Source organism: Crocuta crocuta, unplaced genomic scaffold, assembly GCF_008692635.1.
Source record: "Crocuta crocuta isolate KB4526 unplaced genomic scaffold, BGI_CrCroc_1.0 scaffold217, whole genome shotgun sequence".
NCBI lineage: Eukaryota > Metazoa > Chordata > Mammalia > Carnivora > Hyaenidae > Crocuta > Crocuta crocuta.
Window position 1 is genome coordinate 2,373,065 of NW_027532208.1, and position 141,466 is coordinate 2,514,530.

The 141,466-nt window shown below is 50.6% G+C and overlaps 3 protein-coding genes across 4 annotated transcripts; 2 read left to right on the forward strand and 1 right to left on the reverse strand.

The window, feature by feature from the left end:
- The first annotated feature begins 29,305 nt into the window (after positions 1 to 29,305).
- Positions 29,306 to 31,268, forward strand: CLDN4 (claudin 4). The gene has a single exon (XM_077777824.1). It carries the CDS (start codon positions 29,846 to 29,848, stop codon positions 30,473 to 30,475), a length of 630 nt encoding a protein of 209 aa, XP_077633950.1. The 5' UTR covers positions 29,306 to 29,845; the 3' UTR covers positions 30,476 to 31,268.
- An 879-nt stretch (positions 31,269 to 32,147) lies between these two features.
- On the reverse strand, positions 32,148 to 35,937 carry METTL27 (methyltransferase like 27). The gene is given in 7 exon segments (XM_077777933.1): positions 32,148 to 32,419; positions 32,421 to 32,541; positions 34,204 to 34,296; positions 34,570 to 34,705; positions 34,925 to 35,053; positions 35,493 to 35,619; positions 35,878 to 35,937. Coding segments are annotated over 6 exon segments (822 nt in total). The 5' UTR covers positions 35,616 to 35,619; positions 35,878 to 35,937; the 3' UTR covers positions 32,148 to 32,199.
- A 13,339-nt stretch (positions 35,938 to 49,276) lies between these two features.
- Positions 49,277 to 51,176, forward strand: TMEM270 (transmembrane protein 270). 2 transcript variants are annotated; one of them, XM_077777889.1, is made up of 4 exons: positions 49,312 to 49,370; positions 49,514 to 49,630; positions 50,327 to 50,743; positions 50,855 to 51,176. In XM_077777889.1, the coding sequence occupies exons 3-4, from the start codon at positions 50,372 to 50,374 to the stop codon at positions 51,149 to 51,151; spliced, it is 669 nt and encodes a 222-aa protein (XP_077634015.1). In that variant the 5' UTR covers positions 49,312 to 49,370; positions 49,514 to 49,630; positions 50,327 to 50,371; the 3' UTR covers positions 51,152 to 51,176. The 2 variants fall into 2 exon arrangements, with proteins under 2 accessions (XP_077634014.1, XP_077634015.1); XM_077777888.1 differs by lacking the exon at positions 49,514 to 49,630 and having other exon boundaries at positions 49,277 to 49,370.
- Positions 51,177 to 141,466: the final 90,290 nt, after the last annotated feature.

Sequence of the window (141,466 nt, forward strand, 5' to 3'; positions counted from 1 at the left end):
GAGCCTGGAGGGCCCAGGAACCTTCATAAGAGTCAGAGCAGCTGGCAAAAGTGTGGCATTTAATCAGTTTTGGACATAGGAGCCATCTTTAACAGTATTCCCATTGGTGATAAAAGGACATCTTGTTTCCATTATATTCCAAAGTCACGTGCTACCCCAAAGGCATACCAATGATCAGTATAAATGTTTGAGGTTTTACCCATCAGTAAAGTACAAGCCTGAATAAGAGAATATAACTCAAACTATAACTCATTGACATTGGGCTGAAGTAGCAAGAGATAAAGGAACTGCCTTAATGACTTCAAGGGAGTGGAAAGAGCATACCCAGGACGGTATTTACCATTTTCATTCTTTAACCAAGAACCATCAGTATGGGCACCTCAGTTAAGGGTCCGACTTCAGCTCAGGTCATGATCTCATGGTTCATGGGTTCGAGCCCCGCGTCGGGCTCTGTGCTGACAGCCAGCTCAGAGCCTGGAGCCTGTTTCAGATTCTGTGTCTCCCTCTGTCTCTCTGACCCTCCCCTGCTCGTGCTGTCTCTCTCTCTCTCAGAAATAAATAAAACATTAAAAATTTTTTTTGAATCCCTACTATTCTAGTACTTTGAGATAAGGGTTTCTTTACAGCAGAGAGGTTTAGCACTGAGAATTAGCTCCAGTGTCAATAAGGACAGAAACAGATTCACCCCCAGTCTAGAGCCCCTTGTAGTTGCTGGGACCCCCGACCCTGGGAATTGCTGGGACATTAAAAAGATTTACCAGAGGGCTGAAGGCAGTGCCAAGTTGATAACAATCTTAAAAAAAAAATTTTTAAGTGACCTGGCTGTTTGCAATACTAGCAGAAACGAGAAAGGTTTTTTTTTTGTTTTAATTAGGGGACTTCATCTGCCGGAGTTGAAAATTGAGAATTTTAGTGGTCTTTCTTTAGGTGACTCATTTAGGATATGAGTGAGACAGTTTGCCACACTAACTAAATCTGTAGTGGTCACTTTTCCATTCCTTCCTGGTCCTTTTATGAAAGAGAAAGATCCTGGTTCAGGCCATTAATAAACATAAACTTAAATGCTACCCAAGTAGACTTAACATCTAAAGGGAGACCAGAAGGCCAGAATATTCTTTTTTTTTTTTCTTCTGTAGGACTAATGCCTTAAAAAATGTTTATTTATTTACTGAGAAAGAGAGAGAGAGAGAGAGAGAGAATCCCAAGTAGGCTCTACACTGTCAGTACAGAGCCTGACTTGGGGCTCAATCCCATGAACCGTGAGATCATGACCTGAGCAGAAATCAAGAGTCGGATGTCCAGCCAACTGAGCCACCCAGGTGCCAGTAGACCAGAATATTCTTTTTTTTTTTCTTCTAAATAGTTTATTGTCAAGTTGGTTTCCATATAACACCCAGTGCTCATCCCCACCAAAATATTCTTAAAAGACAATTTGGAGTGCACTGTAGGGAGTATGAACAGGTTCATCAGATTTTTGTGTGTAAGCCTCAATCTTGGCTCAATCAGCAGAAGGCTACTGTAATTGCTCAGTGGGGATTTCCAGTGAGTGTTCTAGCTTCTTGCCAAAAGTTAGGGGTTTGTTTCTCTAAATCCCCTTTCAGATGTTCATTGTCAGTTCATTTTATCCAGTGGCTGGCCTGGTCCTCGGCAACAAGCATGTAGACTGATAAAAATCTGAGAAACCAGGCTGGTAGGTTTGGATGTTAGATTCTTTAGCAAGTGGCCTGGGGTCTTCAGTCACTTTGGGAAACTCTTTTATTTATTTATTTATTTATTTATTTATTTATATTTAACAATTTTTTAAATGTTTATTTTTGAGAGAGATAGGGCACAAGGGGTGTAGGGGAAGACAGAGAGGGAGACACAGAATCTGAAGCAGGCTCCAGGCTCTGAGCTGTCAGCACAGAGCCCACCATGGGGCTCAAACCCCAAACCAGGAAAATCATGATCTGAGCCACCCAGGTGCCCTAGAAAACTCTTTTAGCTATGGCTCCTAATCCATTCTTAGGCGAGGAACATAAGAAACTTGAGGTGTAGTAGGATACCCAGAAGCCTTAACCTTCAAGGTAGGCTTTAATTCGATTCAGGAGAGGAGGCAGGTGCCTGGGTGGCTCAGTCGGTTGAGCGTCGGACTTCAGCTCAGGTCATGATCTCACGGGTTCGTGGGTTCGAGCCCTGTGTCAGGCTAGCTCAGAGGCTGGAGCCTATTTCCGGTTCTGTGTCTCCCTCTCTCTCTGACCCTCCCCTGTTCATGCTCTCTCTCAGTCTCTCTCTCTCTCAGAAATAAATAAAAAAATTAAAAAAAAAAAAAGATTCAGGAGAGGAGGGAGTGAGGAGACAAAGGAGAACAGGAAAATAGCGCCGCCGGAGGCGGGGCCTGAGCACAAGATGGCCGCCATCCGTCAGCAGACAGAAAAGACAGGGGAGGGAAAAGAGGCCTCAGACGCCATTTTGATTTCTTTCAATTGTTTGCCTCTGCTAATTTAGAAATGGTATTTTTCAAAGCGGCAAATTTAGAATGCTGAAAACACCTGGAAGCCCAAGGCACCACTTATTTACTTATTTCTAAGATTTTATTTTTAAGTAATCTCTATACCCAACATGGGGCTCAAACCCACAATTCTGAGACCAATAGCTACATGCTCCACCAACACAGCCAGTCAGGCACCCCTCATAGTACCAATTGAAACAGGTATCCCATTTTTTCTTTTAAATGGCTTCATGGCTTTCTAATTTAGTTTTGAGTAAGACAAATTTGGGGAGATCAGAAGTTCTGGCCATTGCAGTTCTAAATTACTCTTGGGTAAGTCGGTTCACTTAGTTATAAATGTGCATGTGGAGGGACCATAGTTTTAAACATAAAACCAGCCAGAGAACCAGTAAGGAGGGGCGCCCTCAAAGCATTTTGATGACGGGGGTACCATTTCTTAGGGGTTTTTCTCTGCAACAAAGAGTAAAATTCTTAAACAGCAGTTTCACCAGGAATAGCCTGGTTCCAGAAATAATCAGCCCAAAGGCCAGCCCAGTTCCATTAGGAACAGCCCAGTTCTAAGGTAATTGGATCGAAGGCTGGCCCAGTTCCAACAGGAACAGTGTGGTTCTGACAAGGAATCAGACTAAAGGCCAGCGAGTGCTCTCACAGATTAAAAAAAAACAACAAAAACAAAAACACACCAAAAAACCCTTCAATAAAAACCAAGGCCTCACAACAGTTCCTAAATAAAGCCTGGAGGGCGTGGGCACAAAGCATAGAGCTTGAGGGGCGCCTGGGTGGCTCAGTCGGTTGAGCATCGACTTTGGCTCAGGTCAATATCTCACGGCTTGTGAGTTCAAGCCCCGCATCAGGCTCTGTGCTGACAGCTCAGAGCCTGGAGCCTGCTTCACATTCTGTGTCTCCCTCTCTCTCTGCACACCCCCACCCCCGCCAAAATAAATTTAAAACCACATTAAAAAGAACCCATAGAACTGTCCATTACTTCACCAGCAAAAATGGCTTTCTTTGGGCAAATCTGACAGATTGGGGACCATTATTTTATGGAGAAGAAGGAGGAAGTTGGGAGAGCTTGTTTGGAATGCAAGCCCATTGGACAGAAGCAGGAGCTCAGGGTGATGAGGGATTCTCATTGGCTGAGTTTCAAGGGTGGTCTGTATGTCCTTCTCTATTGGGCCTGTAATTGACAGCTCTTCCTGTAACTGACATGGAGTGGTATGACCTGCCCCAGCCCCAGCCTCTCCTTCTAGCATCTGTGGTCCACTTCAGCGGGGCTTCCCTTTATTCATGTTCACACTCCCACACCTGGGCTATCCCCGACCCTGCTTAGAGCCTTTCTAAGGCATTGGCCTTGGTGCTTCTGCTTGGGCTGCCCCCATTCCGTCTCACCCCTCACTCCAGCCATTGGATTTCCTGCAGCCACTCACCCCACAATGTCCTATCTCCTTTGCAGACTTTATACTCTCCTTAGCGTTAAACACCCTCCGTCATACTTGAGTTTTCGAATTTATTTTTCATTTTTTCTCTCTCCTCTCCAGTATGTCATCTCCACTCAGACATCCAGAATGTCCTCAAACGGGCGGGGGTTTCTGTGCGTTTTCTTTGCCACGAGGGAGCTTTGTAATCTAATAAGAACAAAGGGCACCTCCAGGTGAGATGAGAGACCTCACTGAGCTGGTTTGGCCCATAGCTATCAAACCACACGCTGGCAGTCTCGTCCCTAAGTGCCCAGGCCCTGGGGTGGTAGGAGAGTAAGATAAACAGGGCCAGAGGGCCATGAAAGCCAGGGTCCCTGCTTCTTTCGGGGCAAAGGTCTTGGGCTGGGCCTATAGGGGCTGGGCTGGGCAGGGCTGGGAGTGCCCGGCCAGAGGGCCCAGCTGGTGCTGGGTGGGGGCTGTCCCGGAGGAACTTGGTGTAGCCTGGGTCCATCTCACCGGACTGCTGGCTGCTCTGTTTCCTGTTTAGGGAGGGTGGCTTTGGGCCAGAAGAGAAACAGAAGCCCCAGGCACCGTGGCTGGGTGTAGGGGGTGGTGAAGTCAGGTGCATTGGGCCAGAGAATGGATTGCTGGTGGTGCCTGGGGGTGGGGGGTGGGGTGGGGTGCCTCTGTCTCTTGTTAGCTGCAAGGCCGAGGGAAGTGATGTCATCTCTTACATTAGTTTCCTCTTCTGCTAAATGTCTGCATGACCCACCTCACAGGGCTGGGAATATGGACTCGGCAGGAGTGTAAATCAGAAAACAGCCCAGGCGGAACATGCAAATGTGCAGGGAGTGTGTGGAGAGAGTGTGGGAGGTAGCCGGATAGACCTAAAGGTGAGCCCGGCTGCCCCTTCCCAGCGGTGTGAACTTGAGCAAGTACTTTTCCTCCTTGAGCCTCAAGTTCCTCACCTATGAGGAAGGGTTAGTTCTGAGTTACTTGGGTTGGGAGGGGTGGACAAGGAGAGGGGCCTTGCTCCTGAGGCTCAGGGATCAGATGTGCTGGGCAGGGCTGCAGAGGACTCGAGGTGGAGAGGGACGGTGGGGGGTGGGGGGGAAGCTTCGTGCCCAGGGGCCAAACTTCAGGAACTCTGCAAATAAGACTTTGGCTCTGGGCAAACAGCTCTAATCAGCTTTGTGTTTAATATCTGCCTTGGTGCTTACAACCCAATAATAAAAAGGCAAATAACCTAATTTAGAAAATGGTCAAAGGGTCCGAACAGACATTCCGAATAGACAAAGACGACACATGAATGGGCGAGAAGCGCATGAAGAGTTAGACGCTCCAGGCCATTAGTCATTAGGCAGATGCCAGTCAAAGGCACAAAGAAATGCCACTGCGTCCTTACGAGGACGGCCGGGGTCATAAAGACGCACACAGACAAGTGGTGACGAGGAGCTGGAGAAACTGGAACTCTCACACCCTGATGGGAACGTGAAACGTCAGGTTGCTTTTGAGAACAGCCTGGCAGTTCCTCAACAGGTAGAGTGACTTTTTTGCCCCGGCAATTCCACTTCTAGGTATTGACTCAAGGGAGATGAGAAATGTGTTTGCGCAAAAGCACATACATGAATGCTCACAGCAACGCTATTCATAATAGCAAGAAGTGGGAACACCCAGGGGCGCCCCAGGGGCTCAGCGGTTAAGTGTCCAATTTTGGCTAGGGTCATGATCTCACGGTTTGTGGGTTCGAGCCCCGCATCGGGCTCTGTGCTGACAGCTCAGAGACTGCAGCCTACTTTGGATCCTTTGTCTTCCTCTCTCTGCCCCTCCCTGACTCGCGCACCTGCTCTTTCTCTCTCTCTCAAAAAAAAAAAGAAAAAAGGAAACACCCTAAGTGTCAGCTGGCAAATGGTTAACCAAACGTGATATGTCTATCAATGAAATATTATTTGGTCATAAAAAGGAATAAAGTACTGATACCTGGCTAGGCTTTGACAACTTTATGATAAGTTAAAGATGCCGGTCACAAAGCCTGACACGCTAGGTAATTTCATTTTCAAAAAATACCAGGAACAGGAAAATCTGCAGAGACAGAAAGTAGATGGGGTGGCTGCCAGGAGCTGGGGGTGGGGGCGTTGGGAGGAAATGGGGAGCGGCTGCTAATGAGGACGGGTTGCTTTTTTTTTTTTTAAGTTTATTTATTTACTTTGAGAGAGAGGCAGCAGCGTTGTGCTCAGGACCTGAGGCACGTCTGTGCGGTGTGTGTGCCCCAGAAGGTGCAGGATGTCGCTGCCTTTGAAGGGAGAGGGCTGTGAAGGGGGTGGTAGGAGCTGAGGCTGGGGGGCTCCAGGCACAATGCACTCCCCACGACCCCCCTCCCCAGAAACGCACACTCCTGAGCCTCCTGTCCTTCAGTGTCAGCAAGGAACCCTGCAGTGCTGAGTGATGTTTGGAAGGAGGATTCTGGGGCTGCGCTGATCCGGGAAAGCCTTCCATAAGGAGGCTGGGTTGGGGCGGGTGGAGAAGGATTTGATGGCTGGAGGCACTAGGCGTGACTGGGTAGAATGGCATTGTCTGTGTGTGTGTGCGTGATTCCAAGGAGCACAGTGCTAGGCAAAGAGGAAGCAAAGGAAGAGTGCCTGCAGCTACATTAGCCTGTTCCTGGTCTCCTGCCCAGTGTCACCCCGGGAGAGCAGGCATCCTGTGTGTCTCCTGTCCCAGCACGCTCTGGCCAGCCGGCTACTCCACCAGGGCCACATTCCTGCATGGGAAGTGTGAGAGTTGTGTGCAAAGGGGGGGTGGTGGGGGAAGAGCCCAAGCCTGAGGCATTTGGGGGCCCAGATGTCCTTTGCCAGGGGCAAACCATGTGGAGTCCAGGGACGCGGTTGCACAGGGAGTCCATCTGTGCCTACTGTGGATGCTGAGGAAGTGTCGCCCTGTAACTGGTGACAGCATCCGGGTGTCAGTGTGGCAGAGGGTGTGTGTGTGTGTGTGTGTGGGCGTGCAGTATTTGTGTATGATGTGTCCAGATGAGTGAGGGTAAGGAATACGCAGTAATGATTCTGCATATCGCTAAATGTGTGCTTTAAACTTTGTTATCAGTTTCATGTGTCAGTCTCTCATTGGCTGGGCTGTTGCCGGGGAAGGAGGAAAGGCTTTCCTCCTCCGGCTGCACGGTAGTAAAGTGGCATCAGCTTGCAAATAGTCTCTTCCTTTTGGATTTGCGACTGGGGATAAGTGTTAGCACAGGAGAGAACTCCCCCTGCCATTCCCCCACTCCATTTTAGTGAGATTTCTCTACTAATTTTAACACACGCTCGCTCCCACGCTAGCTTGTCTTTTTGTCCTCTTGACAGGGTCTTCCAAAAAGCAAATAGAATTCAGCGTATTCTATGTTTAGTTTTATGTGTTTATCTTGTATCCTGAGACCTTGTTAAACTCACTTATTCCAGGCGGGTTTCTGTACATTTCTTAGAATTTCCTACAGAGGCAATCATGTCATCTGCAAATAGGGATAGATTTATCCTTTCCTTTCTCATCTGTACACCTGTCATTTCCCTTTTTTTTTTTTTTTTTTTTTGGTCTTACTGCCCTGGCTACACCTTATGACACTAGCTGAATAAGAGTGGGGAGAGCCAGCATGTTTGCTTTGGTTTGATCTTGGGGTGTAAGCCTCTAGTCTTTCACCATTGAGTAGAATGTTAGCTATAGGATTTTTTGAAGATACTCTTAATCAAGTTGAGGAAGTTCCCCCTCTGTTTCTATATTTCAGAGTTTTTTGTTTTTGTTTTTAATAGTTTTTTTTTAATAAAATTTTTAATGTTTATTTTTGAGAGAGAGACAGAGCACAAGTAGGAGAGGGGCAGAGAGAGAGGAAGACACAGAATTGGAAGCAGGCTCCAGGCTCTGAGCTGTCAGCACAGAGCCCGATGAGGGGCTTGAACCCACAAACTGTGACATCATGAGCTGAGCTGAAGTCAGACGTTTAACTGACTGAGCCACCCAGGTGCGCCTGTTTTTGTTTTTTTTAAAAAATTTTTTTAAAAATATTTTTTTATTTATTTCTGAGAGAGAGAGACAGCATGAACAGGGGAGGGTCAGAGAGAGAGGGAGACACAGAATCTGAAACAGGCTCCAGGCTCTGAGCTAGCTGTCAGCACAGAGCCCAACATGGGGCTTGAACCCATGAACTGTGAGATCATGACCTGAGCTGAAGTCGGACGCTTAACCGACTGAGCCACCCAGGTGCCCCTGTTTTTAAAAATTTTTTAATGTTTATTTATTTTTAAGAGACAGAGAGAGAGACAGAGCATGAGCAGGGGAGGGGCAGAGAGAGAGAGAGACACAGAATCTGAAGCAGGGTCCAGGCTCCGAGCTGTCAACACAGAGCCCAACGTGGGGCTTGAACCCAGGAACCATGAGATCATGACCTGAGCTGAAGTCAGACGCTTAACCAGCTGAGCCACCCAGGTGCCCCGGTTTCTTGTTTTAAACCATGAATAGATGTTGAATTTTGTCAGATGCTTTTTCTGCATCAATTGAAATGATTAGGTGAGTTTTCTTTAGCTTGTTCATGCGGTGGATTACATTATTGATTTTAGAATAATGAGCTGGTCTTGCATGTCTGGGATAAATTCCACTTGTTATTATGTGTAATTCTTTTTATATATGCTGAATTCTATTTGCTAATATTTTGTTGAAGACTTCTAAGTCTATATTCATGAGCAATAGTGGTCTGAAGTTTCCTATTTTTGTACTATACTTGGCTGGTTTTGGCATTAGGGTAATATTAAATGAAAGGTTTAAATCCACCATGATGATCATCCTGTGACCTGAAATCAAATCTGCCATAACCATTCTGTAACCTGAAACAATAAAAAAAAATTATTTTAAGTAGGCTGCATGCCCAACGTGGGGCTTGAACTCAAACTGTGAAATCCGGTTGCATGCATGCTCTACTGACTGAGCCAGTCATGGACTTGAAACCTTCTTGAGTACACTTCCCACTCTTTTCCTTTTGTTTAACCACGTCCTTAAGAACACCCTTGAGACATAACGTGCTTGATTTGCCCTAGAGATAGGACTACAACACACATGATTCTTAAGCATTCTTTTCTTGAGTAGTCCTCCAGCTGTACTTGGCCTCTAAGGCTATAAAAGCCCGTCTTAAGGGAGGTGGGGTTGTGGAGATCGACTCACCTTGCAGCAGTTCAAGACATACGTCTGTCCATTAGTCCCTTAAACCATTTCAGGTCAAGCTGTACTTGTTGGCCTTTTTCTTCAACCTCACAGCTCCTTTGGCCTTTGGGAGTTGTTTTGCATATACTTCTCTTTCACAGAACAGACCTCCCTGTTCTCAGGCTTTTGGAATTGGACTGGATTATACCACTTCTTGTCCTGGTTTCCCAGCTTGCAGATGGCAGACTGTGGGACTCTTCAGTCTCCATAACTGGGTGAGCCAATTCCTATAATTTCTCTCTCTCTTTCTCCCTCTCTCTCTCTCTCTCTCTCTCTTCTTCTCTGTCTTTCCTCTGGATAACCCTGATGAACACAGTAGACTTTTCCAGTGAAAACTGGGCCTGGAAATTCTTTTTTAGGAGTTTAACATTGGAAATTTAATTTCCTTAACACTTACAGGGCTATTTAAATTATCTAGTTCACATTGGGTGAGTTGTAGTGTATGTGTATGTGTGTGTTTGAAAAAGTGAACAATTTCATCTACACTGTTGAAATTATGTTGTAGAGCTGTTTGTAATATTTGCTTATTTTCCTTTGGATGATGTCTGTACGGTCTGTATGATGGCTCCTGTTTCATTCCTATTGATAAGTTGTGTCTTCTCTCTCTTTTTTTCTCTTTGCCAGCCTTGCTAAAGGTCATGTTTATCATTTTCTTTCAAAGAACCATCTCTCTCTTTCATTGATCTCTATTTTCAAGTCCATTGATTTCTGTTTTTATCTTTATTATTTCCTTCCTTCATTTGCTTTGGGTTTATTTTGCTCCTCTCTATCTCTCTCTGTCTTAAATGCTTTATATTTAGATTTGCCTTTTTTTAAAATTTATTTTTGAGAGAGAGTGAGAGAAAGAAAGCATGCGAGGGAGGGGCAGAAAGAGAGGGGGCTGGAGGATCTGAAACAGGCTTTTCATTGAGAGCTCATAGCCCGATGTGGGGCTTGAACTCATGAACGGTGAGATTATGACCTGAGTGAAAGTTGGATGCTCAACTGATTGAACCACCCAAGCACCTAGATTTGCTTTTTTTTTTTTTTTTTAAGAGAGTGTGAGCATGGGAGGGACAGAAGGAGAGAGAGAGAGAATCTTTTTTTTTTTTTAATGTTTTATTTATTTCTAGGAGAGAGAGAGAGAGACAGCGTGAGCAGGGGAGGGTCAGAGAGAGAGGGAGTCACAGACTGAAACAGGCTCCAGGCTCTGAGCTGGCAGTCAGCGCAGAGCCCGACGCGGGGCTCGAACCCACGAACCGCGAGATCATGACCTAAGCGAAAGTCGGACGCTTAACCGACTAAGCCACCCAGGCGCTCCGAGAGAGAGAGAATCTTAAGCAGGTTCCATACTCAGCGCAGAGCCCAACTCGGGACTCGATCCCATGACGCTGGAATCATGACTTGAGCCGAAATCAAGAGTTGGACACTTAAGACTGAGCCACCCAGGCACCCCATATTTTGCATTCATTTTAAGTGCATTCATAATTGCTCATGTAATTATTTTTATTATGGTTGGTTTAAGACGATTTTTTTCAGGGCATTCCAACATCTCTGTCACCTTGCTTGTCTTTCTCATTCAGTTTGAGATCTTCCTGCTTCTGAGTTTGATAAATGATTTTCAGTTGAATCCTGGGCATTTTGGTATTATGTTCTGAGAGTCCAGATCTTATTTAAACTTTCTGTTTTAGATGGTTTATTTTGACATCGTAGGAGAAGGTCAAGGGGCTTCCTCATATTGCCAGGCAGAAGTAGAAGTTCTACGTTCCCCATTTGGCCTTGGTTAGCATTTGGGGCAGGGAGGAGGGTAGGGGATCTTCTCTTTACTTCTGGATATGGATAGGAGTTCTGGCTTTTCGGGTAGTTTCCACCGACAGCATGGTGGGGGTGACTTCTTCTGACACAACCTGTTGGGGGAGGCTGTGTGGTGTTTTTTACTCCCCAGTGAGCATAGACAGCTAAACTCCCCATGTGATCTGCACTGATACTGAAGGGGCAGATTGTGACATCACCTTAGTGGGGGTGTTGCTTGCTTTGGTACAGCCTCTTGAGGATAGAGGTCTAGGCCCTCTACCTGGCTACACAAATAATGTGGGTATGGGTGACACCAGTGTTTTCTCTGGTGGTTGGCTGGTGTAAAGTGGTTATTGTCTAAAATTTCTTTGTCTTTCTAGGCTGTCCCTTTTCTGGTCCTTTGACTAGAGCTTTCTTTTGGGTTTTTCTTTGTCTGTGCCCATTGGTGTCTTCTGGTCGTCTGCTTCTTCAGTTCCGTGTCTGGGATTCATGAAGGAAAAAAAAAAAAGCTAGGGCGCTCACCACGTTCTATAAGGAGCCTGAAAGTGGCTAGCAAGATGGCGACGATGAGGGCATAACATGTCCTCGGGTCTAGAGGTTCCTAGCTGGTCTGCCTTCTCTCCACCTTTCAATCTTCTCAGTTCCATTTTATCTACAAAGTCCAAGGGTTTGGGGGCACCTGGGTGGCTCCATCAGTTAAGGGTCTCACTTCGGCTCAGGTCATGATCTCATGGTTTCTGAGTTCGAGCCCCACATTGGGCTCTGCTAACAGCTCAGAGCCTGGAGTCTGCTTCGGATTCTGAGTCTCCCTCTGTTTCTGCCCCTCCCCTCCTTGGACTCTCTCTCTCTCTAAGATAAATAAACATTAAAAAAAAAAAGTCTAGGGGTTTCAGCTGTACTTGGCAGAAGGAATAGGGAAATGTAATCTACTCCATCTTCTTAGAAGTGGAAGTCCCACCCCCCCATTGTCTGTCCCCTGGCTCTGAGTATGCATTTTCATTACCTGTTCATCCCTCGTAACCACTTGAGATACCTGGCTTAGCTTCTGTAGTTCTGGGTTTGGGCCCTGGATCCCTTATTGGCAACCAAAACGAGAAAAAGGGAAAGGAAAAGAGAGAAACCCTAGGGAAACTCGGTGGGGATAGGCGGGGGCTGAGGGCACTGCAGCAGAGAGAGGGCTGTGAGACCCTGGTCCTCAGCTCCTGGAAGGTCTTGCGTCCTCACGTCTTGAAGCCTCCTTCTCAGGGAATGGAAGGTACTAGGCTCCGGTGCATTCTAAGTTTATGTAAACCTTAAGGGACCTTATCATATCTTCATCCAAACAGCATGAAGTTAAACAAAGCAGCTTTTGAGGCCCAAGGAGAGAGAAGTTGATTTAAGATAGGGCCCTCTCAGAGGTTACTCAACCCTTAGTGTTTTCTGCCTTATCGCTGACAGGGGCCACGCTCCCGTGTCAGAGCCAGAGCCCTGACTCTGAGCTCCAACCCAAAAGGGAGTCCTGGGGCTGTGGGCTGAGGAGCAGCCCAGTGGGTGCCAGCTAGCCTCCTTCCCCAGCCAGCCCAGTGCCCGCTTGATGGGCTTGTGGCCACAGAGGAGGCCGCTATGGCAAGGGAGGGAGGCCATGCGGGGCTTTCTCTCATGAAGGCTGTCCCTGGTGCCCATGGGCAGCAAAAATAGCACCAATCCCGAATCCATTATGGGCCTCTCCTTCCTTAGGGACCACCGAGCCTAATGCACCCCCATCACTCTGGACCCCTGTTGGGAGGATGTCAGCAATTTGTCCGTACCCTGACAGATGCTTATTTGGGATTTGTATTTGCTTTACTGTGTACCACGCTGCTGCCAGTGGCACCCTTCATGAACTTACTAATGCCTCCTATGCTATGCTGGTGAATCCTTGCCATATTGCTTCTGATCCGGAAGTTGCCTTACAGCAAAGGAAGCATAGGGGGCACTGTCCTGGGAATCCTGCTCGTACCACAAACCCCACCATCTAGAAGCGTCGGGCCTTGCAGGATGATGAAATGGCCTTTTGAAGACAGCAGGGACGCCACCCAGGAGACAGCAGCCTGGGAGTTTGGACTGCTGCCTGGCAGACGTCGCTTCTCCTGTGGGCAGAACCCATGTGCACTCACGGACTTCTTTCCTCCCCTGGTCTGCTAAAGAGGGTTCAGCCATTGAGATGGGACTTGACCCCCATCTCATTGGTCAGAAGGACAACGTGCTTACTAGGGGGAAGATGATGGAGATATACAAGTAAAGGGTTGAGATGGGCAGGAGAGGAACAGAGCTCTAGCTCTGGGGTTAGAAAAGAAGTTTTGGGGGAAGCTTCTAGATCTGCTAAGGATCAGTGGTGGGGTGTGAGAGGGGAAGAGAGGAGAGGAAAGGAGGTTCTCGTCTGTTGCAGTGGACCACAGATCTCCATACTTTGGACATCTTTCAAAAGGCAAGGGTGGGGCAAGGGGAGTTCCTATGTACTTCTAGGTCATACTTTGTGAATGGGGCATTAAGCCTGGCCTGAATTAGGTCTCCAGGATCTTGGTATGTGTTGATCCAAGAACGGAGGGACAGAAACACCCGAGGAACACCCTATGATCCACTCTTAATAGTTTTCTTTTCTGAACCCGAAGGAGGAATGCTCTCGTGGGGGACTTCATGATAACAGATGCTCTACCCTGGAAGGGAGGGGGCCTCCTGGCCAGTAAGGTTCCTTGTGCCCCTATGAGAACAGGCAAAAGTGAGTCACTACAGTGGATGAAGGGATTGACTCTCATCATGGAGGGCATATCAAGTCACACTTACCAGAAGGAAGCGGGGGCAGTGCCTGTATAGCTCAGGGACCCTCCTGAACGTCTATACTCTGCTGTCACCACTGATAAATGTTCAGAGAAGCTCACCTCCAGGACCAAAGGCTGGGAGGCCCAGGGATGAAGGCGAAGCCATCTCCACAGGAGAAGAGTGCTGGCCCAGCCTCCGAGTCTGAGCTGTGGGGGGGAAGGAGGGAAGGCACAGCCTGGGATCTGCTGCAGAGACACCCAAGTTGGCCACCCGCCCACCATCTTGCTGCTGTACTCTAAAACTACCCCCTCCCCTTAAAACACATATTTTTATTTTTTATTTTTATTTTTACAGCTTACTGATTTATTTTGAGAGAGAGAGGGAGAGCGAGTGGGGGAAGGGCAAAGAGAGAGGGAGAGAGAGAATCCCAAGTGGGCTCTGCACCGTGTCAGTGCAGAGCCCGATATGGGACTCGGACTCACAAACCATGAGACCATGACTTAAGCTGAAATCAAGAGTCAGACGCTTAACCGGATTGAGCCACCCAGGTGCTCCTCAAACATATATTTAAAGTTATGAGGTATTTCGAACACTCAGGAACGTGCAAAGAATAATGTAAAAAACCCCCATTCAACTCCATCACTCAGAGTTAGCAAATCTTTCATGCCTCTTCACTATCCCATTCCCTTCTCTTCCTCCAGGGAACATTGTCCTAAAGTTGACACACCATCTTCCTGTTCAGGTTATTATATTTTTGCTTCTTATGTATACATCCACTCACAACACATAGATCTATTTTGCATCTTAAAAATTTTTACATAAATGGTCTTAGATTGCACATATCATTCTCTGGTTTGCTTTTCTCGTTGACCATATGTTTTCAAAATTGACCCACGTTTCTACCAGAAGCTCTAGTTCATTCACTGTAACTGCTGTGTAGCATTCCATTCTGTGAGTGCACCACAGTTTACGTCTCTTCTGTCTACGAGTTGGATTATTTCCAACTGTTTTGCAGTCACAAATAAGATGCGACGCACATCCTTATAAATGCCTACAGGTGCGTATGCATGAGAGTTTCTTTGGAAGCGAATTGCTGGATCATAGGGTAAATGAATGCACCTTCCGCCTTACCAGATATTGCCCAATGATTCTTTAAAATTGTTGTGCCAACCAACACTCTCTCCAACGTGTGGGAGAGTTCTGTTGCTACACATCCTCGTAAATACTTGGTAGTGTCAGACTTTTTAACTTCTGTTCTTCTGTGGATGTGATATGGTAACTTGTAATTTGCATTTATCTGATGGCTAGTGAGGTTGAACACCTTTTTTTAAAAAAATTATTTATTATTTTTGAGAGATTGCACAAGTGGAGGAGGGGGAGGGGAAGGGGGACAGAGGATCCAAAGTGTGCTCCATGCCGACAGCAGCCAGCCCAATGTGGTGCGGGGCTCGAAGTCACAAACCTTGAGATCATGACCTGAGCCGGGGTCGGATGCTCAACTGATGGAGTGGTCCAGGCGCCCTCCCCCGTTTTTCTTTTTAAAATGCACTAAACACCTTTTATAGATTCATTGATCATTCCAATTTCTTCTATAAGATTCCAATTCATAGCCTTTGACTATCTTTCTATTAGGTTGTCTTTTTCTTCTTGGCTTTGTAGAAATTCTTTATATATTCTGATTACTAACCATTTGTTGGCTATGTGAGTTGTACAGCTTTTTTATTATCTTTTATCATGCCTGTTTTTTTAAAGGTTTTATTTGTAAGTAATCTCTACACCCAACATGGGGCCCAAACCCACAACCCCGAGATCAAGAGTCATACACTCTACCAACTGAGCTTACAGGTTTCCCCAAACATGCCAGTTTTTAAAAAAATTTTTTATTGTTTTTTGATTTATTTCTGAGAGAGAGAGAGACAGCGTGAGCAGGGGAGGGTCAAAGAGAGAGGGAGACACAGAACCTGAAACAGACTCCAGGCTCTGAGCTAGCTGTTAGCACAGAGCCTGACGCAGGGCTCGAACCCACAAACTGCGAGATCATGACCTGAGCCAAAGTTGGACACTTAACCGACTGAGCCACCCAGACACCCCGACTCATACTTATCTTTTTTGACTTAAGTTACACATTGTCAGTTTTTGTTGCTTTCCGTAAAAATAATCACAGCTAACACACCTGCTATCTTCAACATGGGGGGCCCTGGCCATGGCCACGCCCCTGGGGAGAATTTCCTGTGGGGACACAGGCCCTGCCCTGGGAGGCCTGTCTGAGGTGGAAAACTATGAAGGAACCACAGACACCAGAAGCTGTGAAACTAGTCGGCAGATGCCGCAGCCTGGGAGTCCTGGGCCTGGACGCCAGAGCTGGGCTCCGCCGACAGAAGCCGCCTATGTGCTCAGGTGCCGTCCGTTCTGGGGATTCTTGGACAGTGATTTTGCAGCGGGCTGGTGTGGACACCTGCGCGGGGCTATGTGAGGGACCCTACTGGGGGCACCTCAGCTTCTCATCACCAACGGGTGCCTGGCCCTGGTTGTCTAAGATCCACGTCCTCAGCAGTGACCACCCTGATTCCGCATCCCCTCCACCCCTGCTGCCTCATCTCCTTTCTCGTTTCCCACGGAGCTTCTTCATCCTGCTAACTGAGCCCCGCCGGGGTGGGCTGTGTCTCGGAGCAGGTCTCTATCCTCAGTGGGGGCCTTGCTTTGCTGCGCTCTAGTGATGGTGGGCCTCTTGGTGAGAACCCAGGACCCCCTGGATGCGCGTGCCTGTGTCTGTGGGTGGTGGGGGTTTATGTGTGTGTGTGTGTTTGTGCTTGTGTGAGAGGGTGTGTGTTTCTCATCCAGGGAATCCACTGTTCCGGGCGTGTGCTCGGTCCCTTCCTGTGGGTGGCGGTGGCGGGAGGTGGGAGGTGAGAGTGGCCAGGGTGGGGCTGGGGCTGTTTTCTCTCTGACTGGCCCGGTTGGCTGCTTTGGGCTAATTCCTAGGCTCTGTGGTGTCACGGAGCCTGGGAGTGAGGAATGAGTCACTCCTCCCTCCCCACCTGCCTGGGAAATTTCTTCCCTGTCCCCAGGGCCAGGTTTCACTAAAAGCCATAAAGAGGCGGTGCCCAGCCCAGAGCTCCTTCCGTTTTCAGCCTGATGAAACTGAGCCTGGGGGCTGCCTGGATGGGACCCAGCCTTACCCACCCCTCAGGGCTTTCCTCTTCCTGCACTGAGCCTTCTACTCTGGGCCTTGTCTCTTCACTAAACTCTTTCTCCCCAGGGGCCAGGGGAGGCGGCAAGTGGGGGGATCAGTGGCAGGGGCTTGGTGACTGGCCAGCTTGTCCTTGGTCGGGCTGCCTCCAGGCCTGTGGCTGGGGGTGGGGGGTGGGGTGTGTGTGTGTGTGTGTGTTAGTGTGGGGGAGGGGAAGGCAGGGGCTGCAACTCTGGAGTCACCCCAGGGGCCCTTGCCCATCCCCCTCCTGTTCCTCTCACACTGGCACACACTCCCCTACCTACCCTCCTCCCTGCCCCCTGGATGGACAGCAGACCTCCCCCCTCATCCCCAAGTTCATTTTGTAGGTTCATCCCTCTCAGACTCAGTCTCCCCCCTGCTCCTCAGGGGGCCCCATCAGGTGTGGGCTGCCCCCTACCTGTGGACCTCACTGTCCTGCCCTGGATGGTCACCTCCTCACCCTTTGCTTCAGGGCCTCGGCCACACATGCTGTGCCCTCTGAGACACCCAAGGGAGCCCACTTCAGGGCTGCCCAGCTGAGGCACCCCCCCCCTCCCTCCAGGCACTGGTCAGCTTTTATTTTCCATCATGATGAAAAATCTGTAAACCCCATCTATGGGCTCCCCATTGGCAGTGCACTTAACTCCACTGGGGGGACTCTGGAAAGCCCCAGCGTACCTCTGCCGGTCACAGCTGCCCCTTCCTCTCCACCCGCCAGAGCGCCGGAGAGATTTTTAAAACTCAGCTCCTGCAGCGCGCGGACCCTCGGAGGCTGCAATTCCCACAAACAAACACACGGGGGCGACTCCCGGGAGCGCAGCCGCAGGCCGGTGCCTGCCCAACCTTGGAGGGGGAGATGGACAACCTTGTCCGGTGGGAGAGGCAGCGTCCCTGCGGGGGTCTCTGTCTCCTTGCTGGGCATCCCAGCGCCGCCGGACAGGGGGCTGAGCTTCGGGGTGTGGCTAGGCACCCTGAATTTCCACCCCAGCCCCACACCATCTCAGGCAGGCCCGATCCCCTCCAGCGTGTCCACAGCCGACCTGCAGCTCTCAGAGGCAGGGCCTGTGGGGTTCTGGGGGTTCAGGAGTGTCTTGGAAATGAGATCGAGCAGACCTGGTGCTTGTGGTGGTGGTTACACACCCTTCTGTCCTGGTCAGTCCGGGGTTCAGGTTCTGCCTGCACATGCCATGTGTCCCTGGGGGAGATCACTGAAATGCTCCAAGCTTCCTGTCTTCCTTACCAAATCGGAGAGTCTCCTGAGGGTTAACAGCAGCTGCGTGCAGCCCGCAGGCATTTGGGAAGTGCTAATGACTGTTTTTCCAGCAGCTTTATTGAGATACAATCCATATCCCATAAAAATCGCCCGTGTAGAGTGTGCATAATTCAGTGGTTTTTGGTATATTTACAGTTATGCAACTCTCTGGCCCTAAGCCGCTAATCCATGTCCTGTCCCTATAGATTTGCCTCTTCAAGACATTTCTTGTAAACAGACCCATACAATATGCGGCCTTTTTATGTGGTGCTTTGCACTTCGCACAATGTTCTCAAGGTTCATCTGCACGGTGGTGTAGATCAGCACTCCATTCCCTTTTATGGCTAAGAAGGAATTCCAGTGTAGGGATGTAGCACGCTTTGGTGATGCATTCGTTCACTAATGGCCACTGGGGTCGCTTCCACCTTTTGGTTGTTGGAATAGTGCTGCTATGAGCATCTGAGGAGTGCTTAGTGTTACTGACCTTGCGTCTGAGGCAACGAGACCCAAGCTCCCTGGGCTGTCCAGGGCACAGGGAAGGGATAAAGCTTGGGAGGCTTGCTTTGGTCCCAGAGGCCCCGGGCTGTTTAGTTAGGTAGGGGTGGGGGAGGCCACTGCCCCCATCAGAAGGGCAGCATGGGATCAGGAGACAATAGGGAATCAGGCATGGGTGGCCACAAGCCTGGGGACGCGGGAGCCAGGAGACCCCTTGTACGTGTGTTTCAGGGAGGACGTGGACAGTATCCATGCAGCGCAGCCCTCTGGCAGCTCTGCCCCCCCCGCCCCCCCCCCCCAGCCCTCTTGCAAGGTTGGGGGATGGGTTAGATGGGGAAGCCAGGCCTGGGGAACTCCTGTCCTGCCTGCTGACTGCATCACAGCCTCTCACCCTTGCCTGTCAGGCCCTGAGCATTTGGGCTTCACAGACCCTGGCCAAATCTGCCTCCCTCCCCCCCACCACCACCTTCCAGGCCTCTGCTTCCTCCCTGCACATGAGGTTCCGGTGGGTCCCTCCTGCCCATCCTCCTGGCATGTCCCAGCTTTTTGTTTTGAAATAGTAAAACCTCCAGAGAAGTTGCAAGAATAGCTCAATGAGCACTCACTCAGCCTCCCCCCAGGTTCACCACTTGTTAGTATTGTTGCTCCGTTTTTGTACGCCCCCTCCCCTCCCTACACACACACTTTTTTTTGGGAGGGGGGCGTTTGAGAGTTACATGAATGCACCATGACAGTTGACCACCCAGGACTTTAGCTTGCATCTCCTAAAACAGGACGTTCCCCATCAGAGAGGTTCTGGAACATGAGCAGAACTGCCTGCTGGCAACCTCAATGCCCCTTCACTGCCCAAGCATGAACCAGGAAGGCTCCCTGGAGGAGGTGGGGCTTGGACTCAGCTAGCTAGTTTGCTTGCTTTTTTCCTTTCTTTTTCAGATAGACTTTATTGGGGCATCTGGGTGGCTCAGTCAGTTAAGTACAGACACTTGGCTTTGGCTCAGGTCGTGATCTCACAGTTTGTGGGTTGAGCTCTGCATCGGGTTCTGTGCTGGCAGTGTGGAGCCCTCTTGGGATTCTTTCTCTCCCTCTCTCTCTCTGCGCCTTCCCTGCTTCTGCTTTCTCTCTCAATATAAATAAGTAAACTTAAAAAAAACGAAATAAACTTTACTTTTTAGAATATTGTAAATATATAGAGAGATTGAGAAAAATAGTATGGAGAGTTCCTGTATAAGCACCACACTCAGTTTTCCTGTTATTTTTAAAAAATGTTTATTTATTTACTTTTGAGAGAGACAGAGTGTGAGTGGGGGAGGGTCAGAGAGAGACGGAGACACAGAATCTAAAACAGGCTCCAGGGTCGGAGCTGTCAGCGCAGAGCACGACTCAAGTCTCGAACTCACAAACTGTGAGATCATGACCTGAGCCAGGGTTGGATGCTTAACTGACTGAGCCACCCAGGCGCCCCCTCCCGTTATTTTTTAAATTAAGTTTTTATTTTGATTCCAACCAGTTTTCTTATTAACATCTTGCATGAGTGTGGGATATTTGTTTCAATTAATGAGCTAATATTGATAGATTACTATTAACTAAGGCCCATACTTTATTTTGATTTCCAGTTTTTACCTAAAGGCCTTCCCCCTCCCCCAAGAATCCATCCAGGATACCCCATTACACCCAGTCGTTGTTTCTCCTGAGGCTTCTCTTGGCTGTGACAGTTTCTCAGACTTTCCTTGTTTTTGATGACCTTGACAGTTTGGAGGGGTCTTGATCAGCTATTCTGTAAGGTGCCCCTCTATTGGGATTTGTCTGATGTTTTTCTCATGATTATATTGGGATTATTTTGGGGGGAGCAAGACCACAGAGGTAAAGTGCTATTATTTTCACGGACTCTCAAGCGTATATACTACCAGCCTGGTTTATGGCTACTGATGTTGACCTTGATCACCTGGCTGAGCCAGTGTATGTCAGGTTCCTCTACTATAAATATATTCTTTTCTCTTCCTCCCCATAATGTCCTCTTTGGAAGAAAGTGACTCTGCAGCCTGCCCCTCCACTTGAGGGGAGAGCATTATGCTTCCCCTTAATGAAGGAATAGCAATTACATACATGTTTTGAAAATTTTCTGCATGGGAGACTTCTCTTTCCCTCCACTTATTTATTCAATTATTTCTTTCATTTATTTATTTATTTATTTATTTATTTATTTATTTATTTATTTATTTATTTATTTTTGAGAGAGAGAGTGCTAGCATTTCTTCCTTCCTTCCTTCCTTCCTTTCTTTCTTTCTTTCTTTCTTTCTCTCTTTATTTTATTTTGAGAGACAGAGAGAGGGTGCTAGCGTGAGCAGGGACCAGAGAGAGAATTCCAAGCGAACACCAATGCAGGCCTCAAACTCATGAACCGTGAGATCATAACCTGAGTTGAAATCAAGAGTCAGACAGCCAACCAAGTGAGCCACCCAGGCGCCCCTCAATCATTTACCTCTATTAATATCTGCCTTCTTTTATTCACCCTTGTCCAGTAAAACTAGTAATTCAGGGGGTGCCTGGGTGGCTCATGCAACTTCGGCTCAGGTCATGATCTCACCTGTCATGAGTTTGAGACCCCCACGATGGGCTCTGTGCTGACAGCTCGGAGCCTGGAGCCTGCTTCAGATTCTGTGTCTCTCTGTCTCTCCGCCCCTCCCCCCTCACACTTTGTCTCTCTCTCAAAAATAAATGAACATTAAAACAAATACTAGTAGTTCAGTAACCTGTTCGGACAGACGTGGGTTCTTCTTGGAGAGTCAGAGAAGAGTAAGTGGTCATCCCATGCTCGAGGAACCTAGCCTGGTGCAGGAGGGTTGGGGGGCCAGAGGCAGAAGCCACATCCACACGTGATGTGGCAGGCACTCTGATGGGGTGATCATAAGCACATGGCTGAGCCGAGAGGCTATGGCTGAATGGCCTTAGAGCTGGGGTTTGAAGGAAGAGACAGGCTTTGCTGTGCAGCAAAATGGTGAGCATGCTCCGAGTGTGGTGATAAGGACAGGAGGCTGGTGGACATGGTGGCCGGCCAGGACATCAGGACGTTAAGATATGTGGAGAGGAAGGCTGGGCCAGACTGGGGTAGACTTCATCTCCCTCACTCAGGACACCCGGGAAGGCTTCTGGGGTGAGCATCAGTGTGTGTCTCAAGGTCACTGTGGCCTTGATGTGGAGATCGAGGCTGGGGTGAGGCCAGTGAGGAGGCTGAGGAAACAATGGCTGGTGTAGGGGCGTTCTTGCCACATCAGTTGGTGTTTATTCTCTCTCTTGTCCTTGTTGCCAGTTGCCACTGGCCAGGCTTTGGACTGGGGCGGGAAGAGAGGTGGGCCGAGGCAGAAGCTCTCCTTGAGCTTGGCCCCAAGATAGGAGCCAAGGTCAGGAAGAACCAGGGTTTGGTGTTCTGCAGCGGAGACAGACCCAGAGGATGAGGGAGAGGGGCCTTCCTTTGGAGACAATGACTTAGGGGGCGGTGGGTCACTTGAGAGTGTGTCGTGACAGAGAGAGGTCCTACTGTGTGGCCCTATGACGCCTCCGCCAAGCACTGTTCCCAGGAACAGAAGGCGATAACCTTTTAGGTGATGGCTGCCTGGTTCCTGGTCAATGATTTCTGATTCCTCCCCTCCCCCCTCCCCCCTCCCCCTGTGTAGCTGGGAGGCCACTGAGCCCCAGGCCCTGGAGGTTTCCATGGCAACCAGGGCCTGGCAATGGCTGATGGGACCAGGAGGGGCCAGATGTGTGTGTGGAGCTCCATACCGCCTGGGTGGGGAGGCCTGGCCTGGGGAGGTTGCAGGGGTGGAGAGCGTGGGGGGAAGGTAGTGACACCAAGCTGGCATCTGCCGCCCCCACAGCCCCGCTGGGGAGAAGTAGGCATGTGTGAAGGGAGGGAGGGTGGGAGGGAGGCCGTTCACTGCAGGTGGATACTGGGGCACACGTCAAAAGTTCAGACCATGTAGGTTAAGCCCTGCCATGAAAAGAACAGTGAAAAACAAAAAGTTCAAACCCAACCACAAGCGCGGCTGCTCCTGGCCCAGCCCCATCTCCTGCTACCCAGTTGATGGCACAGGTGGGGTCGCGTGCCCTTCCCTGGGGCCAGACCGCTCAGGAGCTGGGACCCAGCAGGGGACGAGGGCTGCTGGCCGGGCTGGGTCAGTGCGTGTGGGTGCTCCTGGCGGTAGGACCAAGGTCTGGCAGCTGGGCTTACGGGGCCCGGGGAGGCCAGGGGTCAGGATCTGTGGGTGGGCACCCCCCCCATCTGTCCCCATCCCTGCCAGAGGCACATAAGCAGGAGACAGTCTGAGAAAGGCCTGGAAGCCCAGGCCTGGGGACCTCATCACCGGGAGGGAGGGGGAATGTGATCTCTGAGTCACCTGGGGTTGGGGCTTGATGCCACTTAGGCTCCTTAGATTTCTGGTTTTGTCCCTGGCCTGTCACTGCTGACTCACAGGCTGCCTGGGAGTCCCCAGGTCAGTCTGCTGGTTTCTCTCTCCCTCTCGGTGCGTCATGGAGGCAGAGTCGGCTTCTCTGCTCTGTTGTCAGGAGGCGTGTGCCCTGCCCAGGCTGCCTGGAGAGCAAGGGTGCCAGATTCCAGAGTCCTCTGAGGCTCCCACCAGCGGGCTGGAGAGGAAGCAGGGTGGGACGGCCCCAGCCCCTGGCTCTGCCTGCTGGAGACAGGGCCGGGCCTCGCCCAGGGCTAGTGGGCTGCTCTGGGGGTCCTGGCTGGTCCTGAGTTCCCCCACCCCTGTGAAGCCGTGTCTCCTGTGCCCTGAGGGTCCTTCAACCCCCTGAAGGCAGGACAGCCCTCTCTCCCCTCCCCTGCATTGGCCCAGGTGACTCCCCACAAGTGGCAGCTGGCCAGGCCTGCCCTTGCTCAAAGCCTGTCCGTAGCTCCCCTGTGCCTCCAGGCTCCTGGGCTCGGCACTCAAGGCCTCCCCTGATGTGCCCAGCTTGATTTCCAGCCCAGCCCCATCACCTGCCAGCTCCAGACCCCACAATCTGCCCCCACCCCCAGAGGCCCTCCTCTCTCACCACCCCCCGCCTGTCCCCTGTTTGGAGAACTCTCCCTTCACAGACTTCGAAGCTTTTCCCCACCCTTCAGGTCTCCTCTCCACCTGCTACCTCCTCCAGGAAGCCTGCTGTGGGCCCTGGGGCAGGGGCGGGCCATTTCCTTTGCAGAGTTCACACAGACTGGTGCAGGAAATCATCTATTCAGAGTGGGGGTGGGCCTCGAGGGCAGATGCCAGCAGGTTCCCCACGGAACTCCAGGTCCAGCCCTGGGCCTGCCCAGCTCACTGCACTCTCTTCGGAAGAATAAAAGAAGAAACAAAGGAAGAGTAATAACTGAGAGGGTGGGTGCAGAGGTCAAGCCCTAGAATCAGGCAGGGCCGGATGTGAATCCTGGTCTTGTCATTATTCTGGTGGCCCTGGAATGTCACATCAGTTCTCAGACCCTCTGTTTTCTCATCTCTACAATGGGAATGATGATACCCTTGCGTGGTTTTGTAGGGACAGAGAATGGTTTCTTGTAATGCTAAGGCCCTCAGCCTAGTGCCTGGCTCGTAACAGGTTCTCGAAAGCTATTTGCTGACCAGCTGACTGGAGGGGTCTGGTGGGAGCAGGTGCTCTGGCTCTGGAGGGGCGGGGCTGGGCAGGATTGACTCCTCCATCAGTTTAGAGTCCTCAGGGACCCCCTGGCCTTTAGGTGCTGTCCTTCTACTGCTTCTGGAAAAAAGAAGACACAACCAGCAGAGAAAGGGCTGCCCTGAAATGAGGGGGAGTAGGGGGGAGGGACAGGGGTGGCTGAGAAGGATGCCACACCTCTGGGGCCTGGGATGGATCTTTCTGACAAGTAGGGAATGGAGGGTGGGATGGTGAGGATGGTCAAGGTTGCACATAAATACGCATTCTTTGCAACCACCAGATGGAAGACGAAAGCTGGGATCTGAGGCACGAATTTCATGGGAAGTAGTTAAAAACTCGCTCAGCAGCGAGGGGCGCCTGGGTGATCCTGTCAGTTACGACTCTTGATTTCAGCTCTGGTCATGATCTCGTGAGTTTGTGAGATCGAGTCCTGCATCGGGCTCTGCGCTGACAGCTCAGAGCCAGTGTGGGATTCTCTCTCTCTCTTTTCTCTCCCCTTTCTCTCTGCCCCTCCCTCCCTCTCTTTCTCTCAAAATACATAAATATACTTAAAAAAACCCTCGTTCAGTTATGCCCCCTCAAAGAATCCTTGCCGCTACCTGTCCTTCTCTCTAACCAAGCACAGGCAGGGGGGCCCGAAGCCCCTCTGTCTCTCGGAATCCATCCCTGTCCCTCTACCCAGGAGGTCAGCAGGCCGCAGTGTGGCCTGGCTTCTCTTCCCTGGAGGGGCCGCCCTCCACCCCCACCCTCTCCCTCAGCCCACGCGGGGCCCAGCCTGGGGGTAGCACAGGCTCAGCCGGTCCGGCCAGGCTGGGTAGTCAGGCGTCCTGGGCAGCCAGGCCTGTCATTACCCCGTCCCCAGCCGGTGGCGGGGAAGGCCACTGGTGTGGGCTGCCGGGCAGAGGGCCGGGCCTCCGCTCCCGAGCCTAGGAACTGGTGGCCTGTCCTGGGAAGCCACCTCCCTACCCAGATGAGGAAATCAGTTGAGAGAATTTGATTCTGTTGCCCAACGTCACACGATTGGTAGTGCCAGAGCTGGGACTCGACCCAGGGAGGGCTGGAGTTGTCTCAGACGAGAGCCACAACGGGGCCACCGCATCCTCCCTCAGATTCTGAAAGTCCCAGCCGGGGGCCCAGCCTTCCCAGTGGGAAGGTGCAGGTTCCTTCCCCGCCCCCCCGGGGAAATCCCTGTCACTGCCAGTGCTATGTAGGAGGCCCATCCTACACCAGCCCCGGGCTGGAAGTGACCGCCTGTTGCCGAAAGCCTCTCGGATAGAGATCCGGCTTTGGAACAATTCAGGGAGATGGCTCTGAAGTGTCCTGGTAACACAAGGTGTAGCTCACGGGGACCAGGACATTCCACCGCAGATAGGACTTACTGCCATCTAAGCATTGTGAAACTTAATGGCATTGTCTCTGGTTAAAAAAAAGAATGGGCTCTTAACTTGTGTGTGTGGGCTGAGAAGTTGGTGAGCTGCTGCAGAAATGAATGGTGTCAGACCAACATTCCGCTGGACTAATTTTTGAGTTGAGAGTGAGGCTGTTTCCTTTTTTTTCTTCAAAACACCTTGATTTTATAAGGACCAAAATGTTATGTTTGGGGTGTGTGTGTGTGTGTATGTGCGTGTGCGCGTGTGCGTCTGTGTGCATGCCTGTGCACGTTGTGTGTGCGCGCACGTGCATGTGCGTGTGTTGTGCTCATGGGCTTGGCTGAGCTTCTTGGGCTCTGGGGACCAGGGGTTCAAGAAGTCCCAGCTTCCAGGGGCGCCTGGGTGGCTTAGTCGGTTGAGCGTCCGACTTTTGCTTAGGTCATGATCTCACGGTTTGTGGGTTCGAGCCCCGCGTCGGGCTCTGTGCTGACTGCCAGCTCAGAGCCAGTAGCCTGTTTCAGTCTGTGACTCCCTCTCTCTCTGACCCTCCCCTGCTCATGCTGTCTCTCTCTCTTTCCTAGAAATAAATAAAACATTAAAAAAAAGAAGAAGAAGAAGAAGTCCCAGCTTCCACCTGGTGTGAGTGGGACCAGGGTTGAGGACACAACTCCTATGCTCTCATGGAACTGAACTTGTGGCTGGGAAGGCGTTTTCACATCCTCATATCATCTGACAGTTGCCTTCGAGAGGAGAGGGCTTGGATGTCCTTCTTTGACAAAGAGGGAAGTTGAGGCTGAGGATGAAACCTGCCTCCCCAAGGTCACACGGCAGGCAAGATGCTCATGGCACGGGCAGGGGTGAGTGAACTGATCTGGGGAGAGGACTGGCCGTGATAAAAATCAGCATGTGTGGTCCAGCTCTACTGGCATTAAGTTATACGGCAAATATTGGGAGAAAGGAAAAGAAAGCCATGCCAACCTTGCCCTCCTTGGCCCAGAAGCAAAGATGATGGGCGGCAGACACATTATAAGATGTCACTGTAAAGGGCTGTCCCAGCCATTGGGAGTGCCCATCAGGGAGCCAGAGCGCACACAGGAAAAGTCTGGCTTTTGCTGGTGTTTTTCCTTCAACAGGTGGGTGGGACCCAGCCCGTGTCTCCTGGCGTAAGTCAAGCATCTACAAACATCTCTCCAGGTTCACTCATGTGCAGAGCTGCTCACGGTCCCCTGGGGGTCTCCTTCCTGTTCCTTTTGCACACCTGGGCCCACGGTCCCATCTGGACTCCCCACAGACCTCCCCTGCCTGGGCCCCTCCTGCACCTGCCCTTCCCCTCCCCTGCCTCTGATGTGCTTGGCTGAACTGGGCAGGAAGGGAAGGACAGCTTCTTAGTCACTTCTTTGGGCCACAGGTGGAAAGTTCTAGGACCTGTGTGCTCCCCTCCCCCACTCTTAATTCTCCAAGTGCCAGGTTGGCTGTGTCCCAGGAAAACAAGGGCAGGAAGTTGGCAGACATGGGGCCAGGTGGGGTCTGGCCATCTGGCCAACTCAGAAAGCTTGCCGAGGGGCTGGGGCCACGGCTAAGGAGGCCCTGATGATGGAGTACCCATCCCACCCTGGGCAAGCCCTCGGCCTTATCTGGGCCTCAGTTTACCCATTTGTGCAAAGGCTCGAAGAGGCCCTGCCCTACTTGCTGATGGGGAGGCTGTGATGAGGTCATCACAGGAAAGCACTTATTGTCAGTCTCCAAGGGTAGTTATCTCTGTTGTTCAGCCCACAGGCCTTGGGGTGTGCTGTTCCTCAGAGCCTTGTAAGGAAAACCCCGGGAGGTGTGGTCCAGGCAGAAACCATCCCTGTTTATGTTGGTGCGTGTGTGTGGGGGGAGGGGGGAGATGTGTAGGGGAGAGTGGGGGAGGGCCTCCTGCCTTATTGAGCGCCATGAGCATTCACTGAGCACCCCTGGGCTGAGCTGAGGCTAAATAAGGCACTGCTTCTGTCTTCTGGGAGCCCCCCAGCCTTGTAGAGGGGCCCGATGTGTCCTACCAACCACAATGCAAGACCTTGACTTCCCCATCACGCTAGATTGTAGCAGCCGGCCCTGTGGTTCATCTGGCCGTCAACATGGGGACCAAAGGCCTCCTGTGGGCCCAGGGCTCACAGAGGACTCCAACCTAAATCACGCATGCTCCCTGAGGCCCCCATGGGAAGCTGGAGGACACGCCACCACCCCAGGGCACTGAGCGTGCCTGGACAGTGCTGGGGGCTCTGGGGTGATAGGAGCTCTGGAGCCTGAGGACCCCCATATGGCAGTGACCACGTGGAGGGGGAGGGGCTCCCTCAATCCAGCCGGGATGAGGCCCCGCCACTATCCCCCCCAAAGACCCCCTCAACCCTTGCCCTGCTTTCTTTCATCTCTATTCAGTTTCCAGAGACATCTCTTGAGGGTGTGTGGACACCTCTCCTCCTGGCATCCAATGCCCTCGCTCATCCTGACGGGCTTGGTGATCCTTGGGGCAGAGATTTCTGGCCCTTTCTCTCCAGCCCCTCCCCCACGACCCCAGGGTCTGGTCAGACTGGATTCCTCTGGGTTCCTAGCACCGGCTGCCTTTCCCCAGCTCAGTACCTTTGCCCTCCATGTTTCTTCTCCCCAAATATCCTCTTTCACCCAGTCCCACTGCCTTGCACAAGTCCCGTTCGTGGTGATTCCTGTCCTCAGTGCGCTCTGCACCCCGGGAGCTATACCGCGCAGCTCCCCCTTTCCTTCCAAGCCCCCTCCCCAGAACCCCACCTCCATTCTGTCTGCGTTCTCCCTCCCTTTCAAAGTCTCCTGGGACTTTGTCCCCATCCTCGCTTTTATCTGACCACCTCTCTGTGTGTCTTCACAGAGTAAACAGCCTTTTGCTGGGCTTTGCTCCCAGGGTCTGGCCCATAGCGTGCCCTTGGTGACCTCCCCCACTCAGGTCTGGCCAAGCAAGCTCAGCCCTGGCAGGAAACGGCTGAAACTTTCCTGGCGGAGGGGGCTGGAGGGGGCGACAGGCTTCCCTCTCTCTTCAGTCAAAAGGCTTCCTGGGGCGCCTGGGTGGCTCAGTCGGTTAAGCTAAGCGTCCGACTTCGGCTCAGGCCATGATCTCGCGGTTTGTGGGCTCGAGCCCCGCGTCGGGCTCTGGGCTGACAGCTAGCTCAGAGCCTGGAGCCTGTTTCGGATTCTGTATCTCCCTCTCTCTCTGACCCTCCCCTGTTCATGCTCTCTCTCTCTCTCTCTCTCAGAAATAAATAAAACATTAAAAAAAAAAAAAAAGGCCTCTTCTGGCAGGGCTGGGAAGCCCGGTGGCAGTAAGAGAGGGGACCCAGGAATCCTGGCTCCTCAGCTCCTCGTTCCCCAAACTGCCCTCACAAAGGCAACACGAAAACCGTGGGTGAGGCAACTGCCTGGATGGTGAGAATCAGAACAGTAGCGATCGGCCGGTGGTAGATGCTACCGACAGGACTAGGGCAATCAAGGTGTGGATTTCCTCCTCAGACCCTCTCCCCAAGGGGCTCCACCCAGCCTGTCCACCCAAGCCTGCAAGGAGGGAGCCCTGAGGTGTGGGGCTCCGGTCTTCGGGACCCTAACCTGGCCGGGCACGTTAGGCCGGGACCCTAACACTGCCCCACGCGTCCTGGTGCGCCTGTGGACTGTGACTCAGTGTCTGTCTCCAGGTTGACCTCAGCACGGGCCTGGGGGCAGGGGGAGAGGGCAGTTTCCCCTGAGACTGGATCTCCAGGATCCTGACTCAGGGGCCCAGGGTTGAGGCCTCGAAGGGCCTTTGTTGGCCCTGACTCAGGAATCCAGAGAAACTGGTCAGGGGAAGTCTCCAGGGACAGAAACGCCTCCCTCTGCTCCCGCCTCCCCCTCCCCCTCCCCGTGGAGCCATATAACTGAGCCAGTCTCCAGTCTGACAGCCAGCTGCTGAGCGGAACAGGTCAGGTCACACGCTCCGCTGGTACTTCTGACTCTGGAGAGACAGGGAGCTGATCGGAGTATCTCTGCCTCTGGACTTGAAGTGAAAGTCTTCCCCATTGACGCGGAGGGTCTGTCCTCAGCGCTTGGATTCCTACAGCCCCTGCCCAGGGCCGGATCCCCACAGCCTTCCGGATCCTAGACGCCAGCAGACGCCGAGCCATGGCCTCCATGGGACTGCAGGTGATGGGCATCGCGCTGGCCGTGCTGGGCTGGCTGGGCGCCATACTGAGCTGCGCGCTGCCCATGTGGCGCGTGACGGCCTTCATCGGCAGCAACATCGTCACGTCGCAGACCATCTGGGAGGGCCTGTGGATGAACTGCGTGGTGCAGAGCACCGGCCAGATGCAGTGCAAGGTGTACGACTCGCTGCTGGCGCTGCCGCAGGACCTGCAGGCGGCCCGCGCCCTCATGGTCATCTGCATCATCCTGGCCGTGCTGGGCGTGCTGCTGTCCGTGGTGGGCGGCAAGTGCACCAACTGTGTGGAGGACGAGAGCGCCAAGACCAAGACCATGACTGTGGCAGGCGTGGTGTTCCTGATGGCCGGGCTGCTGGTCATGGTGCCGGTGTCCTGGACGGCCCACAATATCATCCGGGACTTCTACAACCCGCTGGTGCCCTCGGGCCAGAAGCGGGAGATGGGCGCCTCTCTCTATGTCGGCTGGGCCTCTTCGGGCCTGCTGCTGCTCGGTGGGGCCCTGCTGTGCTGCAATTGCCCACCGCGCACCGACAAGCCCTACTCCGCCAAGTACTCCGCCGCCCGGTCCGCCCCTGCTAGCAACTACGTGTAAGGGGCCTCCACTCAGCTCTGTCTCCGGGCTTTGTTTCTCCCTGGACTGAAGGCGCAGCCCGTGACCCCAGGATGTTCCTGCCACGGGCCGCAGGCTGCGCAAGCAGGGACTCAGCCGGGCCACTGGCCGGCAGCCCTCGGCCCCCTCGGACACCTACGCAGAGCCTCCTCTACGCCGCCGGCAAGGATGGACAGAGACTTCTGTGTTGGCCTCGTCTGGCCCCGGGGATACAGGAGAAGGGGCAGAAGGAGAGGGGGGCAGAAGTCACAGGGTGTGGCGGTGGAGGGGGGAGCTGACTCCTGCTGGTCAGAAGAGCTCGCCCTGAATTTGCTTGCGCTCTGCCTCCGAGGGGGTGCCCCCCTCCTGTGTTGGCTGGCGCCTCGCTCACCCACCTGCCCGTGGAGCAGAGTTGATGGACGGGTTTAGACGGGAGGGGTGAAGGTGCTACAAACTGGTTTGGGTGGTGGTGGGGGAGGAGACCATGGAGGTCACCCAGGCTCCCCGCCCCNCCCCCGCCCCCACCCTGCAGCCTCAGGGCTCTGCCTCAGCAGCCTCTGCAGGAGGACCCTGGGCCTCTTGTGACTGGCCACGTCTGGATTCACTGCCCCTGCCAAGGTCACTGGGCAACCTGGGGAGGGCCGGGGGGGGGAACGGTCTTTCTCTGGCCTTCATTCCCAGGAAGTCCTGGACCTTTTCCCCTGCCTTGTCTCCGGTTTCTGTTTTGTAACTTAATATCTGTTTATCACAGTAATTACTATAATTTTCTACAATAAATGGGACCCGTGCACAGGAAGACCGCATCGTTTCTGATTTCGGCCGTGAAGGTGGGCAGGGGAGGGTGAGGATCAGGACCATGATGTGGTGGCCAACACAAGAACGCTTAAAAAACAACCACCCCCCAAAAACCCTGGTTTTGAGGATTGTGACAAATCAGAGCTAGCCCTCTCCTTGGGAATCACCTGGCTGACGACCTTCATTTGTTGGAAGGTAAAGGCATCCGTAGGAGACACCCCGCTGAAGCGTTGGGCACCCAGGGAGGGAGGGCAGTGAGGACACTCAGCCCCGGGGGGTGGGCCGCCTGCCCTCTATCCATCTTTGTCCCAGCTTTGTCTGGGTGGCCAGGCTGATCTGCTCACCCTCTGGCTCCCGCGTCCTGGCCATGGCCCAGGCTGTTCCTGCTATGGGTCTAAGAGCGTCTTTTTAAGCCCCTTCTCCCCCCCTCTGAATGCTGCTTGTCCTGAAGGCCGGCCTTCGGTCTTCCTCCCTAAGGAGACTTCCCACGGCCCCTGTTTGGGGGGATTATTATTAGTCCTGTTCATACCCCCGACTGCCGGTGGTCACCAAACCCTTTCACCTGCCCAGTGGCTCGAGGCAGCCTCTAAGGCACGCCCTGAGCTCTGCTTTCCGGGTCCTTTAGGGAAGAGGAAGCTGACTCCCGGCCCTGTGAACGTATTCAGCCAAGGCCAGAGGCACGGGCATGGGTTTCCTGCCCTTGAGGTGGCATGAGAGGGCCCACCACCACGGGAGGTGTCAGGAAGTGACATCTGTGGGCCTATCATGGCTGGCTCGAGGCGGCCTGGGGTGGGGGCCCTCTCTGTTCTGTCTCTTCTCACTTCTGTCCTTCTCGGGGACAGACATCACTTTCCTGGGGAACAGAATCACAGAGCCAGAGTCCTGCTACCCCTCTTGGGACTCATTTAATGGGCAACGTTGGCTCAGAGGCCTCATTTTACAGATGAAGTGGAGGCGGCCCACGGATGGGCTTGGATGAGGCCACGCGGAGGGTCAGAGGCCAGCCAGGGGCTGCGGACTGGGCTGCACTCCCTCCGCCTGGGCCCCCTCCTGCTTTCGGTACAGGTAGACGATGCCGGAGATGAAGCCATCGCTGCCAGAAGCTCTAGGCAGCACCTCAAGCTCGGACGTGGCCAGTTCCCACTGGTCCACAGGCCAGGCCATGAGGCGTTCCCATGCCCCGGCCCGCTCCAGGCTGTCCAGGGTGGCCTCCAGCGCCTCCTTGTAGCGGAGGTTGGATGGGTTGGTCCTGGTGGTCAGACATACCAGCCCCCCTGGGGAGAGAGGCGGGGTGGGGGAGGGGAAGGTGAGGGGGGAGGGGCAGGAGCCCTGNCACTGTTCCTGCCCCAAGGAATACCCTTCTGCTTCCTCAGCCTCCTACACAACCTTCCAGGCTCCTGTGTCCTTTGCGCTGGGAATTCCTGGCTTAATCCCCTGGACAGAGGGGGCTCCCTCCTCGTGCTCACCCAGCCCCTCTGCCAGAGGATGTGGCTGTGTCTGGATGCACAAAGAGGAAGCACTTGGGATCTTGGGCAAGTCCTTTCACCTCTCTGAGCCTCCGTTTCCCGGCTTACAGAGTGGGGCTGTTTTCCTGATCTCACAGGAAGGACCTCACAGTCATTAAGAGCTGGCTGAACGGATGAGTGCCGTATCCCTTCAGGTCTTCTCCAGATACCTATAGCACGCTCAGATACATGTAGGGCTCAGATACGGTGTCTGGAAGGCTTCCTGGAGGAAGAGGGAAGGAGAAGCAGGGCCCTGCAGGGTGGGTGGCCGGGGCTCTGTGAGAAGAAAGGCTCCAAAGCAGGGGAGCCTGTGACATATGTGCAGGCATTCAGGGCTCTCGCCAGCTCAGGGGCCTGACAAGCATGGGCGGGGCTGGTTCTGCCAGTGCGAGTTTCTTGTTCTCTTGAGCCCAATCACGACCTCTCTCTCTGACCCCACTGAAGACCCTGCATCTGCCAGTCTCTATGGCTCCCTGAGGCTGAAGCCTGCCCCGACCTGCCCAGGCTTAGCCCCAGGCCCTGCTCGGCCCAGCAGGGGTGAGGGGGGCAGGGAGAGGAGGTGGCCTTGCTGCCGCAGGGGTACCTTGGGGGGCTTCTGAGCCTGTTCTGCAGCCAAGTCAGGGCCTCAGCTTCCGCTTGCTCCTCCATGCTCCTTTCTGCCTCTGCCTCCCTGTGGCTGTCTTCCTGATCTGTTTTGGCTTGTGGCTGTGTTCCCGTGTGCACTGCCCTCAGCCGCCCCCCCCACCCCCGGAAATGCCTCTCTTCCCTGAATTCTCAGAGTGTGAGCCCTGGCCTTTCCCCCCAGAGCCCTTCTTGGGGTGCAGTGGGGTGCAGCGGGCTGCTGATCGAAGCCCAGAGAGCAGGGTACGTACCGCCCCTCTAAAGCAGAGGCCAGCGTGGGACAAGGCCCGCAGTAGGAGCACAGTAAACACGATCCTTAGCCGCACATCAACCCACGGGTGGAGTTTACGAAAAGTGCTCACGTCTAACATCTCCCCTGAGCGGCCCATTTCCCAGATGAGGAAACTGAGACCGGGAAAAAGCAAAAGACTCCCCTAACAGTTGTCAGCAAGTTAGTGAGGAAGCCGGAAGATGAGAGCACTGAACTGAGCCCCTAAGACATGCCAGGACTGAAACAAAGGCCTCAGACACATCATTTCGCCCAATGCTCACCGTAATCCATTGGGGAAGGGGCTCTGCTCATAGAGGGGAGCTGCCCAGAGGGTAAGAGGGCGAACTGGCTACCAGTCTGCCCTGCCTGTTTGCCTGGCTCTGTTGATGGTGGCAGCTGGTGACTGGGAAGTTAGGCTAGGCTGTGTGACCCTGGGCAGGACCTTGCCCCTCACTTAGCCTGACAGGTTCCAAGGTTAGTGTCTGTGGGTGTGTGGAGGGGGAAGGTATTCACCTGGGGCTAAACAGGCTGCTCCTCACCTGGTTTGGTGACTCGCAGAAGCTCAGGTATCGCACTGCAGGGCACCTGGCCGTCACTGAGGGCACCCACCATCAGTACCGCATCGAAGGTCCCTGTGTGCAATGTGATGCGGTGTGGGCTTTGTCTTCAGTGGGGCCTCATGATGCCCGTAGGGAGGGAGGATATGGCAGGTGTGGCCCCATCTGGGACTGACATCAGATCATGGGGTAGAGGGCCCAGAGAGAGGGGCTCTCGGGGCCTCAGAGAGGGTCCCGGTGAGGTTTCATGGGGCTCAGTGGTGGGAGGGGACTTGTGAAGGGCTCAGGAAGGAGGCTGGACAAAAGAAGGGCACTGTCCAGGCGCCTGGGTGGGAAGGGAAGAAGTACCTTCAGAACTGGGCAGAGGTTCCTGGCCCAGGACGCAGAGGCTGAGGTGCTGGTAGAGGCCACGGGCTCGCGCCCGTTCCAGCATCCCTGGGCTCCCATCCACCCCATGCAGCTGGAGGAAGCCCCGAGCCTGCAGCTAAGGTGGGGGGTGCTCAGTCACAGTTCACACCTGCCATCTCCTGGCTGGGTCCCTGCGCCTGGGGAGGGCAGTGGGCTCCACAGTAAATGGAGCCCATCCACATGTTTGGGACCGGTGAGTCTGAGGGGGGAGGCAGGGTTCTGGGGCTGGGGGGTGGGAGGAAATTTGAGCGAGTGGGGAGTTGAAGAGAGGGCAGGGGATGTGGGGAGACCTCACCTCAGCAGCCACCAGGCCGGTGCCACAGGCCACATCCAGGATTAGGGCAGCATGGGGCGGGCCTGCAAGGGCTTGGGTAAGGCAGTCCACTGCGAGGCGGGGGGCGCGGTACTGCAGGGCGGCCACATCCTGGGGACAGAGTGCTGAGCTGCCTGGCGTCCCGTGCCCCAGTGTTTGGGTGACCTCTGGGTGTAGGGTGGTCTAGGAGTCACTCGGGCCAAGCTGTGTGTGTGTGTATGTGTGTGTGCGCTCAATGGCACCTCCTCCAGGTAGCCCCTCTGCCTGGGCTGCAGTCCCAGGGTGGGGGTGGGGTGTCTTGTTTCCTGATTTCTAGGGGCTGCCAATGTGGAGACATGGGGCTGGTCAGAGGGCAGGGCTGCTGTGGACGAGCTGAACACGGGGCCAGTTTTTGAAGGGGCAGGACTGCAGGGGCTCACCTCATTCTCACAAGTCACTCTGGGATGATGCAAAGCTAAATAGTCCCACTTTACAGATAGGAAAGTTGAGTTTGGGCAAGCAAGAGGGGGGTTAGGGCAAAGCAGAGGGGGAGGAGCCTTGGCCAGTTTACCTGGTCATAGTCCGGAGCCCAGCGGTCATAGAAGTGCAGCTTGTGGCCCAGATCGGTGATGCCGTGTGAGGCCCCCACCCGGGCTCGCACCTCGGACAGGCTCCCGCCCCCCTCCTGAGCCATCGTCCTGTGGGGGAACATAGCCTTATTGTCCGAGGCACAACTGCAATGTCTCCCATTCCCATCCCTCCCACCCAATCCCATTTCACAGGCGGTGACACTGAGCGCAGACAGGTACAGACTGTGAACAGCTGGAGTTGAGGGCGGGAGGGGGGTGCTCCCTGAGGGCTGGAGGGAGGACCTGCCCCTACCTCCCCACTCCCCAAGAGGTGAACCGAATTCCTGGAAGGAAGGGTCTCTAAGCAGGTAAAAGGTCAGAACTCACCGCCAATCGGCCTCTCCCGTAGTGCTTAGAGCGCCGGAACTCGGGGCGGGGCCTGTACGGCGAGCCGGGCCCCGCCCCCACCTCCCTGGATGATTGGCTTTCCGCTATGAGAAAGTACCCAATCAGAGGAAAGCGCTGGCAGCCTCCCCTCCACCACCAGCCAATGAACTCAAAGTTTTTGGCCTTCCTCTCGCCTGGGAAGATCCGGACTCTTCCTAGGCGTTTTCAGGGTGTCCGCGTTTAGGAGAATCTCTGTGCCCTCTAGACTCTCGATGCCCTTTATTAGGGACTAAGAGCCTCTGAAATCTTATGGGAAAGAGGGGAGCCTAGGTCTGTGCTGACAGCTCAGAGCCTGGAGCCTGCTTTAGATTCTGTCTCCCTCTCTCTCTGCCCCTCGCCCGCTCACATTCTGTCTCTTGTCTCTCTCAAAAATAAACGTTTTTAAAAAATTTAAAAAAGAGGGGGACCTAAGATCAGCCTTCATTTTATAACGGCCTGGGCAACGCTATCATGTGGAACTTTCTATGGTAATGAAAATATCCAATACTGGACGCTTTTCAATACGTGTGGCATTGAACATTTAAGATGTGGCTAGTGCTACCGAGGAACTGAATTTTAAATTTGATTTTGTTTTAGTAATTTAAGTAGCCATCTGTGGCTAGTGACCTCCGTTTTGGACAGCGCGGGGATTCTTGCTACTCAAAATTAAGGTCCCAAAACTTGCACCCTCTGCTCCAGAGTCTTTAGCTGGGTTGCTCCAGGGGACGCCCTTAGGGGAGGTTGTTAGAAATGCAAATTCTTGAGCACCATTCCAGACCAATTGAATGAGAATCAGGTTGCAAGGGGAGGTGGGGTGGAGGGTGGGGGGGCGNGTGGGTTCAAGCCCTGAGTCAGGATCTGTACTGACAGCTTGGAGCCTGGAACCTGTTTCGGATTCTCTGTCTCTGTCTCTCTCTTCCCTGCCTCCTCTCATATTCTGTCTCTCTCTCTCTTTCTCAGAAATAAATCACCATTAAAAAAATTAAACAACAAAAAAAAGAAAAAATATTTTGAGAGAAAGAGAGCAAGAGAGAGTGGGGGAAGGGCTGAGGGAGGGAGAGAGAATGAGAGCGAGAAACCTAAGCAGGCTCCACACTCTCAGCGCAGAGCCTGACGTGGGGCTCAAACTCATGAGCAGTGAGATCATGACCTGAGCTGAAATCAAGTCAGACACTTAACAGACTGAGCCACCAAGGCACCCCCAGAAATCGACTTTAAAGAAACTCTCCAGATTTCTATGCAACTGAAGTTTCAGACGCACTAGCCTAGAGAACCCTTGGGGATCAGAGTTTGGACAGGTGGAGTTTGGGAGCTTGTTACAGGGGTCCAGGAGGGAGGTGATGGTAGCATGAACTTGAGTAGCGGTCATGGCTGTGGAGGGGAGTGGATGAAGTTCCTGGATGTCTAGGCGGTAGAAGCAACAGGGCTTTGGTGATTGAGAGTGCGTGGCATGGGGAAGCAAGCCGTCGGAGCCAAGCCTCTGGGTTGATGGTGATGCCATTCCCATGGTGAAGCCAGGGAACCCCAGGAGGAGGAGCAGGTTTGGGAGCAAAGAGGATATTAACAGTTTGGGGTCGTTGAGTTTGCAGTCTATGTGAAGTCGCCCAGGAGGATGTTTAATTGAGCTCAGGAGACAGGTCAGGCTGGAGACAGATTCAGGTTCACGAGTATAGCCAGCGATTGAGGCAGCCAGTATGGTGAGATGTGCAGGGAGAGAAAAGAAAGAGAAGAGGAGGGGGCTCAGGATGGAGCTTGAGGACCCTTGACCCTTCAGGGTGGAAGAGGAGTGTGTAGGAGAGCTGGAAAAAACCCAGAGACGTTAGGAAGGATGCCAAGAACAGAGAGTTTTAAAAAAATGAGGAATGGCCAACACTGAGGTGTGTCAAGCGGTGGTATAAAATGAGGCTTCAGAAGTGAGCACTGGATACAGGGATGTGAGGGAGACCCTGACCGTGTACACCAGTGGCCAAATTTACCTCCCCTTCCTGAGTTAGACAACGTGTGTGTTGGTGTGGCCATGTGGTTGAATTCTGGCCAACAGAAGGCAGATGGTGGTAAAGCGCTTTATTTCCAGCCCTGGACCATGAACACCTCCTATCTGATCCTCGATGGAACAGGGTCCAGGCACCCCGAGGAGATTGGGGCTACCAGATGACGGAGTCTGGGACCCTAAATGATTGTGTGGAGCGGTGCACTCCCCCACCAACCCGCACTGGACTGTAACACGAACAAGAAATCCACTTTGTTGTGTTGACCCACTATTTCGGGATTGTCTGTTACAACAACTTGTCATTTCCCTTGATTGACACAGTGACCTTGGCAAGAGCGGTTTTGGGGAAGTGGAGGTAGTGGAGGAAACCCAGATTTCAGCTGTCACCTGTCAAGATCCAAACCCAAATCTGTTTTAGTCCAAAGGTGTGCAGTGAATGTGTCGTGAGTCCATTGTGTTCAGCTGCAAATAACAGAACACGTGCAGAGCTGCTGTTTAAACAGAGAGATTTACAAGGCTCATAAAGAACACTGAGACTGGGCAGTCGGGTCAGAGGCTCACTGATGCCGTCGGTGACCCAGACTTGTCATCTTCCTTCCCTGCCACCTTTTGCATGGAGGCCTTTGCGCTCATGACTGTCACCTCTTCATGGCTGCTGCACCTCCCGACAGGACAGGATGAAGGGGAAAGGGCAAAAAGCTAGGCCAGCTCAGACTATTCATCATCACAAAGGCTTTATTGGAAGCCCAGGGCCGTGAGTTCTTCATCCCACTGGCCAGACTGGGTCACATGGCTGCCCCGGCGTGGTCACTAGCAGGTGAGTCGGGAGGGGGAGATTGGGGATGGGTACTGGCTCAGTCATCAGACAGTGTGGGCCTCATCTCTACAGCCTCATGTTCCATTTAGGCCAATAAATATTTATTGTGCACCTACTGTTTATCAGGCCCTGGGCAGGGCACTGAAGTCATAGGGATGAGTCAGAAACAGCCCCCACTCTACCCTGGTCTAGCGGGGTGGGGGAGATGGGTGTCTTCTCATGTTCAGGCTCTGGTCACAGTCTTCTCAGTATCGGTGTGCAGGCTTTTCCTTCTAAGCACTCTCCCCCGCCCCCCACCGGCATCACTGGGTGTCCAGGACCACTCCTTTGTCTGGGGTTAGGGTCGGTGGGCACTAGGGGTTGAAAGATGTTGTCTTGAAGAATGTCCCTTTAGGTAGGTGGATAGCCCCAAAGGCGATCCTTTTAGGCCATCAGAGGGTGGCCTGAGTGGCTCTACGACAGAGCCTGGGGAGGCCCCGGGGGGCCAGCATGTCTGTCCCCACAGCCCCTCAGTGTCTCCACTCATGGTGCCCCACTTGCTGCCGGAGGCTGCGTGGTTTGTGGGCACCAACACGGCTCCGAGGCCCAGATGGAGAATGAGACTTGGCATGCGGGGTACTCGCGGGGGGTCCGGGCCCCATCGGCTTCTCTCCCCGGTGCCCACTGCGTCCCTTCCCCTCCAGAGCCCAGAACGCAGCCTCAGGGCAGGAGGCCTTTCTCGGATGCATCCGCTGTTGCTGTTTCCTGTCATCAGCCCCCTGAAGTCCAACGCTTGGGAACCCCAAAGCCTTTCCTGTGTCTTTTGCTGACAGTGACGCTCCCCTGGAGCGGTGGACACCATTCCATCTGCCCCCAAAATGAGTTTGGGGTATAAAGTAGGAGTTTATGTTTCAAAACTATTGTCTGACTTCACAGATGTACAAGCCAGAGGCCAAGGGCTGCAGGTGGCTGAGGAAGTGGGGGGGGGTCACCCTGTGGTCAGAGTGAGCACTGGGGAAGGGCCAGGTGGACAAGGGTGAGGCCACGTTAGGCCAAGATGGCCCACAGACAAGACATGGTGGCTGATGCCAATGGGCAAGAGCTCTGAGGGGGAAGGCGCAGCTTTCGGGGGGCAGGCGTGGGAGGCTGTGGGGGTCAGTCGGGATGCTTCCGAATGCACGTGTCAAAAACCCGCCCCGAGGTGGTTTAAGTGGTGGGGGTTTGCTGTTCAGTCTCGGCCTCATGGCCACTGATTTCGCCAAGGACGCAGCCCTGTCACCTGTTTGTCATTGTGTGTTTGCTCTGAGGGTTCCTTCTGGCACAAGATGGTGGCGGCAGTTCAGACATTCCTGTGTCCTCCCATACAGGCCCCAAGGCAGGCTGGCCCTTCTCTCTCTCTCTCTCTCTCTCTCTCTCTCTCTCTGGAAGGAGGATATTTTCCCAGAAGCCCCCGAGGCTGGGAAAGCGAGGTCTAGCACTTCCAGGCTGGGTGGGCTGTGGGAAGCGAGCTGATACAAGATGCAGCCCCGGCCCCTCCGTGTGTGCAAATGTGTGCGCTTACACGTGCACCCGTGTCTGGCAGACGGGGGCATCTGCAGGGGTCTGGCCACCAGGCTGGGACTGGCTTTCTAACCCTGGATGGGCTGTGAGGAGTTACAGTGTCAGACCTTCATTTTCACAAAGACGCCCAGAAGGCAGTGCGGGAAGTGGGACGGACAGACTCAGGTTCTGAGCCTGTTGCAAAAATCCGGGCAAGAGCTGGAGTCCTGAGCAGCTGCTGATGGGGTNTGGGGGTGCGGGGGGATGGGGCTGGGGACAAAAGAGCAACCTCCCTTCCTTTTGGTTTCCTGTCTCCTTTCCTGCCTCTTCACTTCTCTCCCCCCACTTCTTCCTCAAGTAGGGGAGCACCCCACCTCTCAGTCCTGGGCCCCCCTTTTTTGTCTCTATCTGCACCCACTTCCTACATGATCTCATCTTGTCCCGTGGTTTTAAATACTATTTATATGCCAGCGGTTCCCAAAGAGGTCACTCCAAGCCCTGACTCTCCCCTGAACTCTGGACCCGTGTACCTGATATCTCCCCATGGAGGCCACGGGCCTCTCTCTGGCATCGTGCCCAAACCCGCCCCTTCTTGTCTTCCTCCTTCTGGTCCTCCAGAACGACTGTGCACCCAGGGGCTAAGCCCAAGCCATCATCCGGCTCCCTGCCCCCGCCCATTCTGTCTTCGGTAAGTCCTCTGGCCTCTCCCCTCTGCCTCGGCCACTCTGGTCCTGTTTACCCTTCCCTCTCAGCCAGACCCCCTGTGCAGCCTCCTCACTGGCCTCCCTGCCTCCCCTCTGCCCTCACCCTAGGTCCATTTTCCTCACACTAGCCAGAGGTGGTACCAATTATTGTTTGCAAAATTTGTATGGAAAATTCCCAACACGCAAAGGAAAAGATTAGTGCAATGTTCCCATGTATTTATTAGTTCATCCCTCAGTTTTGATAGTTAACAAAATAGGCCCAACCAGAATGACGTTTTTACGGTATGAATTTGATGAGCTCACTCCCCTGCTTAAGACCTAAAATCCAAATTCCTTACCGTCCTCACCCTTAACCTCTCTCCTCACTCCATCATGCTAGCCTCTGCCGTTCCGGGAACGTGCCGTAGTTACCTCAGGACATTTGCACTGCTGTTTGGGGGCCTGGATCATTCTTTCAGAGCTCTGCTTGACTGGCTTGTTCTCAACCTTCAGGTATCCGCTACCCAGAATGAACAAATATTAGCATTTTGTCACTTTTGATTCAGAATGTATGAATGTAGAAAAAGACGAGAGCATTACAGATGGAGCTGAGACCTCTGAATTCCTCTCTCCCCGCTCTGCTGCCCCAGGGACCCAGCTACCACCCCGAATGGGTGGGACCTTCTGGGTCTTGTTTTCATATTTTTACTACATGTGTCCAGAACAGCATATAATCTTGCTTAATGGATTTGAGCAAATTCATATGAGGGGCACCAGGGTGGCTCAGTCGGCTAAGCGTCCGGCTTCGGCTCAGGTCATGATCTTATGATTCGTGGGTTCGAGACCTGCCTCAGGCTCTGTGCTGACAGCTAGCTCAGAACCTGGAGCCTGGTTCCGATTCTGTATCTCCCTCTCTGATTCTGCCCTGCTCACGCTGCCTCTCTCTCAGAAATAAATAAAACATTAAAAAAAATTCATATGAATGCCAACATTTTACAGCTAGTCTTCTGTAACTTCCCCCTTTTCATCACTTAACACTATGTTTTTGAGATCTTTCCACATTGGTGTGTCAAGATCTCATTCATTGTAGCCACCACTTGGTCATCCCTCAAACAGATACACCCAATTAATTTATTCATTTCCTTATCGATGGGAAAAGATGATGCCACAAATAGCCTTGCTCATGTTTCTTTGTTCACAAATGAATACTTCTGGAAAGAGTGCTTGACAAAATGGGGCTTGTAGCCCAGTAAGGGGTAAGGAAAACAATTCAGTTCGTTGTGAAATAGAATGAATAGAGAATGCACACTGCATGTAGTAAGGGCAATTACTGTCTTGTGAACTCATTTCGGTTTCATGTACATGTGCAATGGGCAGCTGCAGATAACACATTTCTTACCAGGGGTGGCCCCCAGAGTCTGAGAAATAAGATGGAGCTGCCAGGTCAGGGCACGTGTCATGTCTGATGCTCTGGTTGCCCCCACGGACTCATCGACACATTTTTGTCAGACCTTTTTGTTTTTGCAAATGAGCATGAGAGAGTATCTCACTGTGGTTTTAATTTGCATATCCCTCGATTACTAACGAAGGTGCACAGCTTTGCACAAGTTTATTGGCTCTTTGGGTTTCCTCTGCTGTGAATTGTCTTTGCCTATGTGTTTACAGAATCACTTGATTTGATCTAATTTATCTTTATGTTTGTAGGAGTTCCTTAGATATTCTGTACATTCTGGGTACTGATTCTTGGAGTGTTTTGTGAGTCTCAAACATTTCTCCCAGGCCAAAGCTACCTTGTGGTTTTGCTCACAGTGACTCTGCACCAGATTCAGCAACAGAGCTTATCGGTCACTTGGGCCAGGGTGGTGACAGTGGGGAGTTGGGGGCAGAAGCAAATGGCCAGTGGCTGGAGGTGGCTACAGACTTTCTTACAACAATGTGATTTGAAAGGTGAGGTGAGTGAGTGGGCACTGAGGAACATTTTCCTCTGTGCCTTTTAGTAAGAATTGTGTATGTTTAAGAACAACCTGATGTTTTGAATATACGTATACAGGGTGAAATGGTCACCACCGTCCAGGTAATTAGCATATCTATTACCTCTACATAGTTACCGTTTGTGTGTGGTATATGTGGGTTGAGAAGATTTAAGATCTATCCCCTTAGTAAATTTCAAGTAAATTTCAAGTAAACAGTAAGCTCTATCTATTAGCCGTTCACTATGCTGTACATTAGATCTCTAGAATATATTCATCTCTATAATGGAAACTTTGTACCCTTTGACCAGCCCACTTCTCCCAACCCCATTTTTGGCTCTGGCTGGCAACCACCATTCTTTTTTCGGTTTCTGAGTTTGGCTTTATTAGATTCCACATATAAGTGAGATCATGCAATATTTCTCTTTCTGTGTCTTACTTCACTTAGCATAATGTCCTACAGCTCATTCTATGTTGTCAGGAATTTTCCTTCTTAAAGTCCAGCCAAATAATATCCCATTGTGTCTGTCTGTCTATCTATCTACCTATCTATCTACCTATCTATCTATCTATCTATCTATCTATCTATCTATCTATCTATCTATCTATCTATCATCTATCTATTTCTCACATGTTGGAATGTAAATGACTACAGCTACTATGGAAAACATATGGAGGTCCTCAAAAAATTAAAATGGCTCAGTTGGTTAAGTGTCCAACTTTGGCTCAGGTCACGATCTCACGGTTTGTGAGTTCGAGCCCCGCATCGGGCTCTGGGCTGACAGTTCAGAGCCTGGAGCCTGCTTCAGATTCTGTGACTTCCTCTCTCTCTGCCCCTCCCCCACTCATGCTCTGTCTCTCAAAAAATAGATAAACGCTAAAAAATTAAAAAAAAATAGAACTGCTTTATTATCCAACCATCCCACTTCTGGATATATATCCAGACGGATTGAAATCAGGATCGTGAAGAGATATCTGTACCCCCATGTTCATTACACCATTATTCACAATAGACAAGATATGGAAACAACCTAAATGTCCTTCAGTGGATGGAGGGACATTTTATTTAGGACACAGAAGTCTAGTAGAGAAAAGAGTGAGCAGGGAGGGGGCAGTGGTTGAGGATGGGTGGGTGGGAGAATATTCTAGAGGTTTAAGTGAGCTAGCAGAAAACAAATGCATTAAACACACTGGTTCTTGGGGCACCGGGGTGGCTCAGTTGGTTAAGAGTCCAATTTCAGTTCAGGTCATGAGCTCCTGGTTCATGAGTTCGAGCCCCGCATTAGACTCTGCACTGACAATGTGGAGCCTGCTTGGGATACTCTGTCTCTCCCTCTCTCTCTGTCCCTCCCCTGCTTGTGTTGTCTCTCAAATAAATGAATAAACTTAAAAAAAAACCATATTGTTCCAAACACACTGATCAAGAAACAAAGTGGTGAAAATTATATTTCCCATTGATGTTTGTTCGTATGTTGATTTTTGTACCTTGCAGGTGTGACTTTGCAGCCTGTTATTGGCATTTATGCATTTTGTCCATTTATCAGAATGGCGTTGAACACTGGGATGGTTTGGCAACTTTATATCCTTAAAAAAGCACTTTCGGGTGTCTGGCTGGCTCAGGCTTTAAGCATCTGATTTCAGCTCAGGTCATAACTTCACCGTTCATGAGCTCGAGCCCATCAGGTGAGCCCCGCTCCTCTCTCTTTCTCTCTCTGTCTCCCTCTCTCTCTCTGCCTCTTGTGGGATTCTCTTTCTCTCTTTCTGCCCCTAGAGGGACTTGCATCCTCTCTGTCTCAAAAAAGAAAGAACAATAAAACACTTTTATGGCATTTTTATTCACGTTTATGTTAAAAGTTTTTAAATTAATTTTAAGATATCAATTTGAATCCATTTTAAGGTATATTTGCCCATGTTTTTCCGGAACTTCAAGCCTTGGCCTCCACGTGAATCACCTAAAATTGGTTTGGTTGAAATGAATATTTCCACTTATTGGCTTGTGGATCAATATAATCTGTGCACCCTGGAGATAATTTCTTTTCACACATTTGCATGTCTTAAAGTAATTTTGTCTAGCTTGTAGTTTATTTTGTTTCAAAAAACTCTTGAGTTAACTTTTCAATCCACAGATGCTGACTTCATTTAGCCGCCAGCCCCCTGGCACTGGTAGCGGGGCCAGGTACTGCTCAAAGCAGTTCCCAGACCCTGTTTCATTGACTCCTTCCCACACAATCCCACCTACCAGATTCTACAAAGTATATCCCAGTTTTACAGATAAAGGAACTTGGGCCCCGAAGCACAGATCTGTGAGTAAGTGTCAGACGTCAGCTCAAATGGACTCCAAAATCTTGTCCCTTAACCAGGATTAAGTTCCTCCCGAATTCATTATTATTATTATTATTATTATTAATTACTTTGCATTTAAGTGGCTTCGATAAAGCCGTTTTTAGAAAGCGAACAAAAACAAAACAAATTCCAATAAGTATGAAGGCATATTTATAATTTTTGTGTCCTTCTGGGGGGGAAAGAAGATATGAAATAAAGTGAGATTCTAACATCGGAACACGGAAGAAAGGAGACTATTGGTCTAGATTATTTCTCGTAGTTTCGCCTCCAGCAGCCCAGGCATGACGGGACCTGTGCACAGGGCGAGCTCCTCGTGATGCCCCAAGGGTGTTGTCACAGGGAAACCAGCCTCCCAGATTAACAGGGGACAAAATAGCAACCGAAACTTTCCACCAAGTTCAGCAGCGCACGCAGGTGCGCCGGGCCCGCGCCCCCGGTGTCTGCTGCCCCCTCGCGGCCGCGTTGCCGTTCTGCACCCGCAGGGGAGCACCTGCCAGGAAAGCTGCAAGTCCAAAGGCGGGGCTGCCGGCTCTTCTCCAGCCCGGGGTCTTGAGCTGGGGGAGGGAGTCTGCGCAGCGAGGCATGGGGAGAGGAACGGCGCCCCCTGGCGTCGGGCAAGGCGGCGGCCACTGATAACTGGGTTATCCCACCTGGTCGTCCCTGTTACCCTGCAAGGTGCAGACAGGGCCGGGGAGGTAGTTATTGCCCAGGGTTACACAGCACAGTAGTGCAAGATGGCCTTGAACCTAGGTGTTGAGAGGGAAAGAGACGGAGGCGGAGGGCTCCCTGCCTAAGGATCCAAGTTGGGGGGCCCCTTATGGAGCAGTTCCTGCTCCCCTCACATGGAGCCTGGGAGGTAGGGATCTCCAGCTGTTACTCTTTCATTGGCTTATTAATTCAACAAACATTTATGGAACTCCTACTGCGCACCAGGCACCAGTCCAGGCATGGGACACCTCAGTGAGCGAGATTCACAGTCCTGGTCTCTGGGGGTGGCTGGGCAGGAAGGCGAAGAAGGCAGGCGACGGGGTGACTCTGGGGTTTCCGGCCGGTGGTACTGCGTGGCTGGGGCTAGGTCAGGGGGGAGGTCCTGACCTCTGTCACTGGATTTCCAGCCCCACAGGCCACTCTGGGTCCTTCCCCCTCCTGTGGTCTGGGCAAGCACAGAGCCACAGAGAGGCCTTGCTGAAATCTAGCTTGGGGACCAAGTTTTGGAGGAGGTGGGGCACATCTGACGAGCTGGGACTGAGACCCAGCTTGTCTTGGGAGGCACCCTGAGGGGCCTCTGTGGCAGCAAGAGAGGTTGGCTTGCGACCCCAGTTCCTGCCCGGACCACATGGTCCAGGAGTTTGCTCAGTGTGATGAGATTGAAGACCATCAACTCAGCCTCAGTGACGGTAGGATTCTGGGTATGGTGGTGCTGGCTGATAGCCGGGGATGGGGGTGGGGTCGGGTGGGGGCCGAGAGGATAAACCAAGGAGGGGGGGAGAGAAGGGAGACAAATCTCACATCCCAGGATCTGTCCCTACCACGTGATTCCCAGCCATCTGTCAGGCCCTTCCCCCAACGCACTCCTCCTCCCCACCCCCACCTTGATGGGCAGCACCTCCATCGACCCTTCACCCAAGTCTCCGGAAGGGGGGGATCCCTGACACCTGCCTCCCTTTACCTCTCTTCCTTCAATCCTCTGCTGGGAGACAACTGTACAGGCCTCTCATGTTTCTGCACACCATTCTTTGATCTTTCCAGGGGGTTCTTCAGACAACCTTGGAATATATTTTGCTCCCTCTGGAGCAAATCGCAGGCACGCACTGGCGTGATGAAGGTAATGTCTCTCTCAGCACACAAGGGCAGGCTTTTTACAAAAGATCTGGGGTCTGGGGCGCCTGGGTTGCTTAGTTGGTTAAGCGTCCGACTTTCGCTCAGGTCATGATCTTGCGGTTTGTGGATTCGAGCCCCGCGTCGGGCTCTGTGCTGACTGCCAGCTCAGAGCCTGGAGCCTGTTTCAGTCTGTGACTCCCTCTCTCTCTGACCCTCCCCTGCTCACGCTCTCTCTCTCTCTCTCCTAGAAATAAATAAAACATTAAAAAAAAAATTTCAAAAGATCTGGGGTCTGTAAGCTCAGGCTTACTCTCTTGGAATACACCCGCGAGGGGTAAAGGTGTCCTGTGGCCCTGTTCCTGTCACCGTGTGGGGTTTGGGACTCAAGGAACCAATGCTGAACTCATAGCAGCTGGTGCTGTGAGTAGTGGCTCGTCCCTCCTCTCTGACCCAGGAATCTTGTGTTTCCTGCCGGCAAGAGCCAAGCAGCTCCGGCCGGCTGGCTGGTCAGAGTGAGAGCAGGGGAGCCTCTCGGAGCTCTCCGCGTACGTGACAGCCTCCATCCCTGTCGCTCCACGTTCTACACGTTTCTGGCATCTGCCCACTTCCCTCCATTCCCAGGGTTTATTGCTGCGGATTCCTGTCTCATCTCCCCCGGCCCCAGACATCTCCTCAGTCTCACCTCCTCACGAGCTGGAGGGACTCTTGCGGAGCCCACGGCAAGCTCCTTGCTGTCTTGGCTCTTTGATAGCACTCACTGTGTAACAAAGAATATTCTGTGGCCCATGTGGCTCTTGCCAATCTCACCGCTTTCCTTGTGCTCTTCCCGGCCTCCCGCTTTATGCGCTAATAAGACGGAATTGTTGGAATCATGCTGTTCCCTCTGTCTGGACCACCCTTCACACTTTCTCTGGGAAGTTCCTACCCATCCTTCAAAACTTAGCCCAGGGAGGTCTTCCTGAAGCCCTACTGACCCCTCAGTGCGGTAAGGTTTCGGCCACAGAGGGCGGGAGGGGGAGAGGCCCGGCGGGCGACAGAGCAGAGGGACTTTGCACGCTGCAACCTCCAGACCTCAGCTGTTGTTCCAGGAGAGGAAACGAATGGGTGACCAAGACTGTCCTGGGCAGAGGTCATCCTTTCTGTTCCAGGGACTCATCATGGCAGGTTTCCATGTCCAGTGGGGCAGGTTGTATCCTGCACAAGGGTGCCTAGCAAGTGGCCAGTGAGGACTAAAATCTGATGGGCACAGAGGGGCTGAGTCACCGAGCCCTGCACCACAGTGGCCTGTCCAGCAGAGGGAGAGCTGTTAAAACATTTCCAAAGGGCATCAGCGCCTCCTGGGGCCACCTGCTGGGACCCAGGCAGAAAAGCAATGTGAGGAATGCTGTGATCAAGGTTCTGGGTTCTCCCAGAATTCTTCTTAAAAATTTTCTTTAATGTTTTATTTATTTCTAGGAGGGAAAGAGAGAGACAGCGTGAGCAGGGGAGGGTCAAAGAGAGAGGGAGTCACAGACTCTGAAACAGGCTCCAGGCTCTGAGCTGGCTGTCAGCACAGAGCCTGACATGGGACTCGAACCCACGAACCGTGAGATCTTGACCTAAGCGAAAGTCGGACGCTTAACCGACTAAGCCACCCAGGCGCCCCTGGGTTCTCCCAGAATTCTAAGCCTTGGATCCTAATCCCAGCCTCCTGCAAACTTCGAGGGATGCCCCAGGCAGCCTATGACCTCCTGGTTGCCCTGGGCGGGCCAGCTCAGCAAATGGTCCCCTTTCCTGCAGCCCCTGCCTCTCTCCTGAACTCTGGGGCCTTTAGGTCAGCACGTGGTTCCGAGATAGGAGAGGAAAAGTCACAACCTCATTTCTCTGCTTTGTGACCAGGGTNAGATTTCTATTTCCCAGGCTTCTGCTACTTTGGGATTTGCAGGGATGTGGGAAGGCACAGCCCCTACCCTCAGCCTCCACTGCCCCCTGCAGGCCCAGGGCCGTCCATCCGAGGACCTTCTCCGGCGCCCACGTGGGCAGGCCAGACACTGAGCTGATGTCGCTAGGGGCTGTCTCCAACCAGGCAGGGGACCGGACATAGAAGAGAAGTACCCTGGTTTTTGTGCCCGGGAGGCGGGAGGCAGGTAAAAGGGGGTCTCTTGTGGCAGCCCGTCCCCATGGTAACTTGGTCCCCACCCTGCAGCGTCTGTGAGGTCATCCTCCCTCTTCCAGCTGGAGGAAGGGGAGGAGGGCCAGACATGGAGGCCGTTCCTCCAGTTAGATCCAGCCTCTTGGGGATTCTGCTGCTGGTGGTGAAGCTTTTGGTGCTGGTGAGTGAGGAATGTGGGGGGGGGGCGGCACCGGGGTGGGGGCCACCCAGCCATCCGCAGCCACCTCAGGGCTGTTGGAGCCCGGGGGCTTGGCCCAACCTGTAGAACCTGGTGACTGCCGCCTGCCTGGATTAATCTGACAGCTCTAAGGAGCCGCAGCCCCAAGCCACAGTGCCCACGGTGGGGCACACGGCCACTCCCAGGTGGCTGTCTCCTGCTCCCTCCGCTCGGACTCCACGGGGTCCTCTGGACAGCTGCACGTGAGGTCCAGATGGGGGGGGGTTGGCATTACTCAGGGCTGCAGGCTTTAGGACTCTGGTGAGGGAATCATCAGCCCCAGGACTCAGGTAGAGCTTTCTTGCTCACAGACCCTCTCCCCACCCAAGCTCGCTCTTTTCTCCCAGGGGACGGGAGACATCATATCCGCTCTGTCACCCAGGACCAAAGCCCGGAGATCTTTTCGGGGTCCTCCCTCTCCTTCACCCCTCTCCGTGACAGTGACTCTCTCCCACTGCCCCTATGCCTTACGTCCCTCTACCCCATGGCTCTGCCCTTTGCCCCCCAGCTGCCCTCAACAGGCAACTGGTGAGCAGGAAAGCCCAGGCGCTTGGAAGAAAAACTGCCCAGGGTTCAATCCTACAGGATCAGAGGGATGAGGGGGATGGTCACTCCTTATATAATAATAATAATAATAATAATAATAAATCAGCTTCCTTCAGTCTAGAGAATTATAAATAATTCCTGAAATCCAAGGCAAAGAAAACCAAAGATAATATGAGACACCTTCTAAAGGCCCCGCCTGAGAATGGAGTCCTTGTTGGAGAAACTGAGGCCTCGAGGGAAGGAGCCCCAGCCCATGGTGGCCAGGCAGCCCCGCCCCCTACAGGAAAACCCAGGGTGGGTAAGGCCCCTCCCCCAGGTGGGTGACAATGGTCTGGGTCTCCCTGCTCCCGCAGCTGGTCCAGAACCGGGCCCACCTCTACAACTTCCTGCTCCTCAAGATGGCCCTCTTCAACCGCTGGCTGGCGGGGCTGGGCCAGGAGGCTTGGGGGTCCCGCGGCCCCCAGGGCTCCCCACCCCCTGGGCTTGCAGCTCACCCCGCGGGCCAGGTGCTATGGGCCGGGCTGGCACTGGTAGAAGTCCCGGTGCGGCTGGGGCTGCAGGCGCCCCGGCTGGCGTGGGCCGGCATGCTGCGCTGTGCCCGGGCCGTGGGACTGGCCCGCAAGCGGCTATTCGTGTCTGCAGCCACCTGCATGGAGCTGCTGCTGTCCTGTCTGCACAGCCTGACGCTGGCAGTCTTGCTGCTGCTGCTGGTGACCAGGAGGCTGTGCGTGGGGGCCCAGCGCTTCAGCCTGGGCTCGCTGCTCTGCAAGGTGGGCTGCTGAGGGCGGGCCTGGGGCCCGGGGCGTGGCAGAGAGGCAGTGCCACCCTGTGAGCTCCCAGCGGCCCCTCCTCCCCACTGCCTATCCACTTATCGCCTCCAGGCTCTGCTGGACAACCGTGTGGTGCCCGAGCTCCTGGCGCTGCTGAAGGGTCTGTACTGGCGGGTGGAGAACACAGCCACGCTTGCCTCCTGGCACCTGGCCTATCTCATCACCTGGACCACTTGCCTTGCCTCCCACCTGCTGCAGGCTGCCTTTGAGCACACGGCCCAGCTGGCCCAGGCCCAGGAAACTGAGCCCCAGGAGTGCCCAGGGCCCATGTCTGAGTCCCCACTCCCTGAACGCCTGGGCCCTGAGGCTGGGCCAGCCCTGTCAGAGCATGGAACCCCTGGAGAATAAGTGTGTCCCCATCTACCTTTCTGGATCTGGTATGGCCTGGGGTCTCTCTCTGTGTCCTTCCTTCCTGGGGAGTATGTGCGTGCGTGCGTGCGTGTGTGTGTGTATGTGTGTGTGTGCCCTAGAGCTGTCCCTTGGAAGCAAATCACATTTGGTGGGCACCTGATATGTGCCACATGACCCTCTCAGACACTTTATATACATGATTTTGTTTAAATCTCATAGCATTACAGGCATCAGGTTTGATTAGCTCAATCTTCCAGATGAAGAAATTGAGCCTCAGAAGGGTTGACCATTCCCAAGGTCCCCGAGTAAGACAGGGCAAGAGCCAGCAGTGGACCCTAGAATTTTTTGTTTCCCAGAACCCCTCACCTTCTCTAGGGCCATGTCCCTGATTCTCAGGGCTTTAAAGGACATGAGTCATTAGAGACTCTGGCCTCTGGGGGGTGCCAAGGCCTCACATTTCAGAGATTTAGAAAATTCCTTTTGAGATGCAGTTCCTCCTGAGCTGGTCTGCAACTAGCCCATCCATTCATTTACACTCTTAGCCACTCACTTTCCCACTCATCTGCCCATCCATGCACCCATCCATCCATCATGCATGCAGGCATCCATCCATCCATCTGCACATCCATCCATCCATCCATCCACCCATCCATCCATGCATCCATCCATCCATCCACCCATCTATCTGCCCATCCATCTACCTGCCCATCCATGCATCCATGCATCTGTCCACCACCCCTTCATTCATTCATTCCTTTTCTGATTTACCTACCCACTACCTACTATCCATCCAGCACTTGTCCACAAACCCATCCACAGATCCATCCATCTATTCATCTCCTCCAGGGAGAGGGAAACACCCAAAATCTCAGCCAACCTGAGCTAGGCAAGCTCAGGCTATAGTGGGTCAGACCCCTGCCCTGTCCTTAAGCCAGTGATTCTGTGAGAGGAGGGGAAAGGATGGTTTCGTGCGAGCTAGCGATCACCCTCCACTCACTCCCAAGCCCGAGGGTGGTGTGAGGGTGGGGAGGCCTTCCAGAGAGTTTGCCCTGTGGTTGCCTCCTATGCTCTGGTTCCCAGGGAAATTAGGGCCAGATTCCTGCCCCGTCTCCAATACGGACCTGCAGATGGCTCAGAGTAGGTGTGGAGTGAACTTCTGGGCGCTTTCCCCGAGTCTGAAGAGCAGGCCCGGCCTGCCCCTGGAGGGAGACATCTGAAGGGCTCCCATCTGGCCGACAAGGCAGAACATCTGCTGGGAAGGGCCCTTGAGGCCTTGATGCTGGAGTAAATGTGACTGGGATTCCAGAACACACAACTTGCAGGGGGAGCTAGGCGCTGAAGTGTGTGAAGGTGGCTCACTGCTGAGGCTAGGGACGTGGGCAGCGGGAAGGAGGCCCCAGGGCAGGCATCTGGAGCTGCCAGGGACCAAGATGCCACTTGACAAGATGGTGGCCTGCGGGGCCTGGGATGCAAGGGAGGGACAGGTGGATTGGGGCCTCAAGGGCCAAAAGGGGACAGAAAGGGTGGCAGGCCTGGACATGGTGGGGGCAGGGAGGGGGAAGGGATCGGAGCCAGGAGGGGGCTGGGCGATGGGCTGGAGGCCGGGACCGGCAGGAGCCTGTACAGCCTTGGCCAGTGGGGCTACTGGCCAGACTGCATACATGATATTAGTATTTTTCCTTTTACTAAATTAAAAAAATTATTTTACGTTTATTTATTTTTGAGAGAGAGAGAGAGAATGCAAGTGGGAAAGGGGTCAGAGAGAGAGGGAGACACAGAATCCGAAGACAGGCTCCAGGCTCTGAGCTGTCAGCACAGAGCCCAATGTGGGAATCAAACCCATGCACCGTGAGATCATGACCTGAGCCAAAGTCAGACGCTCAACCGACTGAGCCACCCAGGCGCCCCTCCTTCTACTAAACTTTTAAAAAATCACCCACAATACAGACGTGTTAAGGTAAAAATGTTTCCTTCCTCTCTGGTTCAAAACTTGAGAGAAACGGGGCTCCTTTCCGGCCACGAGTCGTGGCATCCACGCACACCTGCACACGTGCTCAGGCGATGCATCTGGAGGGGGGTCTCTGGCGGGGGCAGCGAGGGGTGCAGGGTGGGAGGTGGCCCCAGTCCTGGAGAGCTCCTCTCTGACTCTCCACCTGCCACATCCCCCAGGCCTTGGGGCTGACATCTCTGGGGCCCAAGGGACCGGGGCTGCAGAGGCCACCGGCCAAGGCTGGCAGAGGGAGAGGGCCTCGCCTGGCCTTGGACCTGGGGTGCAGCGTGGGGCCAGAAGACCAGCCGGGACTGCCCTGAGCGTGCCCACCTGCTCAACTTGCCCCCTACAAACAGCCGGCCCCCACATCCTTGGCTGCTGGTGGGAACGAGGTGTGGCTGTCAAAGGCCCGAAGTCTGCTTTCCACATAGGGGCTCTGCAGGGGGCCTCCAGGGCGGCTGCCTGGGCTATGTGCCCACTAAGTACCTCAAGGCCTAGAAGGTAGAGTGGGTGAAGGCATACTGGGAGCCCATCCTTTGGGCTGGCATGGCTGGGAAGGCTTCCTGAAGGAGGGGGCATTCGAACTGGGTTTCCAAGAGAGGAATGCGTCACAGGCCCTGGGTGCTGGCCCCAGATCAGCACTGTCAGGCTCCTAACGTCTCTGGACCTGGGTTTTCTTACCTGCTCTTGCTGATCTGTGCCCATTGAAGGGCTCTGGGCTAGACATCAGGCTGGGGAGCTGAGGCAGCTCTGAGCAGGGAGAGGCTTATGAGAGGGGATGGCCTTCCCACCCTGAGCCCGGGGCCTGAGGAGAAGGTTCCATAGGTCTGTCCTGCTTCTCTCTGGGACCTTAGATGAAGCGCTGCCTCTTCTGGGCCTCAGTTTCCATGTCTGTGACCAGATGATCCCCCATGAGATAGTCAGCACTCGAGGGGGCCTCGCAGACCTTGGTGCCCCGCTGGGAGGTGGTCTCAAGCAGGGTGAGCTGGTCCTGCGTGTGCATCCTGTTTGAGCTGGGGTCTGGCTCTGTGGAGCTATACTTCTAGGCCTTGACCGCAAGTCTTCCAGGGCCTTCCAAGGCCCTGACATCCAGGGCCTGGGGTTTGGAAGGAAGGCAGTCGGGGGGGGCAAGAACACCCTCCCACCCCGGCTGCCCCTGGCACACAGTGGGCGGATCAGAGGCCTTGGAGTCAGAAAGCCTCAGGGGTTCAAATCCTTGAGACATAACAGCCTGGCCACGTGGCCTTAGGCGAGTCCCTGAACCCTGTGAGCCTCAGTTTCCCCACCTGAACAGGCATGATCGCAACATGTCAGCCCTCACAGGACGGTCATCGGGTCTGTGCAGGAGGCAGGAGAGACCAGGTACCCCAGCTCCCTCTGTCGCCTTCCCGGGGGCTGCGAGATCTCCATTCTGAGGCCGAGGGCAAGGGTGGTCAGTCCATCTGCCTCAGGCCTGTGTGTGTGTGTGTGTGTGTGTGTGTGTGTGTGTGTGTNTTATTTATGCTGAGCGTATATTTATATCAGCCCCTTTCTCATTAATAGGGCAGGAAATGGCTGGAATTGTTACATACCTGGCCGCCCAGGGGTCCCGCCTCGCCAAGACACACAGGGCCCTGGCTGCCCAGCCGCGGCTGCGAGGGGCCCCCTCCTCAGTCCCCGGCCTGAGTCCCTGGCCTTTCGCTGACCTCGATTGCATCAAGCCCCCCTCTGCTTCCTTGAGCTCCTACTCTGCACACCCCCTCACCCTGGAGCATACAGCCTTGGGAAAGGGGTTCATTTTCCGGCTTCTCCCTGTCCCCCGGCTCCTGACCCCCTCCCAGCCTCGGGAGAGAAGAAGTGTCAGGTGCTGCTTACAGAATGGGCAGACAGCAGGCAGAGCCTTAGAGGGAGAAATCAGGGCCCCCTGATTTGGGCGTGGGGTCCTGGAGCCCTGGGGGGGGGTGTGGGCAGAAGAGGAAGTGGGGGGATGGAGAGAGCCCTCCTGAGGTGCTTGGGGGTGGTCCCCGGGGCTCTGGTCCCCACCGAGCCAGGCTACACGTCCACCAGGATGGACCCCCGCCACCCGACAGGTGCCCGACAGAGTGGGGGCTCACGCGTCCCCCATCCTGGCCTCCATGGCCAACCGAGGCAGCCCCGCCGGCGGCCCCCTCCCTGGCCCTCACGGCCGCACTCAGAAGCAAACCGGAGTCTCTCCGGCGGAGCTCTTGAGCTCTTGGGCGAGGGCCCCAGGTGAGGCTGCCAGAGCTGAGAGGTGCAGCCCCCTCCCCAGAGCGCTCGCCTGACATAACCTATCAGTGCTTCCGCCTTAGCCCGCTCCCCTGGCCAGGGTACACACCCCTCCAGGCCGGGCTGTGCTGTCCTGCTGTCCCTCTCTTGGGTGACTTTGCTGGGGTGGGATTAGAGGGAGCCTGCGTGCGGGATGTCCACCAGCCCCAGGGGGAGGGGGGTAGCTGTGCCTGCTTACCCTCCCCTAGACGGGACCCATGGGCTGGGGTCCACTCAGCGTCCCCTCCCACGTTGGGTCTCCCGGAGGCTCCCCTGTGGTCAGGTGGGCCTGGCCTCCAACCTCTGCCCTCTGTGCCTCGATGCCCTCCCGCCTCAGTGGCCAGAGTGGGGCCAATGTGCAGATATGGTGACTGAAGCCCCGAGGTGAGGGGCTTTCCTGAGGGCTTGCCCTTTGCCTTCACCCCTGCTCTCTCAGCAGTACTTCTAGGGTCTGCGGAAAGGGGGTAGGAAGAAGGTGGCTTCTGACATTGAGGAGGGGACACTGAGACCCTCCAGCTCTCTAGGCCGGAGCCCCCCTGGGTGGTAGGAGGGGCTGCTGCATGCCTGGGGCTCAGGCAGGTGTCTCTGGGTTTACGGCTGTCCCGCCGTCCAGGGCCTATGTGCTCTATGGGGCCGGGTGGGCCAGGCCCCAGGTAGAGCACCTCGCCTGGGTTCCCTTTCCCCAGACGCCATGTTGAGCCACCAGCCTGCACAGCCCCAAGTCCGTGTCCAAGCCCTGGCCAGCAGCAGGTGCTCCTCCAGCCCTGCCCGGCTAGGCCTGGCCTGGCCAGGTGGTCTCGGACAGGCTGGCTCCTCTGGGAGCTGCCTGCTTGTAAGGTGAGGACCATACAGCCTGCATGGGAGTTGGGAGGACCCGATGAGGCAGGTGAGGGGCTCACATGGGGTCCAGCACGTGGTGGGTGCTCGGCAAACAGGGATATCTCTTCTGCCACCTCCGCATGGCGGCTGAGTGCCTGAGGGCTGGGGTCAGCGGTCAGCTCAGGTCCTCTGCCTGGCCGTTCTCCTGTCCCTCCATGTCCCAAACGGACTAGGGGGAGGGGGAGGGGCGGCCAGCTCCCCGGCAAGGCTGCGTCCTTGGAGATTCCCCTGGGGCTGGACTAGGTCCCCCACCCCACAGACCCTGCCTCAAAGGTCAGGGCAGTGCCTCCTCTCAATGCTTGGGCAAGGATGTCCAGGCCACCTAACTGTGGGAGGGGAGGGGCAGACATCCATCCCTGAAGCGTCCTCTCCCTCAGACCCTCTGCTTCATGTTGGGGTCCCGCCTGTCCCCGGCTTGTGTGACCCTGGGCAGGTTGTCAGGCTCTGTCCTTGCTCATGCAATGACACAGAAGCTTTTGGGCTCTGTGGTTCCTGAGCCAGAATCAGGAGCCCCCTTGGCTCTGGGGTTTTGCATGCTGGAGAGGGTAAGTGTGGAGCCCCCTGTTCTGGCCCCCACGCCCGGGTGTTGCAGTAATAGATAGACCCTGGGAATAGACGGCAGCCATGTGGAGCTGTGTCCGCCCCCACCCCAGACTCACATCTGGAGCCCAAAGCCGACGAGCCAGCTAAACACGGAGCATCTGGGCCCCGAAGAGCCTGCTCCCAGGTTAACGCAGCCCATCTGGGCCCCTGGCTGAGGCTCCGCCCTGTCTCCACGGCGGAATGCTGGCGCACATCTGGAGGGCTGGAGCCCTGTGGCCGCTCTGCCTTCCCGTGCTGCCTGGGTCCCCTCCCTGAGGCCGGGGTCCTCCGCCCAGAGGGCTCGCTCTTCCTCTCTGGAGGACACAGCTCCTGGGGCTTCTCCTGGGGGCCGCCTCGGGAATAGCATGGTTTTCACATACTGTGGACACATGTCCCTTGCTAGAAGTGGTGACAGCTGCCACTCTGCACCGACTCATCCGGCAGCCCTTGGCATTGCTCGAAAGAGCCTCTGGGGCCCCCCCGGCTGTCGTCTGCCTGCCCGCGCCTCCCCAGGGTGCCCAGGATGCCGCAGGATGTGTCGCTGCCTCTGCAGGGACCGTCCTGGGTCCCTGTCACGAAGCCCACCTCACACAATGAGACCGGCCATCACTTCCCTTCTCTTCCCCAATTCCCACCAATGGGGCTGCCCAGCAGGATGGGAGCAGATGTCTCCCCAGAGGCCCCAGACTCAGAGAGGAGGGCCTAGAAAAGAAGGTTGCTGGAGGGAACCAAGGAGCCATGCAGGAAAGACTTCGCGGGGGCAGAGACACCACGGGGCAGCCAGCGGGGAGGGACGCAGGCCTGGGTTGGAGGAAACTTCTGGGCCATGGGAACTGCCCAGCGGCTGCCTGGACTGCTTCCTCCTCAGACTGCCCTTCTGACCTCACTGGGGACATGGGCCCCTAATGAGTAAGGCATAGGAGTCTTGTCACTGTCATTGTGCTACTGAGCTCCTAGCACTGGGCCCAAGCCCTATTATTCCAAGATTCTAGGCTTCTGAAATGCTGCCTTCTCAGAATCTGAGCTTCCTGTGACCGGAGGTACAAACAGCCACCAGGCACATAGGGTAGTGGGGGGGGTGGGGGGAAGCAGGAGGGGGCAAAGCACCTCAAGAATGTGGATGGGTGTCTCTAGCCCCTGGCCTGGGCTGAAGGCCTTGCTGTCTGCCTGCTCCGAATGGCCTCTGCTCTGCAGCTGGCCCAGCCTGTGAGGCCTGGGGGTGTGAGCACGGAGCCCGGCGATTCTGCATCCTGTGGTCAAGCTTTATCAGAGCATCACTGGCCCCGATTGAAAAGAATCCTTTAATGCCGTAGCCTCCAGCCCGGAGGACCTGGAGCGTCAGGGATTGAAACCACAGAGCTTCATGCCTCCTCCTCTACCTCCTTACCCACGGAAAATTTGACTCAACAAGCATGCAAGATGGAGACACAAATAAAATGTCACAAGGGGTAGCCTTTATTGAGCCTGTTACGGTCCAGATACTGTTCTGAGGGCTCTGCTTGTACTAACTCATTCTGGCCTCCGTCGTGAGGGAGGTACCATTGTTATCACCGACCCATTTTCCAGATGGGGAGCCTGAGGCTTCAAATCCACTCAGCCCTTGGGTGGCAGAGCTGGGTTCAAACCAGGCAGTCTGGCTCCAAAGCCGGGTCCTTGACCACTCTGCATGTGGGCGGGCAGGGGTGGGGGCATATGGAGACAGAGATGGAGAAGGGACAGAGTGAGGCAGAAACAGGGGTGGCTTTTAGATCCTGGCAAGTGACGCTGCTGTCCCCAGCCCAGGAGGAGAGGCACAACCAGCCCATCCACAGGGATCATCTTGTCCTGTCTTCCCAGGCCCTTACATGAGGTGTCCAGGCATGAGGAACAGTCTAACAGAGAGAGGCTTTGTATTTTAATTTGAGTCTTTCTGGCCAGGGAGGGAGCTGCTACCTCTGGCTGTTCTAGAAGGCAGGTGTCTGGGGTTGTGATGGTCAGCCCTGGGCCCATCTGCTGTGCTAGGTCTTCACGGGGGACACTGGGTCCTGAGGTGGGGGCACTGTCTGCGGAGTCAGACTGTGTGGAGGGTCACTTAGAGCTTCTAGGGGTCTCTACGGATAAGCATGTGTCTGCGGTGGGGGGATGCTCCCTCTCTCTGCTTCTGCCACCATCTGATCTGCCTGGGGAACCCTCCTTCTCCCACACCGATCTTTTAACAACCTCACTGGGTGAGGTTTGTACTAAGCATCCCGGGGAGGACTTTGTCATGATGTAATACCTCAGTCCCCACAACTGTGGCAGGAAGGGATCATGTGTATCCCCATTTTACAGATGAAGAAACTGAGGCTCAGAGCTGGTAAATCACTTGTCCACACAGCTGACAAGAAGTTCAAATCCTGGCCCGTCTGACCCCTCTCACCGAGCCCCTGATTCCCATCCCTGCCCAGAGGGCTGGGGGAGAAACCTCCATTTCCCAGACTCTAGGGGCCGACCCAGGCTTCCCAGATTCCCTGCCTGACGCCCCCAGTCCCTAGCTGGCTGGCTTCAAGTTGGCCCCGCCTGGACTTGGGGGCTGGCCGAGGGCCAAGGGGGAGGACAATAGGAGTAAGAGGAGCGGAACCCCTCTTGGAAGGGGGGGCAGAGGTCGCCCAGGCCATGCTTTCTGCATGCATCTGAGGTTCTGTGGCCCAGGCCTGTGTGGAGAGACTGAGGCAGGAAGGACAGATGCTGGCCTTGTCCTGTGGTCCTAGGGGACTTGGCTCTCACTGGGGGGTGGGGAAGGGGGAGGGGGGGCTCTGGCCTGAGGAGAAAGGAAGTGGAGGAGCTTCCTGCTAAGACCTAGATTAACTGGACTCTACACGGTTGAACTTGGCAAGAGGAGGGAGCTGCTGGTTCAGCCCAGACAGCACCTCCCTCCTCCGCCCTGGGCAGGCGGCGGGTCCCGGAAAGGGCAGTGGACTCAGGGCCCCTGCCTCGGGCTGCGGACCCCTGCGGGCCTAGCCTCCCCGAAAGGCTCACCAGGTGGACTTCCTGTGGCCCCTCCGCTGGCCCCTCCCGGGGATGCTGTCCTCGGAAGTCCATCGTGTCCCCCGAGCCTCGCTGAACGCCTGAGTCAGATGGGGAAGCTGGTAGCTTGGGGGAGAGCCCAGAGCCCTCTGATGCCACTTGCCAAGGTCCCCGTGCCTGGACCACTCATTCGGTGTCGATCCTGGTCCCCAGGACCAAGTCTCCCTGGGCTCCGGATGGGAACTTGGGTGCCTAGGATGGGAGACTGGTTCCCACGGTGGCCTTTGAAGGCCTGTGGCTGACTTGGGACCACTGATCATTACCCTGTCCCCCAGGATGGGGGGGGAGGTCTGGCTCTTGTCTAGGCCCCTGGGCTGGGGTGAGGTTTCTACATGTGACTCTGACTGTCAGGTCAGCGGCTGGCCCAAGAGACACTGCCCCTGGCCTCACCGAGGGTGCTTCTCGTTCCCTCCTGGGGGGCTGCTGACCCATGGGCACTGGAGCTGGGTCTGCAAGGGGGTCGTTAGCATGCCCGCCCCTTCCCCACCTGGGGAGGGGCCCTTAGGAGCCGGGTCCCCGCATTCACAGCCCGGGGGGAAGGGACGGTTAGTAGCAGGTGCTCAGAGTGGTAGAGGCCTGCCCCCTGTTTTCTTCCTCCCAACGAAGGATTTGGGCAAAGGGCTCTGACCATTCCCTCCATTCACAAACACTCTGGCTGCCTCCTTGGTGACAAGCCCCAGGCTGGGACGCAGAAGTCCTTGCCTGCGGTGAGTCCCGGTCTTGCTGCTGAGAGGTGCGAGTGCCTCGAATCACCTACCTCCTAATTCTGGCCTCAGTTTCCCTTTCTGAGGAACAGGGTTGGATTTGAGATGTTCGGCAGAACCTTCCGGCTCTTGCTGAGGTGAAGCCCACTCCTGGCCCAAGTGAGCAAAGCCCACCACCCACCCACATTCCCAAGGTCACAGGGCTCCCTGGCCGGTCCCCAGGCTGTGCCTGCGACCATCTTTCCAAAGTCTTCTGTTACCAAGGGCGAGAGAGAGAGAGAGAGGGGCTTCTTCCTCACTGTCTTCAAAGCCAAGCACCGGGGAGCCTGTCAGGGAGCAAATCCTTCCAGACAAAGCAGGCCAGTCAACAAACAGGCGACCAAGACAACAAGGAAAGATTACGAAACCCAGATTCAGGGAAAGAGGCCACTCCAAGCCTCTCTCCGGGACAGGGGGCGGCGAAATTGGGCCAGGCCTGTGGGTCAGAGCCGGCCTGGCCCGGACTATTTTTGTACTGTCTCGGGGGGTGGGGGCTGATGAAATCCCAGCTGCATTTCACCAAAACACTTTCCCCTTAAGCCCGAGCTCCATGTGGTTCAAATTCATTGTCACTTAACTCATCACTCAAGGCTCTGAGCCGCACCCCTCCCCCCCCAAGAAAGACAAAAACACAGTCTCTGGCACGCGGGTGAGGTGGGCGTGAGGGGTTGTGACAGCGGGCTGCCTGCCTTGACCTTAGCTGCCCCTGGCTCCTTCCATCAGGGCCTCGGTTTCCTCCGAGGTAGGAAGAAGAGGCAGGCTGCTAGGCAAGCCCCACGGGGACTTGGGGTCGCTGACTCTCTCCCCTCCACACTTTCCGCCCGACCCCACCGCTGGAAGCAGGAAGCTGATGTGCCCCAAAGTCCTGTGCGCGGGAGTGCCCGGAGGTCACCCCATGGCAGTGTCACGTGGGCACATATCTGTGCCAGCGAGCAAGGAGAGGCCAATCTGCCTTTTCTTCTTGGGGCTTTTTGCAGTGCTTGTTGGCTTGCACCTGGTGTTCTTCACCTCAGGGCTTGTTGGGGTTGGCGAGGCCTAGATCCCAGCGGATGGGAAGGGCTGCTGGGAGGGGAGCCACCAGAGGGCATTTTAGTCTTTATCAAACAGGGGGACAATGACCTCTGCTTTTATGAGCTGCACCGACCTGTGGCTTCCCGAGCTGGGTGGCCACGGCTGCGGGTGCATTTGATGATAGGCCCACCTGCCTCTGTTCTATTCTGGGTGCCTAAAGCACCCAGCCTGCTCCAGGTCACGGTGGGGCTAATCCACTCCTGGGTCCCCAGTGCCCAGCACGGGGCTTGGCCCAGGACCCGAGCGCTAGGCATGCTTGTCGAAAGAATTAATGCATTTCTCAAATCACATCAAAGTGCTATTTTCATTATCTCCAGGGCCAGATGAACCCAGGGCCGCAGCTCTCCAGATAAATATGGACACTCTGGCCCCTGCATACTCCACAGGCAGGGAGAGAGCCCTCGTTCTGATTTCGGCAGGAAGGAAAGCCCCAGTCCGTAGAGAGAGGTCACCCGGCGCTCTCCTCCCGCCCACATCGGGGGCGCCTAGCGACCCCTTCTGCTCTGCCGACCCCTCTGCTGGGCCGACCCTGCCAGCTTCGGTCTCTGGTCCCCAGACTGAGGGGGGCAGCCGGGTGGAGCTGCAGGAGTGTGCTTTCCTGGGCAGGGTCGGGCAGTTCCTGAAGCAGGAGAGTTGTTTGGGTGCAAACATTTCCCTGCATTGTCCGGCTTCGGGAGGGAGCCAAGAGTCTGGGCAGGAGGCGGGGAGCTGTTCTCCCTTCCACCCCAAAGAGGACACCTCGGAGCACACAGGTGGGGGCTGGGAGGCTGTCCCAGGCCTTGGGGGATGCAGAGGAACTAGCAGGGGATAGAACGGAGATCTATCGGATTTAGGTGGAGACACCAACTGGCTTTTGGTCCAAGTCCAGCTGCAGGATGAGATTGTACCCACTCCGGGGGCTGCTGGGAGGCGCCTGTCCTTCTCATGCTGGGCGCGCCAGCCTACCCACGCGTCTCTCTTCCATGAGCAGCAGCCCGCCGACCTCCCCTTTCAGCTAAGCTTGCCCTGCCTTTGAGGCTTCTGCCCAATGATAACTTCTCTGGGGACAGTGGCTCTGGAGACGGGGTCTCCTGGAAGTTGAGGGAAGGACATCCATACTCATCCCTGTGGGTCTCCAGAGTCCACTCTCTCTGCCACAGCTCCTCTGAACAAGGCACTCCCCCCACCCTGACTTCTGCTTTTCCTCCCTGGGGCTCCGGAAGGAAGCTCGTCTAGGTAGCCGTGGGCAAGGATGTGTATCCCAAGTGATGTTCCATGGAACCTTATTTGGGGGGAGACAAAAAGGTTCTGGCTCCAATAAACTGGGGAAACACTGGACTTGACAAAGTCCAGCAGAACTTCTCAGAGCCTTTGATTATGAACAGGGTCTTTGATCTCCTAAGACAGGGCCTGGCACGCAGTGTTTCCGAGCCTAATTTGACGGTAGTGCCGTTTTTCCTCGAGGAATCTTTTCCAGGATGAGTGGGACATGCCCTGGGCTGTGCAAAGTGGTGGAGACGGTGCCTGTGGGTGAAGTTGCTTTACTTTTTGTGTCAAGTTTGAAATCGCCCTGATAGCTCTGGATGGAGTTGGCCACGGGAGTGTGGAGGTCTAGCCCCGTGATTTGTCCTCTCTTCCTTAGCACTGAAGGGAAATGGGCTGGCATGGCAGGTGGACAGAACAAAGGGGCTCAGGACAGACCTGTCCATGTCTCTAACTTATTCTGAAAATGCTAGCCACATTTAGGTCAGTTGTGGTTGAGGTTGGGCAAGACCCAGGCCGCAGGGAAAGCTGCGAGGATTTCACTCATCAAGCCGGTGTGAAGTTCTGGAAAGAGCCATCCCAGTTTTGGGAGAGATCTGACTCCAAGACCAGATTTTGATTTTTTTAATGTTTATTTTTGAGAGAGAGAGTGAGAGCAGGGGAAGGGCAAAGAGAGAGGGAGACACAGAATCCAAAGCAGGTTCTAGGCTCCGAGCTGTCAGCATAGAGCCGGATGCGGGGCTTGAACCCACGAACTATGAGATCATGACCTGAGCTGAAGTCGGATGCTCAACTGACTGAGCCACCCGGGTGCCCCTCCAAGACCAGATTTAGGGATGAGTTTCTAAGACTGGTGCTACTGCTTGCGTCTCCTCCTGCAGATCGCTGTCCCCTCCTCGCAGCTGGAGTCCCTGGGCCCCACCAGCAGCCTCAGCTCTGCCCCAGATTCCGGGGCCCTGCCTTCCATGAGGGGCTTTTTGAAGGAGCCAAGTTCAATGTTCAGGTGATTGACAGTTGCTCTTGTGTTGCGGTTCTGATCATGGAGGCTCTGCTTTGCTCCTAGGTTCCCTCTTCTCTGTCTGCTGCTGGACGTCCCCACCTCTGCCTGGGTCCCAAGTCCCAGATTCCTATCGCTTCATCCCATTGACCCACTGGGTTCCTTCTTCCTGTCAACTCTGGCTCGTCCTCTCTGAGTCTGTCTGGGCCCCAGGCCTGGCCCGCTGGCCGGCCTCCCTGTAGGTGACATTGTCTGAGAGCCTGTTCCATGTCAGAGGTAGTCCAGCTGGTCAGTCCCTCCCTGTCTCAGTCTGCAGCTCTCAACTGTCTCTGGGGCTCGGACAGCAGACAGGCAAGTAGGAACTGTTCTACTTCAAGCCTCTTGAAAGTCATTCACTCATTTGCTCGTTCGATTACCTATTCTATCAACATCTGCGGAGTTGACCTTGGTCCTGCTCTAAGTCAGTGGTTCTCAAACTTAAGCGTGCATCCTCAGCCCCTGCAGGGGCTGATTTAGTAGGTCTGGGATAAGGCTTGATAATTTGCATTTCTACCAAGTTTCCAGGTGATGTTGATGCTACTAGTTGGGGGTGGGGGGGAGAGGCACACTTTGATGGGACAGGTAGAAGCAGTTATCAGCTATTAACATCCACATATGGACTAGTTTATCATCAAGCCGTTGAAACCAGAAGCATCCTCCATGGGGAGGTCTGGACAGAGGAAGGCTTATGGAAGGACATGGATCCCAGCGGGGGAGGAGAGATGTGCCAAGAGACAGACGGTGGCCCAGAGAGCTGGTTGGAAGCATAAAGGACAAGTTTGTCTCCTTCCCAGGCTGGGCCAGGCCCGGGGCTGGAGGGAGGCAGGCCTAGGGAAGGCTGGGGCCACACTGAGCAGAGAGGCTGGGATTCGGCCGTGGGCCCAGTGCACCTGACCCGTGGGGCTGGGAACAATGGCTGGGCCGGTGCTGCCTGGCCAGCTGCCCCGCACATCTCTGTTTTCCTTCCCGGCTCCGATCTCCTGGAGCTCTCTTTGCTCGCTCCCTCTGCGGCAAGCCCATCCTGTCCGCTGGCCCCTCGACAGCACATTCCTTCGTGCTGATTCCTTTGCGGCTACAAGCGCACGTTCTCACAGTAAGGAGGGAAGTGAGGCCAGGGACTGGGGTGATGCAGAAAGGGGGCTCAGGCAGGCCTCCCTGGGGCTCTGGCTCTGTACTGAGACCAGTAGGCATCTGGGGGAGGAAGGGGCACCCCCTCGGGCTGGGGGTTCCCCAGGACCCAGCCACCCCTAAGGGCTTAGACTGCTTTTCCCCTGGACTCTGTATCTCCTGCTGGTAGGCAGGGTGCAGAGATTGGGGGTTCCTGGGCCCCGGGGCCCTTGCCTCATGCACGGTCATATCAGATGCACCCTCTACAAAGCAGGGCCCTGCGCATGCTCTGCTTCTCGTGGAGGAGGGCGCGAGGCCATAGTGGACTGGTCCCTTCTGGAACAGGACCTCCCCCTGGCTCAGGCCACTGTTCCTGAAAGACCTGTGTGCAGGGGGACATGGGGGCCCGGGGTTCCATCCAGGACAGCCCTGCCTAGCCCTTCTGTTATCCCACCAGGGTCACCTTGCCCAGAGGCTGGCAGGCCGTGACATTCCCTTTCCCCCTGGTTTGATGAGCTGGAGGCCAAGGAGTATGGTGCCACCCAGCGTGACACAATATTGCAGTGACCTGTACTGTCTCACCTCATGCTTGGCGGGACCCCAACATTCAGGGGGGTCTATGGCCCTGCCTGGCAGCAGGGGGCTCAGGGCTTATGCCCTGGATTCTTTCCCAGTCTGTTTGTGCTGGGACAGGGCTCTTACCTTGGGGTCAGGTTCAAGGTTCAATCGAGTTGGGGTCAGAATCAGGGTTTAATCTGGGATTGGGATTCGGGTCAGAGAGGGCTCTGGGGTCAGCCTGCATTTCAGGGTGCAGTTCAGTCTAGGGGTGGAGGTAGGGTTCAGTTTGGATTCAGGCTTGTTCTGGGGCTACGGCTGGGCTTAGCCTAGGGTGGGTGTTGGGGCCCCTCTGGGTTTGGGGGTCAAGTCTCAGACTAGGTACTCTGTATCAGGATAAGACTCTTGTGTGGTTAAGGTGGGTATATGTTAAGTTAGAATATTTTTTTGGAAGTTTATTTATTTAGAGAGGAGGGGAGGGGCAGAGAGAGAGAGAGAGAGAGAGAGAGAGAGAGAATCCCAAGCAGGCTCCACACTGTGAGCACAGAGCCCAATGCCCGGCTCAAGCTCATGAAATGTGAGATCATGACTTAAGCCAAAAACAAGAGTCAGACACTTAACCGACTGAGCCCCCAGAAGCCCCAAGGTGGGTATATGTTAAAGGTGATCCCTGCCCCCAACCCTTACCCTCACAACCAGCTGGTCCCTAATCCCTGGAGCCTTTAAAGGGGCCCAGAGGCAGAATGAAGGCTGGGCTGTGGGGGTTGGGGAGGGCACATCAGTAAATGTGTCCTGATGCCTGTGCTGGAACTGGGGGCACAGGGTGGACCAGCTACCCCTTGGCTCTCTCTGGGCCTCAGTTTCCCTGTCTGAGAAGCTCCATGCTGGGGAGTTGGGCTGCGCTGCCTGGACCTGGCAGCTTGGGTGGCTGGGTGTGGGGAGGGCAACCCGGGTCGCTGCAGAAGCCGTGGCCTGGGCAGGGTGTCGAGGAAGGGCAGGCGGGACAGACCTTCCTGGGAACCCACTGGCTGAGGGTCCATAGCCAAGGAGGCATCCTAGTGGCTGACGATGCCACCTCCGTGGTCAGAGGACCCCCCTCTCTGGCGTGGAGCCTTCCAGACCACGAGTGTGGCTTTAATGTTAGGGCTCAGGCATGGAGCCGGGCAAGGGGTCAGATTCCGGCACCAAACTCCAGATGCCCCCAACCCCTGTCCGACAACTGACGCCCGCCCTGCTCATCAGCAAGTGTCCCCAAACAGCCGCCACAGGGGCTTTGCCCTCAGAAGGGCAGGTCACGAGAACCAGGGGCCGTGCTCGGCTTCTGTTTCTTCTCTCCCTTTCTCAGCTTAGCCCCCTAATCTGGCCTCCTCCTGTCAAAGCCGCAGACACAAAAGAGAAGCCCCGATTGACGTCAGGCGAAGCGCCCACAGGGCCTCTGTCTCTTCCAGAAATCTGGCTCTGGTGCCCAGAGTAGGATATCTGTGGTTTTTAAAAGGTGAAAATGGCCCATAACCCCGCTTCTGTGTCTCCATCAAAACCTGGCAAGATGGGTGGTTTGGGGGAAGGTGGGCTCCAGTGTCCTGGTCCTAGTCCGGAGTTGGACTGGACTGCTGAGCCCCCTCCCCTCCGTGGGGTCCCCTCACCGAGCCCCTCCCTCTCCCACTCACTTGGACACCCTAGAATCCTGTGCTTTTCCGTGGTCCCTAGCAGCGCCTCCCTGCCCCCCGCTGTCTCTCCTGGGCCTTCTCCTTCCTCCCATCTCTGTCCTCATTGCCCACTGCCCAGTCCCCCTGGGGCTTCATGGTTCGTGGGTTTCTGGGCACCCCCTTCCCGATTAGGCCCTAATCTCCATGGCCCTAACACCAGCCCCAAGCCTGGCACGCAGTAGGTGCTTTGTGAGCCTTTGCTGGATCGGGAAGGAAGAATTCCTTCTTGAATCTCCGTCTCCGCTCACACTTTGCCCGGCTTGGATGTGGACATTGGGACCGCGGGGTTCTGCGAACCATCTGCATCGCAAGCAGTGGCCACTGGGAGGAGCGGGGGAGCCAGATGTCGGTCGTGGCCTTCGGTCAGCCTGACCCAGCTCAGCTGCAAGGTGGCCCTCTGTGCAAGGACCATGATGGCCAGGCTCCCTGAAGGACATCATATGGTCATCAGGCCTGTCCCGCTTCTCGATGTCTGCCCTGGGGACCAGAGTCCCTTGTTCTCACAGCCCAGGAATAGGGAGAGAAAGACTCCATCTCTGATTCTTACCCCGAGCCCTCTCCATCTGTTGCAGCCTCATGGCCGCTGCCGGGCTATACAGATGACTCCTTCCCTGGGAAAGTGTCCCCCATGCCATGGTGAATGTGACCATGACCTTGTCTCAGTTTCCTGTCATTTATGGAATATGGTCCAAGCTGCTGACACTGGCTACCCACACTCATGCTTTCTATCTCCTGTCCTTCAGCTCCTGCCAGCAACTGGCCATCTCTCTGAGGCTTTATCTGGCCCCTCCCTGGGGCCTGAGCTAAGCAACCTGCCTCCCCTCCTCCCGGGCACCCTGCTGGACCTTGAGGTCTCCTAAGTGACCAGTGATTGGCATCTGGGCAGCCCTGGGCTAGCCCTGAGACCTGTACCATGTCAGCCACCGTGTGATATAACAGGAGCTTACATCCTTTGCCCCCATTGTACTGATGAGAACATTGAGGCCTGCAGAGGAGAGGAGACAGCTCATCCCAACGGTCTCTGATTCTTCTTTGCAATTTTCCTTTTGTTGACCGATTGCTGTCGCTACCTAGGGTCACCTGAGTGGGCTTCACGGTGGACTGGACCACTGGGGAGAACACCTCCTCCAGGAAGCCATTGTGATTCCCCCCCTACCCTGCCAGCCTCCTGAGCCATGGATGCTGGGTGCTGCCCAGCTATCTTAACATCAGCTGCCTGTGAACATCATCATCAGAATCTCACCTGGTGAGACTCACCACTGGTGCTTTCTTACCTTGGGCACGCCCTTGTCTTTGTTGTTGTTGTTAAGCTCCACTTGACCTATTTATAGAACGAATGTGTTGCCCTGGAATTCTGAGGCTCTGCAGTGGATTGGGGTTTGCTCTGGGAGGCCGAGGCCAGGGTTTTGGTGGCCTCTCACTGCGTGCACCAAGTGTAGTTGAAAGATCACGAGGAGGAGGCAGCAGGTCCTGGATGAGAATCTATGTCGGCCTCTCCGTGACTGTGTGGCCTTAAGCACATCCCTCTCTGGGCCCCAGTTTCCTACAAAACGGGGAAAACTGCCAAGCCTGGCTTCCTCGGGGGTGATTAAATGCAACGGTGGCTTTGGAGGTGTTTGCTAAGTTGAACAGCACAGTGCAGGTGGATGGTGGGGGGGACTCGGCAGCCCCCAGCACCCCGCGCAGGGCCCGGCTCGTAGGAGACCGGCCGGATGACCGCACACGGCTCCCTGCCGAGGGAACGTGGCAGGTGTCTGGACGCTGCGTCCCCAGGCGACTTGTACGGGCAGCATTCCCGGCAGCTCATGCTCCATTCCCAGCCGGTCCCGCTGCCGGGCCAGCCTCCCTGCTGATGGAGAGGCTGGTGGGGGGGCCACCTGGCACTGGCCCAGCCTGGCCAGTCTCCCACCCATGTTTTGTTCGCAGTTTGGAATGTCCTGGGACGCGGAGCTCGGCTCCCTGGGGAGGCACTAGTGCCATCCCCTTGATCTCATCTCTGGACAGGTTTCTTGTTCATTCCAGCCTGGGACTCGGCAGGCTCCCAGCCCCAGCTGCTGCCAGTCCTGGTCGGTCTGTGTCTGTCCCGGTACTGGCAGCCAGGAGCCGTGCAGCCGGAGCTGGGGGGCTTCCCCGGGGGTGGGCTTCTCATAGCCCATCCGCGGCAGGCCCCCGAGCATGCCTCGGAGCCCGTTCTCTGCAAGCGTTTTTCCAGCTGCTTCTCTTCACAAACTCCTTTCTTTGCTGGTGACCCCCCAATACTGAGGTCCTGAAGTCTGTTTGGGATGATGTTCTCAGGACCTAAGGGACTGGGGCAGGGGCAGAACGTGCCAGCTGCCCTGATTTCCGTTCCCCTGAGGGGGACAGACTGTGCACAGAGTAGGTCCCGTGAAGTGTGCGCAGGTGTCAGAGAGGTAGAAAGATGTGTGGGGGTACGTGCGTGGGGTTTGCTTTGGCTCCCAGTTGTAAGTACCCCTAAACTCGATTCATTGCAAGGAGAATTTGGGGGGAAGGGCTTGGGAGGTTGGGGTCTGGTTAAGGAAGGAGCCCATTCTCCCCTGGTAAGCAGGCACTTCTGGGGTGGCTGAACGCGGTACCCTGACTCGGTCCCATATGCCCAGGTGAGGCCCTCTTGGCTGGAGAGCAGGGAGGTCAGGCTGGACCCGTTCTCAGGAATGCGCAAAGGTGTATGTGTGCATGTGAGCGCGTGTGCGTGCGTGCATGCGTGTGTGTTCACACGCACCAGTGAGTCACTCCTGAGCCTGAGGAAAGAGATTCATCCTTATCTAGCCAGGGTACACTCCTAGTGAATCTAGCTCACACCTGGCTAGGTTGCAGGGGGTGGGCAAAGAGGAATCCTCTCCGGGGGAAACGGAGTCCCGAACAGACCCCTGTGGTCTGTCCTCAGCTTGGGTAATCCCTGCCCCAATGGAGGTCAGCACCTGCCCCAGGCCTGGGTAAACTCCCCTCTTTCCACATCATTAATGAGGAGACTAAATAAGTCAGTCCCTCTGGCAGGCCCCCCAGCCCCCCAGGCAGCCTGGCTGGAGCTATTAATATTCCCCGTGTTTATGACCCTTTGGCCCTGCTGACAGGCTCCTCTCCCTAGCCGTTGGAATTAATTTTGTGAATCAGAAAAGGGTGGGGGGGAGCAGCCTGTTGGAATCCAGGACAATGACATCCCCACCCCACCCCCCTGCAGTGGGTCCCACTCTCTAATTCTAGAAAACAGTCCCAGTGTCCAGCCCAAGCCGGGGCGCCTGCCTAGCTGGGGTTGCCTCATACCTCTGCTATGCTCTCCCCGCGGGAGGGGGCTGGCCCCAGCCCCGATGATTCAGGACCCCTGACACCTTGCACTGATGTCAGTGGGAACTGAGGCCTCAAGCCCTGGGACCTTCTGGCTCGTCGCCTGAGCCCGCGCCCTGCACGGGGCTTGGCCCCGGCTCGTGCCTCTCGTGACCTTCCCATGGACGAGGTCTGGCTGGGAGAGGAGGCCAGGCCAGACAGCCTCTCCCTCACGCTGTCCCCTTTCCGAGAGCTGCCCGAGCTGGCGCCGGGACGTCCCCGGCCTCCTCGGGTTTCTAGGACTCGTTCTAAAATTAATATGGGGGAATTCGGGGAATTTGGGAGCAAGTTCCCAGAGAACCGTGGCTGCCCTGGGGGCAAGCATCCCTGCTTCTTCCCACCCTCCTCCGATTTTTATTTCCGAACTTCCTATATGGGCAGATCCCCTGTGGGCAAACTCACTCTGTGAAGGGCAGGACAGGATACTCTGCCTCTGTACGTGGGGGAAGAGTCTTCTCCTTCTACCCCCACCGTGGAGAAGTTTCCGGGAGGAGACTTGTATACAAAATACTCTCTTAAGTCATTTGGAATATGTTTGCAAGTATTTGGTGGGTTGTGTTTTCACTTTCTTGATGCACAGAAGTTTTTCATTTTGATAACATCCAATGTATCTATTTTTTCTTTTGTCCCTTGTGGTTTTGCAGAAATCGCTGCCAAAACCAAGGTCATGAAGATTTACCCTTATGGTTTCTTCTGAGAGTTTTATGGTTGTGGCTCTTAAGATCTATTTTGAGTTAATTTTTGTATATGGTGTGAGGTAGGGGGTCCAACTTCATTCTATGGCATGTGGATATCAAGTTGTCCCAGCAGCATTTGTTGAAAAGACTAATCTTTCCCTGTTGAATATTCTTGGCACCCTTGTCCAAAATCAATGGACCATAAATGTAATGGTTTATTGCTCAATTTTATTCCTTTGAGTTATATATCTATCCCTAGGCCAGGGTCATACTGCCTTGATTTCTATAGCTTTGTAGTAAGTTTTAATATCAGGAAGTGTGACTCCTCCAATTTTGTTCTTCTTTTCAAGATTATTTTGGCCTTTTGGGGCTTCTTGTGATTTCATATGAATTTAGGATGAGCTTTTCCATCTTGCAAAAAACCCCAAAACACCCAAAAACCAAAACACCATTGGGATTTCGATAGAGATTGTACTGAATCTGTTTCTGGTAGTATCGTCATCTGAACAATATTAAGCAATATTCACAGATTAGACAATCCATGAACATGGGCTGCCTTTCCATTTATTTAGGTCTTTAATTTCTTTTCATCATGTTGTGTAGTTTTTGTTGTGCGAAGCTTGTGTTTCTTTTGTTAAATTTATCGCTAGGTATTTTGTTCTCTTTTTTTTTTGATGCTATTACAAATGGACTTGTTTTCTTAATTTCGTTTTTGGGCTGAGTCATTTAAAATAGGCTTTGACATAAAGCATCAGCATGAGCATCATTTATGACCCAACTTGTCAAGACCCTACTTATGTAAAAAGTGAGATCCGCTGTGACTCTCAAGCCTAGGTTAGTTGCTTTCCAAGGTCTGAACTATGACCCTTTCTCCTACCCTGGCCACTGCTGGAGGCATGGCCTCTAGGGGGACATTTCATCTTCGTCCTACATCTCCCTGCCTCCAGTCTCTCCCTGCCCCAGCCTCCTCCCTTCTGCTTAAACGATATTTTAAACGATATTTTTAAATCTGATTGTGTCATTTCCCTGCTTACAGCCTCCTGTCGCTCCCCATCTTATCCATGAGAACACTGTAAGCTCTTTGGTCTTCTGTTTAAGACTCTTCATCCTTACTAAAGACTTCCATTGCCAGTTCTGTGCGGACAGTCCTTGTGGACAGCATCACAGGTGCAGCAAAGCCATCGGATTCTAGGGAAGCTCAGTGAGGGCACCAGATCAGCTCTTCCTCTGCTGTCTCATCTCCTCCTGCAGGACCTCCTTCCTCCCTGCTTCCCAGATGCCTCCTCCTCCCTCCCTCAGCCCCTACATCCTGTTACCAAGTCCTATAGATTTTGTCTCCTAAGCCCCTCTTGTATCTGTCCCCTCTTCTAAACAGGCTTTATCTCACCTGCTCACAGGTCACCAGAGCGATTTCCTACAACATAGATGCACCCTGCTTAAAATTTTTAATGACCTCCCATGGCCTCCAGGGTCAGATCCTGGATGGTCAGCCTTGCACCTTCTATGAGTACAAGGCCTGCACTCTCTGTCCCCCTCCATCTCTGGGCCCATGATGTCTCCTCATTTGGGCCTACCTGGCAAACTCCTGCTTCTTCTACCAGATTTGCCTCCAGAGCTAAGGTTTCCCACGCCACCCCCACCCTGCCATGGCACCCAGGCCACTCCATCTGTTTCCCCTCCTTGGCCAGGACCACGCTTGGTTTTTCTCTGTGCCACGGAGCCCACAACAGGCCTGGGATACGGTGGCCACTGGCGAACGTGTGCACAACACTGAGAGGGCAGATGGGGGAGTCGGGGAGCAAGGGAGCCACAAGATGCTTTGGGAGCAGCTGGGTTTGGGGCCCCACAGTCATGTCATGCTGGAGTGCTGTGGTGAAGTGGGGAGTCACTGGTGGGTCTGTGGGGGGGGGGGACTATGGCTGGCTGGCTAATGTGGCTCTAGCTGGGCCAGGGCCTTGAGAGGGGCTTTGCATGTGTGTCCCCAACCTTCCCAACCCCTCCGCTTAGGGGTCACCTCTGTCAGTCACCCCTCCCCCACCACAGCTGGGTTCTGCTCACCTTTACTTCCTCTTTGTCCTTGCCCCCCACCCCCTCTCTGGCTTGACTGCTGCCCACTGTTCTGGTAAGAACAGTGGCCTCCTTGTCCCTCCGTCTGAGCGGCTGAGCAGCAAGGCGCAGCGCCCCTCCTGCCCCTCCTGGCCTCCCTGCCACCCCTCCGGCCCTCCTACCCTGCATCGCCCCAGGACCCTACCCTGCTCCCCGCAGCCCCCAGCTCACCAGCTCCCGGTCCTGAGTCCTGCCTCACGGCTGCGCTGGGTTGTCCTCACTCTGATTCTCCATGGCTACGTGTGACAACCAGTCTCCACTGCTTGGCCAGACACTTTTCAAGGGCAAGGATGCAGAGGGCTTTTCCCCGAATCCTTAGAACCTAGCCCAGGCTGGCCCAGGAAGAGCTCAATAAATGGTTTAACATGGAATTCTATCAGAACTACTCCCTACTCACCTCTCACTCAGAGATAAGATATTATTCCAGGGGCACAAGAATAGGCTCCTAGGAGGGAGTCCGTGACTGGGCTTTTGTCCTGTTTACATTATCACTAGGGAATGTCCTAGGGCCTTCTGGGAGGGGGAGTGGGTATGAGGGGCAGGCACTGAGAACCTTTCCTTGTCGGGGCAGCAATCGTTATGGATCCAATAGCAGGAGGTCCCCACCCAGTGTCCCATGCCTCCGTCCTGCCCGGGGGTCCCTTCTCTTCCCTGGAGCCCCCTCCTCTAGCCTCCTCAGCTGCCAGCACGTGAGTCTGGTGCACAGCCTGGCTCAGTGCCTCCAAACACACAGAGCGGCCCTGGGTCCCCGGTGGCCGCACGGCTGGGAGCAAGTCACCCGCCCAGGTCTACGGTCCCCACATGGGTTCCTGTCTCTGCCCCACGGTACCTCCCGCCAGTGCCTAATGGCTTCCATCTGCCCCACTGACTCACGGGGCTCCAGCTGTCAAGACTTAAAAAGTTTCCAAATTCCTTCCCACCCTGCCTTTCCAGGCTACTTCCCCAGCTCTGGCCCCCTGGTGGCACCCCCACATATCCAACCAGCTGCTCCTTCTCATGCTCCTCCCCTAGGAGTAGGGGAGGGAGTGGTAGAGAGGGGCTTCTGTGAGGGGCAAGGTCCCTCTCTCCCCAGGGGAGGCCCTGCTGGCAGCAGAGAACAGGAGGGCTGCAACATCAGGGTCCAAGGAGCCATCGGGACGACGTGTCCATTTTATAGATGGAGAAACTGAGGCCCAGAGCCGGTAGCAGAGCAGGGGGTAGAACACAGGGCTTGGAGCCTGGTCTAGAGATCTCCTCTGCCCCTTCCTTCTTCTGCTCTCTCTGCTCCTTTCATGTGTTACTCTTCCCTTGGCCATGGGAAAGACAGCTTCGGCCTGGCCCGCCCTTCCCCAGGGACCAGGGCCACTTGGTGACCAGGAGGGGTCTCTCCATGCCCCCCACCCCCTGGCCTCTCAACAGCTGGCCTGCTTCTCCCCTGTCCCTCAGGATAAATCCTGAAGAAGTGTTTGTACCTAAACAGTATTTCCAGGGCAACTTGCATTCCTGGGGGGTGGGTGGTCGGAAGGGTGCAGGAGGAACGGGTCTAGCTATGATGCCCTGTGACCCACAGCCCCTCTGGGTTTATGGGACTTGGGGCCTGGGAGCCTGTCTCACCCTTGATCTTGTACAGAGCCTGAGGATGATTGTATGAGCCACCCTGTCTCCCATTCCCTTTTACAGTGCATCTTCCACAGAGGGACTGTGTGTTTGGGGGTGATGGGCAGAGGCCAGAAGTGTCCTCAGCTTTCAGAGGCAGAGGGGCAAAACCATGGGGGTGAACAGCCCCCCTCTTCCTTCTCTTGCCTCTCAGGGAGAATGTCAATGCCGAGGACCCTCTCCCGGGCTGTCCCTCTCCCGCCAATATACCTCTGTCTATTCCTCATTACTTTAAAAAAATTTTTTTTAATGTTTTATTTCTTTCTGAGACAGAGAGAGAGAGAGAGACAGCGTGAGCAGGGGAGGGTCAGAGAGAGAGGGAGACACAGAGCCCGATGCGGGGCTCAAACCCACGAACCATAAGATCATGACCTGAGCTGAAGTCAGACGCTCAACCAACTGAGCCACCCAGGCGCCCCTATTCCTCATTACTTCTCAGATGAAGCACTACCCTCCTTGGCATCAGTCTCCAGGCACCGGGGGGCAGTGCCTGTCCATTCTGCAGCCCCACCTTGCCCTTCTCTGCACCACTCCTGCCACGCACCTGCCCCTGGACGGCCCCTCCTCAGCCCACGGCCAGGCCTCTGTATCTGGCCCGCTTCTCCTTCCAACCCAGCTTGACGGTCATGCCTCCTCCTCCAGGCAGGGTTCCTTGGGCTGCCAGAGGGAGCTGACCACTGCTCCGTGGGAGCTAATGCACTATAGCGTGGGCCTCCATGTGTGCAGTGTCCCTGGCTCTCAGCCTGCACCCCACTCTCCCAGAGTAACTCTAGGGAGGGGTCCCCAGGACTCTGAGCTGTGACACCAGAGTCCAAATCCCAGATAGCCTGGATTGGCCAGGCTTCTGTGGAGACGTCCTCAGGGAGGGCCCGGACCTTGCGCCACTCTGGCTCAGACTTCATTAGGACTCTGGCTGGAGAAGAACATGGCAGGATGATCAGGCCAGGCCGGCAGGGGACCAGAGGGCGGGTGACCCAGTGGGAGCTGTGTGACAGAGCCGGACACAAGAAAGTGTGATGGGGAAGGAGAGTGGGTGGGCCTGGGTTCCTGGCTGAACCGCTCCGGTGAGCCCCCTCCCCTCCCACTGTCCCCCTGCCTCTCATTAAACCCCATGAGAAGTTGCCCCCCGCCCCCAACCCTTGCTTGCTCTGCCAGGCATGCTCAGCACAGCTCCAAGCCAACAGGCTGCACCAGGTCTTGCTGCTGTGGCCTCCTCCTGGGATCTGGGCTAGAGCCAGACATTTTCTGGGGAGACCTCAGTTCCCCCTCCACGGCATGCCGGGAATGCAGCCCCTACACAGGCAGGCCCCCTCTGCCATGGGAGAGCAGCTCGGTCCGATGGACTTTTAAGGACTGAACAGGGAGTGAAGCTCCGTCCCTGGTCGGGCCAAGCTGTCCTCCGGATCTGGCCCAGTCTCCAAGGGGCTTGGCCGGGTGCCCCGGTGGGGAGAGGTCTCCGTGCTGACATCAGGCAGGAACCGGAGCTGGAAGCATGCTAGGTCCTGCTGGGCTCCTGTCCCTTTTTTTTGTCCCCACTTGGGTGGTGCTGAGGGCTGAGGTCCCCTGCCTGTCTCTAGCACTTGGGCTCTGGTTCCTACGGCTCGCCCTGACCTGAGGCCCCCCGGTGCTTCTCAGAGGGGCCTGGAGGTGACAAATGTAATGGTCCCCATAACCACAGTCATCATTTCGCAGCGCTGGGCCCTTTCCTGACTTGGTCCATGTCATTCTCCAATGGCCCTGTGTTTTCTTACCATTCCCATTTTATAGATGAGAAAAGTGAGGCTCAGAGAGATGAAGTATCTCATCCAATGCTTTCTCACTGATAGATGGCACAGCCAGGATTTAGACCCAGTCCTTTGGCTTCCAGTCTTGGGGGACAGAAGATGGGGTGGAGGTAGAGTAACACCTCCCCTTCCGTGTCCCCCATCTCTCCCTTGTCACTGCAGTTTTGGACTATTCCAGCCATTCTTGGGCTGTCATCTAGATCCAGAGCTACATGCTATGTCATCTAGATCCAGAGCTACATGCTGTGTCATCTAGATCCAGAGGCTCCGGCCAATGTGGCTATGACACCTGGGGGCTTGTGCCCAGCCCTTGGCCCTCCCAGACTTGCCTAGTCTTTCCCCAGAGGCTGGAGACAGACTCCCTGCCCCCCACCCCTCTTGGGCTGGTGATGGGTCCCGGCTCCTGAGTGTGGCTTTCAGGCCTCCAGACTCTCCCCTGACCAGCTCTGCCCTCTGCACTGCGGGGTCTGGCTTCCCCACTGGCCCCAGGGCTCTAGGAGGGCATGGCCATGTCTAGGTCATCCTGGGTTCCTGACGTTGCCCTTCACAAGGAAGGCTTGGCCAGGCGCTCGGCCAGAGCCTGGGGGAGGACACACTTGTAAGGAAGCCCTGGGGACTATTTATATCTATCTTGGCACAGAGGTCCTTCTGTGGACCAGGTGAGCCCATGGGTGGGCTGGCCTCTGGCATCCTTCTTTGTCTCTCTCCCCCAGGGCTGCACACGGTCCCGGGTCACAGTCCCGGTCTGAGACGAAGGTCTGAGTGGGGGCAGGGCCCTGTGCCAGGACTCTGGGTTCACAGTGCATGTGCACTAGTGTGTGTGTATATCTGTGGGGTGGGGGGACGGGGGTGTGTGTGAGCACATGCCCCAAACTTGGCGGCCTTGCTCTCATGGAGACATAATCTTGCTCTGAAATGATGGTCTGAGGGTGGAGGCATGGCCCTGCAGGGAGGCATGGGGGGGACCTGGGGTGGGTGCAGAGAGACAGGAGGCAGCTGAGGCTGTCTGCTCCTTGACCGCACAAGAATGGGCTTCGCACTCTAGGTCGGTTGGGTCTGGGATCTGGGTGGGGGAGGTGCAGTGGGCACAGGGCTAGGAAGGGGCTCGTGGGGGGAGATAGGGGCCGGGTGTTGGGATGAGCAGCCTCACTTGCCCTAGACTCCTGGCCTCTCCTTCATTCCCTGGACATGAAACAGGTGGCAAACTTCCTTGAATGTCCCGCCCCAGCCGCGCTGTCTGGGTCCCAGACGTGGCCTCGGTTTATGGGACGGCGTTCCCTCCCTGGCCAGCTTGGCGGCCACTTCAGACATGCTCGTGCCTGGGTGCCCCCCACCTCACTGAGGACGGAGAGCACAGTCTGCCTCCCCCAGCCCCAGCCGCCCCCGCCCTGCTAATCCCGAGCGGACGGCAAGGCCAAGAATGTCTTGCATACTCTGGCGGGCGCGCTAGCCACGAAGCCTGCTGGAGGGGCATGAATCACGGCCCCCGCCTGCCAAGTGCTCGCTTGGGACGTGTTCGAGGCTGGCTGTGCCCAGAGCTGATGGGGAGAAGGGAGGGACGGAGAGCTGGCAGCTGGGACGGGCAGACGGAGCGATTTTGAGGGGAGAGATGTCTGCTGGGTGCATCCCTGGTGGCCACACGGAAATCATGTTATAGAATGTTAGGAGCCTGGAATCAGAGTGCCGACTTCTCAGAATTCCACTGTCTGAAATGCAAGCTTCGTGGAATGTCGCGTGGCACCCTTCGGGTGGCTCACGGAGGCCAAGACCCCATTCTGCAGGTGGGAGGCTCTGAGAGGGCGGAGAGGTCACACGTGCAGTCAGGGGTGAGCGCCCTCACGCTCGGGTCCTGTGCCACGCAGCCGGGGTGTTTGTGCCGGGGCCGCCCAGCATGTCCACGTGGCCCTGGATGATGGGGGTGGAGGGAAGCATCGGGGGTGTCGATGGTGGAAGAACCCCTCTAGCTCTTCCCACTTATTCCAAGCACCTGAGCCACCCCATGGAGACTCTTGCGTCCCTCTCTGCAAAATCCTCCTGTCTGGCTGGCCTGCCCCTCGCCTTGGTCCCCAGCACCAGGGCGGCCTGCGGGCTGCCCACTCCTGCCATCTCTCTCTACCTTATCCAAACACTGTCCACCAAGGGATGGGTGTCCTCTGGCCGCAGAGACCTCCCCCCCGCCCCCCAGCCATCTCTCTGCTCTCCTGGCTCTGCTCTTCCCAGCCTTTGCATGACACCACCGTCAGCCTGAAATAAGAAAAGTCCCTCTGAGGGCTCCATCTGCCTGCCCTCCCTGCTCCCTACAGCGTCTCCATCTGTCTAGAGCCAAGTTTCTTCAAACAGTTGTCCACGCTTCCCATCCCCCACTTCCTCACTGCCCACTCCCTCCGGAACCCTCTCTGGTTTGGCTTCCATCCCCAGTGCCCCAACGGATGGAGGGATGGATGCTGGAGCTGTCGTGGTTAAGGATCANGCCTCTTCCTGCCTCCCCCAGAGCCTGCCTCTTAGCTCATCCACATGCTGGTAGTCCACTCAGGCACCCATTCTTTCCATGTCCTCTTCCTGGGCGGATGCCGGCCCAGCTCTCCCCATCGGATTGCCAGCCCGGCCCTCCCCAGGGCTCCAGACGAGCACGTCCAGAACCAGGTTGATGCGCCCACTGGGGTGACCCACCGGTCCATCTGCTCAGCTGCCCGGCCTCCAGCAGCCCCGCTCCTCCCCAAGGCTTCCCTTTTTCAGCAAAGGGCCCCACTACCTACCTGATCCCTGGGCAGAGACTTATTTCCCTCGCCTCCACCCCTGGTCCCCTTGGTTGACCAAGGTCAATCCATGAGATCCTGTGACTTTCTTCTCTCCCCATTGCCATCGCCGTCCTCCTGACTCATGCTATCTGGCCTAGAGGAGTCTCTCTCTGCCCCTCCACTGGCCCTCCATGGGGAGCCGGGGGGACCTCTTCAAATACAAACCTGAGGCTGCCACTCCCCAGCTCAATGCTCTTCATGGCTTTCCACTGCCCACGGGCCCCTGAGGGCCCTCTGTGGCTGGTCCTTGAGTGCCCCTCCAGCCCGACTCCAGCCCAGCACCCCCGCCTCGTGGTTCGTCCACCTCCAAATGCTCATCAGCCCCAACCACATCGTTCTGCTTCTTCCTTCTCATCTTTTACAGGCCACTCGTCTTGCCTCGAATGCACGTTCCCTTTTTTGTCTCAACAAACTGCCTGGCCAAGCCAGAAGCCCCCTCCAGGTCATCTCTGTGTTCTGGTGGCCCTCACACTTACTGCGCTCTGTGCCCGCACTGCCTTGCTGGGTCCCCTACTCGAGTGCTAACTCCGAGAGCAGGGCTGTGCTCGATCCTTCGGGGCCTCTCCAGGGGCCTGGGGTGCAGGAAGTGCTCAACGTGTACTTACTGAATGAACCGATGGGTCTGTGGTCCCAGGAAGGCTTTAGTCCTCCCTCTGGGGACCCTGCCGAGATGATGTGACCTGAGCGCCCCTCTCTGCTCCTGGCCCAGGAGCGCGACAGGTCTGAATTCTACATATCTTTGCCGTGGGCTGATGGCTGGTGGGTGGCAGAACTTACTTTCCTCTGGGACGTCTAGCCCCACGGGAGAGGGGCAGAGAGGGGTGTGTGCCTGGGCGCTAGGAGCGCTGGCAGCCAGTGGAGCAGAGGGGCGGCTGTGAGGGGATCACGGGCCTTGCCTGGGCTGGCACTTGGCTCCACCTCTGGGGCACCAGGGCCTTTGAGGGTTCAGCTGGGGAGGGGGCGTGAGACCGGTCCCCCCACCTAACTCCAGCCCTGCCCTGGAAGCCCAGGCCGAGAAACCAGGGGTGGAGAAATAGAGTTTATACAACAGCATTCAATATGTTTGCAATAAAGGGGGAATGGAAAAAATGTTAATTTAATTTTGTCTGTGCCCTGGGGACGATGCTCACGGCTCTGAGCTCTCCAACTGCCACCCTGTCCAGCCCCACTCAAGAAGGCTCCAGGGAGTGAGGGAATGTGGGGTTGAAGGGTGAGATGGTCCGAACCCTTTGTCCCAGAATGTTCTCCTACTCCCTGTCATTCTGCCGGCTCCTCCCTCTGTGGAGCAGCCTGCTCAGGGTTTCCAGAGCCGTGTGCCTTTTAGCCAAACGACAGTTGCTCACCAGGGTAAGGGAAACCAGCTGCTCACCGGGTTTGCCTCCCAGGGGACAGCCTGGAGCTCTAGAAAAAGACCCCAGGCTGGGGACCCCTCTGGGAACAGAGCAATCTGTCATTGCTCTGAACTTCTATGATCCCCGTGTCTGCGCTTGCCTGACTGTAGAGCTGCTGACTTCCCTGCCTGGTGGCCTCTTCATGTCCCTCCGACTGTCACCTATGGAGGGGCGGGGAAGGCATAGGGCTCAGGAACACAGCCCCCGGCTCCTTCAGGGGCTCCCAGGTGGTGGTGGCTGTCACCCCAGCTGCCCTCATACTGATGTCATTGATTTAGGTTCTCCTGAAAGCAGACTTTGAGACAATGACTTGGGTGCGGGTCTTTTATGTAGGAGATCAGAAAACACAGAGGGAAACAGGGAGGGAGAAAGGCCAACAAAAGGTGTGCTAATGAGCAGACACTGGGGCTCACTCCCCCGGGGACCCTCTGACAGCGCTGCCCGATAGAATCTTCTATGATGATGGGAATGTTCTAAATCTACATCGTACAGTATGATAGCCACTGGTGACTTGTGGGCTCCCGAGTACCAGAAATATGGCTGGTGCAACTGAAGAAATGAATTTCTACTTTTATTTGCCTTTATTTAACTGTAGGGCATCCCTCGGGGGGCTGGGCACTTATCCACTGATAGGGGGCTGTGCCTCGGGGAATGAAGCCCCCCACATTTCTGGGTGGCACTCAGCCAAGTTCTCTTGCTGTCCCAGCGTCCCAAGGCAAAGAAAGGCAGAGGCAAGAGTGGGAAGTGGGAAGCCACCTCCTGCCAGGAACCCGCCAATAGCCGCGCAAACTCAGGTGGGCGGGGTGCCCACGGATGCATCTCATTGGCTGATTGCCCACCTGTGTTCTCAGTTCTCACGCCCCGCAATGTCGCAATGTCCCCTCCCCCTTCCCCTGCGAATATCTCCAGGAGCCTCACCGCCCCACCCCACCCCCCCCGCGGAGGAGTCACCTGCTTCCATGCTCAGTTGGTCTCTTCCTCTCCATAGCACTGTCACTCTCCACTCTGTCACGATGACAGATCTCCATGCCACTTTCGCTCTTGCCTGGAGGGCCCACCTGCCACTCAAGGCCACGTTTGCCAGCCTGCCTCTGCTCCGGGCCATCCTTGGGTTGAAAGTTCAGAATGTGAGGGTGATTGTCGCAGCCTATGATCTGCCACCTTTCTCCCAGGCTGGGACGGAGAGGTGGTCTGCTGGGCAGGGTAGGAAGACACCTCATTTTCCTCTGGGGTCTGCTTCGTCCTAAGGTCCCACAGCAGGGCTCCAAGGGCCCAAAGCTGAGGTGGAGACCAGGACACAGCTTCCTGCTCCGGCCATAGCCCTTTCCTCCCCCCTCAGATGACCCATGTGTCAGGACCTTTAAGTCATTCTGTCTCTCTCCATTGGTTCTGTTTCTCTGGAGAACTTTGACGGATACACTGCACGAAGGCGGATTTGTTAATTACTTTAAGGCGTGTTTGTATTTCTAAACATTTTTCATGTACTTTGAACTGGTGGTGGGCTCTGAAGAAGCAACAGTGAGGCAAGGTGCTTCTCCTTTTTGTCCTGGGTGTAAATGTCACCTCTTCCGAGGCACCGTGTTGGACCTTTCCTAAAACCAAGTGCCCCACCCCATTATTATTCTCAGTTTCAGCACTACCAGATCACATTTTTTAAAAAACTGCATCGCCCTTTATTAGCAACTAAAATAGAAGAGATCTGTTGTACAACATGGGAAATATAATTGACTACAATTGGAGATGCAAATCACAATTTTAAATAATTTCATTCATATCCTTTTTTGAGGGTGAGGAAGGGTCTGTTTTCTGTTTACTTAATAGAACCTAAGTGTCAGGAAGGGCTCAGCACAGAGTAGACAACAGATGTTTGTTAAATGAACGGATGAATGAATGTATGGGAAATGCCAATCCTTACACTTGGCCCTCACATCTGGTGGGTGGCTGTGGGTGGGGGATTGGGTCCAAGATCCTAGGTACCTGTAGGAGGCTTAGGGGAGGTTCTGAGGAGGTCGGCGTCCTGGTAAGTTCAGGAAAGTCTTCTCACGTGCCCTGAACTCCAATCTGTACCCGAGCCAGGTGGCCAACACTATATTTTAATTTTTATTTGTTTATTTTGAGAGAGAGAGAGAGAGAGAGAGAGAGAGAAATTGTGCATGCATGTGAGGCAGAGAGAGGGAGAGAGAGAATCCCAAGTAGGCTCCACACTGTCAGCACAGACCCCAGTACAGGGCTCGATCTCACAGACAACGAGATCATTCATGACCTGAGCTGAAATCAAGAATCAGACCTTTAACTGACCGAGCCACCCAGGCACCCCTAAAGTTTTTCTTTTTAAAAATTATTTTGGGGCACCTGGGTGGCTCAGTCAGTTAAGCGTCCAACTTCGGCTCAGATTATGATCTCGCAGTTCACAAGCCCCATGTAGGGCTCTGTGCTGACAGCTCAGAGCCCCGTCCCTGCTTCAGATTCTGTCTCCGTCTCTTCCTGCCCTTCCCCTGTTCACACTCTGTCTCTCTTTCTCTCTCAAATATAAAATAAACATTAAAAAATAAAAAATATTTTAAATTTCGTTTTCTTTTTTTTTCTTTTCTTAAAAGAAATATTTACCTACCACCGGGTTGGAAAGCTATGCTCCTGTTTTCTTTTAGAAACTTAGTAATTTCACCCTTTACTCTCGGGTCGAGGCTCCATCTCAAATTAATTTTTGTGAATTATGTAGAAGGGATCAAGGGGTTTTTTTTTCCCCATATAGATACCTGGTTATCTTAGTACCAATTGAAAAGTCCTACCTCATTGAATTACATTGGCACCTTTGTTGAAAATCGATTAACTATGGAGTGTGTGGCTCTATATTTAGGTCCCTTTACATTTCTTTCAGAAACATTTTGTAGTTTTTAGTATACAAGTATGGTATTTCCTTGGTTAAATTTGTTCCTAAGGGTTTTTCTTTTGGATGTTATTGTAAATGAAATTCTTCTCTAAATGTCCTTTTTGCATTGTTCATAGATAGTATATAGAAAGACAATTGATTTTTGTGTGTCAATTTTATATCCCATAACTTTGTGGGATTTATTTATTGTTTTTTTTACAGGTGTGTGTGCCTGAGTATAAATTCTTCAGAATTTTCTACACATTGGACCCTGTACTATGTGACTAGAGATTGTTTTATTCCTTCCTTTCCAATATGGATGCCTTTGATTTCATTTTCCTGCCTAATCGTTGTGGCCTGAACTTCTAGTACTATGTTCAATAGAAGTGGCAAAAGTGGGAATCTTTGCCTTGTCCTTGACTTTGAGGGAAAAGCTTTCAGCCTTTCACCATTGAGTACGATGTTAGCTATGGGTTTTATACAGATGTCCTTTATCTTGTTGAGGATGGTCTCGTCCATTCCTACTTTATGGAATTTTTTGTTTTAATCATGGAAGAGTATTGAATTTTGTCAAATGTGCTTTCTGCATCAGTTGAACTAATCATGTCTTTTCCTTCATTCTATTGATGTGGTATTTTACATAGCTGGCTCTTCACATGTTGCATTCTGGGGAAAAATGACATTTGGTCATAGTGTATGATTCTCTTAACATGCTGCCAAATTCACTTTGCTAATAATTAATTGAGGGGTTTTGCATCCTATATCCATAAGGGCTATTAGTCTCTAGTTTTCTTGTAGTGTCTTTCTCTGGCTTTGGTATCAGGGTAATGCTGGCCTTAGCAAGTGTTCTCTCCTTTTCAATTTTTCAGGGGAGTTTGAAGAATTGATGCTAATTCTTCCTTATATGTTTGGTAGAATTCACTAGTAAAGCCATCTGCTCCCGGGCTCTTTATTGGGAGGTTTTTGATGACTGACTCAGTCTCCTTACTTATTGTAGGTCTATCCAGGTTTTCTATTTCTTTTTGGGTCAGTTATTACTTGGCGTGTTTCTAAAAATTCATCCATTTCAGCTAGGCTATCTAACTTGTGACATACAGGTCTTTATAGTATTTTCCTAAAATCCCTTTTATTTCTCTGAAGTCAGTAGTAATGTCCCCTCTTTCATTTCTTATTTTAGTAACTTGACTCTTCCCTACCCTTTTGCTTAGTCAACTTAGCAGATCATTTGTCAATTTTGTTGTCTTTTTTTTTAAGTTTGTCTATTTATTTTGAGACAGAGAGAAAGCGAGCAAGCGCCTGAGCAGGATTGGCCCAGAGAGAGAGCAGGAGAGAGAGAATCCCAAGCAGGCTCTGTATGGTCAGTGAGGAGCGCAACATGGGACTTGAACCCATGAACCACAAGATTATGACCTGAGCCAAATCAAGAGTCAGATGCTTAACCAACTGTGCCACCCAGGCACCCCTGTTGTCTTTTCAAAGAACCAACTTTTACAGGTGCCTGGGTGGCTCAGTTGGTTGGGCATCCGACCTCAGCTCAGGTCATGATCTCATGGTTCATGGGTTTGAGCCCCGCGTGGGGCTCTGTGCTGACAGCTCAGAGCCTGGAGCCTGCTTTGGATTCTGTGTCTCCCTCTCTCTCTGTTCCTCCCCAACTCATGCTCTGTTTCTCTCTGTCTCAATAATAAATAAAACCATAATACATAAATAAATAAAGACAAAACTTTTTTTAAAAAAAAGAAAGAAAAGGAAGAACCAACTTTGGTTTTGTTGTTGATTTTATTGTTTTTCTATTCTCTTTTTCATGCATCTCCACTTTAATCCCTACTATTTCATTCCTTCTACTAACTTGGGGTTTAGTTAGGCTCTTCTTTGTTTTTTTCCTTAAGGCATAGAGTTAAATTACTGATTTGAGGTCTTCCTTTCTTTCTTTTAATGTAGGCATTTGCTGCTATAAATTTCCTGCTGAGCACTGCTTTTGCTACATTCCCTATGTTTTGGAATGCTGTGTTTTCATTTCATTTGTCTCTAAGTATTTTCTAATTTGCCTTGATTTCTTCTTTGAATCATTTAAGATTGTGTTGCTCCATTTCCATATACTTGTGGATTTCCCAGTTTTCCGTCTGTTACTGATTTCCAGCTTCATTCCATTGTGGTCAAAGAAGATATGATTTCAGTCTTTTAAGATTATTGAAACTTGTCTTGTGGCCCGATATATGGTTTATCTTGGAGAATGTTCCATGTGCCCTCGAGAAACATGAGTATTCTGGTATTGTTTACCGGTGTGCTCTGTGTAGGTCTGTTGGGTCTAATTGGTTTATAATGTTGTTCATGTTCTCTTTTTCCTTGTTAACCCTCTGTCTAGATGTTCTGTCTATTGAAAGTGGGGTATTAAAGTCTCAAACTTTATTGTAAGAGTGTCTATTTCTCCATTTGTCTCTTTTTTTTCCTTTTTTCTCCTTTTAAAAGAGTTTTTATTTTAATTCCAGTTAGTTAACATGCAGTGTAATATTAGTTTCAGGTGTATAATATAGTGACTGTCGAGTCACTTCCATATGTTACCTGGTCCTCATCAAAAGTGCTGCCCTTAGTCCCTGTCACTTATTTCCCTCAGCTCTCATCCACCTCCCCTCTGGTAACCATCAGTTTGCTCTCTATAGTTAAGAATCTGTTTTCTTGGTTTGTCTCTCTTTCTCTGCCTTTCCTCATTTGCTTTGTTTCTTAAATTACACATACGAGTGAAATCATATGGTATTTGTCTTTCTCTGACTTCCTTATTTCCCTTAGCCTACTCTGGCTCCATCCATGTCATTGTCCATTCTGTCGATATTTGATTCATATACTTTGGGATTCTTTTGTTAATAATTGTTATATCATCTTGATGAATTAATTCTTTTATTGATATATCATGTCTTTATTTGTCTGTTATGATAGTTTTGACTTCAAGTTTGTTTTGTTTCCTATTAATATAAATATCTCAGGTCTCCTGGTTAGAGTTTGCATAGAAAATCTTTTCCTTCCTTTTACTTTCAGCCTATTTGTGTCCTTATCTCTAAAGTGAGTCTTTTTCAGGCAGTATATAGTTGAATTATTATTATTTAAAACTTCCATTTTGCCAATCTCTACCTTTTGATTGGGGAATTTAATCCATTTATATTTAAGTAATTACTGATAAGGATGACTGATCGTCCTTATTATGACTTCCACCATCTTTCTGTTTGTTTGCTGCATGTCTTCTTTTGTTCCTCGTTTCCTCCTTATTGCTTTCTTTTGTGTTTGATTTTTTTTTGTAGTGAACTATTTTTTATTCCCTTCTCATTTCCTTTTGTGTATATCTTTTTGTAAAGTTTACTCATTTATTTTGAGAGAGAGAGAGAAAGCGGGAGTTGGGGAGGAGCAGAGAAGGAGAGAGAGAGAGAAAGAGAGAAAGAGAGAGAACCCCAAGCAGGCTCCATACTGTCAGCACAGAACCCAGTGCAGGGCTCAAGCCCATGAACCACAAGATCATGAATTGAGCTGAAGTCAGATGCTTAACTGACTGAGCCACCCAGGTGCCCCACTGTGTGTATCTTTTATATATTTTCTTAGTGATTGCCATGGAGGTTATAATTAATATCCTGAATGTAAAATTTCATTTGAGTTGAAATCAACTTAGCTTCAATAACACACAAAAACTCTTTTATACAGTTCTGTCCCTCCACCTTTATATCAATTACATCTCTACGTATTGTGTACCCATTAGCATAGGTTTGTAACTTTTAAAGTACTTTTGCCTTTCAAATCTTATGGGAAGTAAAAGGAATTATAACCCAAAATTGTAATACTATTGACTTTTTTTGAGAGAGACAAGTGGGGGAGGAGCAGAGGGAGAAGGAGTGAGAGAATCTTTTTTTATGTTTATCTTTTTTAAGAGAGAGAGAGAGACAGAGTGCGAGCAGGGAAGGGGCAGAGAGAGGGAGACACAGAATCTGAAGCAGGGTCCAGGCTCTGAGCTGTCAGCACAGAGTCCTATGTGGGGCTCGAACTCATGAACCGTGAGATCATGACCTGGGCTGAAGTCGGATGCTTAACTTACTGAGCCACCCAGGTGCCCCGTAATACTACTGACTTTTATATTTACCTCGTAGTTATCTCTACTAGGTGTTTTTTTATTTCTTTATATGACTTCAAATTACTATCTAATGTCATTTCAACCTGAAGGACTCCCTTTAACACTTCTCATAGGGCAGGTTTACTAACAATGAACTTCTTCAGGATTTGTTTATCTGAAAATGTCTTAATTTTGCCTTAATTCTTTTTGGAGGATAGTTTTTCTGGATATAAAGTTCTTGGTTGACAGTTTTTCTTTCAGCACTTTAAATATAATCCCTCTCCTTTCTGGCCTCCATGGTTTGTGATGAGAAATCAACTTTTAATCATGTTGTGGATTTTTTCTCTCTCTTGCTGCTTTCAAGATCCTTTCAAAATTATTTGTCTTTTGACAATTATGATTTGTCTCAATGTGGATATCTTTTAGTTAATCTCACTACATATTTTTTGAATTTCTTGGATTTATAGATTCATATATTTCATCAAATTTAGGAAGCTTTTGATCATTATTTTCCAAATATTTCTTTCTGCCCCCTTTTCTCTCTCTTACCTTTCTGGAACTCCCATAATGCATATGTTGATCTGTTTGATGGTGTCCCACAGGTTTCTTAGGCCCTGTTCACTTTTCTTCATTCTATTTTCTTTCTATTTCTTGGACTAGGTCATTTCAATTGTCCTATCTTCAAATTTATCATTTGTTTTCTTCTGCCTGTTCAAATCTGCTGTTGAATCTCTCTAGTGGATTTTTCACTTCAGTTGTGCTTTTCAGTTCCAGAATTTCTTTCTGGCTCTTTTAAAAAATAATTTCCATATCTTTTTTGATGCTCTTATCTTATTAATGTATTGACTTCTTGATTTCCTTGAATCTTTGTTCATAGTTTTTCTTAGCTCTTTGAGCATATTTAAGACAATTGATTTAAAGTCTTTATCTAGTAAGTCTAATGTCTGAACTTGCTCAGGGGTGGTTTTGATTTTTTCCTGTGAATGGACTATACTTTCCTGATTCTTTGCATGTCTTATAATTTTCATTGAGAACTAGGCATTTTGATGTTATAATGTAGTACCTTTAGAAATCAGATACTCTCTTTTCCCCATGGTTTGCTTTTGTTGGCTTTTGATGTCTTCCGTTGTCCATTTGTTTAGTTTAGGCTTTTCTGAATTATTTTTGCAAAGATTGTATTCTTTATTGTGTGCAGTCTCCAAAGTCTGTTTTGTTACCTCAGTGGCCAGCCAGTGGCCCCACAGAGATTTCCTTTATGCCTGGAGCCAAAAAGAAAACAAAAGTAGTATTCCCTCAGTCTTTATAGTTTGGCTGTGAGCGGGGACACTCTTTCAGTGCTAAGCCACAGCTCTGCCTTAGCTTTCACTTTCTCCTTGTGTGGAACCCACAGAGTCACCACAGAGATGAAGCCTAGGGACAACTCAGGTCTTCTCTGTGTATGCATTCCATCCTGGGCATACACACTGCACTCTGTTTTCCCCAATATGTTCAGTGGCCTTTGTGAGTCCTTATTCCCCCAATAACCTTCCTTCTTTGTCTCTTCCTTTTCAGGCTTTTGGGTTCTGCCAGCCACTTGTCCCATCTGCTATCCTTTGCCCCAGGAGGCCATAGGGTTATATGACTTTAAACCTTTCCACAGATGCTGCTGCTACCTGGAAAGCCACTCCAGCCTGGCAGGGGTTTGGCAGGAGTTGGGGGGGATAGCTGAAAAAACAAGTCAACCTCTGAGGCATCTCTCAGAGAACCATCAGACAGATCAAAATACACAACTGCAGTATTTTAAGACCAAGGTCTGTGTTAGTCCCCTGACACGAGCAAGCCACGCCGGAAATGCAGGCTAGGATCCTCACAGCTGCCGCCATGCCAGGAAATGAGAAATGACACTCAGGTAGGCAAAAATGCCAGTGTTCTCTTACTAAAATTCAGTGTTCCTTATTTTCTTCAATAAGCATCTTCCTGGTTGCTGTAAATTTTGGATTAGTTTCTAGAGACACCCCCCAACCCCAACCCCGTAAAAGCTGATTAAGTCCATCTTTGCCAGCTTATGGTTGTTTCAGTGAAGAGACTGATGCTTTAAGTGTCGTACTCCACTGCTTTCCATGATGTTGCCAGGTTTCTCTCTTTTCTTAACTTGGCATTCTTATTGAGGTACACAACAAAATGTACACATCTTGAGCATACAGCTTGATGAATGTTACATACACCTGTATTCATGCAGCCATGACACAGATCAAGACATGAAATATTTTCAGTTCCTCAGAAGTTTTCTTCATACCCCTTTCAAGAGAGTTAACCTGCTCGCTCAGTGAACGTAATTATGACTTCTATTGCTCTAAATTCATTTTACGTGTCATAGAAATTTTTATACATGGAATCAAGTCATGGATACTCTGAGTCTGGCTACTTTTGCCTAATCTAATGCTTTTGGGATTCATTCATGTTACTGCATGTAGATGACAAGTTGATTCATTTTTTATCAATGAAACAACCCCACTGTATGACTCTTCCATGACTTATTTATTCATCCATCAATTGATAAGTATTTAGGTGGTTGCCACTGTGGGCTATTATGAATGGAGCACTATGAGCATACTTGCCTGTGTCTTTTGTTGGATACGATGTGCGGATTTTTCTCTTTTGGCATATGTTTGAGAGAAGATTCTCTAGGTCATTTGACTTTTGAAGGATGCCCTGTTTTCTACACCCAGTGGCCTTTTTCTCTGTATTCATCCAGTCTGAACTCTGGTTTGGCCTTTTGCTTCTTGAAACTCACAACTCCCAAGAATTCTATGAATTTGCCCCGCTAGCTTCTCTCTACCCCATTGAGCTCATTTGTGACTCTTCTTGAGCCCCAGCTGGGGCTCTCCAGCACCCAGACCCTTTTGAGCCCCTGTCTCTATCAGATTTAGCTGTCTGTCTTGGCCATCTCACCTCTTTCCAAAGCCTTATAACCCATAGACAATCCAGTGACTATGGAACCTGAAGCTTGACCTTCAGCCTTACCTTCTCTTCTAGGAGTGAGCTATTGGCCACCTGTTTGGTGGACATCTCTGCTTGAGTGGCCCCACACTCCTCACAATTGACACTTTCCCCACTGACCTTTCCATTGTCCCTCAGCTTGTCCTCTCCCCTCTGCAGTGCCCACCACAAGATTGCTTCACTTTTCCTATAGTCACACATGTCTGGGTCCCCCACTTCCTTCACTCTATCCATTTCCTTTCCTCCAGACACCAATCTGAAGAATCCAAGTACAGTCCAAGGCATCTCTCCAATGTCTTAGGGAACCTCTCTTCCTTTCTAGCCCATGGCTGCTGCCCCAGTTCAAGCCTTAGCATCCCTTTTCAACACTCCTTTATGGGCTTCCAACTTCTAGCCTTGCCTTTGCTAATTGACTTGGCCTGCAGCTCCAGACATGGCCCCCAAAGCTGGCTCTGACCATGTCTGCCTCAGCGGTGAGGCCATGCTCAAGGTCCTGGTTTTAGGCTTGGGCTGTAGCCGAGCCAGCTTTGGGCGCCATTCCTTAGCACCGATCGTGCATGGCGGACACGCTCTGTGGCCAGGGCTCACAGACAGGTTTTTCAAGTTAGGGATTTGGAAGAGGCTCTAGCGCTGGTTGCAGCTAAGAGCTCGTGAGGTCCAGGAGAGCCCCTGTGTGAGATCATCTTTTCTGGTGCGGCCGGACTCAGGACTGAGCCGGCTGGGGAGGCAGTTTGGAAAATTTCACACACAGCCTTGCCATCTGGCTGGCCTCCAGGTGTTTGGCAGCTCAGGTGACTCATGGTGAGGCCTCGGTCAACCCATCCTTCCAGCAAGTACTGCCAGACCTGGGGCCACCTCAAGTTGGGTCACGAACATGGGGCTCAATGGGGACCTCTGAGAGGCAGACCCTAATAGGAGGGGCTTGTGTTCGTGTTGGGGAAAGGAGATTCATGAGGCAGCAATGAGAGAACAAGAGTGGTGGGCTCTTTTGGGAAGAGAGATGGTGTTCAAGATGGGAAAGCTAATGTGTTTGAACTGTAACATGTCCACAACCCCTTGCACATGTAATACCTCTGAAGACAGAGTAATACCTCTGAGAGAGGTGGTGTCTTATCATGGCTAGAAGCATGGGCTCTGGAACGAGATTGCCTGAGGCCAACATCTAGCTCCACCGCTTGTTAGTTGTGTGATCTTAGGTAAGTTGCTGAAACTCTCTGTGCCTCTATCTCTTCATCAATAAAGTTGAAATAAGAACAATGGCATCCATCTACCTACCTCATCAGATATTTGTGATCATTAAATATGTTAACAGAAGGGAAGTAATCATTGATTCTGACACCCAGTTGATGCTCGACAAACATCAGCATTGTGATTACCATAATTCTCCCAGCCTGCCTCTCCACCATTCCTTCCCTCCTTGACTACTCCTGTCCCACAGTGATACTTTTGGCTCTCTGTCTATACTGGGGAACTCTTGCACTTCCTTCAGACCCAGCTCAAAAACTTCTTCTGAGAAGACTTCCCCGAACCTCAGGTCCTTTTCTCTCTGTTGTGTCAACACTTGCTCTTTTTAATTTTAAACATGTGTTAACCTGTCTGGCCTTTTCACCAGCAACTTGAGGGCAAGTCTGTGTCTAAACCATTTCCTTGTCCCTCATACCCCACGCCTCTGGGGCTAGCCCTGATAGCCACCTAATAACTGTTTGGTGGATAAGTAATTGAAAGAATTGATGGCTCATGATAAGAAAACACCGTAGAACACTGATATAGAATCCTATAATGCGACAGGTGACATGAACTTTTTGACTGGGCATAACCTGGTAATGGTGTTACCTGGAGCCAAGGCCGTGCAGAGGCCATGTTGTGTGATCCTTGGTGTGGTAGTGGTCAAGGCAGGCTTCCTGGAGAAGGAGGGGTGGGAGTCACAACCCCAAGCTGGCTCCAACTGGCTCCAAAGATGTCAGGCTCAGTGGGATTGACAGTGGCGCCCCGATGGTTTGCCCTGGGCCATTCTGCTGCCACTTCGGAGCCAGGGGGGCTTGGCAGAGTGTAGCTCTCCATCTCTGATCTGGGGAAAGGGTTCAAATGTGAGATGATGGTGGTGAGGACCAACCCCCAACCCCCAACACACACGGAACCTCTTAGAATGGATTTCACGCTCCCTGTCCTAATGCGGACCATCTCCGCTTTGCTTTGGAAAAACAAAGGTCTAGCTCCAGCCTCCTGAAACCAATTGGAAACAAATCTAATCTCCCTGTTCCTCCCCCCACATCTGTGGAGGCCAAAAACGGGCAGAACAAGGCAGAACAGAATCGCCAAGGGGCTCAGGACCCCACTGCCTGCAGGGAGCAGAGTGGCTACTTCCCCTGGGTGGGTGGGAGCCAGCTCTGATGATCTCTCCAAAGCCACACTCCCCAGCCATCTGTCCATCCTGCTTGTTCACCAGGGAAGTTATGGACGGGGCCCAAAAAAGCCACTGTTGGACCTAGAGCTAAAGCCACACTCCCCCTCTGCTGTGCTGATGTCTGCTTGCTGCTCCTGGTCTATGAAGTCCGTGCTCCACAGCCTCTGTCCTGGCCCCAGTCCCCACGGCTCCTACTTATGCCCTGTCCTCTCCCCAGTGGTCTGACTGTCACCCAGGTGGGGCTGAGAAGGCTGGCTTTGCCCTCCACTTCCTGGATGACCTGGGCCAAGTCTTTGCATCTCTGAGCCACTGTTTGTTGGTGGGTAAGATGGAGAGAGAGAGAGAGAGAATCACTGTGGGAGGTGGGCAGTGGCCCCACAGAGGGGTACAGGAAGGGATGCATGCAAGTTATTACCATTCATGCTTGCCCATCTCTGGTTCTGAGCCTCACCCCTGCTCGTCCAACTCTGGGCCATTCCCCCCAGGAAACCTCCTGAACCATTGTATCCCTCATGGATGCCTTGCTGGTATTGCACTCGGTACCATCCAGAACTTAACACGCACACCTGCTTATATTTACATGTCTTTTTTTTTTTTCCTGAAAAACATGACATTGGAGGCCAAAGGTCTGGGTTTGAGTCACTGCTAGGTTACTGCTGTTTAGCTGAGTCAGGAAGGTGGCCTTCATTCTCTCTCCAAGCCCCGAGGTCCTCATTTTTAAGCAGACCTGGTTATGATCATGCCCACGACTTCCCAGACTTCTTATGGGCCACAAATGGGACGCATGCATGTGAAAGCATCCTATAAACTATAAAAAGCACTTGGTCACATTGCTTCTCTCTGTTTCTAGTTTGATGTAGGTTCCCTGTGGGAGAGACCTGCTTCTGCTGAGCCAGGATGGTTGGGCTGGCAGGGTATGGTCACCATGTAGGTGCCCAGTGAGTGACCCTGCTGGACCCCATATGAGGGAAGCCCTTGTGTCCTGGTGGGCACAGGCCAAGAGAGCTGGCCTGCTGTGACACAGATGGCCCACAGGAGTGCTGGCTGGAGGAGGCAGCAGTGGTGACCTTGGGGAGCGATTTCCGGCCTCGGTCCCAGGCTAAAGATATCCAGATGGTCTCTTGAAGATGTTACCCAGGAAGCCAGTCGCCAGACATGAAGACTCGGAGAGGAGGCCCAAGGAGACACAACCGGAGAACGCGAGAGGACACATCTGGTCACTGAAACATGAAAAAACAATCGAAACTTTGGGTTGCCCAAAGCCCAGCTAGAAACCGCCCAAATATAAACACCCAGCGGTAAACAGAGCACAGCGACTGGATTGTGAAATGGAGCGCCAGAAAATTGGAAATAATTGAATTATAAAAATTCATAACTTTGAAAATGATGGAGAAAGGCCGCCTCGTGTAATGGGGTGGGGGGAGGGGGGGCCGGACCGGAGGAGGACGTCTTCTTGAGTGACGCGTCCAGGTGGGACTGGGTCTGTGTCCCCCTCCATGCTCCCCATGCCTGGCCAGAAGCTGGATCCAGAGTGGGCATCCGTGAGGTCCCACAGACCTCAGACACTCAGCCCAGCCCTTGGAGACAGCAGGGAGATGTGGACGGGGTTATGCCGGCCAAATATTTGGAATTGAGCTGTAGGGAAGCACAGAGCTGCGAGATGGTACCTGAAGTAAACAAACTAGGGAAGGAGGGAGGAAGTCACAAAGTAATAAAGAGACAGATCTGTAAGAGGGGGTGATGGGCTGGCGATCGGAGATGGAGGGGGGTAGGGGTGGTGGAGGATGGTCCTCACATTTGGGGATCAGGAGATGCAGTGGGTAGGGAGCAGAAAGAGTAGCTTGGAAGAGAAAAGCATAAAAAGATGATCTCAATATGGGATTTATGGAGGTTGAGGCAGGCAGGCCAGCTGGACACGTCTACAAGAGTCCGGATAAACAGGCTGAGGTCAGAAGAATACGTTGGGGTTTCAGCCTTGGGAGTTGTCTGAGGTTGGGTTTCTTACAAGCAGACCCTGAGATGCGATTTATGTGCAACTTATTTATTAAGAAATTGCTCCTGGGGGCCCCTTGGGGGGCTCAGTCAGTTAAGCGTCTGACTTCTGATTTTGTCTCAGGTGATGATCTCACAGTTTGTGAGTTTGAGCCCCGCATCGGGCTCTGCACTGTGTCAGCGAGAAGCCTGCTTGGAATCCTCTCTCCCTCTCTCTGTCCCTTCCCCGCTTGTTCCTTCCCCCTCTCTCACTCTCTCTCAAAATGGATAAATAAACTTAAAAGAAAAAAAAAGTGCTCCTAGGGGAGACTAGCAGGGGTTAGGAGGAAGTCAAGCAAAAGTCTGATCTCAGGCATGAGCCCCAGGGGCCTGGCCCCGAGGGGACTCTGGAGCGGGTGTTATACTTCCTGGTCCGAGGCTGGCAAGCTGGACTTTGCTGAGTATGACTGTTTCTGCTGGTGTCGGTCAGTTGGGGACAGTGGCATTGGGAGGTGGGGGAGTTCCTGTCATTCTGGCTCTCTGCGAGTGCAGGAAAGCCCGCTCCACACCCCACAGGGACAGGCCCCCAGAAAGGTCCACGAGCTGGTTGTTGGAAGAGAACCTACCAAAGCCAGGGGCACAGAAAGGTCCCTGGTTTCTGCCGTGTAGGAAGTGCCTGGTGTCTGCTCCCCAAGTCAGCAGTGCATTGACAGTCATTGAAGCTGGGGTGGACAGGCTGTCTTGGCAACATTGACCGTCCAGGCCTCTGGCTGCAAGGGGCTTTCAAGTCCACCCAACCCAACTTCCCACTGACGCCAGAATCCTTTCCCTCACCACTCGGCAAGTGTTGGTCACAAGTGACTACAATTCAGCTCAAATGATTTAAGCAAAAAAAAAAAAAAAGGCATTTATTGGCTTAGGCAGGTCACTGGGAAGTCCAAGGGTGTGGTCGGATCCTGGGGCAGAAATGATGTCACTGGGTTTCTCTCCCTCCAGCTTTCTGCTCGGGCTCCCCGGTGTGCATCAGTGTCTCTCTCTGATGGGTTCTCTCCAGGAGCTGGGAAGATGGGTGTCTAGCAGCTCCGGGCACCATTCTTAGAAGTTCCAGTGCAAAAGGAAGAGAGACACTCTTCCTCCCAGCTGCCAGATGCAAATCTCAGAGAAGATTTGCACGCGCATCCCCGAGCCAATCACGATGGTGCTTCCGGTCCCAAAAGAACCCACCGTTAGCTGGCATGACACCATCCACTTCCTGGGTCTCTGTCTCTCTCTCTATCACCCCCCTTCCCTTTGTATTTCACTCAGGCCCGAGTCACTTGCCTACCCTGCAAGGGGGGACAGGGAAGGGCGAGCCCCTCCAAACCAGATGAAATGGATTTTCCATGAATAAAAGGGGGTTCAGTTGCTAAAGGTGGAGGTGCCAGCTGATGACAATGACATCCTTTCCAACCAGGGCTGGCGGGGGGAGGCTTCTGTTTCTGAAATGGGGAGTACCCCCTAAAGGCCTCTAGGAAGGTCAGGGTGGATCTCGGGTGGGGGTAAGGGAAAAATGGAGAGTCATCTAAGTCCTGCTCTTGAGGGCGGGGGAGGAGGAACAAGTTTTGGCCAGGAGGCGGGAGCCTTCTGGGATCTGGCCCTGGGGCAGGAGAATGCGCAGGTTCTAACTGGAGGTCTAAGGGGTCTGGCTCAGGGGGTTGGGGAGGCCGCGCCTGAGAGCTAGCGCATGTGGCATTCCCAGGAACAGACCTGCGCCGTATCCAGCTGCAAACGAGGGGCTGTGCAGAGCTGGTGAGGACAGCTTCCAGCTACAGGGCTGGTTCAGGCAGTGAAGACACAGCCGGCTTCCGAGGGCAGGGTGGCTCGATGGTGGCCCTGGAGTTCCAGCTCTGCTGGTGGGCATAATGCGCTCAGTCAGTGCCTGGAGCACTGGGGTAGGAGTCAGCCCCCAGATACCGCTGGGTGGGGTGGCATGGGGGCAAAGAGTGGGCCATTCTTACAGGGCCAGAAAGTTACTTAGGGTTGGGAGGGTCTGGGAGGGGCTGGGAGGGGGGCCGGGGGTGATGGCCAGNTTTTTAATGTTTATTTATTTTGAGAGAGAGAGAATAAGTAGAGGAGGGGCAGAAAGAGAGAATGAGTAGGGGAGGGCAGAAAGAGAAGGAGACAGAGAATCCGAAGCAGGCTCCATGCAGTCAGCGCAGAGCCCAACGTGGGGCTCGAACTCATAAACCGTGAGATCATGACCTGAGCTGAAGTCGGTCTCTCAACTGACTGAACCACCTAGGCGCCTCCAGACCCCACCTTCCAGTGGGACAATGGGGAGGGCTGGTCTGTCTGAACCTCTTCACTCTATCACCTGCATATCTGCAATAGCTCCCAACTGGTGTGCCCGCTCTCCTCCTTCTCAGGGCACCTCTGCAAATGCAAATGTTCTCATATCACTGTGTGACTGACATGAACTTCTGGCCCCTGCCGATGGGCCATACTGACACTCTTTCCATTCTTTGAACTTGATATGGCCTCAGGACTTTTGCATTTCCTCTTTGTGACCAGAACACTGTTCTCCTCTTTTGACCTAAGAAATGGGAGTATTTCCTTTTTCCTCTCCAACCGAGCACTTATTCTGTGCATAATTATACATTCCAGCCGGTTGGTTTGGAATGCAAGCTCTCTGGGTATATGTGTGCTTCCCCTGACTCAATAAAAATGTATTAAATTAGTGAAGGAATATCCTCTCTGCCTTGGGGAGGCTGGAGCCTGCAAAGGAAGTCTCTAAGACTCAAAGGTAGCCTAATAGGGTGTGGGCAGACAGGATCGGCAGGTGAGTCTCATCTACCCAGGTCATAGCTCAGGGATCCTCGGTGGCGCTGGGCCCTGAGTCACATGTCTTTCTGTGGCCACCAGCCAGGAGGTCAGAAAGTCCAGCAAGAGTGGGGCCCCTGTTATGGCTGCTGCGCAGTTGCGGGCTGGGGGCAGGGGGGCAGGAGCAGTCCTCAGACTACAGCAGGGAAGCTCCAAGGGCAAGGAGATGCCTCAGCCTGGAAAATCACATCACGAGATCGAGGCTGGCCCTGAGACAAGGCAGGGAAAGTGCTGAGAGGCTGACGTTCCAAGAGACACAAGCGGAGAGACTAATTCTTGGAAAGTGGAAACCCCCAGGGGAGCTGAAGTGGGTCTTTGAGCTGCTAGCGAGCACCATTCTGGCTTTGGGACCATCCCGAGTGGTGAAAACAGAGCGGCTGGAGATTTTGGACACCTCGCCGTGTGGACAGGACAGTGAGGTCCAAGGACGGGAGCCATCCTCCAAGGCTGTGCAGGCTGGAACTGGGGCCCAGGTAGCCTGGCTCCTGGCCCGGCCTCTTTTCTCCCTGCCAGGCCGCTGCCACCTCTTCCAAATGGGAAAATCCACGTGGCATTTCTCCTTGATTCTGGAAGGGATAATGTAGCGTGCGTGTGGACAATCACAAATCTGATCGTGTAAAGTGGATTTCCTTTCCTGAGCATCCTCGGCTGGGGCGATTCTCCAAAGCATCTCTATCCTCTGCATCCCTGTAGGCTGCCTTTGCCAATTTGCTTTATTGTTTTTTGAAACGTTTAATCCAGAAATAACTTTGAACTTACAGAAATGTTGCAAGAATATTTTAAGGAACGCCCAGTGATTTTTTTTAAACCTAGATTTGTCACTACTTTACATTTTGCCCCGTACAGACATACACACACAGACACACACTAAAAAACTGTGAGGTCATACTGATACATCTATTCAACCATCTAGTATACTTCTAGACTTTTCCTTATCATGGGCCTATGTTCTTCTTCTCGAACAATGAGAAACCTATCTCCCAGTTTCCACTCATTTGCTCAAGCCTAGAATATAAGAAGATAGTTTCAGAGCTGGTCACCTATACCACTGTAATAGGCAACACTGCCGACTGGAATTCAATATTTATTTACATTTCCCTAAGATAAAATTTAATATAGAAAAGACACAAATCTGAAGTGTCTACTTTGCCGAGTTTTCACAAATGCATTCACTTATGTTTCCCATAGCCCAACTGCTTTAGGTATCTTGGGCAAATATAACAAAATACCATTGACATTTATTTCCCATGATCCTCATGGGAAATCCAAGTTCAAGGTGCCAGTGGATTCAGTTCTTGGTGAGGATTCTTTTCCTGGTTTGCAGATGGATGTCTTCTTGTAGTGTCCTCAAATGACAGGAAGAGAGAGAGAGAGAGAAAGGACTAAAGTTCTGGTCTCTTTTGTCTTCTTACAAGGTGGCTAATCCCATTATGGGGTCCCCACCATCATGATTTCATCTAAACCTAATTACTTCCCCAAAGCCTTACCTCCAAATGCCATCACATTGAGGGGTTAGGACTTCAACATATGAATTTTGGAGGGACACAAACATTCAGTCCATAACACCAGTCGAGGTAGAGAACATTTCCATCATTTCAGAAGGTACTCTAGGGTAACTAACTAGAAGTGAAATGGCTGGGTGGTAACCAAACAAGAAATCATCAAAACTTTTCTTACAGCATTTGTCTTTTTTACATTTCCCCTAACGAGGAAGGAGACTGTTGTTTCACATTCTCACCGACAGTTGGTATTGTCAGTCTTTTAAATTTTACTCTTCAGAGGAGGATCATACAGGGGCACCTGGGTGGCTCAGTCGGTTAAGCATCTGACTTTGGCTCAGGTCACGATCTCACGGTTCATGGGTTCAAGCCCCACATGGGGTTCTGGGCTGACAGCTCAGAGTCTGGAGCCTGTTCAGATTCTGTCTCCCTCTCTCTCTCTGCCCCTTCCCTGCTCGTGCTCTGTCTCTCTTTGTCTCAAAATTAAATACCCCGCCCCAAAAAGTTAGAGTAGGATCATACAGTATATGTCTTTTTTCAGCCTAATAGGTATGTAGTGGTATCTCACTGTGATTTTAATTTGCATTTTCCTGCAGACTAAGTATGTTGAGTATACTATCATTTATAAAACTTCATTTGAGAAGTATTTAATTTTAAAATTTTTGTCTGCTTTTTAATTGGGTTGTTTATTTTTTATTATTGATTTGTAGATGTTCTTTATATATACTGGCTATAAGTCCTTTGTCAGATATATATTTTGCAAATATCTTCTACTGAGTCTGTGGCTTATCTATTTTCTTACTGGTGACTTTTGTGGTGGTAAAAAACACAGAACATAAAATTTACCATCTAACCACTTTCTTTTCTTTTTTAATGTTTCTTTATTTTTGAAAGAGGGACAGAGAGAGGGAGACAGAGAATCTGAGGTGGGTTCTGTGTTGTTAGCAGAGAGTCTGATGCAGGGTTTGAACTCACAAACCATGAGATCATGACCTGAGCCAAAGTCAGACACTTAACTGACTGAGCCACCCAGGTGCCCCTCTAATCATTTTCAAATGTAAAATTCAGTGACATTTAGTACATTCAAAATATTGTGTAACCATCAATACTATATAATTCCATTTTCATCATCCCCAAAGGAAACCCAATATCCATTAAACCATCGCTCATCATTCTCCCATTTTCCAACCTCCTGCAGCCATTAATCTACTTTCTGTCTCCATGGATTTGTTTCATGTGAATGGAGTCATAAGTATGTGGTCTTTCGTGTCTGGCTCCTTTCATTAACATGTTTTTCAAGGTTCATCCACACCGTAGAAAGTATCCAAACTCCATTCCTTTTTATGGCTGAAGAATATTCCATTGTTTGAATAGATCACAATTTGTGTATCTACTCATCAGTTAATGGGCATTTCTGTTGTTTCCATCTTTTGACTATTATGAACAACTCCACCTAGGAACATTTGTGTACAGGTTTTCATGTGAACGTGTTTCAGTTCTCTTGGATATATACCTAAGAATGGAATTGCTGGGTCATAGGGTAACTCTATGTTTAACTAACCGAGAAATTACCACACTGTTTTCCACTGTGGCTGTACCATTTACATTCCCACAGGCAATATATGAAAGTTTCCATTTCTTCACAACCTCACCACAACTTGTTTTTCATGTTTGGATTATAGCCATCCTTGTGGGTGTGAAGTAGTGTCTCATTGGAGTTTTGATTTATATTTCCTTAATGACTAATGGTATTAAGCATCTTCTCATGTGATTTTTTTTCGTGCCATTTATGTATTTTATTTGGAGATGTATCTGTTCAAGTCTTTTTTGTTATTGCATTGTAAGAGTTCTTTATATATTGGATACTAGATTCTTACCAAAGGTGTGATTTAAAAATATTTTTTCCCGGGGCGCCTGGGTGGCTCAGTCGGTTAAGTGTCCGACTTTGGCTCAGGTTAGATCTCATGGGTCGTGGGTTCGAGCCCCTCATCAGGCTCTGTGCTGACAGCTCAGAGCCTGGAGCCTGTTTCAGATTCTGTGTCTCCCTCTCTCTCTGCCCCTCCCCCACTCGTGCTCTGTCTCTCTCTGTCTCAAAAATAAATATACCATAAAAAAATTAAAAAAAATTTTTCCCTTCTGTGGATTTTTTTTAACTTCCTTGATAATATCCTTTGATGTACAGAAGCTTTAAATTTTGATGAGATTCAATTTATCTTCCCCCCCCTTTTTTTTTTGCTTGTGCTTTTGGTGCCACATCTAGGAAAAACATTGTTAAATCCAAGGTCGTAAAGATTTACCCTTATGTTCCCTTATGTTTATTCCCTGAGTTTTATAGTTTTAGCTCTCACAAACTAATAAGCCGACAACAAATTACTCAAATTGCAAATGGGCAAATGATTTGAATAGACATTTCTCCAAAGAAGATATACAAATGGCCAATAAACACATGAAAAGAGGCCCTACATCATTAATCACTAGGAAAATGGGAATTAAAACCATAATGAGCACTCCTTTTTACCCACGAGGATGACTGTACTCAAAAGAGGGACAATAAGAGTTGTTTAGGATATGGAGACATTGCTGGTGGGAATGTAGAATGCAGCCTCCACAGAAATGTTTGGCAATTCCTCAAAAAGCTAAAAACAGATACCCTATGGCCCGGCAATTCCATTCCATTTCAATGGGTGGGTTTTTTTCACTCCATTAATATTGTTCTGTGATGCAAAAAAGTTTGAAATTTTGACCCAGTTCAATTTATCTCTTTTTTCTTTGGGGCTTGAGGTTTTGGTGTCCTACCCAAGAAACCATCATATAATCCAAGATCATGCAAATTTATCCCTATGTTTTCTTCAAGGAGTTTAATAGTTCTAGCTCTTATAGGTCTTCGATCTATCTTGAATTATGGTATCCAGTGATATGTGAAGGGCCAACTTGACTCTTTTGAATGTGGGTATCCTGTTGTCCTGGCACTCTTTTTTAAAGACATTGTCCTCGCTCCATCGAATGGTCTTACTGTCTTTGTCAAAAATCAACCAACCATAGATTATATGGGTTTATTTCCAGACTCTCAATTCTATTCCAGTGGTTGATGTGTCTGTCCTTATGGTGGTACCACAAGGTGTTAATTACTTTAAATTCTGTAGTAAGTTTTGAAACCAAGAGGTGTGAGTCCCCCAACTTTGTTCTTTTTCAAGATTGTTAGCTATTTGAGGTTCATTGCCTTTCCATTTGATTTTTTAAAATAGTTTATTGTCAAGTTGGTTTCCATATAACACCCAGTGCTCATCCCCACAAGTGCCCTCCTCCATGCCCATATCCTCCCTTCCCCTCCCCCCCCAACCCCATCAGCCCTCAGTTTGTTCTCGGCATTCAAGGGTCTATCATGGTTTGCCTCCTTCCCTCTCCCCCAATACTTTTCCTCCTTTTTTTCTCCCCCGTGGTCCTTCGTTAAGTTCCTCCTAATCCTCCTCTACGTGCAAACATATGGTATCTGTCCTTCTCTGCCTGACTTATTTCGCTCAGCATAAAACCCTCAAGTTCCATACATGTTGCTACACATGACCAGATTTCATTCTTTCTCATTGCCATGTAGTATTCCATTGTATATATAAACCACATCTTCTTGATCCATTCGTCAGTTGGTGGACACTTAGGCTCTTTCCATGTTTTGGCTGTTGTAGAGTGCTGCTAGAATCATCTTGTCCAACTGCAAAAAAAAAGGCAGTTGAGATGTTGAGGGGGATTGCATTGACTGGGTAGAGGAATTTGGGAATTCTTGCCATAGTAACAAGGTTAAGTCTTTTTATCGATGAATATGGGATGTTTACTCATTTATTTAAATCTCTAATCTCTTTCAACAACGTTTCCTAGTTTCTGTTCAAGTTTCATACTTCTGTTAAATTTATTCCTAAGTATTTTATTCTTTATGCTGCTCTAGTAAATGGAATTATATTCTTGGTTTCATTTTGAGATTGTTCATTGCCAGTGTATAGAAAAATGAGTGGTTTGGGGCGCCTGGGTGGCTTAGTCGGTTAAGCGTCTGACTTTCGCTTAGGTCATGATCTCGCGGTTCGTGGATTCGAGCCCCGCGTTGGGCTCTGTGCTGACAGCCAGCTCAGAGCCTGGAGCCTGTTTCAGAGTCTGTACCTCCCTCTCTCTCTGACCCTCCCTTGCTCACGCTGTCTCTCTCTCTCTCTCCTAGAAATAAATAAAAATATTTAAAAAAAAGAAAAATGAGTGGTTTGATATTCATATTATATCCTGTAAGTTTGATGAGCTGGGTTTTCTGTGTATTAGGGTTGTGGCATCTGCAAATAGTTTTACTTCTTCTTTTCTAAGCTGGATGCCTATCTTCTTCTTGCCTTATTGTCAAGATTAGCATGGCTCCTGCACAAGGATGACATGCAAATTCTAGCCTTATTGTCTTGGCTAGAATCTCGAATACAATGTTGAACAGAAGTGGTGAGAACAGATATTCTTGTCTTGTTCTTGATCTTAGGAAACAAAACTCAGTTTTCCACAATTAAATATGATGTTAGCTTTGGAATTTTTGTACATGGCCTTCGTCAGATTGAGGAAATTCCCTTCTATTGCTAGTTTGGTGAGTGTTTTAATCAGGAAAGGCTGTTGGAGTTTGTTAAATGTTTCTTCCACATTTATTAAGAATATCATGTGTTTGCCCCTTTTATTTTGTTAATATGTTACATTTCATTGATTGATTTTTGTATATTGAAAGAAGTTTGCATTCCTGGGAAAAATTCCACTTGGTCATTGTGTATAATCATTTTTGTATGCTGCTAGATTTCAATTTTCCAATATTTTATTGAAGATTTTCCATCTGTTTTCATAAGGAACATTGTCTGTAATTTTATTTCCTTGTGATATTTTTGTCTGGTTTTGGTATCTGGGTAATACTGGCCTCATAGAATGGCTTAGAAAGTATTCTATATCCTCCTCTTTTGGGGGAAGAGTTTGAGAAAAATTGGTGTCAATACTTTTTTAAACCATGGGTAGAATTCAAAGGGCAGCCATCTTATCCTGGCTCTTCTCTGTTGAAATCTGTTTGATTACTAACTAAATTTCTTGTTAGAGGCTTTTTCAGATTTGCTTTTTCTTTTTCAGTCATCTCTTTGGAGAGTTTGTGCAATTCTAGGACTTTTTCCATTTCATCTAGGCTTTCTAATTTGTAGGGATATTATTGTTCATAGTATTCCCTTATAATCTTCTTTATTTCTTTAAGGTCTGTATTAATGTCCCCTTTGTTTAAGTGTTGAGTTTAGTTATTTGAGCCTCCTCTCTCTCTCTTTTTTTTTTTTCCTTCATCAGCCTGGCTAAAGATTTGTCAATTCTTTCGGTATTTTCAAAGAACTGACTTTTACTTGTGTTCATTTTCTCTATTGATTTTCTATTCTCTGTCATTTATTTTCATGCTGATTTTCATTATTTCATTCCTTCTTCTTGCTTTGGGTTTAGTTTGCTGTTTTTCTGTTTCTTAGCATAGAATATTAGGTTATTGATATGGTCTCTATTCTTTTTTCATTTAGACATTTATAGCTATAAATTTCCCCCTGGAAACTGCTTTTGCTCCATCCATAAATTTAGGTGTGTTGTACTTTTGTTTTCAGTAATCTTGAAATATTTTTGTTAAATAATATGTATGCTCATGGTGGGGCTGGAACTCAAAACTCCGAGATCAAAAGTCACATGCTTTCCTGACTGAGACAGCCAGGAGCCCCTAATCTTTTTTTTTTTTTTACTTTTTAATGTTTTTTATTTATTTCTGAGAGAGAGAGAGAACATGAGCAGGGAAGGGTCAGAGAGAGAGGGAGACACAGAATCTGAAGCAGTCTCCAGGCTCTGAGCTAGATGTCAGCACAGAGCCTGACGAGGGGCTTGAACCTACAAACCGGGAGATTATGACCTGAGCCGAAGTCAGATGCTCAACCTACTAAGTCACCCAGGCGCCCCAGGAGCCCCTAATCTTGAAATACCTTTTAATTCCCCTTGTGATTTCTTCTTTAATTCACCTGTTAAACACCAGATGTATTGTTTAATTTCCACATATTTATAAATTTTCCAAATTTGCTTCTATTGTTAGTTTCTATTCTGGACAGAAAACATCATTTCAGTCATCTAAAATTTATTGGGACTTGTTTTATGGCCTCCTTATCATTACTGCTGGGAAATGTTTCACGTTCACTTGAAAAGAATGCATAACCTGCTATTGTTAGGTAGAATGTTTTAAAGACGTTTATTAGGTCTGGTTGGTATATATTCTGTTTCCTGTTTGTCTTCTGTTTAATTGTTCTCTTCATTATTAAAAATTGGATATTGAAGTGTCTAAATACTCTTGTTGAATTATTTACTTTTCCCCATCAGTTCCTTAAGCTTTTGCTTTTTGTTTTTTAAGGCTCTGTTTTAGGTCATATATCCTTACAATTGTATTTTCTTGATGGATTGGCCCTTTAATCATTAAGAAGTATCTTTCTTTGTCTTCTGTAAAAAAATTTTCCTTAAAGTCTCTTTTTTTTAATGTTTATTTTTATTTTTGAGAAAGAGAGAGAGAGACAGAGTGTGAACAGGGGAGGGGCAGAGAGAGAGACACATAGAATCCAAAGTAGACTCGAGGCTCTGAGCTGTCAGCAGAGCCTGACACGGGGCTCAGACTCACAAACTGTGAGATCGTGACCTGAGCTAAAGTCGGACGCTCAACTGACTGAGCCACCCAGGTGTTCCCAGACACCGAATTCTTGGTTGACAACTTTTCTTCCAGTACTTTGAATATGTCATCTCACTGCCTCTGGCCTCCATGGCGTCTGATGAGAACTCAACTGTTCTTCTTATTCGGGAACCTGTGTGTGTAATAAATCACTATCGCTTGCTGCTTTCAAGACCCTTTTTTTGTCTTTTGACAGCCTGACTGTGATGAGTATAGGTGTGGATCTCTTTGAATTTTTCCTAGTTGAAGTTTTTTAGACTTCTTGGATGTGTAGATTAATGTTTTAATCAACTTTGGGAAATCTCTGATCATTATTTCTTCAAATATTCTTTCTTTCCTTCTCCTTCCCTCTCCTGAGATTCCCATTATGCTTAAGTTGCTATGCTTTCGGTATCCGACAGGTCTCTGGGGATGTGGTCACTTTCCTCCCCCGACTTTGTTTTGTTTTGTTTTTTTTAAACTGCTCCTCTATCTGGATAATCTCAGTCGAGCCACCCTCAAGTACTCTGATTCTTTCTTTACCTGCTTGAATCTGTGGGGCCCCTCTAGTGAAATGATCATTTAGATATTGTACTTTCCAACTCCAGAATTTCTATTTGGTTCATGTTTAGGATTTAAGGGGCTTTACTGATATTCTCCACTGATAACTGTTTTTTATACACGGTTATTTTAGCTCTTTGCAGATACTTAAGTTAGCTGATTTATTTTTTTTTTAATTTTTTTTAAGGTTTTTTTTATTTATTTCTAGAGAGAGAGAGAGCGTGAGCAGGGGAGGGTCAGAGAGAGAGGGAGTCACAGACTGAAACAGGCTCCAGGCTCTGAGCTGGCAGTCAGCACAGAGCCCGACGCGGGGCTCGAACCCACGAACCTTGAGATCATGACCTAAGCGAAAGTCGGATGCTTAACCAACTAAGCCACCCAGGCACCCCTTAAGTTAGCTGATTTAGTCTGTCTAGAAAATCCAGTGTCTGGGCTCCATTCAGGACAATCTCCATCAACTGCTTTTTCTCCCCTTGTATGGGTCATGCTTTCTTGTTTCTCTGTTGAAAACGGAACATGTTGAATAGAAAATGTGTAACTCTGGTCAACATTCTCCCCCTCCCCTTAGGGTTTGTCACTGTTGCATTTGTAGAGTGGCTTTTCTGAACCAATTCTGTGTCCTTCCTCATTTGTGGCTACTGAAGTCTGTTATGTCAGCTTAGCAGTCATCTGAGGATTGGATAGAAGTGTTCTCATCTCTTCCTGGAACAAAAACCGTCTCCCAATCTTTGTTGAAGGTCTCCATGTGCATGTCGCATACTCCTTCATCCCTCAGCCCAGCAGTTTATAGCTCTGCATTCATTTTCCATTCCTGCTTGTCCCAAACCTGAAGGTCAGCCAGAGGTGATAGCTCAAGGCCTTCTCAGGTCTTTTCTTAAAGTGCATACATCCCTGGGCACGTGCATATGTGCATATTTCTGGATTCTCAGAAATATGGCACAGCTTTTAAATCCCTTGTGGACAACACATTCCCAGCTTTTCCTACCAAGCTTTTTGGTCATGCTATTCTTTGCCCCACTATTATCCAGCACCTCAGGCAGAACTGACTGGAACATTTGCTTGTAATTGTTTTTGATTAACACTTCCACCCTCCATCCCCTGGTAGGGTCTCTAGCACTGGAGCAGTTTGGAGTTGGGGGCAGGGGAAAGCAACTAGGCCAGCCTTCTGAGATGATCTTACAGGAAACTACCAGCTTGGTAGTTAAAAAATTACTTTTTATTTATTTTTTTTTTGGTGAATGAGGTCTGTTCTGCCTTCTCTCCCACTAGCAATATGGGCTGTGGTTGTCAAGACTGCCACTAACCTGGAGAGTTGGAGATTAGACTGGGGTAAGTTTAAATATCACAAAGCTTGAGGTTTTACTGGGATTTGGTTGTTTTACTGAGATTCGGTTGTTTTTCTTGAATACGCGTTCTCAGGTTGCTGCAAGCTTCTAATTTCCACAGTTGCAAAAAACAATTATTCTGACAGTTTTTGTATTTTTCTTTCTGGTTACTTTTATTGAAGGATGGGATTTTGGAGTTCCTTCCTCTGCCATGTTCATGGACACCACTCCTCCAATAGCATAGTTTTTTGAGAGTTATTCATGTAGTTGCATAAATCAGTAATTTGTTCCTTGTTATTGGTGGGTAGTATTCCATTGCATGGATATACCACTTAAAAAAAACTTTTTTTTACATTTATTTATTTTTGAGACACAGAGACAGCGCGAGCAGGGGAAGGGCAGAGAGAGAGAGGGAGACACAAAATTCAAAGCAAGCTCCAGGCTCTGAGCTGTCAGCACAGAGTCTGACACGGGGCTTGAACCTATGAACCATGAGGTCCTGACCTGAGCCGAAGTCAGATGCTTCACCGACTGAGCCACCCAGGCGCCCCGGACATGCCACTTTTTAAAATTCATGCACTTTTTAGTAGACACCTGGTTTTTTTCCAGTTTCAAATTATTATATATTTTTTCCAGCTTCAAACTATTATATCTTATAACTATAAGTTATATAATTATAACTATATAATATCTATATAATAACTATAATAATATCTAGTTCTTTTGTCTTTACATATAAATTTTAGAATCAGCTTGTGCACATCTACAAAGCTCTTACTAAGATTTTGATTTGGAGAGTACTGTCATTCTCCTTATACAAATCTTCTAATCTGGGAACATGGTATGCCTCTCCATTTATTTAGGTCTTTATAGATTCCTTTTAAAAGTGTTTTGTCATTTCTAGCATAACTATTCTGCATGTGTGTGTGCGTGTGTGCGTGCGTGTGTTTGGTTTTATACCCAGGTATTTCTTATTTTGAATCTATTCTAAATGGTACTGTTTTTAAATTTTCAGTTCCCAATGGTGTGCATAGATACATATAAAATTGTATGTTTCTGTGTTTAAAAATGTATTCATAGTTTTTGGAACTTTTTTGTGGATTTCTTGGGATTTCCTATGGAGACAATTCTATGTGTTCAATGAATAGGGACAGTTTTTAGTTTTCCTTTCCAATCTGTGTGCTCCTTATTTCTTGTTTTATTGCCCTAGCTTGGGCTTCCAATACAATGTTAAATACAAGTGGTGACAGTGAGGGGCACCTGGGTGGCTCAGTTGGCTATGCATCCAACTTTAGTTCAGGTCATGATCTCACGGCCTGTGGGTTCGAACACCGTGTCGGGCTCTGTGCTGACAGCTCAGAGCCTGGAGCCTGCTTCAGGTTCTGTATCTCCTTCTCTCTCTGCCTCTCCTCCACCCTCTCTCTCTGTCTCAAAAGTAAATAAACATTAAAAAAAAAAAGTGGTGACTGTGAACATTCTTCTCTTGTTTCTGAACTTAGGGAAAGCATGCAGTGCTTTACTAATAAGTATGATTTTAGCTCTGGGTAATTTGAAGATACCCTTTCTCCCTTTGAGGAATTTCCTGTCTGTTCCTACTTTCATGAGAGGTTTTACCCAGAATGGATGTTAAGTCTTGTCAAATGCTTCTCCCACATACATCGATATGATCATTAGCTTTTTCTTCTTTAGACTGTTAATAAAATGGATTGCATTAATGAATTTGCAGATATTGAACCGGCTTTGTATTGGGGGATAAAACTCACTTTTTGTGGTGCATTATTGTACTATATACTGATGGATTCCACTTGCTACTTTTTTTTTTTTTTTTAAGGTTTTATGCCTATTTACATAAGGACCAGGGGTCTGTGTAGACTTTTCTTTTTGTACTATCATAGTCTAGTTTGGGTATAAAAGTATTGTTGGCCTCATACAACAAATTTGGGAGTACTCACTTTTCTATTTTCTTGAAGAGATTGTGTAAGATTGGTGTTTTTCTTCTTCAGATCTTTGCTAAAATTCTCCAGAGACATTATTTGGACCAGGAGATTTCTTCTTTGGAAAGTTTTTAAACTACAGATTCAATTTCTTTAATAGTATGGGACTATTCAGGTTATCTGTTTTACCTTGGGTGAGTTTTGGTGGTTTGTGGTTTTTGAGAAATTTGTCTAATTCAATTATCCTTTCTTTTTTTTCCTCCTCTTTTTCTTTTTCTCTCTTTCTTCCTTCTTTCCTTTCTTCTTTCTTTCTTTCCTTCTTTCTTTCTTTTTTTCATTTGGTTAGAGGTTTAGGAATTTTATACAACCTTTCTGAAAACCAGCTTTTGGTTTAAATGATTTCTTTATTGGTTTTGCCTTCAATTTCATCGATTTCTGCTCTTCTTACCTTTGCTCTTTTCTTATTTCTGCTTGCTTTGAGTTTATTTTACCCTTTTTAAAAATAGATTGTTAAAGTGAAAGTATAGATTATTGATCTGAGAATTTTCTTATATTCTAATACAATAATTTAATGCTATAAATTTCCTCTGAATAGTACTTTGGCTGTATCCATAAGTTTTTGATATGTTGTGTTTTCATTTTCACTCGATGTTAAATATTTTCTAACTTCCCTTGAGATTTCCTCTTTTACCTTGGATTATTTAGAAGTGTGTTGCTAATTTTCAGATATTTAAATATTTTCCAGTTTTATTTCTACTACTGACTTCTCGCCTCTAGTTAAATTCCATTATCATCTGAGAGCACAGTTTATATAATTCTAATATTTATTAAGGCTTATTTTTTGATTGAGAATATAAATATAAATATAAAAATATATATAAATATCACTGCTCTATGTGCACTTGAAAAGAACGAATATTATACTGTTGTGCATAGAGTGTTTTATCAATTTTAGTTGGTTGATGACGTTGTTTAGTTCTTCTATATCCTTGCTGATTTTCTATTTGTTCTATCCATTACTGAAAGAGAAGCATTGAAGTTTCCAACTATAACTGTGGATTTGTAATTTCTCCCTCAATTCTGTCAGTTTTGGCTTCATATACTTGAAGCTCTGTTGTTAGATGTATTCCCATTTTATATCAGGTTGTCGTGGTTTTTTATCATCATGAAATTTCCCTCTTTATCCCTGGTAAATTTCTTTGATCCAAGCTGTGTGTTTTCTGATAATAATACAGTCACGTGAGCTTTCTTTTGATTAGTGTTTACATGGAATATATTTTCCCTTCTACAAGTTTTGTCCTACTTGCATTAGAATGTATAGTTATATCTTTAAAAAAATCTGTTCCGACAGTCTTTGTCTTCTAACTGGTGTGATTACACCATTTACATTTATCATAATTATTGATGTGTTTGGATTTAGGAATATTACTTTCTTATTTTCTGTTTGTCCCCTATGTTTTTTACTCCTCTTTTTCCCTTTTCCTGCATTCTTTTGGATTATTTGGATATTGTTTAGTATTACATCTTAATTTATCATTTGATCATTTTACTATATCTGTATATAGTTTTTTAAGTGGTTATTCTAGAAATGACTATATATATGGTGTCTATATATAGTCTTTCTATACAAGTATATACTAAATTTTTTTCACATTCTACTTAGAATTAATATTTTACCACTTGTAGTGAAATGTAGGCCCCTTACTACAGTAGAGATCTCTTTAACCTGCTGATGTAGTTTTCATATGTATTACATCCACATATGTAGAAAACACCATTAAAATCTAAAAGTGTTCTAAAAATAAAGCCCCTAATTATGCATACTCTAAAGAACTCAAAAGGAAAAATATTTTATTACATTTACCCAGATATTTATCATTTCTGTTGCTCTTCCTTCATTTCCAAGGGTCTAAGATCCCCTCTGATATTACTTCTCTCTTGTTCGAAGAATCTCCTTGAGTATTTCTTTGACTGTAGTTCTGATGCCAACACATTCTCTTATTTCTCTAATCCTTTTACATTTATCCCTGGAGGATAGTTCCCCTAGATATAGAATTCTGGGCTGACTATTTTTTTTCTTTCAGCACTTAAAAGGTGTTGTGTTTAATTCCTTCTAGCCCTCACAATTTCAGATGATAAATCCCTAATCATTCTAGTAATTATTACCTTGGTGCCATTTTTCCATGTCTACTTTTAAGGTATTTTCTTCACTTTGTCTACTATTTTCTTTAGCATTCAGTATTTTATTATGTTGTGTCTGGGTGTGGATTTATTTGAGCTTATGCTAATCGGCATATGCTGAGCTTCTTGAATCTGTAAGTTTATTTTTCCCCAAGTTTCAGAAGTTTTAAACCTTTATTTCCTCATATATTTGTCTGTACCACCCCTTTGTCCTCTACTAAGACTGCTCATTGTTTTCTAATCTATTCCATCTCTGTTGTCATGTTGGGTAATTTTTAAAGCTCATTTTTGAGTTATTGGCTCTTTCTAATGCTATGTACATTCTGCTATTGAGTGTATCTGGTGAACTTTGAATTTTAATAATTGTGTTTTTCAGTTCTGAAATATCTACTTAGTTCTTTTAAAATTTCTTCTATATCTCTACTGAGGCTTTCTATCCTTCCATTTATTTTCCAAAAATATTCTCCCCTGTGGTGAGATTTAGATAAATGGAGTGCTTTAAAATATTGGCCTGTTAATTCCACAACAACATACTGAATGAAAGTTTGTTTGTTTGTTTGTTTGTTTTTTAATATTTTTATTTATTTCTAGGAGAGAGAGAGACAACATGAGCAGGGGAGGGTCAGAGAGAGAGCGAGACGCAGACTCTGAAATAGGCTCCAGGCTCTGAGCTGGCAGTCAGCACAGAGCCTGACGCGGGGCTCGAACCCACGAACCGCGAGATCATGACCTAAGCAAAAGTCGGACGCTTAACCAACTAAGCCACCCAGGCGCACCTGAATGAAGTTTTTTAAAGAGCAGTTTCCTGGGGTGCCTGGGTGGCTCAGCTGGTTAAGCGTCTGACTTTGGCTCAGGTCATGATCTCAAGGTTTGTGGGTTCAAGCCCTGCATCAGGCTCTATGCTGACAGCTCAGAGCCTGGAGCCTGGAACCTGCTTTGGATTCTGTGTCTCCCTCTCTCTGCCCCTCCCCTGTTCACACTCTGTCTTGCAAAAAATAAATCAACATTAAAAAAAAATTAAAGAGTTTTCCTTTAAAAAAATGTTTATTTATTTTTGAGAGAGAGACAGAGAGAGAACTGAGCAAGAAAGGGGCAGAGTGAGAGAGAGAGAGAGAGAGAATCCCAAGCTCTGCACTGTCAGCAGAGTCTGATGCAGGGCTCCTCAGTCTCACAAACCATGAGATCATGACCTGAGCTGAAATCAAGAATTGGATGCTTAACCAACTGAGCCATTCAGGTGCTCCAGTTTTTCTTTTGATGAAATACAATTGATTGATTATTTTCTTTGATGGTTCGTGCTTTTTGTGTTATATTTAAGAAATATTTGACAAATCTAAGGTTACAAAAATTTTCTCTTATGTTTCTTTCTAGAAACATTGTAGTTTAGCTCTTACTTACATGGAATTTAATTAGAAATCAATAAAAGAAAGAAAACTGAGAAATATTTCAATACTTGGAAATTTCACTTAATATTTGTATATAAGGTGAAATGACGATTCATGTTCTTTTTTTTTTTGCATATGAATATCCAATTGTTTCAGCACTATTTGTTGAGAAGACTGTCCACTCCTGATTGAATTGCCTTCGCACTTTTGGTGGAAATCAATTGACCACAAATATGCTGGTCTATATTCTTGAATCTTTATTCTGTTCTATTGGTCTGTATACATATCTTTGTGCCAAAGATGTGTGTTGGTAACTCACTTTATAATATACCTTGAAACCAAGTAGTTCAAGTCCTCTGACTTTATCCTTTTTTTTCAAAATTGTTTTGACTATTTTACATCCTCTGTATTTCAATATAAATTTTAGATTCAATTTGTCGATTTCTACAAGAAAAAAATCTTCCTGTGATTTTGATTGGAATTGCATTAAATCCGTAGATCTTGTTGGGAGAAATTTCAGCTTAACTATATTCACTTTCGTATCCATGAATATGGCATATCTCTCCATTATTTGTTTCTTTTTTGGTCATTGTTTCTCAACTTATTTTATAATAATAGTGATGTTGTTAGCAACACATTATTCAAGTCTTCTTGAATTTTTCTAAATAATGTTTTGTCATTTTGGAGTTTACTAGTCTTGAAGATCTTTTGTCATATTTATTATAGACTAGTTCACATTTTTTAATACTATAGTAAAAATATTTTAATATTTCCTATTTCTGATAACTTGTTGCTACTATGTAGAAGTATTATTGATTTTTGTATAGTGATCTTGTATCCTGCATCTTGATAAACTCACTTATTCTTGTAGTTTTAATGTTTTTCTTGTATTAAATAGTGTTTTACAGATTCTATGAGATTTTCCACATATATGAATAAGTTGTCTGCTAATAAAGACAGTTTAGATCTTTCTTTTCAACCTAGATACCTTTCATTTTTCTTCATTGCTGTGTTGCACCCTCTAGAAGTTCCAGTACTACATTGAACGTGATAGTGAGAAAGGACATTCTTGCTTTGTTCCTGATTTTAGGAGAAAAACATTAATTCTTCATCAATGTCATGAAGTTTACTTGTGTTTTTAGTATTTTCAGGAATGGATGTTAAATTTTGTCAAGAGCTCCTTCTGCATCCACTGAGATTATCACATGGGTTTTGTTTTCGTTTCTATTCTGTTAATAACATGACTTACATTGATTGGTTTTCAAATGTTAAGCTAAACTTCTATTACTGGGATAAACCCATTTGGTCATAATGGGCTGTAATTTTTATACATTGTTAAATTTAATTATTATAACATTGTTAAGAGTGTTTTTTAACATTTTTAAAATTTATTTGCTAGAGAGAGAGAGAGAGACAGCGTGAGCAGGGGAGGGTCAGAGAGAGAGGGAGATATAGAATCTGAAGCAGGCTCCAGGCTCTGAGCTGTCAGCACAGAAACTGATGTGGGGCTTGAACCCACGAACTGTGAGATCATGACCTGAGTCGGATGCTTAACTGACTGAGCCACCCAGGAGCCCCATTAAGAGTGTTTTTTAAATAAATTTTACTCATGAGGAACATTGGTTTTCTCTTTCTTCTTTTAGTTTTTAATGTTTATTAATTTTTGAGAGAGAGAGACAGACAGAGCACAAGCAGGAGAGGGGCAGAGAGAGAGGGAGACACAGAATCCAAAGCAGGCTTCAGGCTCTGAGCTGTCAGCACAGAGCCCGACGTGGGGCCGGAACTCATGAGATCAACCTGAGCTGAAGTCGGACGCCTAACCGACTAAGCCACCCAGGGGCCCCTGTGCCTTTTAACTTTTAATTGGGGGGCATTTAGACCATCAGTTGGAGAACGTTTTCTATAGAGGACCAGGTAATAAATTATTTTGGGCTTTGTGGGCCACATATAGTCTTTGCTACGTACCCCTCTCCTTCTCTTCCTTTTTTAAGCAGCACTTCATAAATGTACAAATCTTTCCTAGCTCGAGGGCCATGTAAAAACACGCTGCAGGCATAGTTTGCCTCCCCTCCTACGAACCATTTACATTTTATGTTATTATTGACATGGTGGGATTTAAATCTGCCATCCCGGCATTTGTTTCCTATTTGACCTATCTATTCTTTGTTGCCTTTTCCTTCTTTGTTGGCCTTCTTTTGAATTAGTTGAATATTTTTTATGATTCTATGTTATCTCATTCTTTAGTTTCTTTGGTATAATCTTAGATTTTTATGGTTTGGTGATTGCTTTATGGCTCATAGTACACATCTTTAACTTATTAATGTACCATCGAGTAACCTAAAACCACTTAAAATATATCATAAAAACTTTGCACTATTATATTTCTGTTTTCCCTCTCCGAAGTCTTTGTGCTCATGGTGTTATATACTGTGCTTGTACATGTTAGGAACTCCACAATACACTGTCATCATTTTTGCTCTAGCGAGTCCATTATCTTTTGAAAATATTTTTAAAAATAACGAAACAAAAGTCTTTTCTGTTTCCCCACATGCTTACCATTTCTGATGCTCTCCACTCCTTTCTATACATCCATATTTCCATCTGGTATCACTTTTCTTCTGTCTGAAGGACTTCCTTGAATATTTTTTTGACGAGACGGTCTGCTGGTGATTAATTCTTTCAGCTTTCGTATGTGTAAAGAAATCTTTAGGTTTCGGTTCTGGGTAAAATGGAGTCAGTGCACTCCACCCTCTCTCTCTTACTGAATTACAGCTGTGAAACCTGGACAGAAAACATGGAGCAGCTCTCCGAGGACGATGAAAAGTCAATATTAGCAAGAACATTGGGAATGAAGACCAAAATTTGGAGTACCGCTGAGCCACTGGTGAGTCTACCGATTTCTTTTTTTTTTTTTTTTTTGTCCTACCCTACCCTGTAGCCTGAGCCCAGTGCAGCCTGAAATCAGAAAGTGTCATTGGCATAAAGAGTGAGACGTCCAGGTGAAACCTTCTAGTTCTGCCCCGAGGAGTCCGGAAGGGGCTTCCCAGGCTCAGAGAGAGGACAGAAATCCTTTTTTTCCTCTTTTCTTTCCTCCGATCTCTCATGCCACATCCCCAAGCAGTTCTGTCACAGCGATGGGAGCCATCGCAAAGGGGCCCACAGGACTGATTCCTCGACAACCACAGCTACCAAAATGATTAAATGCATAACTGGAATGCTTGTCTAGCTCTCAAAAAAATGAAGCTCATGGTTAGAACTTACCAGGGAAGCCATTTAGGTCTGCTGCTTTCCTTTTAGGAAGGTTATTCATTATTGATTCAATTTCTTCAATAGGTACAGGCCCACTCAGGTTGTCCATTTACTTGTGTGTGAGTTATGGCAGATTGTGTCTTTCAAGGAATTGATCCATTTCATCTAGGTTACCAAATTTGTGGGCATAGAGTTGATAAAAATATTCCTTTTCGTCCTTTTAGTGCCCATGGGACCTATGTAACTGTCTCCTATGTCTTTCTGATGTTAGTAATTGGAGTCCTTTGTCTCTTTTTCTTCAATAACCTGGTTTAGAGGCTTATCAGTTCTACTGATCTTTTCAGAGAACCAGCTTTTGGTATTATTAATTTCCTCTTTGGATTTCCTGTATTCAATTTTATTGATTTCTGCTCTCATTTTTATTATTTGTTTTCTTCTGCTCAGTGTGGATTTAATTTGCTCTTCTTTTTTCTTTTAAAAAATTTATGTTTATTTATCTTTGAAGGAGAGAGAGACAGAGGATGAGTGGGGAAGGGGCAGAGAGAGAGAGAGAGGAGACACAGAATCCAAAGCAGACTCCAGGTTCTAAGCCGTCAGCACAGAGCCCAACACGGGGCTCAAACCTATGATCCATGAGATCATGACCTGAGCCGAAGCTGGACGCCCAACCGACTGGGCCACCCAGGCTCCCCTTAATTTGCTCTTCTTTTTCTAGTTTCCTAAGCCGGAGGCTTAGTTGATGGATTTTTTGTCTTTTTTCTTGTTAAAAACATGCAGTGCTATAAATTTCCCTCTAAGCACTGCTTTCGCTGCATCCCACAAATTTTGATAAGTGACGTTTTCATTTCATCAGGCTCAACGTATTCTTAAATTTCTCTCGAGATTTCTTCTTTGACCCATGCGTTGTTTAGAAGCGTGTAGTTTAATCCCCAGGTATTTGGGCATCTTCTGGCCATCTCTCTGTTCTTGACTTCTACTTTAATTCTATCATGATCTGAGCGCAGACACTGTATCATTGATATTCTTGACATTATTTTAAGTGAAAATTTTAGGAAATAAGTTTTGACCACAAAATATAACTTTTAGTAGATACAGACTCTTTTGGACTTTCTATTTTTTTTCTTTAAGTAAGGTATAATGCATCACAAAGTTCACCTTTCTAAAGTGTGCCATTCAATAGTTTTTAGTATATTCGCAAGGTGGTACGACCATCCCCAGTCTAATTCCACTTAGGCGGGACAGGGTAGCTAGAGGGAGCCGCTGTGGGGTATTTCCCTTCCCCCAAGTCAGGAGGCTCTGGTGAAACCCCAGCAAGGGAGGCTCTGATTAGACGGTTTCTCCCCGAGGGCAGCCTTTGCTAAGAAGAACAGAATGCTCTGGCGTATTTCATGATGGCTTGTTTTCCTCTCCCTCTGCCAGAAGCGAGAGAGACTTTTTCTCTCTGATATTTACTGTGAAAAACTGGTAGAGCTCCAGAAGGTGATAGTCACAAAAGCGGGGTGGGGGGGAGATGCCTGTGACTAGATCCCCCTGCAGTTTTTATCTCTCAGACTCCCCCACACTGATCTTCTAGGGCAGTTCCCTAACCCAGCCCGGGCTCCAGCTCCTTTCTGCTCCAGTGAGTTGCAAATTCTCTGCTATTCGTTGGTCGCTGCAATTTTGGGGGCAGCTGTTTCCCTGTGACCTCACTTCTCTGATTTATCTAAAAAAAGTTGTTGATTTTTCAGTTTATTCAGCCTTCGACTTGTTAAGACAGAGTGGTGACTTCCAAACTTCTTATATGCTGGATGGGAAAATCGCCCTGCTATTTTTAGTTTGTTGAAAAGTATTTTAATCATAAATGGATGTTGGATTCTATCAAATGCTTTTTCTGCAACTATTGAGAGGGCTGTGTCATTTTTAACCTTTACTTCATTAATATGTTGTATTACATTGACTGATTTTAAAATATTTTTTATATAGGTTTTCATTTAAAAAAATTTTTATAGTCTATTTATTTTTGGGATGGAGAGAGACAGAGCATGAGCGGGGGAGGGGCAGAGAGAGAGGAAGACATAGAATCTAAAGCAGGCTCCAGGCTCTGAGCCACCAGCAAAGAACCTGATGTGGGGCCCGAACCCATAACCATGAGATCATGACCTGAGCCGAAGTCGGACGCTTAACCAACTGAGTCACCCAGGCGCCCCTATATAAGTTTTTAAATGTTTGTTTATTTATTTTTGAGAGGGAAAGAGAAAGCACAAGCAGGGGAAGGGCAGAGAGAGAGGGAGAGAATCTCAAGCAAGCTCCCCACTGTCCACACAGAGCCCGACTTAGGGCTCGATCCCGCAAATCCTGAGATCATGACTAGAGCTGAAATCAAGAGTCGGACCTTTAACCTACTGAGCCACCACCCAAGCACCCCAGATCCTTTTTTAAACAAGCACTGTATTTCTGGAATAAATTCCACTTGATCTTAATGTTTTATCTGTTTTGGATATTTCTTGGTTGATTTGCTAATCTTTCTAAAGGATTTTTACATCTTTCTTCAGGACAGCTATTGGCCTATAGCAGGGATCAGTAAACTTTTTCTAAAAGAGTCAGGTAGTAAGTAGTTGAGGCTTTGCAGACCATGTAATCTATGCCACAACTACCCAACTCTGTCACCATGGCTTGAAAGCAGCAATGGGCAATATGTAAATTAATAGGTGTGGCCATGCTTTAATAAAACATCATTTACATAAACAGATTGCAGGCTGTCTTTGGCTCAGAGGCCAAGGTTTGTTAATCCCTCATCTATATTTGTGAGGGTTTTTCTCCCTTGTAATATCTTTGTCTGGTTTCACATCAGAGTTAACACTGGCCTCATTAAAGTCATTGGGAAGTATTCTTTTTTATGTTTTCTCAAAGTCTCTATTACCTCATCCTTAATTGTTTACTAGAAGTTACCAGTGAAGCCGTTGGAATTTACCAGTCCCAGTCATTTGGGCCTGGAATTTTTCCCTGTTGGAAAAATTTAACTATAAAGTATAAATTTTAGTAGATAGAGACTCAGATTCTTTATATTTTCTTTTTTATTGAAGTATAATTCACATACCACAAAATTCACATTTTTCAAGTGCACAGTTCAATAGTTTTTAATATAGTCCCAGTGTTACACAATCATCACCATTATCTAATTCCATTCCCACCCCCCAAAAAAACCCATACTGATTAGCAGGCACTCCTCATTTTCTCCTCCTCCCGGCCCCTGGCAGTCACATTCTGTCTCTACGGATTTGCTTCTTCTGGATATTTCATATAAACAGAATCATAGAATATGTGACCTTTTGTGGCTGGCTTCTTTCACTTAACATGATGTTTTCAAAGTGCATCCAGGTTATCGCATGTTTGGGAGGGGCCAAGATGGCAGAGCAACATGGAAGGATTTTTTTTTTTTTTGCCTCTCTTGTCCCTGAAATGCAGCTAGATCAACACCAAACTGTCTTGCACACCACGTCATAGCATGTATCAGACCTTCATTCATTTTCAGAGTTGAATATTATTCTGTTGTATGGATTTACTATGTTATTGATCCAATCATTAGTAGATGGGCGTGAAGTTTGGGTATTGTGAATAACATTGCTCCCAACATTTGTGTTCAAGTATTTGTGTGAGCATATGTTTTCAATTCTCTTGGGTATATACGTAGAAGTAGAATTGTTCCTTTGGTAACTCTATGTTTAACTTTTCAAGATATTGCCAAACTATTTTTCAAAGTGGCTGCACCATTTTATATTTCTGCCAGCAATGTATGAAGGTTCCAATTTCTCCATATTCTTGTCAACACTTTTTATTGTCTTTCTTTTTTATTATAGCCATCACAGTGGTTTTGATACATCACAGTGTGGTTTTGATTTTCATTTCCTTAGTGACTAACAATGTTGAACTTCTTTTCATGTGCTTATTGGCCATTTGTAAGTATATCTTCTCTGGAGAAATGTCTATTAAAATCCTTTTCACATTAAAAAATAGGTTATTTATCTCTTATTAGTGTGTCATAAGAGTTGTTTATATATTCTGGAAACTAGTTCTCTGTTAGATAAATTGTTTGCAAATATTTTCTCCCAATCTGTAGATTGTCTTTTTCACTTTCTTCATGGCATTTTGATATACAAAAGTTTTATATTTTGATGAAATCCAATGTATTTATTTTTTCTATTTTTGCTTGTGTTGTTGACATTGTATTTAAGAAACCATCATACTCAAGATCATAAAGATTTGCACCTACCTTTTCTTCCAAGAATTTTATAGAGTTAGCACTTACATTTAGATCTACGATAACTTGAGCTAATTTTTGCATGTGGTGAGAGGAATTGTTTTCTTAGTTCATTTTTGAAGTATTCATTTCCAGTGATTTGTTAGTACAAATCTTATATTTTGTATTTATATTTTACAACCTTGGTTAATTTATTAGTTCCAAAAGAGGTGTGTGTGTGTGTGTGTGTGTGTGTGTGTGTGTCTGTGTGTGTCTGTGTGTGTCTGTGTATGCCTGTGTATTCCAATAGGATTTTCTATGTACAAGCTGCTGTCATCTGTACACAGAGATGATTCTACTTGATCCTTTCAACTTAAATGCCTTTATTTCTTTCTCTTGCCTAATTGTCCTAACTGGAATGTCCGATACAATGTTGAATAGCAGTGGTGAGTGTCTTATTCCTGATCTCAGGGGGACATTTTCAGGCTTTTGCCATTATGTATGATGGTAACAGCGAACTTCTCATAGATGCTCTTTATCAAATTGAGAAAGCTTCTTTTTATTCCTACTTTGTTGAGTGTGCTTACTATAAAAAGGGTGTTGGATTTTGTCAAACACTTTTTCTGAATCTATTCAGATGATTATGTGGTTTTTCCCTTTATTCTGTTAATATGGTGTATCAACTTAGTGGATTTTTGTATGTTGGATCAACCTTGCATTCCTGGGATAAATCCCACTTGGTCATAGTGTATAATCCTTTTTGTATGTTAGTGGATTCATTTTTCTAGTACTTTGTTGAGAATTTTTGTGTCTGTATTCATAAGGGTTATTAGTCTGTAGTTGTTTTTTTTTTTTTTTTTGTATTGTCTTTGTCTGGTTTTGGTTATTAGGGCCTCAGAGAATGAGTTGGGAAATGTTGCCTCTTATTTTTGGAAGAGTTCTTGAAAAACTGATGTTAATTCTTCTTTTTCCCCTTGCCCTACTGAAATATGACTGACAAATAAAAATTGTATATATCTAAACTATACTACATGATGTTTTGATATAGGTATACATTGTGAAATATTGACCGTAATCAAGCTAATTAATATATCCATATGCTCCCATAGTTATACTTTTTTTTGACATTAGAATGATTGAGATCTACTCTCTTAGGAAATTTCAAGTATACAATGTGTTATTATTAACTATAGCTATCATACTGTAAATTATGTTCCAGAATTAATTCATTTTATAACTGAAGATTTGCACTCTTTGATCAATATCTCTTCAATTCAGCAAACCCTCAGACCCTAGTAACCACCAGTGTATTCTTACTATCAGTTTGACTCTTTTTAGGTTCCACATATAAATGATTATACCGTATTTTTCTTTCTGTATCTGGCTTATTTCACTTCGCATAATGTCTCCTAAGCTTATCCACATTGTCACAAGTGGCAGAATTTCCTTCCTTCTTAAAGGCTGAATAATATTCCATTCTATATCTGCCATATTTTCTTTATCCATTCATCTATCAATGGCCACTTAGATTGTTTCTGTATCTTGGCTTTGACAATTGCTGCAATAAACATGAAAGTGCAGTATCTCTTTGAGACAGTGATTTGATTTCCTTTGAACATCTACCCAGATTGGGATTGCTGGATTATATGGTATTCTAATTTTTTCAGGAAACTCCATACTGTATTTCATAAGGGCTGTGCCAGCTTACATTTTTATTAACAATGTATAAGTGTTCCCTTTCCTTTTAAGTTTATTTTTATTTTTTAAATTTATTTTGTGAGGGAGATAGAGAGCAAGTGGGAGAGGGGCAGAGAGAGAGGGAGACAAAGAATCCCAGGCCCCATGCTGTCATCACAGAACCCAATGGGGGGCTTATTCGTAGGAGCTGTGAGATCATTACCTGAGACAAAGCCAAAAATTGGATCCCCAACCAACTGAGCCACCCAAGCACCCCAAGTGTTCCCTTTCTTTTTTTTTTTAATTAAAAAGATTTTTTAATGCTTATTTATTTTTTATAAAGAGACACAGAGCATGAACAGGGGAGGGTCAGAGAGAGAAGGAGACATAGAATCTGAAGCAGGCTCCAGGTTCTGAGCTGTCAGCACAGAGCCCAATGTAAGGCTCAAACCCATGAACTGCAAGATCATGACCTGAGCCGAAGTCAGATGCTTAACCAACTGAGCCACCCAGGCACCCCATGGGTTCCTTTCCTTTATAGGCTCTCCAACACTTGTTATTTAAACATTTTTTGATAATAGCCATTCTAACAGGTGTAAGGTGATATCACATTGTGGTTTTGATTTGCATTTCCCTGATGATTGATTATGATGCACATCATTTCATTTACCTCTTGGCCATTTTTTAAAAAAACCTGTTGGCCATCTGTATGTTTTCTTTGGGGGAAAAAGAGCTCTATTCAGGTCCTTTGCCCATTTTAAAGTTATGATACTTGTTTTTCATTTTACTTTTTCTATTAAGTTGTATGAGTTCTGTATATAGTTTGGATATTAACCCCTTATTGGATATATGGTTTTCAAATATTTTCTCCCATTTCATATGTTCTTTTCATTTTGTTGGTTGATTCCTTTGCAGTGCAGCAACTTCAGTTTGATATAGTTTCAGCTATTTATTTTTGTTTTTGGTGCCTGTGCTTTTGGTGCCAAGACCAATGTCAAGATTTTCCCCTGTTTTTTTCTTAGAGTTTTATGGCTTCAGATCTTTTTTTTTTAAGTTTTTGTTTTTTTTTATTTTTGAGAGAGAGGGAGAGAGAGAGAGAATGAGCAGGGGAGGGACAGAGAGAGAGAAAGAGAGAGGAGACAGAGAATCCCAAGCAGGCTCCAAATTGCCAGCTCAGAGCCTGTTGTGGGGCTTGAACTCACAAACTGTGAGATCATGACTTAAGCTGAAACCAAGAGTTGGATGCTTAACTGACTGAGCCACCTGGGCACCCTGACAGTTTCAAAGCTTATATTTAGTTTTTGTGTGGGGTGTAAAAGTCCAATTTCATTCTTTTGCATGTAGATATACAATTTTCCCACCACCATTTGTTGAAGGGATTATCCTTTCCCCAGTGTGTATTCTTGGTACCTTTGTCTAAGATTAGTAGACTACATATGCATGGGCATATTTCTGGTCTCTCTACTCTGTTTCACTGATTGATATGTCTGGTTTTTTTGCTGGTATCATACTATTTTGATTACCATAGTTTTGTAATACAATTTTAAATCAGAAAGTGTGATGCCTCCAGCTTCTTGCTCAAGATTACATTAGCTATTCAGTGTTTTTTATGTTTCCATGTGAATTTCAATATTGTGTTTTCTATTTCTGCAAAAAATGCCACTAGAATTTTGATAGAGATTGCACTGAATCTGCCAATTGCTTTGGATAGAATGTACATTTCAACAAGGTTGTTTTCTAGTTCATGAACATGGGATATCTTTCCATTTATTTATGTCTTTTTCAATTTCTTTCATCAGTGTTCTATGGTTTTCACTGTACTGATATTTCACCTCCTTGGCTACCTTTATTCCTAAGTATTTTATTCTTTTTGATGCTATTGTAAATAGAATTGTTCCCATGAACAAATTATTGTAGGTACAGTTGTTGTTTTTTTGTTTATTTATTTATTTCAAGAGTAAGAGCAAGGCAGAGAGAGAGGGAAAGAGAGAGAATGCCAAGCAGACTCCATGCTGAAGTGTGGAGCCTGATGTGGGGCTCAATCTCACAAACTTGTGAGATCATGACCTGAGCTGAAATCAAGAGTCGGATGCTTAGCCATTGACTAAGGCACCCCAAGTATAGTTATTTTAAAGCCTTTTGTATTTTAACCTTTATACTAAAGTTAAAATATATACCACCATTAAATTTTTAGAGTATTCTGAATTTGACTATATATTTATCTTTACCAGGTGAGTTTTATACTTTCATTTATTCACTCAGCTGTGACCTGAGGGGAAATGTGATCCTACTCTGAGGAGCCCTACTTTCATCAGGCCTCCCTGAGAGGGTCAATAGGCAGGAGCCTGGGTCCCAAGGTACTTTTAGTTCTGGAGGTGCAAGGCTATGGCGGAAGCCTGAATGTGTCTGCAGAAAGCCAGTATCCAAGCAATTCCAGAAGAGATGCTAAGCACCTGGCCAGGACCCCAAATCACCTAGCATGGGTGTTATCCATAACTGGTACTCAAAGCTGTTGAATGACTACATGACAGCTAGCGAGTCAGCAGGCATTTACATCTATTGGGCCACCTGCCTTCTGCCCTGAAGCTCTCTTTCCTTGTATGGGTAGCCTCTTGCTCTCTTACCTGTGGGTTCGACTCCACCTCAGGCTTTAGGACCACCTGGTCTTGCCCTGCAGCAGGGGGACTTAAACAGTTTGAGACAATCCATCTGGGGCTTTGCCTCGAGTCAGCTTGGCTCTGGATCTAACTGAATGTTTGCTTTTTGGGTGCTGGCCTTATTCTCACAGGGCAGTCCCTGATTGTGGGACTTAGGCCTTATGTAACAGACCTAAGTCCCTGTCTCAGCTGCCCACCCCCAGCCAGTCACCCCTCCCCAGCCTCTGTATTTGGCCCTTAGCTCCCTGGGCTACCCACTCACCCACACAGGACATTGAATGTCATGTGAGAACACTGTTACTCTCTCATGGGCCACCCTCAAGGCTGATACCTGCTGTTGGGACCCTCTGCTTTTTTTTTTTAAATGTTTTACTTATTTCTGAGAGAGAGAGATGGCATGAGCAAGGGAGGGTCAGAGAGAGAGGGAGACACAGAATCTGAGACAGGCTCCAGGCTCTGAGCTGGCAGTCAGCACAGAGTCCAAAATAGGGCTCGAACCCACGAACCATGAGATCATGACCTGAGCCGAAGTCAGACGCTTAACCGACCGAGCCACCCAGGGGCCCCTCTGCTCTCCTTTTCAAATCTGACCTTCCAGCATCTGTCACATGGCCACCCCCAGCCAGACTCCGCCCAAGGCTGCTGGTCCCCAAGTCTGTCCTTCTAACTCTATTCCTAGGCCCACATGCAGCCAAGTTCATGTCCTGATGGCCTTGTGAGGTTTGTGGTCCAGATCAAAGGAAGACAGTCCTGACATGGGGTGGGCACAACATTTTCCCAAGGCCACATTTCCTTCTCAGCTACTGTATTTGGCTACAGTCTGGGAGGCATGAGATAGGAGGTGAGACACAGAGAGGCGTTGCTTTTAAGTGGATTTATTTATTTTGAGGGGTGTGGTTAGAAGCTCCAAATCTGGTGTAGCAGCCCACCTACGATTTCCACCTCTGCTTCAGTGGACAGCTCTGACTGATGCCAACAGCCCTGCCTCACACCCATGTGCCTGGCTCTGTTGGGTCTCCCAGAAGCAGAGCCCGAGTTAAGGATTAGGTGCCATGATTTCCTGAGAGAGGGAAGCAGAATGTGGCGTCAGAAAATGTTTGTTCTTGACCTGATCCACAGGGAAGGTCTGGAGCATAAATTCTACCCCAGTGTTGCCTCCCCGCCACCCGAGGCAAGGAGGGCCCCATTTCAGTTTATATCATAGACTGTAGGCTGCTCAACTTCCTGGCTAATGGTTCCCATCAGCTGAGGACTGTCCTCAGGAGAAGGGCCAATGTCCACAGCCCACAGTAGCGTGGGTGCCGAGCCTGGCAAAGGGGATCTGGGTGGAGTGTTCTAAGAGCATTGACCACAGAGTCTTTTTCTGAGCCTTCCGAGCTGAGGGCCCTCTTAGCCTGACAGCAAGTGCAGCCTGGAATGTGGGGATGGGGGTTAGCTCCCCCGGCCAGGGAGGGATGGGAGCCATCAGAAAATGTCCATCTTCTGTCCCTGGAACAGACCAATCTGGGGCACATTCTGTGCGATCCCGGGGGTTTCCAGCAGCCCCTGCTGCCTACAGAGGACCCAAGAGCGTCCTTAGCGCCCTCAACCTCCCCCCCCCTCGCCGCTCCCGTCTCTCAGACTCATCTCCCAAACACACACCTTTGCTCAGGCACTGCGTTCAGGGGGGTCCAGATCAGAACACACTNTTGCAGAAAGGTTTTGTGCTGGGTCAGGGTGACTGAACTGAGTTTTGACTTTAGTTCCCACAGTGGGAAGGCGGTGAGAAATGGACAGCGTCACAGTGGGCCCTGGGAGAGAGGTGTGGCTGCTGAGTGTTGGGGGAGGAATAGGAAAGGGGTCACCAGGAAGGAGAGAGAGATGGGACTCGGGCTGCATGGAGCGGGGAGAGAGAGACTGCCGCCCAAAGGCCTGGGCAGTGGGGAGCCCAGGTCCCCGGGCAGTAGGGAGCCTCCCCCAGGAGCTGGCTTGGGGACAGCAGACAGTCTAGTTTGCACCGCGCCTTCCTTCTCTAAAGGAGCAAGGATTCCATGAAATGTCCAGAAGAAGCAACTCTATAGAGACAGAAAGTAGATTAGTAGCTTCTTAGGGCTGGGGGGGGGGTGGGGGTGTCCCGGAAGGACTGGGTGTTGGATGATCGTGATAGCTAATGGGGCGATTAGATGTTTTGAAATTAACCCTGGAGATAGCTGTGCAACTCCGTGAGCGTGCTAGAAACCATGGAGTCGTACACTTGAAGCGGGCAGGTTATACGGTATGTGAATTATATCACAAGAGAGCCGTTATTTAACAACAACAACAACAACAAGTGCAGAGTTGTGCAAGGGATACGGGATTGGCTGTGGGAGGGAAGTTTGCTGACTAATGGAAGGTGGGATGGACCTCAAAAAGTCCTGTTACTCACTGACCTTATTTACCAGTGGAACGCTGGGCCCGTCCTGCCCATGGGACCGGGTGAGTCAGGGGCTCGAACCCCTGTCTCCCTCCCACCCCATCGCCACCATCCACCCTGCCTGTGGCTACCCCCAACTCCCTCCCCCCCACCCCGCCCTGCCTCGGCCCCTCCATCCGGCATCCTTGCCTCCCTTTCGGCCGGCAGCCTTCTGAGAGGTGGGTGACAAGTGGGATGAGAGACCTTTCTGCGTTCTGCCCCCACCCGGCCTGGCCAGTGAGTCTGGCCGCCCCCCTTCCCCCAAGGGTCTCCATGCTGCCAAGGAAGCGGCCTGGGCGGACCTGCCTTGGGTGGAGGGACGGGACGTTTGGTTCTCTGGACAAGGAGGGTCGGGAAATTGAGTCTGACACCTGGCAAGGCCGGCTGCCCGGGCAGCACGCTGGGGAGGCTGGCCGGCACCCCGGCTAGGCTCTTCCAGGCCAGGCCCTCGCCGGGGGTCCTGGCAGAGGCCGGCAGTGGGGGGGCCGGGGGNGCGAGCTTCCACAGAAGATGCTGGAATGCCCAGGGGCCGCCTCAGAGCGCCTGCTTGGGCCATACCTGGAGCCTCCTTGTCACTGTTGCCTCCCTCTTGCTGCCAGCAAGACCCCCTAGCCCTCCTGCCTCAGGCGCCTCCATCCACTTTATCATTCCCAGGCCGAGAGCTTAGCCTGGCACTGGCATTCCAGTGTCATCCTCAGCAGACCCTCGGCTGGACTTGGCCTCCTTCCCTTTTTTTTTTTTAATGTTTTATTTATTTTTGATAGAGATAGTGACAGCATGAGTGGGGGAGAGTTAAAAAGGGAGGGAGACACAGAATCTGAAGACAGGCTCCAGGCTCTAAGCTGTCAGCACAGAGCCCGACGCAGGGCTCGAACCCACGAACCGTGAGATCCTGACCTGAGCTGAAGTCGGACATTCAACCGACTGAGCCACTCAGGCGCCCCATTGGCCTCCTTCCCTTGATGGCCCCGGAGCCCAGGGCCGCTCCACGTGCATGCAGTAATGCCTTTGCTATCCTGCGTGACCACAGCCTGGGCCTCGCTTCCTTCCTGGAATGGAAGGGCCTCCCCAGGACCTCCCAACTGTCTGCCCCCAGGCACTGGGCCTCTTAGGGGGTCGGGAATGCCCACCTCATCAGCTGCCTGAGTCCCGCCTGATGCCTCATTCACACTAGCAAATGCCTCGGAGGCAACTGGGTCCCCTCCTGCCTATTATCTTACCTGGAGCCAAATGTTCATCAGTGACACTCATCAGAGGGGCTTCTGAGGCTGAAATGAAATCTGCGTCTGGATGAGCTGCCATGTTCAGGAGCGCGGCCTGGGTCAAGAGCTGCTCTCAGCAAGTCTCCTGCTGCTCTTGTTCCGTTGCTGTTGCCTCCAATATCACTCGCCACAGCAGTATCACCGTCACCACTGACATCTCCTCCAGCCTATCTTTTCTGCCACCTTCACCTCCATCCTCACCTACACCCTCACTCCATTCTCTCCTCCTTCCTCAAACCCATCCTCACCTCCATCCTCACCTCCATCCTCAATCCCATCTTACCTCCATCCTCACCTCCACCCTCACCTCCATTCTCAACCCCATCCTCACCTCCATTCTCACCTCCACCCTCACCTCCACCCACAACCTCATCTTCACCTCCATCTTCATCCCTATCTTCACCTTCACCTCATCTCCATCCTGATGTCCATCCTCAACCCCATCCTCACCTCCAACCTCATCTCCAACCCCACTTCCATCCTCATCTCCATTTTCACCTTCAAACTTACCTCCATCCTCAACTCTACCAACTTCACCATCTCTACCATCACCGCCATTACCATCAACCACCCGGCTCTCAGGTTGGGCCCCTGACATCATTAGACATTTCTTTCTTTTTTCTTTTTTTTTTTTTGAGAGAGTGCAAGCAGGGAAGGGGCAGAGAAAGAGAGAGAGAGAGGGAGAGAGAGAATCTTAAGCAGGCTTCATACTCAGTGCAGAGTTTGACACAAGGCTTGATCCCACAAACATGAGATCATGACCTGAGCCAAAATCAAGAAGTGGATGCTTAGCTGATTAAGCCACCCCGGTGCCCCACATTAGACATTTCTTAACAAACAGGCATGTATCTGGTAGGAGGGGTGATCCTAGATGTGGGGTGTGGCCAGAACTGCATGTCACACAGCTGCCTCTTGGCTCATGCGTTCATAAGTTGGGACTCTTGACTTGCATGGCGATGGTGGCCTGGTGGTGGCGGTCTGGGCTGACCGGCTTGGTGTCCTTGCAGCCAATACCTAAGGCTCTGTGGGAAGATCATGGTCAGAACCATCTGATACACGTGCTCTGGGGCCAAAGAGCCTTGTCCTCACATATGAGTCAAGGAAATAGGCGATCCCGAGGGAGGGGAAGAGGCTGAAGTGGGAGTCAGCACTCTGGCTGTGCCACAGGCTCAGTGTGGCTTCCACAAGTCACTGCTTCCCTTTCCCACATGTAAAATGACAAGAGTGTGCCTTCCCTTTCTCCGTGGAGAGCGTGGCAGGGTGCGCAGTGTGTCCACAGCTTCTGCTCTTCTAAGACAGTGCTGCCCAGGCGGGGCCCCTGTCTGCTGTCCTGGGTGCACTTCCAGCCTCCATCTCTTACCTGCTCTGAGACCTTGAGGAAGTCACTCACTGTTTCTGCTAAGCCTCCATTCCTTCATCCACAAACAGGGAATAAACAACAGACTCTACCTCCTAGGACCGCAGTGAGGATTAACTGAGATCATCCACGGATGCCACTTACTTCGAATTCTTACCTGTGCACAAGGCACACAGGGGCAGTGTCACCCCATGTTACAGAGGGGGACGCAGAGCTGGTGGGGGTAGAACCAGTGGGAAGGATCGTCTGAGGTCATCCAGTCAGAAGTGACAGAGCAGGCATTAAGAGCCTCCTGGTTCCTTTTCTGAGTTCATGTTGGTGTGGGAGCCTGTGCCCAGGCTGCGAGGGGTGTGTAGGGACACTGAGGCTCACATCTTGCCCTGAAGCCCATAGCCTGGGCCAAGGAGGGGAAAAGATTGGGCCCCAGGCCATGGGGCTGGGCTGAGAGGGAGCATACAGTCCCAAACCTGGCTGTGGGACTCAATAAAAAGTCCTTGGGCTGCTTTGGGGCAAGGATCCCAGTACTGGGTGAGTACTGGGCCCCAGGAGGGCTTGGAGCCCTGGAGAAGAGGAAGATGGCGTCCCAATTATGGGAAGCTGAGCAAGCGGTGTTAGAGACCAAAGGGGAGTGGCATGTGTGGGGTCAAAGAAGCTGGATGCCCGGCCACTGGGTACAAAGGATCCTGGGTCCTGAAAGCCAAGCTCTGAAAGGGTCCTTCAAGGCCAGCAATTAATCCACTGGGTTCAAAGGACAACTAAAGCCAGAGAAAGGCCAGGAAATGGTGGAACCAGAGCCATGACCGGGGTCCCCTCCTTGCTGCCCCCTTGGGCTGAGTCTTTCTGACTCTCAGCAAAACCATCCAATGTCAGGAAGAATGGTGGTCAAGGGGTGGCCAGAGTCTGAACTTTCATCCCCTCCCGTCCTCTTTATGCTGGTGGTGCCAGAAGCCGGGGGCCCCTGTCCAGAGGAGGCCTCCAGGAGACAATCATCAAGACAGTGACAACAATGTTAGGGTCTCTGGCAACAGATCTAGACCCTTCCTCCTGTGCCTCCGTCATGCTTAGGGGTCTCTGCCTGCTTCGTCTTCATCTATAGCTGCCCTCCTTCAGCGAGTCCCCACCAGACACCAGGCACCATGCCAAGTTCATCTCTTCATTTCAGAGTGGAGAGACAGGCTCAGAGAGGTTTAGGAAGCTGCCCAAGGTACTGAGCCAGAGCAGGGCTGGGGCCAGATGCCAGGCCTGTCTGATGGCCCCTCGTGAGATACACGCGAAAGCCCCCGATCTCCATCCGCTTGACTGTGTCCATGGGGGAAAGCGATGAGCTGGATGGTGGTCCGGGGAGGAGTAGAAAGCCAGCTGCCTGCGGGCCAGGGCTCCCTGCCACCCACAGTCCAGCCTGCTCCCTGCCAGGGCCTGTTGCCTGCTGCTCTGTGGGCGGCTGGAACGCCCAAGCTCTGGGGGCCACCACCCTCTTTCCTCATGGCCCAGGCCCAGAGCCTCACACCAGTAGGCCTGAGTGCCCATCCCAAGCAAGCCGAGGCCCTGCAGCCCACCATGGCAGCCGCGGGGTCTGAGTCGGCGCCTGGGTTCTGCCGGCGGGCACCCAGCCCCATTGAACGGGAGGCGCGAGGCCTCTGAGCCCACCTCTGGCCAAGCCTGTCATCCGACTTTGGCTCCAGGCTGCCTGGGTGAGGGATTCCCCTGCTGCCCACCACCCACCTGGAGGGAAGCTATCCGAGGTGAGAGAGGGGAGCTGGGGCCCAGGTGCAAGGAGGAGGGTTGAGGCTTGAGTACCCAACCACCTTCCTCGCAGCATGCTCCTTCCTCCCCTGGGGGTCTTCTCTCAGTGGGTGAACCTGCCAGCCCCTCACTCCCCACCAATGTCCTGGCAGCCCCGTAATGATGGCCACATGGCCCCTGTGCCAGCACGATCCTCCTCATCCCTTACTGGAACCCTTTGCCAGCCTCTGTCCCCAGGCCCACCCCTGCCTGTCCAGCCTCATCGGCCGTCACTGTGGGCTTACCGTAGTGACAAGCTGGGGGTGTCACCCTGAGCCTTACATCGTCCCTGGCTCCCCGCCGACTGCGGAGAAAGTTCCAGCTTCTTAGTCAGCTGTCAAGGCCCCTGGCTTCCATGCTCCCTGGGTCCCAGTCTCCCTGCATGAAACACGTGTGACCCCTGGAAAGTGCGGGTTGTCTGGCAATATCTCCCCAGCCCCGGGCCTGCAAAATCCTTCCCAAAAGACTTGGCTAAATGCCCTCCACCCCATGAGGCATGCTGCTGACTCTCCTCTCTGGCCTGAGAGGTGGACTGCTCCCTTCTGGCTGCCCCACTTGCTGCTGTGACCCCATGTGGCTTACTGACTGTCATACTCAGGGGCACTGATTTGGGTCCTCCTTACCAAAATCAGGAATCAGGGGCGTCTTGGTGGCCAGTCAGTTAAGCGTCTGACTTTGGCTCAGGTTATGATCTCTCATGGTTTGGTTCGTGAGTTTGAGCCCCGTGTCGGGCTCTGTGCTGACAGCTCAGAGCCTGGAGCCTGCTTCGGATTCTGTGTCTCCCCCTCTCTCTGCCCTTCTCCCACTTGTACTCTGTATCTCTCTCTCTCTCTCTCAAAAATAAACATAACAAAATTTTTTAAAATCAGGAATCAACCCTGTTTCCTTCACTCTGTGGTCCCAGTGATCTGTGCAGGATCTGGCCCAGAGAGGAGACACAGGGAACGCATTCATTCATTCATTCATTCATTCATCCATTCGATACTATTGGGGTATTCTTTGGACTACGTATTCAAGCAGGCCAGCCGTGTGTAGCCACACTCAAAACCGTAGGGTGTGGGGCCAGCCGATGGGACCCAGGAGAGGCACAGGTTTTTGGTGTCTGATAGGGGAGACCTGGCCCCTGCCGCTAAGAAGGTTTTGAGGCAGCCTGGGACATGGGAGAGCTTGGTTTTGAATTTAAGCTCTCCTGCTTCCTGGCTGTGCCTTTGGGGTAAACCACTCACCCTCTCTGAGTCTACAATGGCATTTCTCCCTAGGGTTTTGTAAGCAGCGAGGTGGTGCTGGTAAAGCACACGGTGGATGCTTGGCAGATAGTGACTCTCCACCCCTATGTTCTTTAGGGAGCTTCTGGTTCAAGGTGGGCCACTGCGGACTTATCCTGTAAGAACCAAGGACTTGGGACCCCTCAGCCCGCAGAAGTCACCCTGACTTCTGCCATGTGGGCGTGTGAGGGAGCAGAGCGATCCTCAGTGTCTCTGCCCCGACACAAGGGGCTCCCTGGGTTGGGAGCACAGGGGCGTCTGCCTCCCTCCCCCCTCACAGGCCACCCGGTGTCCCTGCCCTCGGCACTCCTCGGCAGGCCATCAGGGCCAGTATTGGACGTGCCCAGCTTTGGCACTACAGCCGCTGGCAGGGCCCACTCTGTCATCGGGCCTGGCCCCGTGTCTGGCATCTCTCTGGCATCACCTGGGTGCCGGCTTCCTGCAGGCAGACGCAGGCTTGTACCCAGTGCTGACAGGCCCTCCCCAGAGCTGACGGGGTCCTGGGGACAGACCCACACCCAGTGCCCTTCCCAGATGAATGCAGACTTGTCAGAGTAGGGCCCCGTCCTCCCTCAGGTCACAGCTCCCAGGGCAGGTGACACCTCCCTGCTCTGACTAGGGCTTCTCAGAGCAGGGCCCTGAGCCCCCCTCAGACTAGACTTTCTGAGCCAAAGCTGCATCTGCCCCCCTCAGACCCTTTGCAGAGCATGACTGTGCCCCCCCCCACCTTAGACTGACTTACTTCTCGGGGCAGGTCCATGTCTCTTCCTTCATATCAGCTTCCTGGGTCAGGGCCATGACTCCTGCTCACACTAGGAAAGGGAGTGAGTTGCCAGAACATTCCAGGAGCATCTGGTGGCGGATGGAGCATGGCAAAATTCAAGGCCCCGCCAAAGGTCGCATGGGTAAGTGTCAAGTGGCAGAGGAGAGAAGGTAATGGGTGATGAGTGACAGGCCAGGTGGGCCCTCTGGCACCCTAAGAATGGACTTCTGTCCTGAGACCATGCGGAGCCAATGAGGGGAGCGAAGTTGTTCTTGTGGATCCTCCTGGCCAAAGCATCAGCCACAGGGAACAGAAGCCGGGGCTGCCCAGGGGTAGGTGGTGGATGGGAGGGAACAGGTAGAGCCTCCTGGGGAGGGAAGAATTGATGGGCCTGGTGGAGAAGGGTGGGTGAGTCAGGCCCAGCACCCCGGCTTCTGGCTGGGGCAGTAGGGGTGGGGTCCACAGCAGGGGAGCCATGACGTGGCCCTTTGGGGCCCGAACCTGCAAAGAGTCGGGGTGGGGGCTGGGAGGAGAACTGTGCAGATGGATGGATGTGTCCAGAANTGGGGGCAGCAGAAAGAACACATGCATGAGGTTGCTTGGGGGCAAGGGGGGACTCCAAGATGGGGTCCTGGGGGACACAGAGAGGAGGCACGCGGAAGGGGCAGGAAAGACAAAGCCCTCACTGCTCTGCCTCTGCTTCCTCTTCTAGAAAAGGAGAAGGGCCCATGCTTCAGCTGTGTCCCTGGCGGGAGGGGGGGTAATGCCCAGAGCAGCTGATTCTCTGCAGGCTCCAGGGGGTCCCCGGTCCCTCCCTCTGGCCCTCCCACTCCTTCGGAATTTTCCAGGTGGAAATTTGCCTCAAAGGCCCTCTCTGGCTCCACATACTCAACCCATCCAGTCTCTGGTCCTGGCACCCCTGACCCCCAGCAGCTCTATGGGTTCCAGGCCGGAGACCCCCTGGAGTGCCGGGCCCTCCTCCCAGGGGGCGGCCGCCAAGGAGGGAGAGAGGCCCTCTCGTGACCCCCTTGCACCTCTCCCCACTCTCCACCAGTTCCAGACACATTTGCGATTTATCTGTTGTTTATTGTGCGGAGGCCAGGCCTCCCAGCCAAATCGGAGCTGGACCGGCCAGCCGCGGCCCGAGACGGCCGTCCCGGCCAAGCCCAGAGCAGCCCCCCGCCCACCGTCCGTCCCCTCGGCAGCCCCTGAGCCAAGCAGGCCCTGAGCACTGGCGGGCCGGACACTTTTTATGGAGCCCCAGGGCCCGTCTCCCCCATCGTCTGCCCATGTTTACAGCCTTGCTCGTGTTTGCCTCATGATTTTATTCCGGGTGACGCCCCAGTCTGGACGGGGCTTGCATGCCATCCTGCTGAGGCCTCTCTCAGCACCCGGGCCCTGGGCCCCTGGGCTTCTCATCCATCATTTCATTGAGCCTCATCTGCCTGGAATGGTTGTGGGAGAGCTTATCGCCCACGGGCCGTGAGCAAGGACTCAGCTGGTGTGAGCCGGGGGCTGGGGGGGGACCTACACTCCTTATGCCACATGCTGAGGGGCAGGGCGTGCCCTGTGCACTCACAGATGCCCATGCGTGTGCGTGTTGGGGTTTGTATTCATGGATGGGCATGTGTGTGTGCCTGCATGTGGCAGAGGGTTGGGGGGGGAGGCTTACACATGAAGGTATGCGGACACGCACACATACACACTCACACACACACACACAACCCGGGGCCTGTCATCTGGTGCCTTGTCTCTGCTAGAGAGACAGCCTGGGGGCCTAAGTATGTAACTGTCCTCAGACCTCCAGGCCGACTCCCTCCTTTGCAGGTGCGTGTGACCTTGGCCTCATTCGGCTCTCGCTTTCCTTTGGGATAAAAGGGGGCCCGACTGACACCAGCTTCACAGCATGCCTTCGGGCGTCTAGAAGGGCTGTGCTCAGCTCTTAACGCAGACCCAGGCTCATCTCTCCATCTGTCCCTCTGTCCCTTCCCTCCCCAAGCTGCAACTGTTGACCTCCGAGGCTCTTCCCAGAAAAATGCACCCGTAAGCATTCAGGTAAAATTTGGCAAGTCCTCTGACATTTCTCCAGGAAGCTTCTGGTTTAAAGACCTTCTCTGTGGGGCTGGACAGAGAAAAACTTCAAAGGCCTCGAGTTTTTCACAGCAAACACGATGGTGATGGCAGTCACCTTGATGTCCCTAGAGACAATGAAGGGACCCAAAGCTGCTACTCAGGCCTGTCTCTTCTTTTCTTTTTTTAAAGTTTATTTATTTATTTTGAGAGAGAGAGAGAATGAGAGTGGGGGAGAGGCAGAGGGAGAGATGGAGAGAGAGAAACCCAAGCAAGCTCCGGTGCACCATGAGCACAGAGCCCGACATGGGGCTCGAACCCATGAACCGCAAGATCATGACCTGAGCTGAAATCAAGAGACGGACACTTAACCCACTAAGCCCCCCAGAAACAAAATATTGGGGGCAGTTCTCAGACACCCTGCTATGACAGGTTACCTGAGGTCACGCCTTGACCATAGATTGTTGGATGACGGAAGCTGGTGCCCCCATCTCTGGAAATTAGGGGGCTGGAGTACTCAGGCAGTTGAGTGGCCCTGGGCTGTGGTGGCCACAGCAGGAGGGACTATAGATCCCCAGGCCTGGAGGGGGAGGGCAAGGGAGAGGGAGAGGGAATGCAGGGGAGGACACGCCCGGGGGCAGAGCCAGGTGGTGTGCAAGATGGCGGGTGCTTTGTTGATCTTGCTGGTTCTTTATGATGTGCTGACAGCCGGGCCGTGCTGTATAACACTTCCCAAGCACATGCCCTTCTGTCAGGACCGGAGCTCTAGAAGCCAACGGTGGCAGTCAGATGACTGCTGCCCGACAGGCCCGGAAGGTTCGTAAATGCCTCGAAGACATCAGTTCCCTGGTGGACCAGGCCCGGACAATCTCTGTCCCTCCCACCTCTCAAGTCTGCCCTAGACCCTGAGAAGCTTCTACCTGTTCTACACCAGCCAAGGGCATGTGAGAAACGATGCGTCATCGTTTCTGGACTGTGCTGGAAGGTACGGGGTGGGTAAGGAGTTCCTGAGGGTGTCAGGAAGCCATACCCCCCAAAGCAGCTGGTCCCCAAGAGGCAAGCTGGAGGGAGGGATGGTTCCAAAGAGCCAAGCTCCTCGTTCCTCCCGATGGCAAAGTCTGGCACTCGGGGAAAGCTCGGGTGTGCACAGGCGTGTACGCATGCGCGTTCGAAGCCTCGGCCTGTCCGGCCTGGAGCTAGAATGAGACGGCTCCGTGACCCCAAGGCAGGCCATGCAGCTACATTTGGGAGCCCACAGTCCCAGCCAAGGATGGGCTTGCAGCCCACCCACCCCATACGCACACAGAGGCCAATATCCCTCTCTGACTCTCTGCCTTTCGGAGAACAGAGGACTGGGTGGGGACTGGGAGGCCTTGGGAGAGCCCACAAAAGCGCCGATAAATGCATTTATGTTCCTCCAAACAACACTGCAACGCAACACACAAAAGGAAGAGGCAGAGCTTCGCGCATATTAAATCACGGACCGGTGCAATTAACTCTCATTTATCATCTTCCCTGTGTGCTAGAAACTTCCGCGCCTCGGGCCAGCGCCCACCCCAACCCCCACCCCAACCCCCACAACTCCGTTTCCACCAGACGCTCATAAATCTGTTTTGCTTGTTCCACACGAGCTGCCTGGGAAAAGGCCCCATTTGCTGCGTCTGCTCCTCTGTCCAAACTTTCAACGCCTTCGACGTTTTATGGTTTCGCGTTATTGACTTGGCCTCCTGGGTCCCCTGTGGTAGGCGGCTGCTCGAGAGAGAAGCGAGAGGCTCGGGGTGNCTTGCCTGGCCGGAGCAGGCAGGACCCTGCAAGAACCTTGAAGTTGCCTAGGGCACAGAGCTCCTGAAACACAGACCCTCCCCAGGGGTCTCCTCTGTGCCCTGAATCCCACCCTGAATTGTGGTCCTGGCTGAAGCAAGGGGACAGTGTACAGGCATAATGCCCAGGTCCGTTCATTCCATACCTCATTGGTGCCACGGAGGACATAGATAAAGGCCAGGCTGATTTTCAAACTTTTATCTTATTTTATTTATTTATTTATTGAGAAAGAGAGAGAGAGCGCGCGCACAAATGTGGTGGGGTGGGGACAGGCAGAGAGAGAAGAAGAGAGAAGGAATCCCAAGGAGGTTCTGCACCGAGAGCATGGAGCCTGACACGGGACTCGATTCCGTGAGCCCTGAGATCATGACCCAGAATCAAGAGCTGAATGCTTAACCGACTGAGCCACCCAGGCGCCCTGAGGCTGGGCTGATTTTCAGCTTGCTATGTCCTGGAGAGGTTGTTAAATACTTCGACTGATGTCTTGAATGAGGAAAACCTGTCCTTGCCCCAAAGGAGCTCAATGAGGGGGAAACAGGTAACTTGATAATTAGGATTCCAGTGACCAACAAAGTATCAGCACAATCTGGGGGCTCAGAGGCATCATTTGAACCCTGTCCTGGGCTTCTGGGGGAGAGGGCAATGTCTAAGTTAATCTCGGAAGGACCCACGAGAAACACCAGAAGCTTATGGTGATAGAGGGGATGAGGTGTGGGGGGGGGGGAGGCATGTTTCCAGGCGGAAGGAACAGCATGCGCCAAACCCAGGAGCAAGAGTTCTAGAAACATCTGACGTCCAAGAAGTGGCTTTTGGTGGTCACGGAACAAGGAGATAAAGGCTGGAGAAGTCAGCTCAGGCCAGCTCTGAGCAAGGCACCTACACAGCTGTGGCTGGTTAGCTTGCCTCATGGGGGACAGTTTAAGCAGGGGAATGACATGGTAAGATTTGAACGTTGCCCAAACCACCCCACGATGAGAAGCATGGATTGGAAGAGGAATAAGACTGGTAGAAGTCCCCTACTTCACACCGTACACAAATGAATTCAAAATGGATCACAGATCTGTTGTTGCTAACCTATGAAACTTCTGGAAGAAAACATGGTGGGGGAGGGGGGAAAATCCTAATTACCACTTGGGTTTGGCAAATATTTCTGAAGTACAATATTAAAAAGCACAAATAATAAAAGGGGAAACAATAAATAAACCAGACTTCTTAAAAGGCAAAACTTTAGCTCCTCGAAGACACTATTAAGAAAAGGCACAGACTGGAATTCTTGTAAAACATAGCCAACAGAGGGCTTGTATCTGGAATATATGAAGAAATTTTACAACTCAGTATGAAGACAAACAACCCAATTTAAAAACTGGAACTCTCATTCATGGCTGGTGGGAGTATAAAAATGAAAGAACTTTGGGAAACAGCGTGGCACTTCCTTAAAATGCTAAACATACACTCACCACATGACCCAGCCATTGAGCTCCTAGGTATTTCCCAAGAGAAATGAAGGCATCTATCTACACACACACACACACACACACACACACACACAAACAATACATGAATATTTGTAGCAACTTTCACTGTCAGAGTCCCAAACTGAAAACAACCCAAATGTCCGTTAATGGGGGAATGGATAAACAAACAGAGATACAATCATATGGTGGGAGATGACCCAGCAAAGGAATGAATTATTGATACGTACTACAATTTGGATACAGCTCAAAATAATCATTCTGAATGAAAGAAGCCAGACCAAAAAGAGTATGTAAAATTCTAGAGAATGCAAGTGAATCTGTAGTGAGTTGTTTGGGAAATTGGTAGNGGGCGGGGGGACGGGGATTACTCCAAGACATGAGGAAACTGTTGGGCGTGATGGATGTGTTCATTATCTTAAATGTGATGCCGATTCCACCAGATCATACACCCACATCCATAGGCATATGTAAGTCAATATATATCAAACTGTGCATGTCAACTGAATCTTAATAAATCTGTAAAAAAAATAAATAAATGTACAAATTACAGCAAGTGACCAGAGAGGCCTGGGCAACGTTCAGGACCGTGCCAGGGAGGTTAAATACATGATTATCGGTTTACTCACTCACTACCATCCTCACTCATCTTTTGCTAAGTTGTAAGTCCTATACAGGCAGAAAGGAAGTCTGCTCTGCTCACCCCCATGCCCCTAACATTCGGCTTAGAGTAGGCACAGGGCTGGGAAAAGGTGGATGGTCTCGGGAGGAATTTAGAAAGCACTTGGCTAGCCCGGAGGATGTCTGAAGTGAGGGAAGTTGAGGAATCCCAAATGACCCCTGTGTTTCCTGCTCAAGCAAATGCTGCTGGGGTGTGAGTTTGGAAAGGAGAGGAAGGTGAGCTCAGATGTGAGCTGTGTGTGCACAGCTGCATTGCATGGAGACAGACATGCTGGGGTGGAGGATTTGGGCATCACCGCGGGATCTCAATACTTCTTAAGGGTTTAGAATGAAGACTGGAAACTTTTGAAAGATATTGAATTCCGGGCACCCACCTCTAGGCCAATAAAATCTCTGGGGATTCTGCCCGGCACTGGGATTTTCCTATAGCTCAGAGGGGATTCTAGTGTGCAGCCAGAGTGGATAACTCTCACCATGGAGAGTGATTTAAGTGGTGGGAGGAGAGGAGTGCCCCAGATGAGGATGTGGGAAGTGGAGCAGAAGAGGACCTGGGACTGAGGGGCACTGGCTTTAGAGATGGAAGAGAGAGAGTAGCAAGAGACGGGAGTAGCTGGAGAAGGAGCAGCTGGAGAGATAGGAAGAAAATCAAGAGTGCGGGTCACAGAACAGAGAAAAGGGGTCCATTGAGTGGAAGGTTGAAACTGTCAAAGGTTGTGGCCATGTGGAGCAAAAGGCAGGATGAAAAGGATCCATTGGGTTAATCAACAAAAAGGTCATTGGTGAACCAGGAGGGAGCGATTTTATGGGTGCAACAGAGCCAGCCTTGGGAAGGGATTGGGGAAGAAAGTGGGAGATGAGGGGTAGAAATGGTGAACTCTTAAAATAGCTTTGCTTTGAAGTAGAG

Coding starts and splice junctions, on each gene's coding strand:
- CLDN4 (XM_077777824.1), top strand. CDS start 29,846: ATGGCCTCCATGGGACTGCAGGTGATGGGCATCGCGCTGGCCGTGCTG.
- TMEM270 (XM_077777888.1), top strand. CDS start 49,299: ATGGAGGCCGTTCCTCCAGTTAGATCCAGCCTCTTGGGGATTCTGCTG. Junction 49,371..50,326: donor TGGTGAAGCTTTTGGTGCTG/GTGAGTGAGGAA, acceptor CTGCTCCCGCAG/CTGGTCCAGAACCGGGCCCA. Junction 50,744..50,854: donor TGGGCTCGCTGCTCTGCAAG/GTGGGCTGCTGA, acceptor TATCGCCTCCAG/GCTCTGCTGGACAACCGTGT.